The sequence below is a fragment of the Crocodylus siamensis genome, chromosome 1 (assembly GCF_052110815.1).
Source record: "Crocodylus siamensis isolate JL-2025a chromosome 1, ASM5211081v1, whole genome shotgun sequence".
Taxonomy (NCBI): Eukaryota; Metazoa; Chordata; order Crocodylia; family Crocodylidae; genus Crocodylus; species Crocodylus siamensis.
Genome location: NC_143395.1, coordinates 68,424,919 through 68,569,097, shown reverse-complemented (window position 1 = coordinate 68,569,097; position 144,179 = coordinate 68,424,919). Strand labels below are relative to the sequence as shown.

The 144,179-nt window shown below is 43.4% G+C and overlaps 1 protein-coding gene and 2 long non-coding RNA genes across 3 annotated transcripts; 1 reads left to right on the top strand and 2 right to left on the bottom strand.

Moving 5' to 3' along the window:
- Window positions 1–56,578: 56,578 nt before the first annotated feature.
- Window positions 56,579–94,694, bottom strand: HUNK (hormonally up-regulated Neu-associated kinase). Its single transcript, XM_090031402.1, has 9 exons — window positions 94,374–94,694; window positions 93,027–93,319; window positions 86,336–86,391; window positions 80,178–80,316; window positions 73,731–73,858; window positions 70,271–70,406; window positions 67,885–68,062; window positions 61,643–61,862; window positions 56,579–58,162 (listed from the first exon to the last, which is right to left on the bottom strand). The coding sequence occupies exons 1-9, from the start codon at window positions 94,692–94,694 to the stop codon at window positions 57,405–57,407; spliced, it is 2,229 nt and encodes a 742-aa protein (XP_089887528.1). The 3' UTR covers window positions 56,579–57,404.
- A 6,576-nt stretch (window positions 94,695–101,270) lies between these two features.
- On the bottom strand, window positions 101,271–119,091 carry LOC149872883 (uncharacterized). Its single transcript, XR_016439818.1, has 4 exons — window positions 118,993–119,091; window positions 116,938–116,982; window positions 107,839–107,917; window positions 101,271–102,511 (listed from the first exon to the last, which is right to left on the bottom strand). It is a non-coding gene; the product is annotated as an uncharacterized LOC149872883 (long non-coding RNA).
- A 10,406-nt stretch (window positions 119,092–129,497) lies between these two features.
- Window positions 129,498–137,659, top strand: LOC149872882 (uncharacterized). The gene is made up of 3 exons (XR_016439817.1): window positions 129,498–129,626; window positions 137,002–137,099; window positions 137,561–137,659. It is a non-coding gene; the product is annotated as an uncharacterized LOC149872882 (long non-coding RNA).
- Window positions 137,660–144,179: the final 6,520 nt, after the last annotated feature.

Sequence of the window (144,179 nt, the reverse complement as noted above, 5' to 3'; positions counted from 1 at the left end):
CAACCAGGGTGCATGGCACCTTGGGGTGCCTTGAGAAGCTCTTAAGGGTTGTGTGTGATGCCACGCAACATGATTCACAAGATAAACCCAGAGCTTTCAAATAGGAATCCATAGTGTTAAAAATATTCTAACCTCTTGTGGTATCTCTGAGTTCTTAGGAACAGAAGAGTTGCTCTATTATTGTTCTGCAGTCAAAAAAGGAATGAAAAATAAAGCTGGAACTATCTGGGGAGTGCTTTGACTCTAATGAGGGGTACCTCAAATCTAAGAAGGCTGAGGACCACTGCTTTTAGGCTGTAATAAAAGCCTAATCTATCACAGCCTAAAAGTGATAGAAGCCTAGGACGTGTTTAATCAAATCCTATTTAAAATAACTGTTTCATTTTACTTGATTTCTGGATTTAACCTCCATAATTAAGACCCCCAAAACAATAAAGCCTTGGGCTCTTAGGTACTATAGTGATGAGGCAAAGTAAGAGAGTAGAACAGTAGATCATTCTTTCCATGCAAGAAAGAATGATCTAATAGTCATAGTAATTTACCTCCTGTTCAGTGGGCGCATCTGCACAAGTCTTCTACTGCTGTTGCCTAATTAGCTCCACAGTAGATATCTTGGTGTCTGCACATGCAGCCCTATTAGGCCACAGGAAACTAATAAATTCCATAGCAAAATAGTACTTGTCAATACAAGTACTGTCCTGCTGCAGAGTTTTTTTTGTGCTCAGCAACACGTGTAGATGCTGACCTGGCTGGGGCATGAAGGTGCTGCTGGTTAGCTCTGCACTGAAGCACCCTCATGCCCCCGCAAGCCCCTCTGCAGCACATTGAGTTGGATAAGAGCAGCCCTGGGCTGGCAGGCTAACCTCCCAGGTCTCTTGTCAGCTGGGGCTGCTCCAACCCAGCTCAGCATGCTGTGGTCCTAGGCCCACATTCAAGTGCGGTGCCTGGGAACACTAAACTCCAGTGCAATCTGCACTGGAGTTTATTGCTGCACGATAATAGCACATGTAGATGTGCCCACTAAGCACAGTTCCCAATCCTTATAATAGAGTGTTAGATATGTCTGTAACAAAAGAAAACAGAAGTATGATGCTCCACCTTGAAAATGCTAAAATAAAATATTTATACCAGTCTTCCTTAATGCAACAATAGTATGTTTGAAGATGTATTCAAGCCATCACATCTTCAGGCTTCTGAAGACATTTAATAGCAGACTGCTTTCTACCATTCCAGAGTATTCTCATCTAATTGCAGATGAAACTTTCTGAAACTAATAGTAAAGCCATAGAAGAGTCTCTTACATCAAAAAGATCCAGAAAATAAATGTTTGGATTGACTAAGATACACTGATAAGAACTATAGCCTAGATTGTTCTTGGTTAGAATTCTTCTGAGAGAACTGACTGGCCAAGAAAAGAACATGAAGTCCTGCCATTAAGAAACAGTATCATGGATCGGCACTCCCAAATACCATAAATTTGATTTAAAAGCAGAAATCTATTTGCCTTCTAATTTCTGAACTTCTGTTGGACCTTTGAAATGTGCCTTCAGGTTCTTCCACAAAAGCACAAGGGTAGAAGGTTAGGGCAGAATATTATTTCACTTTATATGCCCAAGTCACATGTCTATACCATGTTGCTCTGGTTTTTAGCACTCATGTACCCTTTGGCCAGCATGGAATAAGACCGTACTATGTGTGTACCTGGTGAGAGGGAAGAGGGTCTTCCTATGTTTTAGCCCAGTGGTGCACAATAGGCCTGTGCGAAGTGGTGAATATTCACTTCGGATACGGATTCGGCCAATCCGGCGGACAGTGATTCAATTTGGTGATTCAAATCACTGTCCCAAATCAATTTGGCTACTGCTGAATTGGCCAAATCTCTGAATCAAACAGGCCCAATTTCCTGCCTGCTCTCCCAGCCCCATGAATGGCTGTCCTGTCTGGCCCCAGCATTCTGTCTCTTTTTTTTTTTTTAAAAAAGCCCCGTACTCACCAGCTCCTGCCAGGTGGGGGGACAATCCCCGCTGCCCCCCACTGCCCTACGCTGCATGAGGGGCTCTGCCATGAGCCCCCAAAAGCCCTGACAGCCACTGCAGCATCTCGTGAGTGCAGGGCTTTTTCTTTTCTTTTCTTTTTTTAAAGAACCAGGAGCTGGGGCTGGGTGGGGCAGCTATTGACAAGGCTGGGATGGGGGCAGGGGTGGGGGCTAGTGGCAGAGTACCCCCCACACAGCATGGGGCAGTAGGGTGCAGTGGGGATTGCCCCACTGCCTGGCAGCAGTTGGTAAGTACAGGGTTTTTTTTGGTTTTTTTAAAGAACTGGAAGCTGGGGCCGGGCAAGGCAGCCATTGGTGGGGCTGAGAGAGTGGGCAGGGGTTGAGGGGTGCTTAGGGGGCTGGGAGAGCAGGCAGGGGATGGGGCCTGGTGGGGGTACCCACATGGTCCCCTCCCCCCCTACTTACCAGCATGGATTCTGGGTCCAGCTCCCTGCAGCAGTGAGCAGGGACTGCCTAAATATCCGAAACTCTCTGAATCTTTTCTGAATCGATTTGGAGAGCTTCAGATTGATTTGGACTTTTTTATTGGTCTCTTGATTTGGAGATTTGGCTGCTGAATTGCGCAAAATCTCCTCTGAATTTAATTGGCGCCCGAAGCTTTGCACAGCCCTAGTGCACAACCTTTTGGCCCTGTAAGCCAAACAAGTGGTGTGGGGCTGGTCTGTAGGCCAGATTGAATCCTGTGCCACAGGTTTAGGCCTACATGCCTGGATCTGGATGATACAGCCCTTACCTGACTGTATTCTGTGATTTGGGCTCTGGGACCTCATGCCAGCCCTGTCTGGCCCCACATGCTGCAATTGGGGCTCTACATTGTCCCTGCCCCTGCCTAACCCTTCATGTTAGGACTAGAGCTCCAGAACCTGTGCTTCCTCCACCTCCCCCCATGCTAGCTTTGGGTATGAGATTTGCATTGCCTACATCAGGCTCCATTCACTGGTATTGTGTCCCAGGGCCCCGTGCCACCTCTGTCTGGTCCCACGTTTCATAGTTTCTAGGGTCAGAAGGGACCTCAGTAGATCATCTAGTCCGACCCCCTGCCATGGCAGGAAAGAGTACTGGGGTCAAACAACCCCAGCAAGGTGTATGTCTAGCCTCCTCTTAAAGACCCCCTGGATAGGAGCCAGCACCACTTCTCTTGGAAGTAGGTTCCAGATCCTAGCCGCCCTGACCGCGAAGTAGTGCCTCCTGATATCTAGCCTAAATCTACCCTCTGTCAGCTTGTGACCTTTATTCCTGGTCACTCCTGGCAATGCTCGGGGGAACAGGGACTTCCCTAGTGCCTGCTGATCCCCTCCGACTAGTTTGTAACAGGCCACTAGATCCCCCCTCAGCCTTCTCTTTTGGAGGTTGAACAGGTTCAGGTCCCGTAGCCTCTCCTCATAGGGCCTGCCCTGCTGCCCCCTGATCATGCAAATGGCCCTCTTCTGGACCCTCTCCATGTTGTCCACATTCCTCTTGAAGTGCGGCGGCCAGAACTGGATGCAGTACTCCAACTGCAGCCTGACCAGTGCTGCATAGGGGGGGAGGATCACCTCCTTGGACCTGCTTGACATGCATCTGTGGATGCATGACAAGGTACGGTTGGCCTTCCTGACTGCATCCCCACACTGCCAGCCCATGTTCATCTTGGAGTCAACGATGACTCCAAGATCCTTTTCTGCCTGTGTACTGACAAGAAGGGAGTTCCCCAGCCTGTAGGTATGGTGCCGGTTGTTCCTCCCCAGGTGCATCACTTTGTACTTGTTGGTGTTGAATCCCATCCTATTCTCATCCGCCCACCCCATAACCTGTCTAGGTCCAATTGCATCCTATTCCTCCCTTCTAGTGTGCCCACATCCCCCCACATCTTAGTGTCATAAGCAAATTTGAACAGGGTGCTTTTTACCTCCAGGTCCAAGTCACTGATGAAGATGTTGAACAGTGTGGGCCCGAGGACTGAGCCCTGAGGAATCCCACTTCCCACATCCCTCCAGGTCGAAAATGACCCGTCCACCACCACTCTCTGGATGCAGCCCTCCGGCCACTTGGTGACCCATTTGACTGTGTGGGTGTCGACACCACATCCCCCCAGTTTCTTAATGAGACCAGTGTGAGAGACCGTGTTGAAGGCCTTCTGAAAGTCCAGGAAGACTATGTCCACTGCTACCCCTACATCTAACGATATGGTGATCTGGTCATAGAAGGCCACCGGGTTGGTCTGACAGGACCTGCCGCTAATGAACCTGTGTTGGTTGCCCCTAAGCATAATTTCCCCCACTGGCCGCGTCATGGATATGCGCCAGAATAATTTTCTCAAAAAGCTTACCCAGGATCGAGGTAAGACTAACTGGCCTATAGTTTCCCAGGTCCTCCTCCTTCCCCTTTTTGAAGATGGGAACCACAGTGGCCCTCTTCCAGTCCTCTGGCACCACACTAGAGCACCATGAGTGCTCATGAAGCTGTGCCAGGGGTCCTGCAATGACCTCAGCCAATTCCCTCAGTAGTCTAGGGTGGAGATCATGCGGACCAGCTGATACATCCAGTCCCTCCAGAAGTTCCCTAACTAGTTCCTCACTAACCCTTGACCTAAGTGAGCCTCCCCTGGAGCCTGAGGGGGACCCAGTTGGGGGGTGACTGTTTCGGTCCCTGCTTAGGAAAATGGAGGCAAAGAAATGGTTAAATATGTTGGCTTTGTCATCTGGTGTGATGGTCAAATTTCCTAACGTGTCCTGCAGGGGACCCACATTACCTGGAACCTTCTTTTTACCCCCTATTTATTTAAAAAAGGACTTCTTCTTGTCCTTAATCCGGACAACAAGAAGTTGTTGAGAATGTTGAGATCAGACCCTGCACATACCCTGCACATCCATGGCCCATGGAGATCCCCATGGACCTGTGGAGAGCTCTGTGGGCAGGATGACAAGGGCCCAGGGGCTGGATATGCCCTATATGCTAGGTGTCGAGCACCTCTTGTTTTATCCCAGTAGCTTAGCAACATACTCTTATCACTAGGCCACAGGTTAGGTGTTAATGGAGACTTGAAGCCAGTTCATTGGACAGCCAAGAGGGAGCTATGTGGAGCCAGAAGAAAGAGAATGAGATGGACAGTTGGGTGAGAGTGACTCAGTGAGAAAACTATTGCAGTGGATGGGAGGGAGTCTCAGGCTCTTGTTCCTATTGGGGCAGAAACTTCTCCACTGCACTGTTTTGTATTTATTTTATCCAATAAATGCAAGGTACAATGGGTCAGCTTCAGAAAGAGGGGCCTGGATAAGTTCTATCCTGTGCCAGACTGGTTACAGCCCTTTGCTGGGAAGCAGGAGATGCAGATCCCCAAACCCCTCTTGATTAGTGGGAGGCCCAAAGCCTGCTCCCTGAATCAGTACCTCAATTACTGGGCTAAAATAGTTTCTGCCTCAATAGGAACAAGGGCCTGGGGCTTCCTCCTATCCAAGGCAGTAGCTTTCTCATGGAGCCAGTCTCAGTCAACCCTCTACCTTGTTCTCTTTCTCTTGGCTCCATGTAGGTTCCTCTTGGCTGCCCAATGAACTAGCATCAAGTCTCCAGTAATGCCTAACCTGTCACTCATCTCGTCATGGAGTATTGTCTTGCTAATTTCAAGACTTAACAGCCTTTTGCACCTACCCGACCAAGTATATGTCTCTGTGTACTACCCAGCCAATGTGCATCCCTACTAAGCATGCTTACTGGCCACAAGGACAATTGCAAGTCAGCTCTGGGCATACAAACTGCATACGTGCCAAAATCTGTGAAATAGATTGAGAAAAATGAGGTGAGATGGCAAGAGAGAACATGCACTTCTGTAAACTAAATGGCATCTACAATCATATATGTCTCTATGAAAGGTAATAAGGCAGCTCAGACATGGTCACTCATGTGTCATTAAGGAGGAAAAATGTATATATGGATGCTTTCCATATATTCTTATTTGACCATGTGCAGTACAAACAGAGTTCCAGGGAACCTCACATCAAAATCCATTTGATTCAGAAAGGCTGATGACACTTGGAATAAATGGACTTAGCATGATTATTCTTTTTCCCTACCCTGTCTTTCTTGGCAGGTGATTGAAATTTCACCTCTCTGCTGCACTTGGCTTAGAGAGAAAGGAACTCCTAAAGGAAGTAGAGGGGCTATGTGAATCAGTATCCTTTATTAGGTGCTCCGTTTAAGAGAAAGAAGGTTTTGGTTATGCCTCAGGATTCATAGGACTCTCAGCAGCTAACGCTGGGCAGGACATTTTTGTGTTTCAACCACAGTTTGAGTGATCCCCCTAGAAGCTGTCCAGTCAGGTAAGATGGGACAGCCTATGTTTGGGACAACTTTTCTAGTTCCCTTCCAATGCAGGGTGGTCAGAGGGGATCCTAAAAAGGACTGCTCAGTCAGCATCACAACTGCCAAGTCATCCTTCTATCCTATTCCGAGGATGAAGCAACCAACATGCAACCACTACCTGCATGTGGATCCATGACTATGGACTCCCAGCAATCACTTTATCTGTTCCTGTCACCACTTTTCCATTGCTGCAGGACTTTGTAGAGGTTATAGGTGTAGGTGATTGGTTATTGTGGTAGATGTTGGATCCAGTGGAGAAGACTGTGTGTGACTTGCTTTATGTGAGGAGGCTGTTGCGCCCTGGCAACCACTTGGATTGTGGCAGAGGAGAAACCTGTGTCCAGTGGCAGGGAGATCCAAGACTGAGGTTAGTCTTCCAGTGCAGCCTTCATCTGCCTTCCCAGCCATTGAGAAGTATGCCATCCTCATCTGCCTGCTCCTTGAGGTCTTCATGTTCTGTTGGACTACTCTTCATTTGATACCTCACCTTTGACCTTACCACCATGGGTGACCCTGCCAGGAGTACATGACTCCTGATGGTGTTGCTCTTAGGGTCATCAGTGCACACAAGCCTCTCCACCCTGTCAAGGTGGTAAAGTACCTCTCGTGCTGGCCCTTAGTCAATCCTGCTTGATTTGGGACTGTGTTGGCTGTCTATGGTCCTTAGAAGAGCTGAAGTTAGAGCTGCCTTGCCTCATTAAGTCTTTCTGAAACCTGACAGATTTTCTGTCATGGGGGGCAACTTCAAAGAGTAACTTGTTTAACTGATAGCTGAATTTAGTCCAGGACTTTTACTAAGTCAGGCTACCACCTTCCCATTTAAAATGTCAGCAGGTACAACCTGAAATACATGCTGTGTTATGGAAAATATCCAGATTTCTTGTACACACCTACTATTTCAAAATCCACACAACTTCACTGGCTAATAGTGAAAAAGGCCTGAGGCTGAATTGATTCAGTCTTCTCAGGTTAGTCTAAGCTGCATAGATTGAACTGATAAGCTAGTGAACATTCATTCACTTTTGATTCTACATGCCTACAGTGGACCCGGCCAGAAGCCAGCAGGTACTAGAGCATGCCTCCCTGCTTGGCTGACGCAGACAGCTTGGTCCAAGGCTAGGCCATCCGCTCTGAAAGGGGTGTGCGCAGAGGTGCAAACCATCCTGGTATGCTGGGGACTGTGAATCTGGAGGCAAGATGGGACAGAAGTTCCATAAACCAATTTAACCTAAATCAGTTAAGTCTGATATTCCATCCATCCAGGTTTATCTTAAACCATTTTTGGCCATTTTGGCAGTTTATGGCTGCTTGCAGACATTAAAAAAAACAAACAAATCATGCTTTACCAGAAGAAGTAGTGCATTAACTTCAGCTAGGCTCTGCAGTATCTGTAAAGATCAGGCACTTCAGTGGGGCTTTTAGGCACTTTTAGCTAAAGCTGATTCAATCAGCTATTAGATAAAAGTGTCAAAAAAGCCCCACTGAAGTGCCCAATCTTTACAGCCTTTGGGTGAGCTAGGGTGAAATAACATGCTGCATCTTCTGGTTATGCGCAGGTTTTGGCGCAGGAACACACTGAGTTTAAAGTATAGTGCTGGAGGTCTTTTTACGTCTGCAAGCACCCATTGTGTACTGAACTTCTGTTGTGTTACAGATTTGAACCAGTTTTGATCACTTATACTGGTGTATGTGTAATTTCTGTCCCTAGCCCCTGTCTTTAACTCTTGTCCTGCATTGTGTTTTCAGTTTATCTTATTTTGGCTGCATTTTCTTTAGGCAAGAGAATTTACCTTATCTATATGTACAAATTACGATGTACATTGCAAGTTCTGAGAGAGGATTTTGTAATTGAAGACAGTCTCCTTCAGTCTTTAAAAAGTTATGAGCGAAAGTAGTTTTTAATGGTTTGCAGAATCAAACCATATAGGGATTTAAGTTCACAAATTAGTAGCAGCTTTTGTTGCTGATTAGCATCTTTACTGTAGTTTCTGAAAGAATGCAATCCTAGAATACAGGACAGGAAAGAAAGGACTGAAATGAGCTTGGGCAGTAGGGCCTGGCCTAAGTCTACTGAACCTCCTTAATCATGCTGCAATTAATCACAGTGGAATGAACACCAAATTAGTTATGTGCTAAGTCTGAAACGTAGCCGAACAGCCAGAGCATCCAACGACTGAATAGATTCAACTTTGTCCAAATAAGACTAATACAAGCAACACATCTGCTGAGAGTTAAGGAACCCAAGTGTGGCTAAAAGACTTAATATTTTGTAAGTTACATGAACAAATTATTGTTGGCTATGTCTGTTTCTATGACACTAATGGTGTGTAAAAGACAAAGCTTTAGTCAACATCAAACCAGCTAATATCTCATTTAGGAAGATGTTAAGAGCTAACTTTCAATGTTGTTCTGACTGAAGAAAGCAATATAGTAAAAGTGAATTTAAGTGCTGTGCTTTATAGGACTCTGAGGACACAACAGAAAGACATGTCTACCCTGTGGTGTGGCTCCCAGCTTACTCAATCAGTTTATGCTAAGTATTTTTTGTTAAGATGTATTCATATCTCTGTTTTAGATCACACGTTAGCTCCCTTTTCTTTTTTTTACTGCTGTTAAAGGCTAGCTTTGGCTTGTGGTGACATGAGAGAGCACATTCCATGACTGATAAATGGGAGACTATGCTATTACCTGACTTGTATTTGCTGAAACCCCCTGGGAGTGAGAGTGTCTAATGAGGCTCTTAAGGTTTCTTGGCAGTAAGTGAGGCAGGTATCTAGAAAGAAAGGGAGTGTATTGTTGAGGAAAGTAGTTGACGGGGTAGTTTACATAACAATGTTAGGTTGAAGGGTATCTTGGATTAATTTGTATGGAAAGGAAAGAAACAATTAAGTAGTAGGTATCCTAGTTTAAGGAGCAGTGGCAGTGAACCTGAAGTACCATTGTTCCATGAGGGGTGTGTCTGGGGCCCAGATTAAGGGAGTACTGATGATACATTCTGAGAGAGAAAAACTGGGTTTTTTTTAAATTTACATGGTTTAGCATTATCAGATAACACGCATTGTAAATCCATATACCTGCAAAATCTGACTCTTCTTCCAACCCATGTTTACTCATTCATGTCTCATCTTAAATTAGAGTGTAAACTCTTTTTGTACAGTGCTGACTGAGCCCACTGGAGCCTGAAATGGGGTATAAAAACATCCTTTATTGGGTTAGGTTGGGATGAGGCTAAAGGTATAGTGCCCCAGTGCACCTTCAGGGATGTTTAAAGTGAAAGGGAAGGAACTTAGAGCTGTAGTAAATAAGAAAATAAAAGGGCAGAGGCAGGTTTGAAGGAGTGGCTGACCTGGCAAGACAGAGGAAACTGGGGTTACAACATCATAGAGACATACTAGGCAACCATCAATCCTCTGGATCATAGTGTACATGTAAGAGCTCTAGTCAGATGCCTGAAGAATCTGTTTGTGGCTGACAAGCCCAATTCGAGAGCGACACAGCTTGTTACATGTTTCATAGATCCATATGTTGTCTGAGATGGAGTCCAAGTTTACAACATGCTGCTTTCTTTTTTCTTGCTTTGCTTCCATTCTTTGGATCAAAGCCACTTCATGTTGAGTTGCACCCACTGCCAGATGTTCGCTCCAAATCAGATGGGATTCTGCTTGCTCCACCCAGCTTTCTACATTGATGTTAAACAACTTCATATATTTTTTGCACACTTTGTGATACCACCATAGAGGGTGACCCCACTTTCTAGAGCTGTCTCGAATCTTGCCACGCAAAACATTCTTGGGGATACAGTCTTCTCTCATTCTCCTGATGTGGCTGATCCATTGCAACCTCTTCCTCTTGGTAGTGGTTTCTAAGTATGTCAGTCCTGTGCACTCTAGTGCACTCTGTGTTTGGTATTCTGTCTTCCCACTTTGTTTTCAGGATCTTATTCAGACATCTCATGTGGAAGCCGTTCAGATGTAAGCATAAGATAGAGATGTAAGCATAGATTAAATTAAGAAACATATTTCCTGTTGGCCAAGCATTGAAGAGGCCTTCCATGATAGCAGCACATAGATTCTTTCTTGTTTCTTTATTAAAAGGTATCTATTTGATATAAAATCGTAAGGGCCAAAACAAAACAAAAAAAAGACAAAGCATACTTAACCTGAAGACAGCAAGACATCTCTAAGTGTAGCATGAACTGAACTAATGTAGCTGATGTTAACACAGAGTGTAATAATAGTAAAATATAACCATCTTAGGTCTTATCCTGTAAGCAACTTAAGAACTCCATTTTGTATCCTTCTGCTTGACATAAGTTAATGAATTCTGCATAGCCTTTATGTGTGAGTGTGTGTAAAAGGGTGAGTGGTGAGAGAATGGCATAGAGATGAGAGAAGAAGATTTAACTGTTTAAATGCAACAAGGCACCAAATGTAAGTTACCAGTCAGTAAACTAATTAATGAATGGCTGAAGAATCTCTTTTAGGCTTAGGACACAAAGAAGATAACGAGGAAAAGAAATGCACCCATTCTGCCAGACGAGCAGCGAAAACACTCCAAGGCTAAGATAAGCTGAAGACAAAAGAACAACCGCAAAAACAGAAGCTGGGAATGGAAAAACCCCAAAGCACTGAAACCAAGGATACCAATCCCTATAAAAGAACACTTTAAAAATGCCAAGTTGGGTGAGTCTCTTTCTCTACTGCTGTTTCATCAGAGCACAGATGCATCTGTTTACCCCGCTGCAGGAGTTATCTTCAAATCTGCTGTCTTCAAATCATCATCATGTACTCAATGAGCCTGGGTTGACCACCCTGGGCTGATATTGAGCAACTGTTGCTGGTAACTATATCTGGTGTATGTGTGGATGAAATGGTTGTTTTGCATATGTGTATGCCTATGTGTAATGATGTGTATGATGATTTGTGTGTGTTTGTATGAATGGTGTGCCCGAACATCTGTCTAACTCATGTAATCAATAAATGTGACACCTTGCCTTATTCCCCTTTATAAAGTCTCGCTCATGATTTGAGCAATTGGCAATTTGAGTGACATAAGCGTAGTGTTCATTAAATGCTCAGCAGGTAAGTTAGGTAGTTACCTTCTTTGTGCTGTACTGGCCCAAATTCAATAGAAGCACTGCTGTCTATTTTTATGTATTCATTGATTTAAAAAAAAATTATATATATATATATATGTGTGTGTGTGTGTGTGTGTGTGTCATTGTATGTGTCTTTTGCAAACAAGCAGTTTTATATTTATATGGAATTTTTACAAGCGTGGTATGGAACTCTAAGTTTCTCATTGACTATAACATGTAGACAGGCTTGCTGCACATAGGAATTTAACTGAATTACATGACTTACTGATGCTAAGAAATTTAACTACTTGCAGTTGTACGTGTAGGAAACCAAGTCTATTGTGTTGGGCATGCTATGCACACAATAAAAAGACAATCTCTACCCCCAAAGAATGTGAAAAGGATACATGTGTGGAAAGGTTAATAAATGGGAGAAGAACAAGGTAAGCTGTGAAACAACTATGCATAGCATAATAAGTAACAGTTTTATCACCCCAACTGAGAACCATCAAGCATGTTTGACTAAGCCCACTCAGTAAATTATTGCCATTGCCTTGGAAGACATGCATAGTTACTTTATTTCACTACTGTATCCTAGCAGTTGCTTTAATTTATTGCCAACTGTAAAGGTGGGTGAAAGTCCAAATAGCCAAATCTTGGAAATGAGCACTTGTATACATCTTCTGCAGGCAGGATTTCATTTTGAGAATATTATTTATGGAAATGTGGGAATATTTTGTGGGCCAAATTCATCCCTAGTGGAACTTTATGGAAGTCAGCAAAGTTAAACTAGGGATTAATTTGGCTATGTGTATGTGTAAGAGCTTTCATTTCAGGCTCTGGTTAGCTTCCTCCCTGTGAAAGGGGACAGAAATGTATTTAGAGTCATTAAATAACACTTCATTCCCTAGAGAGAGGAGTTGCAGTTGTGATATTTGATTATAGTGAGCTTTTCTAGTTACCTTTGGTAGAAACTTAGTACTGGGCCCAGGGGCAATTGGCCAAAAGTAGCAACATTTGCAAAAGATGTTGAGGGCCTTCTGGATAAAAGCTTTTGAAGCTGATTAAATTATTCATTGCCAATAACATCTGAATTTTAATATAAGGTTACTGGTTTAGACAGTCTATATCCAAAGCCAATCCCCCCTGCTGTCCTCATTTCTCTCATTTGTCTGCACTTATTGTAGCCTGAATTACTTCAGAGCCTGTTTTGTCAGCACTCAAAAATAATGCATACTACTACTACTACAAAATCACATACTTTAAATGCTGCTATGGGGGAATCGCCAGTTGGCTCTCATACGTATTTTATAAGTATTCCTTTTTCTGGCTGTGTGGAGTTTTTGCTGAAATGATGCGTTGTTACTAGTCCTGTGATGTATATTTTCCTGCGAGTTTGGGTGACAAACAGTTAATCTGTTAGACTCAAAAAACAATTATAGTTAGACTGCCTCCCTGGGAAGGCAAACACCTATGCTTAAACTTAGATTTCTGAAAGATTGTATTGCCTTTCAAGCTGTTTGTGGCTGTGTCTAATCAAAGATTTGTATATGCAGTGCAAGCAAAAACAAGCTACTTCTAAAACTCCTAAGATTCCATTGAGAATGTTGCCTTCAAAAGGAAACCAGCCTGTAGAGCCCCCAAACCTACTATTGGTTTGCATTTACCTCTACATTTCAGCCCTATGGAGGACATTTTTAATGCTATTTTAAATAGCACTAGTTGAAAAATTTCCATCACAGTGTTTTTGGGGGGTGGAGGAGAGGGGTATTATTTGGATGAAAAGTCGCAGTTTTTTCTGAAAGTTTTTGCTGTGGCATCCCCCTTCATTTTTCTGACTGACTAATCCTAACTAAAGGCAAAAGTTCATGTCAATAACCTAGGATTTAAGGCATGTTGAGAAGAGGCCTACAACTGTATCAGGAGAGATAACAAGAGTGCTACAGCATGGTGACAACCTAGGAAATAATATGATGGGGCTTATTGGCAACCTGAGTAGCACAAAGGGCTGGAGATTTTGCTCTTACTATGTAGCTTTTCTCCACCTGCACAGTTCCTCTGTCTCCCCTCAAAATATGGTTTAAGCTTTCTTTTTTTTTTCCCTGGTGCTTGCTTTCACCAAGATCTAGTTCACTGATTCTCAACCAAGGTGAGGAAAGATCCTTTTAAGGATGTCATGAGGTGCCACACAATGCTAGCACTCTTAGGTGTGCAAACAGCTCTGCATCAGTCACAAGATAAACCAGACATTCCCAATGGGAATCTACATAGAATGAAAAACATTCTGACCCTTTGTGGTCTTTTGGAGTTCTTTTCATAGTTTCATAGTTAGTAGGGTCGGAAGGGACCTGAGCCGATCAGGCTGACCTGCTCCACCGGGCTGTAAACTAAGCCCGCTGGAGGATGGGGGGACTACTGCCCCTGCTGGCCCGCTGAACGGCCCTTGCAAAGCCAGCGGACCAAGGCACTTAAGGGGGCACTTAAGGGAGCCTACCCCTGCCCCAGCCCTGGCACAATCTGTGGGCAAGGCAAGAGCCCCCAAGGGCACACTTGCCTGCCTGTACACTAATGCCAGGAGCCTGGGCAACAAGCAGGATGAGCTCGTCCTCCTGCTCAGTGCAAAGAAATATGATGTCATTGGGATAACGGAGACCTGGTGGGACTCCACCCATGACTGGACCACAGGTATAGAGGGCTATACCCTGTACAGGAGGGATCGTGTTGACAAAAGGGGCGGGGGTGTAGCTCTCTATGTGAAGGAAAGCTACATGTCCCTGCAAGCTGATATTGGCGACCGGCATGGACAGCTAGAGACCCTCTGGGTAAAAATTCGTGGGGAATTCGGCACAGGGGACACAACGGTGGAAGTCTACTACAGACCTCCCACTCAAAGTCCTGAGCTTGACCAGGAGCTTGCCCGGGAACTGACTGAGGCCGCTTGCTCCAGGACCTTGGTTGTCATGGGTGACTTCAATTACCCGGACATCTCGTGGGAAGATCACTCAGCTAAATCTGAGCGGGCGCAAAGCTTTCTCTCGTGCGTGGATGACCTCTACCTGACCCAAGAGGTCTATGGGCCAATGAGAGGCAAACCGCTGCTTGACCTGGTACTGGCTACGGGGGATGACCTAATCGGCGACCTAGTGATCGATGGGAAGTTGGGTGACAGCGACCACGAGCTGATCACCTTCACCATCTGCCGTAAAGCTGGCAAGTCAGTCAGCAACACAGAAGTCCTTGACTTCAGAAAAGCCGACTTTGACAAGCTCAAGAGGCTAGTCGGTCAGGCCCTCAGGGACCATGACCCCAGGGAGATGGGAGTTCAAGAAGAGTGGTTGCTTCTAAAGGAAGCGATCCTCAGTGCACAGGCTAAATCTATTCCAACACGGAGGAAAGGCAGCAAGAAGGCACAGCAGCCCCCCTGGCTCTCCAGAGACCTAGCGGACCTCCTGCAGCTAAAAAGGAAAGCCTACAAAGGATGGGGGACGGGATTCACCTCCAAGGAGGATTACTCCGCGCTGGTCCGGTCCTGCAGGGAGCAAACCAGGAAAGCCAAGGCTGCAACTGAACTCCAACTAGCTTCAGGCATCAAAGACAATAAAAAGTCCTTTTTCAGGTATGTGGGGAGCCAGAGGAAAAGCAAGGGCAATGTTGGACCCCTGCTAAACCAGATGGCGCAACTGACAACTGACGCCCAGGAAAAAGCCAACCTATTAAATAGGTACTTTGCGTCAGTTTTTCATCAGTCACACGGGATGCCCATGCCTGCTATGGGACAGGGAAATCTGGGTGAGGGGGATCCCCTACCCTCCATCAATGCTGACCTCGTGAAGGAACACCTTGAGAAGCTGGATACCTTCAAGTCAGCTGGCCCTGACAACCTGCACCCCAGGGTACTCAAGGAGCTGGCGAGCATCATAGCCCAGCCCCTGGCACGGGTCTTTGAAAACTCCTGGCGCTCTGGTGTAGTGCCCGAAGACTGGAAGAAGGCCAGTGTGGTGCTGATCTTCAAGAAAGGGAGGAGAGTGGATCCGGCTAACTACAGGCCCATTAGCCTGACTTCTATCCTGGGGAAGATCTTAGAAAAGTTTATTAAGGAGGCCATCCTTGAGGGACTGGCCCAGGCTAACATTCTAAAGGACAGCCAGCACGGGTTTGTTGCGGGTAGGTCTTGTTTGACCAATCTCATTTCCTTCTATGACCAGGTGACCTATCACCTGGACAAGGGAGAAGAGATTGATGTCATATATCTTGACTTCAAAAAAGCTTTTGATCTGGTATCCCATGATCACCTCTTAGCCAAACTGCCCAGTTGGGGCCTTGGCTCCACCATGATCCGCTGGCTGGGAAATTGGCTTCGTGGTCGGACCCAGAGGGTTGTGATTGATGGCAGTCAATCATCATGGTGCCCTGTAACGAGTGGGGTCCCTCAAGGCTCTGTCCTGGGACCCATCCTGTTCAACATCTTCATTAATGATGTGGACATTGGAGTCAGGAGTGGACTGGCCAAGTTCGCCGATGACACCAAACTATGGGGCAAAGCATCCACGCCAGAAGAGAGGCGGGTGATCCAGGCTGACCTGGACAAGCTCAGCAAATGGGCAGACGAGAACCTCATGGTGTTTAACACCGAAAAATGCAAGGTTCTCCACCTTGGGAGGAAAAAACTGCAGTGCCCTTATAGGCTCGGCAGTGCTACGTTGGTTAGCACTACAGAAGAAAAAGACTTGGGGGTCATCATTGACCACAAGATGAACATGAGCCTGCAATGCGATGCTGTGGCTAGTAAAGCGACCAAAATGCTGGCGTGCATCCATAGATGCTTCTCAAGGAAATCCCGGGACGTCATTCTCCCCTTGTACTCGGCCTTGGTGAGGCCGCAGCTGGAGTACTGCGTCCAGTTTTGGGCTCCACAATTCAAAAAGGATGTGGAGAAGCTTGAGAGAGTCCAGAGGAGCGCCACGCGCATGATCAGAGGTCAGGAAAACAGATCTTACGATGACAGGCTGAGAACCATGGGACTCTTTAGCCTGGAAAAGCGCAGGCTCAGGGGTGATCTGATGGCCACCTATAAGTTTATCAGGGGTGACCACCAGGATCTGGGGGAACATCTGTTCACCAGAGCGCCCCAAAGGATGACGAGGTCGAACGGTCACAAACTCCTGCAAGACCGTTTCAGGCTGGACATAAGGAAGAATTTCTTTACTGTCCGAGCCCCCAAGGTCTGGAACAGTCTGCCAGCGGAGGTGGTTCAAGCACCTACATTGAACACCTTCAAGAGTAAATTGGATGCTTATCTTGCTGGGATCCTATGACCCCAGCTGACTTCCTGCCCTTTGGGCAGGGGGCTGGACTCGATGATCTCCCGAGGTCCCTTCTAGCCCTAATGTCTATGAAATCTATGTAGATGCATGACAAGGTGCAGTTAGCTTTACTGACCGCGTGCTCACATTGGCGGCTCAGGTTCATCTTGGAATCAGTAGTGACTCCAAGATCATTTTCTGCCTCTGTGCTGACAAGAAGGGAGTCCCCCAGCCTATAGGTATGCTGCTGGATCTTTATCCCTATGTGCACTACCTTGCACTTGTTGATATTGACTCCCATCCTATTCTCATCCACCGACCTCTGTAACCTGTCCAGATCTACTTGTAGTCTGTGCCCACCTCTCCCCATATCTTAATGTCATCCATGAATTTGAACAAGGTGCTTTTCACCCCCTTGCCCAAGTCACTGGTGAAGATGTTGAACAGTGCGGGCCTGAGGACAGAGCCCTGGGGGACCCCACTGCCCATATCCCTCCAGGTCAAAAATGACCCATCCACCACCACTCTCTGGGTGTGGTCTTCTAGCCAATTTGTGACCCATCTGACTGTGTAGGCATCGATACCACAGTTGCCTAATTTTTTAATGAGAATGGGGGTGAGAAACAGTGTCGAAGGCCTTCCTAAAGTCCAGAAAGACTATGTCCACCACAACACCTGCATCTAAGGATTTTGTGACCTGGTTGTAGAAGGCAACCAGGTTGGTCTGACAGGACCTGCCCCTAATGAACCCATGTTGGTTGCCCTGAAGCATAATCTCCCCTGCTGGTCCCCTTGCAGATGTGCTCCTGGATAGTTTTCTCAAAGAGCTTCCCCAGGACTGAGATAAGACTAATGGGCCTATAGTTTCCTGGGTCCTCCTTCCTCCCTTTTTTGAAAATGGGGACCACATTGGCCCTTTTCCAGTCCTCTGGCACCTGGCCAGAGCACCATGAGTACTCATAAAGCTGTGCCAGGGGTCCTGCAATGACCTCTGCCAATTCCCTCAGCACCCTGGGGTGGAGATCATCTGGACCCACTGATTTGAACACATCCAACCCTGCCAGAAGTTCCCTAACTAGGTCCTCTCTGACCATAGGCCCGGCAGTGCCTCTCCTGAGTCTGTCCGGAATCCCACTGTGTGGGATTCCCGTTCCCTGCTTAGAAAAATGGAGGCAAAGAATTTGTTAAGGAGGTCAGCTTTAGCATCTGGTGCAACCAGCAGATTGCCAAGCGTGTCCTGTAGAGGCCCCACGTTACCTGGTACCTTCTTTTTACTGCCTTTTTATTTATAAAGGACTTCTTGTTATCTTTGATCCTGGTCACTAGTCCTAGTTCTGTCTCTGCCTTAGCCTTCCTAACAGTTCCCCTACAGTCTTGAGCAATGGAGGTATAATCCTCCTTAGTGATGGCCCCTCCCTTTCACCGGATGTACGCCTCCTCCTTTTTAGCTCTTTGCAATAGAACAATTGCACTATTTTTCCATAGTTAAGGAACAAGCAAAAGCTGAGTGCTAGCTGTTTCAGAAGGGTGCCTTGAGTCTAACAAGAGGTGCCTTCAATCTAACAGGGCTGAGAACCACTGACATAGAGCATCTTCTCTCTTCTCCTCATCTGGGTTGAGTCACTGGTGCCTCTTCTCAAAGAGGGTTGTCACTGTGCCAGATGCAAAGGATATTGTTATCTCTTGAGAAATCAAATACTGTTACTACTAGCTGGCAAAAATATAAACTGTCTCTGGGGACAGTAAGGTGGTGCAGGTGGAGAAGACGCCTAAGTGAAGGGATGATGCACCAAATATAACCATACATCAGAGGAGAGACTCTATTGGGAACAGGAAGATGGAAGTCAGAGATAACTAACATTGTAACAAATGTTTATAAATAAGTCAATACCCTATCTCCTCTTATACTCAGAGGCCTCCCTGTAGCCTCCTGCCTTCCCCCAGGCAGACGGTATGGTTGTGGTGCCTTGTCCTGGGATGTAGTGCTGAAGTATTGACCACCCAACACAATATATCTTGCTTTGCTCTTTGTACCTGGCTGGGGCAGGTCCACTCCTGATTCCAGACAGGTGTGGGGCCTTTTTCTGGTCTGCAGTCCCCCAGGGTCTTGGCAGGCTCTTGGTAGCTGGTTCTGGGTTAGATCCCCCTGTTGCTGGTTCCCATAGCACTAGAGTCGCCGAGTCACCAATGTGACGAGGTAATAAGTAAGGCTAACTGCACTCTGTCTTGCATTAGCAGGTGCATCAAGAGCAGGTCTAGGGAAGTGATACTTCCTCTCTATGCAGCATTGATGAGGTCGCAGCTGGAGTATTGCATCCAGTTTTGGGCACTGTACTTCTGGAGGGATGTGGGTAACTAGAGGGCTACTTGTATGGTTGAGAGCCTGCAGGTAAGATCCTCTGAAGACAGATTGAAGGACCCGAACCTCTTTAGCTTCTGCAAGAGATGGCTGAGAGGTGATCTTGTGGCTACAAGCTCATTGGACGGGGAGGGGGGCAACAGGGAATAGAGGATACTCTGTTTAGCAGGGCGCCCCTCAGGGTTACTCAAAACAATGGCCATAAACTGAAGGAGAGCAGATTTAGATTGGATATCAGGAAGAAATTCTTTATGGTAAGGGTTGCCAAAATATGGAATGGACTTCCAAGGGATGTGGTGTTTTCCCCTACCTTGGAGGCATTTAAAAGGAGATTAGACAAGCACCTGGCTGGGGTTATTTAACCCCAGCGCTCTTTCCTGCCCAGAGCAGGGGTCAAACTCAATGATCTAATAGGTCTCTTCTGATTCTAGAAATCTATGACCTTCCCAGCCTCCAGAGAGTCTAACCAACATCTAGCACATCCTAGGGGAGGGAAGGCACCCTCCACCCCTCCTGTTGAAGCTGGCCTGCTGTGCAGCACAGAATTCAATGTTCATTGGTCCAGAGAGAAAGAGAGCGTGAGCACAAGAAGGAGCCTGATTTTATGGGTTGCTGGTTAGGGCACTCAACTGGGAAGGGGCAGACATAGGTTCTGGTTCTTGATCCTAGGATTGTTTATATATTTTTATCTAATGGCCTTTTAATGGAAAAAGCCCTGAGGCATTTTACCTGTCACTGCAGCATTTTCTGTTGAATACCTTACATTACCTGTTCTCCTCTCACCCACAACACGCTGCCTGCTGTGAATCCTGTACAGTTCCTAACTCTGATCATGCATTGAATAAAGAATGTATGCATCAAATTTAGGCCTGTGGATTCAACTCTGGGGACCAGGTGCCAGAACTTAGGCACAATGATCCACAGTGCCGTGAAGTATCACAGTGCTTAAGCCTTTTGTTGTTCTAGCCTGAAGACCCTTATTTAACTGTGTTCGGTTACCCCATGAAAAGAGCAACAGTCAAAGTGGGCACACAGTTCTTGCTGCACTTGAAGAAGCTGGTTCCTGAAAATGATCCCAGCTTGTAATCTGGAATGAAATGCCTTTCCCCTCAAACTGTGCAGTTCTTGAAGAGACAATGTCCAGGCTGTCAGCAGCTCCCTCTCTTTGCTTGGAATCAAATATTCCTAGAAGCCAGTTGATTCATCCCCCTCAGTAAGAAGCAGGAGTGTGATTGAATTATAATGCATGCAAAAATTGTTTTGGTATATTGGATGAGTACATAAAGAAGTACTTACACAAAGGTTTATTTAAATGAAGTGAAATACAAGATAATGAATAAAATGCATTGATTTTTGCTTAAAAATACCAATCTGGTAAGATTTATTCGAAAACTAGATTTTTGTCTGTGTTTTTATGTTAAAAACTGCATGGATTTCAGTTTTAGGTATTTTTTTAGGATAAGTCCATGAATTTTTCAGATGCGACTTTGAAGCTTTTCCCAAGCCTTTGAAAGTATAAGTAATAAAATTGGGTGGGTTCAGTGCCTGAGATGGAATCTCCTAGAAGTAATATCCATCTACCAAGGTGTTTCATATTTTCTAAAAGCCAAAATCATGCAAGCTGAAGCTCATACTATGAGGTGGTGTCAAATGTTCTTTATGCTGCCTTTCATAATCACTTGTGGGTCTTGCTCCTGAAGGACCTCCTTCAAGGAGGTCTTGGCCATACTCTGAAAAAAATACATTTATCCATAAGCAGCTAAGAGAACAGCTGCAGCCTACTGTTTGTGTGAGCTTCAAACGGTAATGGAAAAGACCCTTCAACTTCTTCCAACTTCATCATTAAGAACACTAGTGCAATGTTGTTCAGCCATCTAAAATCAGTGCAGAAAGACCGAGGAAGGAAGTACTGGAAGAATTTGGCATTGTAAGCTTTTTATGAATCTTTTCTCTCAAATGCCAAAAAGCCAGGAATAAAATGAAGTTCTGTTGCTGGGAAGGGGATAGCTAAGGAAGATCAATCAATGCTTTAATCACTTCTAAAAGATTCTCCAGGAAGGATGTGAGGCTGGGAAGTAAAACGAAAGATTAAATATATTTTTCAGTAGCACATCTTTGACATTAGTGACTTACCATTGTGAGAAGGCCAGATTTGTCATGTTCTGGTATTTATTTCAAGTGATAAATCAATCTTCTTTAGCTGAACTTCTTCCACAGTAACAAATTGCAGCTATTTTGCTATTAAATCTAAGCCCTTCTGCTCACTTTTGGGGTAGGGGGAAGTCAAAGCCGGCTTGTCAGGGCCAGTGTGTATATTTGCATATGCCTAGTTCATACATACTGTAATTCACTGCATGTGTGAAAATGTGATTTGCATATATGTAGCAGCTATTCATGTATATAAATTAGAAAAGTACCTATGATTATGCAAAAAAGGTATGTCTGATTTTGAAAAGCTGGCTTTTCATGAAGTGGTTTATTTGGTTCTTTCTGTTTGGTTTAGGTCTCTAGAGTTTCAAACTAAATGAAAAAAATTCATTCTTCTAAGTTTCTTGTCTATTTAGACTTGCATTTTTCTGTCCAAGGTTTGCTTATGCAGAAATCAGTTAGTGATGAGGCTATAGCTGAATGTGCTGGATAGACATAGAAAGGGAATAAAGGATAAAAATATAATTAATGCTAGTGAATCAGGTCTTACAGAAAATTGTCAAACAAACCTGACTGCATTCTCTGACACTACCAGTTTAGCTGTTAAAAGGAATTTCATAGATGCTTGACTTAATACAATGTGACATTCTGATTTAAAAAAACAACAACATGCTTTATTGAGACAGTATGGGGCTAAATGAATTAAGAACTGGTTCACTAACATAAAAAAGTTTGAGAATGGAGAACTGTCATAACTGAATGGGGTACTACTTCTGGAATTCCACACTGATTGGTAGTAGCCCAATGCTGTTCAACATTTTCTTCATGATTTGGAAGCAAATATAAAATTACAGTTTATGATAAATTTGTGGATGACAGAAAATTGTCACAAAGGTAAATAATTATGAGGACAAGATAGGTAAGCTGAGCCCATTCAAATAAAAGATGCATGCATATATCCAAATTAAGATCATGCCTCTAGGAGCAAGGAAAGTAGGTCATGCTTCTGGAACAGGGATGGTTTCCTACTGCCTGTCATTAGCACCTCCAATCTAATCGGAGTCACTCATTACCCTGCAAGTAGGTATTCCTTAAAAGTTTTACATCTAGACTGAACTTCCCTAGTTTGTGGAAACTGAAAGGATTACAATAAGATTAAAAAAAACCCCATATGGCTGCAATAGCAACATTTCCCTGTTTGAGCAAAATCTTAAATTTGAGTCAGGGTTAATTTCATTTTCACAGTGAAGGGCTAAGGTGTCCTGTTGGACATGGCTATTGGTGGGAGGAAAGCAAGCAAAGGCTGTGTTCCCTGTCCCACGGCAGCTGCCGTTTGCCCTGCTCCTACCACTGTAGCTGCTACTGGCCCTGACATCTCTGCTGGTTGTCCCACAAATCCTGCCAATGAGAGGCCCCACAGTCCGGCTCTGGCCTGGGACATGAGATGAGCTTGACACCTTTGTTCTAAACTAACTCAAAGCAGGCAAAATTGTAGTATTGGGGTTTTTGGGGGGTTTTTTTTGCAAAGCTGCCTTGATCCAGACAGCATAAATTTCTAGGGAGATCTAGACCATTGGTTCCCAAACTCTGAAAGATTGCGCACCACCAATTAAAAATGGTACAACCTTAAGTACCACCAGCAAATTTTTCTCATATAAAGTAATTATAATAAATCTGTTAACACATGCCACTGACAGGTTGTCTGTGTACCACTGGTGGTACCTGTGCCACAGATTGGGAACTGCTGAGTTAGACCATCCAGTCTCCCTTCCCAACGGCTATACATTTCACCCAGCTGGCCCAATGTTGCCCCAACTGCCCAATACCTTTTGCTTTAGCCAGACCCATTCTTTCCATATCCAGCATGATCAAGACAAGTGTAAGAACACTGGGTTCAGTTCTGGTGTCAACATCCAGTTTTAGTTAAAGACATCAAGAGATGGAAAATCCCTTGGTATTTTCTTCCAGTGTTTAGTCACTCTCATTGTTTTAATTCAAATTGTGAAATAAAAATATATTTGAAATGGCTTCAATTTCCAGCATTATTGTTATGTCTTTCTTGGTACATTCCTTTAGCATCCAGTATTTTCTTCTCATAAAGATTATTGCACCCTTAGGATAGGTATAGACATTCAAAAAGCCCAAGGCAGAATTAATCCAATGTATGTAATTTTCTTTAGGTAAGCCAGTGTTTCAGTATTTTATTAAGGATGTTGCTGCCTGAGGTGATGTAAAACAATGGTTGTAACTAATCACAATTAAAGATCTCACGGTTATTTTCTTGAGATTAGAGTTTAACTTTACTGTCCTAACAGGATTACATTTGCCTTCCCACTTAGCATCAGCTGGGTAAGGTGTTCTTCATTTCCTGGTCTGAATTATTGTGTAGTACTTTTTGTGTGCTCCTAACACTTGTTATAGATCATCCCTGAAGTGACTACATTATATTTCATTGGTGGATGAAGGAATCCCTGTATTTGTTGGCTATATGTCACTTTAAGTGTGTAAAATACTTAATGCAATGTAAGGCCATTATCATGCTTGATGAAAAAAGCTGCCTCTTGCTTCCAAAAATGATAACATCTCCTTCCGGTCTTTGAAAATATATAGCTCGTAGCTGCATTAAAATAATGCAAGAACAAAGCAAAGTGGAACTTACTGGTAATTTTAATGTTTTCTTGGCACTGCCTACTCCTGCTCAATGTTGACTCTTATTCCTTTTCACCTTCTTCCTCTGGGTTCTTCAAAGTCCATGGCTGTAATCATGGCATGTACTTGGCAGCTGACTCTAGGACCTGGAATATATTTTTTTCCAGCAGCTGTGTCTGGATTTGTGGCTGACTGCTTTGGCTGCCACCACTGCTGGCTTTGCTGGCAGACAGATCACTGGGTCTGTCTTGGGTTCGTTCTGCTGTCGGCTTCCTCTGTGTATTGCCTTCGATGCTGTTTTTGAGTCATTCTTGTATTTTGTTTATGGACATATTTCCTACTAAGAAAACACACGATATGCTGAAGTTCACATTCCTATGGCTTCTTGTAAGCTTTTCCCTATGAGCCATGAGTAAATGTGCATGTTTGCTTGGAAAAGTAACTCCTCTGTACGCATGCTTTCATCAGGCTCATTGCTGAACAGTGAAGTTTGGCTGTGGATTTCTAGGGGAGTTTCTCCAACGTAACTTGTATCACTGCAAATCCTGATTTCAGTGGCAAAATTTGCTCTGTATTATATTGTTCACTGAAATACGGCCTAGATCCTCAAAGGTTCTTGGGTGCCTAAGTACCATTCATATGTGTTTGGACAACTAAATACCTATTGGGATCTGGCTCAAAGTCTTAGGGATAAGGGCAAACCAAAAGTTAGGAAGGAATGATGCTACTGTCCAGTCCAAGAGCAAAATGTAATGTCTACAGCAGCCTTATTTGCTGGCTCACAGCTCCCCCAAAGTAGATCAGATTTTGAAGCACTCGCTCATGAGGCAAGTTATATCAGCCCATAATACACCAACAATGAATAAAGGTGCTCGATCCTGATGACAGCCATTCAAATAAGTTGCAAATTTGTAAAAAAAGACGCCCCCCCCACAAAAAAAATTCCAGAAAAAAAAACAGTTTTGAAAAAAGGCCACTTTTCTATGGAGAAAGTTTTGAGGACAAAATGATGCTTAACAAATCAATATGGTAAAATCTGATTCTTTGTCAGTCCATGGGGGATAATTTTCTTTTGCTTCTATTAAAACTGCATCAAGGAGGTGAGTTTTCCTTTCACATAGGACACCTATTAAACAATTGATACCTATTGTCCTCGCCCAAGGGTTTGACAGACCAGTGAGTATCAGACCTGTGAGTATCACTATGGAACATGTTATGAACACTGCTGAGCATTTACTGACTCACATAGTCCTATAAAAGTCAGTTGCTCTCTCTTTTCTGGCTAAGCATGAATGTAGTTGATCCAGAGACCAGAGACGCGCTTAGAATATTTTTGGTGGGGAGCTGGTTCCCCAGGGCCCATCTTCAGTTCCTCTTTTATCTTTCACACCTTCTAATCCATCTCTAAAACACAGGAACAAGAATAATAGGAAATTAGTAAATACTGCTATGGTTATGGGCAAAAGTAGCGGGAATATCAAGTTCCTTTAAAAAAAACACAAATGGGGATTTCAGCTTTTAACATGGAGCAAACTCTTCTTGCCCGAGGAGATATAATAACAAGAAAGCAAACTGGCAAACGAGAGGTGCAAGATAATTTATATTGAAGCTATAACACAGACTGAGACTCACTGACCTCTTGATTAAAAACACAGCGATTCAAATTTTCAGCTAGTGATAGACACGAGAATGACAAAACAGAGGATAGTAGGTATTTTCTATTAGTTAATTCTGTGTCCTGAAAGTATTTCTATTGTGTACGCTTCCTAATACGATTTTTTAAAATATACCAGGCACCTTTATTCTACTCATGTTAAAAACATTTAAGAGAAAATGACTACAGGAGAAATTTGAGGAGGAAAGTCTGTACTTTACATAAGGATGGTGGGGTGTTAGCTTTGACATTTTGGACAAATTAGTTCAAAAGGTATGAAGTGCTAACTCAGTTAAATGGGCCAGGACTATGGCTTGCATGTTTTATTTGTAGACATCTATGTTAGAAGAGATGTGTTGGGTAATATGCTTTCATTGTTCTTGCTAATAACACAGGACAGGTTCCTGTGGCTTATTTTCAAGTAACTGTTATCTATTTTTTTGCTTTGAAAGAGGTAGGGTGGTTAAGATGTCTTACTATAGCCCAGAGATATGAGTTCAAATTTTGTTCTGGGCTCACACTAAAAGTTGCCCCCCTTTGGCCCAGCTGTAAATGGGACTAGGTACAGACAGTGAAAAAGCCTGAGGAGGAACTGATCTAAGTTGCACAGATTTCTGTAAGCAGCATAGTTTAGACTGGTAACAAATGTAACACACATTCACCCCTTGGTGATGGGGTCAAATCCTAGACTGAGTTCTGACATTTTAAAATCAGTCTGTGTGTGCTGAACTTCTGTTTGGTTACAGATATAGGCTGATTTTTGATCACTTACACTGGTAAAGGTGTAATATTTGTACCTGGCTGGGTTGCTGGTCACTCAAACTGGGGTGCCAGAGGTGGATGAACGCTGACAACATTATTCCCATGAGTGCTTTAACCACACTAGCCCAGTGGGCTGCTAGGCTCAGCAGAAATTTGCAGTTCTGAAATTTAAAAGTAACCAGAAGCCTGGCTGTGCTTTCCTTGAGAGATGACTCTACAGTATAACACAGCTCAGTTTTCCTTGACATTCTCTTTTATAAGGCTTCTTTCTCCTACTGTTTAGTAGGCTTGTGCAAAGTGGCTAGTATTCACTTTGGATTTGGATTTGGCTGATTCAGGGGACAGCGATTCGACTTGGTGATTCAAAGCTCTGTCCTGATTCGATTTGGCCGAATCAGCTAGGCCAGGCCCATCTCCCACCTCTCTCCCAGCCCAGCAATGACCATCCCACCTGCTCCAGCTCCCAGCACTTGGGGGAAAAAAAAGTCCTGGCTCAGCTTGTGCTGCCAGGCGGGGGGTGATCCTCGCTGCTTCCCATTGCCTCATGCTGCATGGGGGCTCTGCATAAGCCCCCAGATCCCCCCCTGCTCCACTAGCCCCACCAAGGGTGCCCCACATGGGTCAGCTCTGGCCCTTGCAGAAAAAAAACCCTGAAGAAAGCCTGGGACCCACTGCTCCTGCCAGCGGGGGTGATCCCCACTGCTCTGTGCCATATGGGGGCTCTGCAGGAGCCCCCCAAGCCATGAGGCTATATCAGGAGTGGTGAGTCCCAAGGCTTTTCTCTGCTTGTTTTTTTCTTTAAAGAGGCAGAGCCCTGGGAGGTGGGGCAGCTGTAGGGGGGATGGATGGGGGAACGAGGGGAGTCGAGGGAGCTCATGGAGAGCCCCCCATGTGGCATGGGGCAGTGGGGATCACCCCCCACCTGGTGAACACTGGGGCTTTTCTTTAAAGTAATAAACTGGGGTGGGCGGGAGCAGCCATGCGGGGTACTGGGGGAGCGGGGGGGGGGGGGTTGGCAGGGCTGGCAGGGGTCCCCTCATGGTCCTCTCCCCCACCCCTACTACTTACCAGCTCAGAGTGGCTCCAGCTCCCTGCTGCGACCACCGGGGACTGCCTAAATCATCAAATCTCTTTGAATCTTTGCCAAAGCTTCAGAGAGCTTTGAATCGATTTGGACCTTTAAATTGGTCCCCTGATTTGATTTGGATTCAGAGATTCAGCCACCAAATCAGGCTGAATCTCCTCCGAATTGAATCATCACCCAAAGCTTCTCACAGCCTGACTGCTTAGGATTTTTTCTCTTACTGCACTGCAAGTTCTCATCTAATAATTTGCTGTTCTTTACTGCCTCTCTTATATCAATTAGTTCAGCTGAAAATTTTGAACTATTCGAGACATTCATTTTAATACATTGGAAGGTTTTTACAAATCCTAGAAATAGTTGTTAGAAGTGTAGATGTGCTGCTATTAAGAATTTGTGATCACTAAGGTTAATTTAGGGCTGGATGCCTCAGCTGGTATAAATTGGTGAGTAAAATATTGCTCTACTAATTTGCACCAGCTTAGGATCTGCCCTGCACCTAGATTGGGTTTGGGTTTCAGTCAGGACTCAGTTTTTATGATTTTATATATATGCTTTTCCAAAACTTCTGTGAGCTACATAAAGCTCTTTGGACTTTTTTCTCTGCTGCCCCATGCCTCCAGTAAAGGACTACAAATCAGAAGAGTCACATTAGATATAAATAACTAACCAAGACACAAAACAGTGGAGACCTAAGGCACTTGCGTTTGTAAAACCAGGGTGGAAGTTATGTGTGAGCAATTCTTTCTGGGCCTTCTAATACTCCACACTTGTTTGGCCAGAAGGATTCTGCAAATAGACACTTGTGCCTTTCAGCACCTCCATTACCAGTTCTCACTAGAAACAGGGATCGTGAGGAAAATATTGTCGAAACATTCTGGACCTTTTTGAAAAAGTTTTTAGTTCTGGGCAGTGTCTCAGCTTGGTTAAGAAATTATGCATGTTAACTGTCTGAGAAGCACTGAAACCATAAACTCCCATAGTGAAAACTTAAAAAACACGCATAGGTCACATTTATTTAACAGACAAACCACATTACACAGTCCTGCTAAACATTAAATGCGACTTTTAATACAGTTCCATCATTGCTTAATTGTAATGTAGCTCTAGAAGAAAGCAATGCCAAATGTCTATTTGCTACCCTTAACAGCTCTATGCTGCTCTGAAATCCATGCAACTGGTATGTAGTGTATACCGTGTGTATGTGTCAACTCAATAGCATTTCCAAAATGTTCCAAAATATAATCATGAGCCAATAACCTTGGTTAGTATCTCAAGTCAGTGATATCATAGGAAGTAGGAGATCTTTCAAATGCTATGATACCTTGCTGAAGCAGATTTGTATGTCACTCTAGTATACCAAGTTTTCTATTAGGGTTGTAGCCATGTTGGTCTAAGAACATAGGCAGACAAGGTTCTTTGGGTTGATGTAGTATCTCTTATTAGATCATCTAAATAGTTGGAAAAATGTGTTCTTTGCAAGCTTTTGGGTACAAACCTTTCTTCAGGCAGAGGAAGAGTCTACAGTTGTATTGTGGGTAGGATAGATACAAATAGATAGATACTGGCTCCTATCCTACCCAGGAGAGCATAATACAACTGTGGACTCTCCCTCTGACTGAAGAGGGGTGTTTGTACCTGAAAGCTTGCAAATAACAGTATTTCCAACTATTTAGTTGGTATAATAAAAGATACCACATTTATCCAAAAAGCCATGTCTGTCTAAGTTTTCTACGGTATTTCATTTAAAAATAATTGCAAAACAAGTATAGTAAATGCATTTGGACAACTTATGTAACAGGCTGAGGTATTAGAATGATAATGAATTATTTAAGAAATACTTCTCTTTGGGAAGTATATTCTTCTTAGTGCAATGCATTCATTTGGAGTGCAACTCATTATATATTTGGTATACGTTTAGTGAACGTTTAGTTCTGACACTTACTTTTTAAAGCTGAATTTAGTTTACAAACCTATGAAAGCCTCTTAAACTATAAAATGCTGCGTTTGAAGTGTCAATACAAAATAAAACAACTAACCAACAAAAATCAAGCCTGAACAAACATTTTTACTGAATGATTCACAGGGATTTTTTAGGTGGACCAAACCCCAAACCTTAATATTCTACCTAAACCACACAAAATAAAAACTCTGCCACAACCTATTCCCAATCACTCAGCTTTACCACACTAATGCACAGGATAACAGACTTCGATTTGCAGCATGACCTCAAGATTCAGACTTGAATGGAAACCTGTTTCAGAGTGGAGGTGTCCTCAATAAAAATGTCTTACCCTCCTGGGGCTGTCCCTTCCTGCTTTAATCTGGAGGGAACTGTTAGCTTGTGTATCTCATCCAATCTGAACTGTTACGACATCCTGTGAACAGTTTCTTATGGAAACAGAAGACCCAAGCCATTTAGAGCACAAACTGGTTAGCTGAAGCAGTTTGTTTCTGAAAAACACTTGCCAAAAAACATTACCGGGAAAAATATTTTGTGACATTTGAAACTTAAGTGAGGGGTGGAAGGGAGGGAGGGAGTAGAGAGAGGGACTTTTTTTTTTGACAAACTCATCACTTCCCTGAATTGTCATATATTGAGTACAACAAGCATTTTATGGTAAGGAAAAGGTGTTAAAACACCCAGTCCTAATTAATTTAGAGCTTGATCTTTTTTTGAGATGCAAATACCCAAACTTATGCCACTATACCATGTCAAATAATTACATTCTGTAGGCATTAAACCAATGCAATGATCAATATGGCTCTATTGTTACTGGGTATCTTTTGCTTCACTTCAAGCAATAAACACAGTTCTGTCTTTAGCAACAATTTTGTCAGTATGCAACTACATTGAGCCCTGTATGTCTGGATGGACATGGATATAACACCATGCAGAGTTTTGTCTTTTTTTCCTGCCTGCATTGGTTGTATAACTTTTTAAATAATACAGCAGGTTAGTGCCACTACATTCCAGAGTGAGCGAAGGCACTAATAAGTAAGCCTGTTTTCCGAGCTTTCATTCTTGTCATGTTCTGACTTGTATTCTGCTTTTAATTACTGAGCAGTGATTCATTACAGACTATCAAAGTTCTGTGAACAGACCAGGCACAAACAGTAATTTAGTCTGTGATGTGGATTTCTGGTACCTTTTCATTTCTTTGAAAATTCTCACAGGTGCAGAAAACAACATGTGTTTTTTCTATATGTCAAGGACTCGGGCAGTTTGGCGCTTTAATTTTAACAGAAAATAGAATTAAATTGAATGTTGCTATAAATATTACTCCTAGCTTATATGCTAACATAAAACCAGAGGGAAAAGTGGCAACAACCCTGGCAGAGAAAGCTGGGAATATGTCCTAGGGAAGTATATTCCCTACCTATTGCATGAAAACTGTTTCTGTGATTCTCTCTCAGGGGTTTTCTGCCAGCAGAAGTTCCACTTGCAGAAGATACTCTAGATAGACAAAGACTCCACCAGCAGTTTCAGGTCATCATTTCTAAATACTGGGCTGATTATTTAGGTGCTTTTCGTTAAGTATTTAATTTTTAATTACAATAAAATCAAAAGAAATGCTTTGATCTGAATATAATGAAAGCTAAACCAAGAACACCTCCCCAAACTTTTGCCACTCAAGTCCTGAACCCTAAGATCTCAAAGATAAATCCTGAAGCGAATCAAATATTTGGAAATTTGTGTGAAGAAAAAAAGTCATGGAAGACAATGATTGAAAAGAATGAATAGGTTATCTTGTGAATCCTTCTATCTTGTAGAAATGTTCCTTATGACATACGTTTTAATAACTCAGCAAGAATATTGTTGTATGTCTGGATGAATGGAACTTCTAATTGGATTATTTTTTGTAATTTAATAGATCAAAGGCCTGCTTCATTTAATGATTCCAGTTGACTTTTTTGACTGTTTGATCAGGCCCCAAAGTACAGATTCCTGTTTAAAATGAACCTGGTTAATTATACAGGTTCCTGTAAATATTAAAGTGTTTCCATATCACAGGCCTTAGCAAGATACTACAGACTGGATGCAGCAGCTCACTTACCCTCAGCCAGCTCAGTGGCTCTTTAGTCAAAAGTTACAGGCCCCTAGGAGCTGTGAGAGGGTTAACACTGGACTTTGTCCCTGCTCTTTTGTACCTGCAAGGAACAGTGGCAGCCATCTTGCCAGTCATGAGTCACAAAGTCCAGTGGCAACAGGTATCGGGTGCGCAGGGGTGCATGTGCACCCCCTGAGAGTGCTGGTGCACCCCTTCATAAGCCATGCTTAGGCGATGGGCAGGGGGGCTGACAGGTGCACCAGTGCCCCCACTGCGAGCGCTGGCCAGGGAGTGGGAGTGCCGGAAGTAGAGCTGAGGCCACTAAGGGGGAGTGCTGTGTTCGGCTGCGGGCAGACCCCCCCCAATCAGTGACATTGGCTGCTGGGGGATCCCCCCGGTCACTGACTGGTTGCTGGCGGGGAATGTGCCCCCCCTGACTAAGGTGGCACCAGTCACCCATGACAAAGTCTGTTTTGCTTCATGCTGCTTCTATGTCAGGGAAGAAAAATCAGCTTTCCCATTTAAGACATGGACTCCAATTTTGGAGGGCTAATTTTTGAGAGAAAGGTGCATATGGTATGTGATGAAATCTTGTACTTAAAATGCCCAGAGACTCTGGCCTAATTATTGTACTTGGTGCAGAGTTAGACAGGTAAAGGTGGCTCTATCCCACCTTCAAAATCCCATCATTCCAGAAATCTTCACACTGTTGTAAATGAATCCTAGACTATTCTGAAACCCTAAAATGCATTCAGCTCACCTGAGAGCATCACAGGATGGAGTGACACCCCTTTAACTCAGAGAAAGAGGGTGGCAGACAGCCATTATGGTTTCTTTAATTTACGTAAGATTCCTTCTACTAGATGCGATACTGTCAAGGGAGCCAGAATTTCTGGTTTTCCAGCTGCTTTGCACTGCTGAAGTTGCAAAACAACAGCTGGTGCAGACCTAGGAACCAAGCTTCAGATCACATTTCACTGATCCCCATAATATATTTTTCTGTTTTTGCCTATTTCATAATCTCTAAGTCAAAACTTTCAATATGCTAATATATAACAAAACAGCTATAATGCATTAATTACCAACAGATTTTTAAAGACATTTATTTCTGCTGAGCAACTACATATGAGATTTATTTCTTATAAAACAGTTTATTCTCAATAAGCATTTCTTGAAATCATTTTGTACTAATTTTACACTAACTATATTTAGAGTAAGTGACATAAATCTGAAAATGTCAAATGATTATTTAAAACAATATTTTAAAAGTTTAAACGATGTGAGTTAATCCTCTGGAAATATGTCTTCAATAATCAACTGATATTTTTAAAAAACAATTAGACTCTTATGAAATCTAAATTGAAAGCTTACATGAAAAACAATTTAAAAGTAGATATTGCAACCTAAGAATTCACACTCTTCAGTATCTGCTCCTAGTACAATGCACACCTAAGAATCTGATAATTTCTTCCAGGTGGATGAAAACAAAAGGTTTCAAATTTGTAGCCAGTTTCAGATTTTAAAGTAAGCAGGCTATTTATCTGGAAGAATGTGGTTTGCCCCATTATATACATCTGGGAACGTTTAATTTTAAACACATCATAAAAATCATCCAGATTAATATTTTAAGCAATTTCATGCCATTAAAAGGGAGATTTTCTTTTAGTTTAAGACACTGGGCTTCAGTTTTCAAAGGTGCAAAATGCTTGAGTCAAAGACAGACACAATGTCAATGTGGATTCTGTGAGTGGGCATTGGTTTTCACAACAAAAAAAGAAAGGGGAAATAAATCTCATGTAACATCAAAGTGTGATAACAAATAGAGGGAAAGTGCTCAGTTAAGCATCCCTGGAATGATACCAAGGTCAGTGCGATTGATTTGAAGATTACTGTAACTACTTTTATTTACCCTGCTGCTTATGCAGAGACAAAAAAAAAAAAAAAAAAAGGCCTAGCTTATTTCATTTACAGGCTGTTTTTTCCACTGGAACTTACAATTGGTGTTTCCCTTATTCACATCCACATGGCAGGCTGCCAGAACAAGAGAGCAGGGCAAAAAACATCCTGGCTGGCTTGTAGCAGCACTATGAATTCTATCTGAGAGCTCATTATGATTTACAAAAGTGTCTTTCAAAGTGGCTGCAGGTATATTTCTAAAGGAGACTGACCACAATCCTGTGTTTCTTGATACAAATCACTGTGTAAAAATGTCACATGCCTGGTGCAACAGCTGATATTTTTTCAGCTCTCTCTCATGTCATTTCTAGCCCTTCCTATTATTTAAAATGAATATGGAACCCTTTAAGCATTTACAGGGATCTCTATTACGATTTTTGTCATTGGCTGGTAGCAGAAATATGAAGCAGGAATTGCATGGTGTGCTACAAGTGACAGAGCTTTACAAACCTGCAGTGCTACTGGACTACTTCTCTGTGTATGTGGGGGAATGATGTTGAGTGTCCTAAACAAAAATTTCTTTGAATTTTTCTCATTCTGAGAATCTGAATGGCTAAATTCTGCTCCCTGATGTTTCTAATGATGGGCAGAGCCAATTTTAGGGCCAAATCACCAGGACAATTGCAATTTTCCTCTGTGCAGTTGGGACAGGAGCATTTTTCCCCGTAGTTTTCTGCTCGATAACCCTTTGTCAGTATGATGCCAGCTTTGGAGATGGGTGCTTTAGAACAGGGGTGGCCAACCTGCGGCTCAGGAGCCACATGCAGCTCTTCAGAAGTGAATATGCACCTCCTTGAATCTTTGCATGAGCACAGGACGTGATGTAATGGCTATGGAAGCTGGTCACTGTGTGCTTGTGCAAAGATTCAAGGAGATGCACAGTAACTTCTGAAGAGGTGCGTGTGGCTCTGGAGCCGCAGGTTGGACACCCCTGCTCTAGAAGTACCTAAGCTAGGAGGTGGGTTGGTGGGAGCAGGAGAAAGTATTTGGAGCTCTGCAATTAAAAACATCTAGCATAGGTTTTCAGAAAACAGAAATTCCCTTCAGAGTTACAGGGTCAGATAAAACCTTCCATTTTTTTCCAATGAAAGAGATGAAGTAGCACTTTTCTTTCTCAAAAATGCTGTCATAACAAGAATCGTTGAACCAACAGTTAGCATGGCTCTTTCTGCACCCTTCTTTTCTTATTACTAAATATGGGTGTTTAAAAGAGTTCCCATGTTGTTCCATCAGAATGATTGAAAAGCAGCTGATAAGGTCTGTGAGTGCATGTCAGATCTCCCTGCTGCCTTTCCATACCTTGGAGGCAGTAGAGCTAAGGCATAAAAAAGTAACAGCCCTAGCCAATGGATACTTTTGTTTGCTATCTTCACAGGCTACCAATTTGTGAACACTCAGTCTGACATACAGACGAGCAGGCACACTGCAGGCACATGTGGTTGGGGAGAAGTTAGCTATATTTTGGAGAACTCGGGCAAAGAACCATGCAGCTGGCCATCTCCTCACCTCTACTGCTGCCACAGAGGTGTGGACTCACTACTGCTGTAAGGATGTGGCCACTTCAGCTGGTCCAAAAGGGAACAGTCAAGGTTCTTGCTACCTTTAAAACTGTAACAACCAACTGTATCTTGCTGTGTATAGAAAGTCCCACTGCATTTTTTGTATTCCAGGATTGTTAATATCTTGAGTGGCTGCAGGCAAGGTGGAGTCCTCAAGCAGCTCTACTAGAAAGGCAGAAGGACTGAGTGGCCATGAAAGATGGGCATAGCCCACCTCCAACTAGGGCCTGAATAATGCATGACCAGGACTCCAGCGCTTCTGCATCTTCCTGATGAGCTACACCATTACCTCAGTTATGCCCATAGTTGGAGCCAAACACAAGTACATATATAAGATAAATGCCTTATTGAGGTCGCCACACCACAGCTTGACATAGCATCTCTTCATGCAATGCATGTCCCATAGTGGTCATCAGAGTTAAACAGATGTTGAGGGAGGCAAAGGGAATTTATCAAATACTGACTACAGGAATTTAACTTTTGGAAATGAGAGAAGCAATGCATGTTTATAGATTTGAACCTTCTCTGCATATTTGCTTAAGTGATGCTGTGCAAAGGACTGTTTATAATCCAGAATTGAGGGCAGTATTTAATCTAGAACTGAGCCTCAGAGAGAGAATAAACATTGATCTTTTACTTTAAAAAGGAGTCTTGTATTGTTAATTAGTTTTGGATTTCTTAAACTTTCATATGCCCCTGTGTTGGGAGCCTTATCCTGAGGCCAGCTAAGTCAAAGGGAGTTTTGCCACTCACTTCCATGGACTTTGGATCAGACCCTGTATCATCAATATTCTGCCTATAGCCAGCAAGCAAACTGCTTCTTTCTTTTTTCACATCCTCTTGCTGGCATACACAGCCAGCAAATATGAGCAGCCTTCTTCCTTTTCGTGGCTTTCTGATTTTCAGAGTTTATTTTTCATAAGCAGTAATGTGAGAGGCCTGCAGGGGGTGGGTTGGTCATCTGAATCTCTCTTCACCACTTTCCACAGGAGGGATGTCTTGGTTTTGAAAAGGCTATCTGGTGTCAGAACTTCTGAATTATTCAGGGATTGTTCAGAGGCTAAATAGAAATTCCTTTACAACTAAATTATTAATCATAGTGTATTTGTATATTTTAAGGGACAACATGATTAGACACAATATAAAAGCAACAGTATTTTTTTATTTTTCATATATTTTCAATGGTAGCCTGAATCTGCTTGAAGGCTCTTTCAGTCTGAATGTGTATTCATAACCTTAACTCCAGAGTTTTCTGCGGTTTCTGCTTAGGTGAAAAGAGCTGTGGCTTAAAACCAGAACAGTTTTGACATGGGGAAATTTCAAAGCAGTTAAAATAGTGATTCTCAGACAGTGGCTCCTGGGAGCCAATTCACTTTTCATCTTCTTGCCTGACTTTTTGCAGAAAAAAGGCATCCAAATAATTTTGTTTTTTATTGCCTGCACTAGGCGTGGGTTTCCTGAAATAATGAACAATACAACACCTACCGTGCAAATATTAACTAATGTACCCTTATGGTTTGGGTGTATGGGTTTTTTCTTTCCTTTTGAGCAGCAGTGCATGTGCTACAAACTCACCTAGGGTTTATGTGGTGTTGTGGTTCTTTGGTTAATACTGACTGCTGATGGGGCTGCTGTGCTAGTCATGACTGCGGGTCAGTGGGTTAAAATAACTTTTGTGGTTTCAGTGATGGTTTGGAATTAATTGTTGCCATTTCTTGTACAGAAACTGGGAATTTTCAATAAATGAAAATACTACAATGGCAGGACAGGAAATCTGTGATTTCAGTCGTAGTCCCTGTAAATACCAGGACCTCTTTTCATGGGTCATGTTGCAGGACCTGGGCTGTTGAATGTCTGAATAAGCTGCCTTTGCTTGAGAGCAATGTGGGAGTTGTGGGGTAGGATCGAATGCCGCATCAGAAGAAGAGTCCTTGGGAGACAGCTTTTAAATTTCTGCCACCAGGTTCAAGGAGGGTGGGTGGGAGTTCCTTTCTTCCTGGGTTCAGCTAGAGCACTTCCTGGGACATTGTTAGAGCTGATTCTTCTCAAAAGAGAGTCATCAGAAGATTCTGCTACATGTTAGGTATTTTCAGTGTCTTTTCCCAAGGTAGGATACACTTCAACCCCTGTGAAAGGCATACTGCTGTTCTACACAGTTCAGTATGCTTCTGGCCAAGTGTACCTTGATATTATTGTTTGGCAAAGAAATTTATATCCCCTTGGTCATGTGAATATTTGTCTTTTCATCTAGAAATAAATGGATGGATTCCAAAGTCCCTCAATTCTTTTCTTTCTGCACACATCATATCCCTAATGCATAAATTTATCACCTGCTGAAGGGGAATATTTTTGTGGGGCCTTCTTGTTAAAATATTGGCAACATATTACTGGCCCATATTACAGCCCTGGCCACCCAGACAGTTGGGCTGGCTGAAAGCATTTCTATAATTCTGAACTATGTCATCAGCTACAGCACACACCACTTTCTGCTCTTCCCCCACTCCGCATCTGGGGCGAACACTGAAGGCATTGAAATACTAATCATGCTCCTCTGTATTCCCCTTCAAGGATGATGCAGCTTGTTCTTTTGTAAGTGTTAATGCATAACATCAATGCAGTCCCTTTATAAAAGTGATAATGGATGCCCTAACGTCTGTTTGCTGGAGATTATATTATTCAGTTATAGTGGAACAAATGATGAAGTGCAAGGTTGAGGCTGGCTCTTATCTACATGTGCAGAGAGAGGAAATGTAAGGATCTTTCCCTTTCATCTTCCATGGCCCATGTAATCTTAGGTGTAGTTTCTCACCCAGAGGATCACAGGCATTCAGGACTGTGCAGAAACCAGAGGCCAGGAGGGTACAGAGACCAGGCCTTTGACTTCCTCCCCACCAAACCAGTACTAGGAATAGGACAAGGGTGCCAGGGGAATACACTGTGCAAATGAAGAAGGATATATATCGGGGAACTCCAAGTTATCTTTTGTCTCCACAAATGAAGGTGAGGCTTCTGTCTCCTGAACTCCTCAAGAAACAGTTGGTCTCTTCTTTGCCAGCAGTTTGAGGACTCTACCTAACCAGTACCAGCAGGCCCCAGTTGTGCTTATAGAATTAGGTGAGAAGGTCAGAAATTAGGATCTTGCATGACTGGTTCTCTAAATGTAGTATATTGCCGCTTTCTGTATTCACCAGTGTGGCTTATGAAGCCATTCCAATTCTGTACCAAGCCTTCTGACTATTCATTTTCCAGGAAGCACTGCTGTAGAAATTGTGTATTAATTTGAAGGAATGGAGAGGAAAAAGAATGGCTTAACCCCTGCACCTATCTCCTTGACAGCTGTCAGGCTTCATGGCCGCAGCAGGGGCTACTATCCCTGCAGCTTTCACCCTGCTGCACCTTAACACACACGGAGGGGCCCAGGCTGGCTGTGGGGCCAGGTTACAAGGTGGTGCTGAGCGTGGCAGGGGGGTGGAAAAGTGGCCCCTCACCCACCCTGTGGCTGGCATCCTGCGCTGGAGCCACTTGCAGCCCATGTAGAGCTTTCTGTGCCTGCTCTGGACAGCCCTGCATGGGCTGCACGTGGTTGCAGCAGAGAGCACCAGCCATGGGGCAGGGGAGGGACCAATATTGCCTGCTCTGGGAATAAACAGGGAAGGATCCCAGGGAAAAGCTGAGCAGGAAGGGGGGGGAAGCAGCCCCTCCCCCACCCTGTTTCCGGCATTCCCTGCCACAGCCACTCGCAGCCTACGTGGTGCTGTCCTGAGCAGGCACAGGCAGCCCCACACAGGGTGCTGCCCATGAGACTGGTGAGGGGCTGCTTCCCACCCCCGATGCTCAGCTTTTCTCCTGGCCATTTTTCCCTGGGCTCCTTCCCTGCCTGGGGTCCCCCCCTTACCTGAGGTTTCAGCATGGGGCAGCCACGTGCTCCCAAGCCTGAAGCCACTGCTGCAGGCCCTGCTGTTGTGGGAGCCTGCCCGGCTTCCCCTGGGTCCTACTGCCCTTGGGTCCTGTCACTTTTTACAGGAACCAAGGGCAGATGAATATTAATTTTCTAAATTTTTAGGGGCCCCATGGGCTGGATAGAATGGCCTTGTGGGCCAAATCTGGCCCATAGGCTGTATTTTGCCCACCCCTGAATTAGGGTATCATGATCAATGCACAGGGTACTTTAATCCAAAGTCCAGTCAAATGCAGAATTCCACCATGGTAAACAAACAGGGCATACAGCTTGAGATGAATCTATTCAGAAGATCAGGAGATGTAGCTAAGTAGGTAGGTGATACTACCCTCAGTCATTAAGTGGAAGAAGAAAAGAATGAGATATACTGAGAGGTATTGGGAGAGTGTTTTATCTGCACATATGTGTACAGTTCATAGATTTGAGCAGGTTATACTAAAATAATATGTAGCATAGACCTTAGCAGGCTGTTTAGAAAATAGAATTTCCATTCAGTGAGAAATCACAATATCTTGACATTTGGTTTTCATCTGAAATCAGGGAAAAGAGTCAAAATATCCCCTAATTTCATGTAATGAACTCCATTTAAATTTTGCTGTGGAAAACTCAAAGTGAAAAAGTTTAGATGTTTTAAGTCAAGGGGAACCATTTCACCATTTCAGGATGTCAGTTGAAATGGAACCAAAACATTGGTTGAACCGAAGCATTTTGAAATGTTGATTCAAACTGAAATGCTTGGGCTTGACTCCAAAACTAGATGTTTCTGTTCAAAATAGAATCTCCTCTATTTGTGCAGGGTATTGGACTAGATCACCCTGGTGGTCTTTTCCAACCCTATGATTCTATGATAAAATGCTGCTTAAGAAAAATTGAAAAAAAATTAAAAATCATCAGTAGTGGATCCTGGGCAAAAAGGGTGCGTGTGGCTCCTCCAATTTTATCTATGCTACACATGTGCAGTGCACTCTGAGCTGAATGCTTGGGCAGCCCAGGTTCTTGGTGGAGCTCTGCATGGGCAGTGAGCTCTGAGCTCATCAGTTGATCAGGGCAGGGTCTATCTGGAGCTGCTGCTTTCATGGCACCCCAGAACCCAAGGGGAAAATGCTGCTATTTGCCTTTCCTCTCCCTGCCCCTCCCTGCTGAATTCAGCAGCAGGGGAAAGGAGGGGTGAGTTGTGGCAGCAATGCTTACTCCCTGGGCTCTGGAGCTGTTTAAAAGCAGGGACTCCAGCTAGATCCACTCTGAGAGCTCACATGAAGCATAGCCAAAGAGGGGCAACCACTGCACCCCCTCTGGATCTGCCCTTGAAAATCTTATTTTTCTAAAGGCATTTTAAATTTGGAGAAGGCCGTGCTTTCTGGTGAGACATCTTTGTCAGAAACCTTTCCTCTGGCTTCTAGTTCCTGGCTTTCCTAGGATCACAAATTCTGTTGTGTGTATGGTAAATGGTTTCAGAGCTCTTTATCAGCCCTTAACAAGAACAGTTTCTATTTCTGTGTGTCCTAACTGATTAAACTTGTGCATTTTTGCTTCATTTTTCCCTCTTAGTCCTCTTTGGTGGCTTTTTTGCTTTTAATTCTCCCTTGTATGTTTGCCCTGCTTTCTGAATACATAATGTTATAAGAACTAACGTGAGAATGTAAAGAACTGTCTTTTGGGAACTTGTGGTGCACTGAATGGGATTTTCCCATTGTTTCTTTCCCTTCATTGACTGACTTAATTCAAAGGATTGTATTTCAAATCTAAAGAAAATTTTGTGCATTGGAAGAAGAGGTGAGGGAAAGAACTTTCATTTTGAAGAGATGGGTTTTAACTCAGGGGATACAATTAGAAATGTATAGAGTCCAGGACTGTATATGCCACATGCTTTGACATACAACCTGTGCAAAAGGAAGACAATTTTTTTTTGTTCTTTTTGTAGCATGCATGTTCTGTGTCTTGAAGTTCCCCAAACGATTCTCAGGAAATTGTATAGGCCCTTTGGCAATAAGTTTGAGTGGAGTATAGCACATGTAAGATTGAGACATCTTTGTTGGCCACCCCCATTTCACTTGGGCTATTAGCCAAAAGATACAATTTTTAAAGAAGTAGATTCCAAGCAATTGATAAGAAGTGTTCTTTGCAGCTTTATTTAAAAGGAGAGAAACGACATCACATGAGAAGCAGTTTTTCCCCTGTACCTTGAGAGGGAACATTTGGACTTTTTAATGGTATTTTTGAGAAAAAGCAAAAGATTGTTTACTGGGACAACTCTTGGTTTACAGTAGGAACTCATGGCCCTTATGGGCTTCAGTGAAAATTTCAAACAAATGTCTGAGGCAAGGATTTTGTGGGTGATATCTTATATTGGACCAATTGCATGGGTGGAATAAAGTTAAACAAGCTTTGAATGCAAGTCATTCTTCCTTAGGTTTGAAGGAAGAAGCCGGAAAAGCATAATTTGAGTCTCATTTTTGGTGAATTTTATAAGACAAGAACAGTGACACTTTCTCTACTGCAGACACTGCCTAGCAGCTTCCACACTACCAGTGTTGTACTTTTAGATGGCTGTCATCAGGCATATCTGTGATGCCTGTAGGTCCAAGACCTTGTGTTTGCTACTCTTCATTTAGTCTTGCCTGAACAAGTGCTTTAAGCTCTTCTACATAAGATAACTAGAGACGCTGCCTGAGACATTAGGCCACTTGCAGGGCCAATCAGCAGCAAAAATAAGCAGGTTATAGCGACTGACTGTAAAGTCAGGGGCTGTGGGAGATTAATTGCAGCCATGTGAGTCAAAAGTACAAACTAGCCAGAAAGTCAACAAGAAAGCTAGAAGTATGAGTGTCAGTGTGGCCCTGAGAGGGAGTTTGTTCCCCAAGGCATAAGACTGCATGGAAAAGCAGGTTTGGAAACTGCGGGCTAGGAAACTGCCTTTAGGTCCTACTTCAATTAGGAAAACAGGATTTTGTATAGTTTTGTAAATAAATTGGACAGCCACAAAGAAATACTGGTCTCATGTCAGCAATTCCTCCTCCTAATAGAAATAACCTTGTAAGGCCCTAACTTAGTGATTTTCATACTTGTTAGACTCTGGGCAGATTCCAGCTCTTTGTTTACATTTCTTCTTTGGCAACAGAAATATAATAGAGAAATTCCTCCATTGCAAAAAACTCCGAAAAAACACAACAGAGCACATGATTTTGAACACTATGGGCACATCCGCACATTATCCCCAGGGAATGCCCCTGCATGCATGATCCGGCATGTGGCTGGTTGCCCAAGGTGGGTAGGGGAGGCTGCGGCCAGCACCCGGGCTGGCCCCAGCAGCCTTACCTAAGGTCCTGGGGGCCTCCCAGGTCTCCAGTGGTGGTGATTTAGGCACATGGAGCCTGACTGACATCCGGGGTGTGGCTCTGACTGGCCAGGCTCCAGTTTCAGGTGGTGCATGCTGCTGCCACATGTGCTGCCCCTCATTTTTTTGGCATGGGTTTTTTTGACACTGGGATCTGCCTGTGTCAAAAAAACCCACTGTGCTGCAAATTAGCAGCATGGCAAATGCATGCATGTGCGGCACTCATCTGGATGCACCTCCTAGGTTTATCTTGTGAATCATGTTTGTACCCATAATAGTGTTAACATTGCATGGCACCCCAGGGCACCTATTGAAAGATCTCAAGGCACCACAGGGTGCCACAACACCCTGGCTGAGAATCACTGCCATAAACACTGGTAAATTTCTTGGGTCAAGGGGCAGATTCTCTAGCTTAGAGGACATAGTTTCACTGTGCATAGCCCAATTGAGATCTATGGGCGTGCTGGGAGTGTTATGTGCCACTCATCTGCCAGAAGGCATAATTCCTTTTGCTTTTTGCTCTTGGAGGAGATGCAAATTATTGCTTTATTCTTTTGAGGGTTATAGTGTGCTTCTGCTATGTACACATCCAGCTGCTATGGCCTGTTAGAGGGGGGAGGGAATCAAAATCACTTCTCACTCCTTCGTTCCCACTTGCTGACAAGAGGGGAAGGCATCCAGCACTCCTGCTGACTGTAGCTGCGTGCTGGGGGGGAGGGAGGGTAATTTATTTTAGCCACCCTTACTCAAATGAGCAGGGTAGGTGAGATATCGCAGTCAAGCCAAGCATTATCTGATTATCTGGCTCGTAAACAGCACATGTATTTGCTACCTCCTGTTCTTGTAGCAAAACCCCCAGTTTTTCTTTTTTTCTTTATTTTAAAATGCGTTCCCTCCCCTTCCCCAACCATTTCTGACTTTTTCTCTCTCTATTCCCTAGATAAGTATAAGTAAGCTAAGATGTAGGATAAGCTTTAACATTTTATTTTAGGTATTAAATTTTATTTTTCTCTCCCATCTTTGCAAATAAGTGCCCTTCTATTTTAATATAGATATCCACTGTTTTATAAGCGATAATTACTATGTTTTGTATTGATTTTTTTTTTTTTTTTTTTACTACTTTTATATTGTGTGATTACTGTTTTAGGCCTATATATATAAGTTAGCATAAGTCATGTCAAGTTTCCATCTTATAATGCCACGCCTCCATCCTGTCCTCAGGCCCGGTTGTGTAACTCATGACTCACACCTACCCCTCCTATGTAGCTTGGTTCCTGAATGAATGGGGATGAATGAGGGTGCTTGAGAGACAACGGCAGTATGTCTAAAAATAGCTCCCTCTGAATGACCGAACCATCAAAACTCATACCTGGACTAACAACCTAGCCCTTGGAACCACCTTCAGCATTCAAAAAGCAAAAGATGAGGCAACCCATCATTGTGCCAAGGCTGCAGTAAGAACACCTGGAGCCCTCTGGAACAGGACTGACGTTGCCTGGACAGGCCCTCCCCATAGGAGATCAGAGGTAGTCTGCCCCATAAAAGGGGTAGTAAAGACTGAGTCCTTGGGGTGCCCTTTCCATCTGGACCAGCACCATGCCACACCACCTATCCACCCAGAGGCCCTGCCGGTGACCCACCTCTGGACAACACCTACTGGACAAAGACCCCTTTCCAGCCTGGATAGGTAGCTATCACCTCCCACCCCCTCTTCAACCAAGGACTTGGACTCTGCTTCTCTTCCCTACCTGGACTCCAACCCTTCCACTGAGTCTCTTTCTCCTGCTGCCATTGTGAGTGCATGTGTGTGTGTCTGTGTGCATGTGTGAACCAATAACTTCATGGGGCCGTGTAGCATGTCTGTTTAATAAGTCTGCTATTTGGACCCCTGAGTTGGGTTTTGCTTTAGTATGGTTCAGCCCTGCTCCAATCTCTGCTCCTCGCCCCTCTAACTTCTGTCTAATTTCTCCCTCTCCTGCTTCTGGCTCACTGCCACCTCCAACACCTGTCCTGAGCTCCTCTCTGCCTCCAACCTCCCTGTATCTTTGCCACTGTCTTATCCCCACTGCCTTTTCCTCTTCCCCAGAGCAACCAGGTTTCTGCCTCAGTTTCTTTCCTGGCTGTCTCCTCCTTGCCACTACTTATCTGCACCCCCCCCATCTCTCAGCTGTCTGCCTCAGTTTCCAGCCCCAAGTTCCCATGTTTCTCTCTCTCTCTCTTTCCTGGCTGTCTCCTCCTTGCCACCAGGCTTCTTTTTTTTCCCCCCTCCCATGTACTAGTGATCTTGAGTAACCTTGGGGCCACTTGATCTTAAGTAAACCCAAGCCTCAGTTCCTCAGTCAGCTTCTCTCTAGTCCACTGGTTCTAATCCTGGTTCTGGCAACTTTCACTCCCTACACTTTAATTTTCTCTCTCTCTCACCTTAACCTTTCCCCAAGTATCCCAGGTACCCCAAGTGCACACATACATACCAGACCATCCAAGTTAGGAACTTACCTATTTGTAGGTGGGTTGTATGTGTGTGAACTGGTGAGTGAGTGTGTGTGTATCTATTTATCTATGTATCTCATTGCATTCATGATATACAAATTAGTGATCTATATATGTGTACTGAATGTGCAGGTATTGACAATTGATTTTTCCTCTAATTTTTATTGTGTAGTGTGTATGTGCTTGAATTAGTGATAGGTATGCATGTGCCTAGTCTGGTTTGGATGAGTATGTGCCTGAGCTGGTAGTGTGCGTGTGTATGCACCTAATTGATATGTGTGTTTGTATATGTGCAATTGTGTCACACCCTCTTGTCCAGCAGTGCAATATTGAGATCCTGAGAGTTCGACTGACCCCACAGGGCAACATTCTTATCAAAGACATTTCTGTAGAGGTTGCCTCTGCTTAAAAAAAAACAAACCCTTTTGGAAATGGATTTCAGTCCCATAGATGCATTTTCTATATATCAAACCAAAGTCCTCTGTCCCAGAGACCGGGGTGACACGAGAAACTCACCTGCAGCAGAAGACAACATGCCAGTGAAACCCGCGCGGCTCGTAAGCCGGCTCTTTATACAGCTGCGGCTGGCTGGTGATGTCAGCACCAGACGCTGGCCGTTGAAGATAAAAGCGGTGGCGACTGCAGTGGAAGGGGTGGATGGCCCTGGGGAGAGAGATCCGTTGACTACGGAAGAGGTGGGGGAAGCCCCATGGTGTCCAGGGAAGGACGAGGAGCCGGAGCAGGAGGAGCTGGAGAGAGGGAACCGGCAACAGCTCCCAGGAGCCGGCGGCAGATGGACGGCATCCGGATGAGACGGCAGGGAGAAGAAGGCGATGCAGAAGACTCACGGGAACCAGGTGCACACTGGGTGCGGCAGGGTGGCAAGGATCCCGAGGAAGGAGCTCGATTGGGGTGGAGTTGCCACCGGAACCATGGGTGCCCGGCTCTATTAGAGACGAAGATCCTAGGGACTGAGGGTCTGGAGCCAAACCTGTAACCATAAAGGCCCGATCCTTTAGGTATTAGGGATAGGGGTAGGGAAAGGCTGCAGATGGGCAAAGAGGAGCCACGTACCTCCTCCTCAGGGTCCGCTCCTGAAGGTGGCATGAGGCCGGGGTGCAGGGGTGGTTGGAGCCCCGTGTACATCTGCCGGGTCGGGCCCGGGCAACGAGGGACTCGCCAGACGGCCCCCCCATTGACGGTACACCAAGATGTGGCAGGCGAGAACGGGGGTGGCGAGGCAGTGAAAGATCACCCATATTGCCCTCAAGGGTCCTGGGGCAGGGTGACATCAAAAGGGTGGTGCCCTCAGGAGTGGATACAGCCCAGCAGGCACATCCTGTAAAATTGGATCGGTTTCAAATAAGGCTGAGTAAAATGTATGTCCATCTTTGTTGCAAATACGCTCTAAATCGGGGGTTCCCAAATTTAAACCTCTGAAAGACCATTTCAAAGGGGAGTCCTGGGTTTCAGGCCGCAGATTGACAATTTCTTAAAATATTATATTTTTATTCAGGTAATAACTGGAAGCACAGAATAAGATTATTTATTTTTTAACTTATTTTTTCTTTTACTGTTACACAAATGTATAGATTTACCAGATAATAAGTGAAGCTTTAATTTCAATAACTGTAATTTGTTTAACAAGTATTAATATTAAATCTAATTAAAAATTGTAGAAATACAAGTTCATGGTACTGGAAATAACAGCAATAGACCCATCCTTATTTTTTTGTTGGGTTAGATGTATGCTGTTGATTTTTCTGAGATACTGTGCACTGCAATTTTGATTCAGTGCTTGACATTGCAATTTGGAGGGTCTCATGAAGGTGAGGATCTATCAACCTGGCTCTTAACTTCGACTTGTTTATATTCATTGTTTTCAAGGCTTTCTTGTGTATGTACTTGCTGGTGAGTAGAGAAGCCATGCATTACCCACAGTTACATAGTGCAATGCAAAGTATGTTTTGCAGGAAGAGTCCCTCGTAAAACTCAAGGAGACTAAGTACATGGTAAGATACTTTTATTTGTGCACTACCTTGCAAGTAGGTAAATTCCAAAGGCATGCCTAGGTCACATGTAAATAGATTTTAAAAATCCTTCCAAGAAATGCTGAATAATTTGGAAAGAATTTTCAGAACTCAGAACTTCCAATGCACTTGGTTCTTCATCTGTGCATAAGTGCTTTGTATGATGCAAAATGATCAACATAATTTTTCTTCAGTTGCTTCTAAGGTAGTTTGTATTTTTGTTCAGAGATATTAACACCATCAAAAGAGTTAAAGTGAACTTGAAGCTCTAAATTCAATTTGTAGAGAAGACCAGTGATATTAACTAAGAGTGCTAAATCACACAGTCACTCAGGATAAGCTTTTCCTCAGCTGACTGTCACTTTTTCATTCAATAAAATATTATCACCCTAAGATATCCTTGCTTCTCATGTAACTATGCTGTGCTTGGCTTGTTCTGGTCAGACCTGAAGAATGTCTTGCATTTGAAAGCTTGTCTAACTCTACCCCAACTATGCAACTGGTCCAATAAAACTTATTACCGTAAGAAATCCTTGCCTCTCACCTTTTTTTATTCAGAAAATAAAAGATTTCTTTCCTCAAGTGTAGTTCAGTGTGGCACCTGTGCTTAGCCATCAAACTGCTGTAAAATGTACATCTCCAAATTCAGCTTCAGAAACTTCTAAGAAGACTTAAAACAGATGATGACTGAAGCCTTGAGATTTGATAAAGTTCACAAACTTCACAGTGATACTCATGATATGGTTCATCCTGAGAACTTGAGCCACAATAGTTTCTTGATGGACAATGCAGTGGCAATTAATTATGTCCACACCATGTTCATCAAAAACTTTTTGTTTTAGTAGAGCCACTGCTCTGGTTATGGCTCCAACCATGGATGGGGTGCCACCTGTAGTGACACCAACCAGTGATGCTCACTTTGTGTCATTTGTCTCAAATGCATTAAACATTCTCTGGCTCAGTTCTTTAGACTTCCAAGCCAAAAGAGCTCTTCATGTGTTTGAAAATCTATTGGAACTCTACAAATGAAAATAAAATACTTGAGCACTATCTATTATGTTGGTAATTCTCAACTAAAGCAATTGAATGTGCCAGAAACATCAGCAATATCCTGAAGTTGTAGTTTAACACCATCACCAATGCCCTCAACTTTGCATAACACTTATATTTTAGATATGTTAAATACCGATGTCCTTTTAAGAAACTGATCAATATGATTACAAGTTTTCTTTTATCTAGAAACTTCCAACTTTACCTTGAATAATAGCCAACTCCTGCAATAATACTATTGAAGTGAATGGAGAGATATTTACTACATCATCCCATGAAATTGTACCTCTGTATTAAAAATGATCTTTGGAGCTTGCCAAAAATGATGAAAGAAACAGGAAAGCATTGCTCATGAAACGAACCATTTTCCTATTTTTCTGCCAATTTGAGGAATGTTATGAATATTGGAGGGTTAACTCATGATCAGTGGTTTTATATATTCTTACCCTGAAGAGTATGGCGGTTCCACTGAAGCAAGTTGTGGAGTAGGGTTATTGGAATATGGCTCTGAAGCAGTTTGACTTTGGTGAAAGTATGTTATAAATAGGTATGTGAGACTTTTTATCAGAATATTTGTAAAATAAATGTACTTTCAGAAGTAAAAAAACCCCCAAACCTTCACTGCCTTTTCATGTACAGCAATTTCTGCCTACCACACTTTGTACTGAAATGGCCATGAGGAGGCACAATTATTCACTTTGTTACGCAGATCTGAATGCATGTGCAACAACTTAGACATTTTACACTGAATTGCTACCATAAAAAATGAAAAGAGAATGGATCAAATTAGATGCTAATCTGTGCCTTTAAATATAATGGGGTTGTACAAGGTTTTACTTACAAATGGCAAAGAATTGGGTCAATATGTGAATACAAAGAATAAAGAACAACTAGAGGTACATACTCGACAGTATTCTGCTATTGGTTACACCAAACGACTCTCTTTGAATTAACAAGGTTGCATGAGTGTCTGAGAGAAGAACTTAACTTTTTCATGGCTTAATGTTTCCATTTGTTTAACCTTCTGACAGGTTCTTTGTCTAGTGAAAGGAACTTTGAGGTGTAAAATTTGTAAAAGGCCAAGCATTCACATTAATTTTCATGCCTAAAACAATATTTGAAATACTAAGGGTCCAGCCCTTCCAATTAGCAGGTAGGTAAGTTGGGAAGAGTCCCGTTGAGAAGTTATACATGGGAATGTTTTCAGGATCAGGCATTAGACAGGTTTTGTTTCAGCAAGACACTTGCACACATGCCTAAGTTTAAGCACTTGAGCTGTGTGGTTGAAGCCAAAATGTCAATATTGTGACATTTAGAACTGCTTTGTTTGACATTTAAGCAGTCACTAAAATAAGCTTGTTGAATGAGGGCTAAGTCAGTATAACTAAGGAAGCTATGATGTGCAATTTAACAGGCATTACAGTTAGGGTCACTGGAAAACCATGGGTGGAAGAAAGCTGAGGCTCTTACTATATGAGGCTCTTACTATATTTACCCTTTCCATATATGGTGCTCAGGGGCCCCATTGCTTGTTTTCTCTCTTGCTGCTGGACTGCATATTAACATCTCAGCATCATCCCTCAGCTTATTTTCACCCCAAATTGTAACTGAATCCTGTATACTTTTACATCAAAACAGTCTAAAACTCCAGGTAGCTGATTCCAAGATCTACAAACTCAGAATGAAAGGGCAAAATGTTGTAAACTACAGGCAGGGAGGGAAATGTTCACAACTATGAACTATGGGGAGACAGATTAATTTACTTTTAATAATGATCAAACATGCTATATTCACTAATGACCCAAATCTAGGAATTGAACTTGGAATGGTATGGTCCCAGGGTACCTCGTGAGCCTGTGCTTGTGTGCCCATGGCTTCCATGAGACTTGAGAATGAGCTGGAATTGTTACTCTGAATACTTCCTTAACCAGGGCCCTTGGGAAGCAGAATTTTTCCTGAAGCATTCAGTGAAATTATTATAGGATCCACTCTTTATGTCACTTTAAATATTTTTGGAGGTTAAATTCTCCCCAGAATTCACAATAGATGATGTAGCGTTTCTGATTGCTGGATCTTACTCATTTATACTGGCGATTTGAACTTCCTTCTTTCCTACTGCTTTGGACGCTTTGGACCAGGCTCGCTTGGAGCTGCGTGGGGTGATCCTGAGCATAAGCCTGTCTGGCTTCCTATCTCTTTTCTTTTCTGACTCCCAGCTGTCTAAAGGTCTCTTGCCATTGTTTATCTCCCTTTCTGATTCTTTTCTTGCATTTTTGCAGTGTTTTTTCTTCTTTTTCTCTGCTCTCTGTCCCCTCCCCCTTTACTTCCGGTTTCTTTGTCTGCAAGTTGCTACTTTACAGATTTTTTCTTACTGTTTCATTTTCTTTCTTTCTTTCTCTTTTGCTCGTTTGTTGCAGGGAGTTATCTTTTTCTATATCTTGCCTTTCGAGGGGTGCTCTTAATTTCCCCCACTTTTTTTGCTTTTTTTGCTTTTTTTCTATTTCTGTTTTTTTCCTAACCCTACCCCCCACCTGCTCTTTTCACTTCACCCCTTTTTCCCTCTCATTTTGTTTTTTATGGCTGCATTCCCAGACACTTATCTCTGTAGTTAATATATACCTCTTTTTTTCTTTCTCTTAGCTTTTAGCTTTTCAAATAACCCCTGTCCTAGCAGGAATGGCTGCTCCAACCCCAGGAGTCTGCTGACTTCTTGGTCACGTCCCAGCTGGCATGAGGATGCCTTTCAAGACCTCCCCCTTACCCATGGCTTGAGGGTTCACACCCCTCCCTATGTTGGAGTTGAGGTCTGTGTAGGTGTCCTAGCTGGTCTCCTGGGGCAACATAACATATGTTATGCAGGTTGTGTTAACATGGTCCCAGTGATCTACCTGAGTGCTTCCAGAGGGCCTGGACATTGCAGATGTACACTAGCTTTCCATGCCCCTAGACACCCAGGCAGTGAGGGTGGGGATTTCCAACATGCCTCCACATGTGATTGACCAGGAGCTGGCCAAGGAACTCAAGTCCTATGGACTTCCTACGAGTCCCTTTCGCTGATTAAGGATCAGAAGCAAGGACCCAAAGCTGAAGCACGTCCTGTCTTTTTGAAGGCAGGTTTTCATGCTCCTCAGGGAGGACCCGTGGTCTCTGCCTTGCTCCTTGAACGTCACATTTGACAGGTGGAGGTTTGTGATTTATTTTTTCTTGGGGGAGACTATGTGTTTCTAGTGTGGTTGCTCTTCCCACCTGGCAGCCCAGTGCCCATGTGGGAAAGCGGCCGGAACGCTGGCGACTGCAGTGGTGCCGATGGATGGTGTATCCACTTCTGGGACACAGGCTCCACCCAGTGAGGCTGGGAGCTCTTCCCGATCTCCTTTCATCCCTGTTCTGAGGGAACTGGGGTCTCTGGCATGAGAGCACTATCCAGTGGAGGGGCTGGGACTACTTCCCAGCCCTCTCCCCAACCAATCCCACCTACAGTGACCACCTCCCCCCACAGTGCAGAGGCCCCAATTGGTGGAGGGGCTGGTGCTTCCACTTGCCCCCTACCTGCCATGACCACTCTAGCCAAGACAGCTGGGGTGGCTGGTGACTATGGTGCCAAGGCTCTGTTGGACTATGGGGCTTGGGCCTTCTCCCGGCTACTCTTCACCGCGGCCTTGTCTGAAGTGGCTAGCCCCGGGGAGGCGGGCTGGGAGCAGTCTGGCCCATCCCCTACAAAGGGAAGGCCACCTGTCATAGGAAGAAGAAGAATAAAGAGAGGAAGGTAAAGGGGGCCTCTCAGGACACCCCATCCCCGCTGGGACCCTCCTTGGCTGGAGAGCCTGATCCCGCTCCAGCTGTCATGCTGGAAACCCTGTTGAACACAGATGGCGATGGCTTGGAGGTGGGGGAGGTGAAGACAGGAATCACCAACCCCTCACCTGTCTCCCAGCTTCCGGATTTGGGTGGCAGTAAAAGTGATTCAGCATGCTTCTGTTCTGGAGGCCTAACTTGGGGAGGGCAGGGGGGAAGAGGAGTCTGCTGACTTCTTGGTCACATCCCAGCCTACCAAATTGAATGAGGAAGCTAGTGAGATGGAGATCCACTTTTCTGAGTTCTGCAAGTGACCTTGAGAGCAGGATGACCTCTTTCCCCCCAAGAAGGTGGGGATTGCTCTCCCGGAGCCAGTCCTTGACCTGGACGATGAGAGGATGTTGATGTATCTAGACATTGAAGTTGTAGACACTGCATTTGTGGGTAAGCTCCCACCTGTGGTGCAGCCTCACTGAGCTTCTTTTGGAAATGTCCAGCCCATGTCGACAGACCCCCCTGGGTTGGCCTTGACTATGAGGATCTCTTGGCCTTTTTGAAACAGACCAAAGGACATAAGAATGTAGCAGGGCACATCACTCAGTGGCACATAGATCCTAACCTCTTTGTCGAGGCTGCCAGAGCTGCGGCCAAACTTATGCAACAGCTTTAGGCACTCGGCAAATAGCTTATGATCCAGAGAAGCTTGCACAGTGGGTGAAAGATGAGTAGGGTCTGGGGGGGTCCCTGGAGTAGAGTAGGGCATGATAGGCCTTCCCTGACCTGTCTCTGCTTTTTTGCTTTACTCTTGAGTGCTCGCTCTTCCACCTACACCTTACCTCACTCTTTCTCTCCCACATCCACACCCATGGCAGCCACAACCATTGGCACTTTTAACATCTACGACTGTTGAGATCCAGTGAAATGGGAGGCTGTCCTGGAGCTTCTGTGATGGCCATTGCCTTCTTCTAGAAGATGCATTCCAATGGGCTCAACCAGGTGGCTTGGCATGCTGCTTGGTGAGGCCACTTGTTCCTGAGCCACGGCACCAACCTTAGCACGATGGTTGTGACTCTACAATCTCCACAACTACAGCATGATATGGTGGTGGTGCAGGAGGTCGGCTCCAGCTGCCTGCTGACTGTCCATGTCACCCTAGCACAACACCACCTGCTACTCGTCAACACCTATTCATCCACTGATGGTGAGGAGAGGGTTGCTTTCTTTGAGACCTTGGTCACCCTCCTGTGTGACGCTAGTGAGGATGATGACCTGCTCCTCATAGGCGGGGACTTTAATTGCACCATTGATGTCTCACTCAACTGCATGGGGCCTGAGCCTCACCTGCCCTCAGCCCACAAGCTGCAGTCTGCCCTGGAGAATGCAGGCCTCATTACCATCTGGCGAAGCCTGCATCCTGATCCATGACAGTACATCTGGGCCAGGATGAGTGCTGATGGTTTCATCACGGCTCGCCTTGAGTGCCTTTATGTCACCAGGCACCATCTGCCACTCCTGTGCAGTGACTGCATCATTCCCTTGGGCCTGTCAGATCATGGCCTTGTCTGCTGTGAACTGAGCCTGCCAGGGACAACCTGCATGCAGGGCACCCTATTGGTGCTTCATCATCAGCCTGCTTCAAGACTCCTACTTATGAGACTGCCTCACCCATTTTTGGCAGGGCTGGGAGGCCGCAAGACTGATCTGCTCCTCCTGGAAGTTATGGTGGAATGTGGGCAAGGTACAGATCCCAGCCTTTTGCCAGCAGCACACTCAGATGGCCACAAATGAACTGTGCCACCATATCCGAGAGCTGGAGGAAGACGGGGCAGAGTTCAAGGCCACCCTGCTGGCTGCTGGCAGGGATGCGGTATTGCGTGAGAGCCTCCAGTTCCTCAGGAAATGCCTGCGTGACTTGGAGGAGAGTGTGGCCTATGGAGCAAGGATCTGTGTCTGCTGCCAAGAGCTGGCAGAAACACATGCCCCAACCTGCTTCTTCTTCAACCTGAAGCAGCAGCGGGCAGTAAGCAAAGTCTGAGATCACTTCAAGACCCCCAAGGGCCAGGTAATCACAGACCAGGTGAAGTATATGAGCACACCGTGCCGTGACACATCGTGACCTATTTGTGGCTGAGCCGTCCTGCCCTGAGGCCACATGGGAACTCCACAAGGGCCTGACACATCTCTGTGCCCTGGAGGCCAGTGAGCTTCAGCAGGAATTGTCTCTGGAGGAGTTGGCAGTCGCCATGGCTAGCCTCACCTCCAGCAAAGCCCCAGGCCTTGATGGGTTACCTGCCGAGTTCTACAAGACCTTCTGGCCTCTCCTTGGCCCCTGCCTCCTGCACTTTTTCCAGGAGAGTCTTGCCAACAAGGTCCTGCTGATCAGCTGCCACTGAGTGGTGCTCACACTGCTGCCCAAGAAGGGAGACCTTGGTTGCATTAAGAACTGGCGGCCAGTCTCCCTGCTGCGCGTGGACTACAAGGTTCTAGCCAAAGCGCTGGTGAGCCACCTCCGTACTGTCATGGCCTCCATCACTGGTCCTGATGGGTGCCACTGGCTCCCACAAGCTGTCCTTTACCTACCTGTAGCTTAGGGGGGCCAGAGTTTGGTTGACCTTGCGAGCAAGGTGGCCGCCTTCCACCTGCAGGCCCTTCAACAACTCCTGTACAAAACTCCTGTTGTCTACCTTAGCAACAACTGGTGTGCTGGTTTCTGCAGAGGGTGGGGGCCCTTGGCTTTGACTGGCAGCTCTTCCTGTTGGACCTCACACTTTTGAACTGGGCAATGCTTCCAGCTTTCTACCTCGGCATGGTACAAGCCTGGCAAGCCACTTTCTGCCTCCAGCCCCAGGCCCATCGCTTGTAGTTCCCACAGCTACTGAGGGAACCCCTGGTGCACAACGCAACTCTTAGATGCCCCATGCTGAGCCTGGCCTCTGCCAGTCTCACAGCCACTCTCACCCAGGTGCATGTCCTCTGCCTGAGCCATCTCCTTGACCCCTCTCGGTCAGCCTGGCTCTTGCCTGAGGGCGTGATCACTTGGCTGGGCATGCGCTCCATCTGCAGTGTGGGCCATCTGCTGTTTGACACCCAAGCTGTCCTCCCTTTGGAAGCAGGAGCCACCCTGGATGACCATCTCCAGGCGGGCCAGTTCCCCTATGCTGCAGATGTCCTGAGTGAGTTTTTCCCTGCATTACCAGTCACCCTGGCCATGGCTGGTGAGCTGGCCGGCAGTTCTGGCATGCTGCTGACGCTCCCTGTGCCTCCTGACAGTGACACAGGTTGCCCCTTTGCTTTTCTGTCGTTTAGAAACCTATATGCCTTGGTGGTTCATGTCTGCCATGCCCAAGTGCTGGCAAGCTGCCCCAGTACACCATGGTGATGATGCCTGGGGCCGCCAGATTCCCCACCAGCCCACCTGGCATGGCGCACATTGTATAAGCCGCCAACCTCCAAAAAGACTGGTGACCTACTGTGGCAGTTGCTGCATGGTGTCCTAGCCACTGGCACATTTGCACCCCTCTTTGACCCAGCCACCTCGACGGCCTGTCCCTTCTGCTCATGGGGTGTTGAGGAGACCCTCTTTCATGTCTTCCTCAACTGCCCCCGCCTGCAGCCGCTCTTTGTCACCCTCGAGCCGCTGCTGCGAGTGCTGGGGAGGAGCTTCTCAGAGACCACCTACGTATGCTCCTATCCATACCGGCCAGCTGAGAAGGGCCCCATCTGTCCAGCCAACTTTTTAATGGGTGAGGCCAAGATGGCTGTCCTCAAGAGCCACTGAAACTGGCTTGCTGGGACCAGCTCAGATGACGACCTGTGGCTTTTCTGCCTCTTGGTGCAGGCGCGCCTCTCGGTGGAGTTTGAGTACGCTGTGCTCTGGCGGGTGGTGCCTGCCTTTGAGACATGGTAGGCCCTTGAGGGAGCATTGTGCCATGTGGAGGATGGCCATCTCAAATACACACTTTGATGTCATGATCAGTCTGGGTGACTGGGCTGGTTCGGTGTCGGACTATGACTATGGCTGCAGGACCTGAACCTGTGGCTGCGGGACCTGAACCTGTTCAGCCTCCACAAGAGAAGGCTGAGGGGGGATCTTGTGGCCTGTTATAAACTAGTCAGGGGGGATCAGCAGGCACTGGGGGAGTCACTGTTCCCCCAAGCACTGCCAGGAGTGACCAGGAATAACGGTCACAAGCTGGCAGAGGGTAGGTTGAGGCTGGATATCAGGAGGCGCTACTTCACGGTCAGGGCGGCTAGGACCTGGAACCAACTTCCAAGAGAAGTGGTGCAGACTCCTACCCTGGGGGGTTTTAAGAGGAGGTTAGATGAACACCTTGCTGGGGTCGTTTGACCCCAGTACTCTTTCCTGCCATGGCAGGGGGTCGGACTAGATGATCTGCTCAGGTCCCTTCCGACTCTAGAAACTATGAAACTATGAAACTTCCAGCTCGTGCTGCGTCCTGGGCCCTCACCAGGCTGCTTTTTTTTGCTTTCTTTTTGTGTGGGAAGTTGAAGGTGGTGTCATGTGTATGATTGGATCGAGCAGGGTACAAATTGTTTATTTATAGTTATGACTGTGTGGCCGGCACTCTGACTGCATAACTAGCATGTAAGACACAACATGGAATGTAACGAAGGTGTCTGTCACGGTGTTATGTGATGAAGGCAATGACATGGTGTTCTTGGTTTGATAGTAATTTGTTTGTTTTTTGCTTTGTAAGCGGCCAGCCTTTTTGTATCCCTGAACCCCTGAATAAAGTAGTTAAAAGTCAAAGTCCTTCCTTTTCATTATCTGCTGCCCAAGACTTACAGGTTTTTTTCTGTATGGCCATCAACACTGGCCACCATAAATTTGTTCGTAGAAATAGGGGATGGTAAATCTCAATAAGATGTCACCCAGTTCATTCCAAATACAAAGTTATAAGTCTGTTGTCATCTTTTACTTATCCATGTGAGAGGTATTAACATTGATTTCAAAGCTAGAAATAGGAAGGGACTGATTTTCCTCTCACATGTGTCAATCAAAATTAAATCCACACAACTGCAAGGAGGTAGCTGTTATAAAACTGGCATGAGGACAAAAATGGGCTCAAAGTCTGATAAAAAGAAAAAATATAGTAAATCTAAACAAAAGAAAGAATGTTTTCAATATTTAGGGACAAATTTTATCTTCTGTCTTCCAGTGTGCAGTCATAACTCACTGAATTATAAATGCAAAAACCTTGGCTTTCTGTCAATTCCAGGAGACAGTGAAATTAAAAGATTAATGACTAAATATTCCATAGATAAAAGCAAAAAATTCCTTGCCTGGTTTAGCAATATCTTTAGTCTGTTAAGGCAGATGTTTTTGAAATCTTTCATCACTTTAGCTGTCCATTTACATTTGCATTGTAGTCAAGTAGGAGAAAGAAATGGACTCAATAGTTTTTTTTTCTGCATGTCATGCATTAACAAAATCATCCACAGCTTGCATCAAAATATGTACGTCAATAGCAAAATTCAAAACCATATATTTTGCCCATGTTCTCAATTTTTGGGCCTGAATTTATCAGATAGGTGTTCTTCATGACAGCATCTCATTTTCTACACCTTTGATACTTTCTGCAAATCTTGCAAAGAGCCTTGTGATACTGCACTTAAAAGCTTTATACCTTATGGAAAGTTTATAGCTCTTGCTATTTTTAAGATTTGGCTCCACTTTCTCTTAATCATAGCACTACCTTTCATTTTCTAATGCTGCTGTGCATGTGTTTTATTTATGCAAGATCTAACCTAAAAATCTCTGACTTTTTTTCTGCTTTAGTTTGATAAGGTGGAGATAATACTGGAAGATTCAGATCTGTAGTTTTATGCATATTCTTGAGTTGGACCAAGTTTCTCTTATTTGTGTTAAGCAAGTTGCTTGGGTTTTCTTTTGATTGCCTCAAACTTCTTACCATAAATGTTTGTTGTTGAGGCATAGGGAAAATTGGAGGTTTGGAAGCATTGATCAGAAAAGGAGGGGGATCACTTGTTTGCGGTGATGATCTCATCCAGGAAAACTTTTTAATTATGGTGTCTCGCAGGGCAGCTTGTCTCAGCCTGGGTAAAGGGGAAAGCTGTGGAGATTTAATCATTAATCGATTAGGACTTTCTTTTCCTGGGTGTCGCCATGTTGGGGTTGGAATGTTGTCATCCACTGCTTTCAGAAGGTCTTTAAATTTTGTGTCCTGATGGGGCACGGCGCTCCAGCCTACTAGTCTATTCTCTGTTAGAGATCGTGGTGTGACTCTACTTGTAGATGACGTTGTGGACCTTTGAACCTGGTGGTTTGCAGAATGTGCTTGATTCTGTACTAATGCAGGGGGTAGTTTCTCAGGAAGACTGGCTTCCCTGACTTCAGTTAACTCTTCAGAATCATCCACATTCTCTTGCAGAGACACAGGTGGCTGCTTTATTGGGTCACATAAACCATTTTGATTTGGTGACTTAGGAGGCTCAAGGTGAACCAGTTCTCTGTCTGCAAACTTGGAAACTAAATGGAAGGTAAAATGAATCAGATTAGTTCATGCTGAAATGGTAGTTTCAATAAAGTAACAAATTATTTCTAAAAGAGCCTCATCTTGTGACTGAAAAAATCAGTTTGACCTGAGGTTCAGCACTTTCAAAATTATAAACATATACATACAAAAAACAGCTGGTAATTTGGTGCCCAACTTCAGACACCTTGAAAGGGCCTGTTTTCAGAGGGTAAATGGGTAGCATTGCTTAAAAACTTATCCCCTTTCAAGTGTTTTAAGTCAGCCATACAAAAACAGAAACATTCAAAATGATTAGAAAATGTATGCCTATGTATAAAGTGAATTATTACATATGAGTAGCTCAATATCAGTGACTGCATTGCACAGCTCTTATCCAAATGATCAGGAAGCTGAGGTTGCAGTGATGGAAAATAAAAGTGAGCATCTTGGCATAAGGCTGCCTAGGTATCTTTTTATTGTGTTAGGTCATTTGGATTATTACACAACATGTATTACAGACACTATAAATCTAAAAATTTTTAGGTGTGGGATGGCTAGAACAGAATTTGATTTTTTTTATATACCAGATTATACCAGATTATCCCTTTCCCTGAACTTTGAGAAATTTTTTACATTGGTGTGCAGGGAATATAAAATATTAACTGTCTGACTTGGGGCATGGCAATGGAAATCAGTTGAATTGTGATTAGCACCATCCCTGTATTCATCCTTAAAATCCAGTGTCATTTTTGTCTTATTTTTCCTGTAGAATAGTCAGCGTTTGGACTGTTACAGACTATGAAGGTACCAGCACAATCCTTCTTACTAAGATTGATCAGGCAAGCAAAGGAAATGACTTGGATTATGACTTATCACTGACAATTATATGTATTCAGTATCTCCAGTGTAAATTGGGTTAAATCAGGGTGTCAGACTCACCCAGCTCCCTAGGCCAGATTTGGAGTGTGGGACTCCATGTGTGCTGGATCTGGACTCAGCAGCAGCAGTAGGGTGAATGGCATCAGGAAGCCACAGGGGTAATGCAGCCATTGCTCATCCCCAGCTCTGAAACACATCTTTGTGCCCTGGATTTCAGCAGTGGGCCCTGGCCCAAATCCCTGGCCCCTCATGGGCCAGACGACACAGCACTGTAGGCTGGATCCAGCCTGCGGGCCATTGTGTTTGATACGCCTGGGTTAGATACACATGTGCAGCTTTTTTTTCCCCTTGTGCAAAGGTCAAGTGATCAGTAAAATTGAAAAGGATTTTCATAAGGTGTGAAGGCAAGAAGTTTGTAGTTTCACCTTCTCTTTGGTTTATCAGTGTTCATCTATTGCCTTCTATTTGACAGTTTGCACAACGAATTGCCTGTTTATCACAGAGGAGGGTTCGTACTGGAAAACTTTGTTTTCCCATCTCATTCTACATTTCTGAGTCCCACATTGATCCAATGGATATGCTTCTCTTGCTCCTGGTGAATGCAGCAATAACACCTCATCTCCTTTACACTGACTTAAATTTTGGAACACATACTTTTACACCCCCCAGTGACAACAAAAATACTTTTTGATGAAAGAGATAGGACATGGACATAATGAAATGCTGAAGGCCTTTCTAGTGAAAACTGTACTGGAAGGCTAGGAGCATTACATTTGTTCCTGGACAAGTTGTGCTGGCATTTATCCTGGAACAGAAATATCCCAGGATTGGCTTGTATGCACATTGTCCTTCTAACCAAGATTTGGCAAGCAGCTGAATGCACTGACACTTTTCAGCCATTGATTCATGCAGTTCCAAGAAAGCCATTCAGGAGTGTTTTGTGATGTCCCAGGATAAACTGTCAGTACTTCTTATCCTATGAAACTTTTTAGGATTTATCATAGGAAAGTGGACACGGGCATCTGAACAACTGCACTTTGTCATGGGATAAACTGTTTTAACCCAGGTGTGCGGCCGTGAACTCCCTAGCGCCCCCTACCGTCACGTTAGGGTGAACTCAGCACCCTCAGAATCTCGCCCGCCACGACTTTGATGACAAATAAGTTGTATGGGAGGCTGCCTCTGTTTCCCTAGTGGACGGTACTGATGTTCCTGCCCCTACTCCGAGATGGGGTATTTCTATGCACCCCGCCTTAAGGGCTATGCGTGCCTCCAAACCTCCCCTTCAGCATGCCCCAAGCCTCGCAGCTGTTCTGTGGGACGTTGTACGGTCCCTCGCCCCTCTGGTGCCCTCTTTCTCTCGGGCACCCTGGGCTCCTCGCCCACCTGGCGCCCCCTTGGGCCGGGCTCCTATCTTCCAGCCTGCTCCCTGCACCCTGGGCCTGTCTCGCCAGTATCCGACTATCGCTGGTGTCCCCTGGGTCCAGCTCTTGGCGTCCCCTGGCTCGCTCCCGCCGCCCTAATACCGGCGCCCTTGGGCCTGGCTCGCTCTCTCTCTTGTTCTGCCCCGCTCTGGGGCCTTGCCCTCTCTGGGGCCAACAGCGTGCTCCGCACGCTCTCTCTGCCCCGCTCTGGGGCCTTGCCCTCTCCAGGGCTGACACCGCGTGCCTCGCGCTCTTTCTCTGCCCCGCTCTGGGGCCTCGCCCTCTCAGGGGCCGCTACCGCGCTCCACACGCTAGGGGCACAGGCGATCGCCGCCGTGCCTGTCCCCTTGACCCTTCTCTGGGTCCGGTTGCCCCAGTGGGCAAAACACTGCCCTTATGGGCTAGGGTCTGCAACCCCGCATACCACGCCTCCCTGGCGCAATACGGTGCCTCTCCGGCACAGACAATAGTGCCCCACTGGCACTGTGCCCCTACTGGGCACCGGGAACCCCCAAGCTGCTGGGGAGCCCCCATGAGGCCTCCTCGCTCCCCTACAGCCTCACCCAGTCCTCCAGTGCAAACTGTAACATAAGCTCGAGCCACCCGGCTGTAACATTAACCACACAGAGTCTCCCTGCTCCGAACATAAACTCCAAGCCCCACCAAGGCTCTCCAGCCTACCTCCCTTTAGGGCGTTCTTGTTCCCCGCATCATCGCAGCCGGTTAGCGTGGTAAGGCTGCAACCACTAACTCGAGCCACTCAGCTCAGCCGCAGAGCTCCTGCTCCTGCAGCAGCCAGAAGGGAACTGCGAGGCAGGCTCTGGCCTAAGCTGTTTATAAGGGCCCGGCCCTGCCCCCTTCTGGCCATGTGACCTGCCTGGTCGCCCTGGTAACCGGCACCTGAGCTGCCCGGGTGATTGGCAGCTCTGCCAATCACACTCACAGTCACGGGGCACTTACGTGACTCCATGACACCAGGACAAATGTGACATTTGTCTGTAGCCTTATAAGCTTCAGTGGGGAGGGGAGGGGACACACAGGACTATAAAGTAAGCAACTAAAGCTGATATAAACTTTTTGAATTGCAAAAGAGGTGGGGTGCTGTTACAGAATTTCCCAAGAATATGTATACTGACCTGCTTTAAGGCATCACTTTTAGATTTATAAGCCATTACTATTGTTTAATGGTACCTTCTAAGAAGTTTTCTTGGTTTTCCAGTGTAATTGCAATTTCATCTTCTTTAATGGCATCTGGCATTGCTGGGGTTAATGTAGAAGGAAATGTCTTATTGTCACAGTTCTTGAGACTTTCTGCTGTGGCCACTTTTGCCTTTTGCAAAATCTGAATATCTGATTCTTGAGTCGGATGTTTAGGAGGTTTACCATTGCATTTTTCTACTATGTTTTCCCACTGCAAAAATTTTGGACATCATATTAAAAAGCTTAAATTGGAAAAAAGAAAGTGGAGCATAAGATGCACAGACAAGTGGATGTGCACAACATGCATTTTTTTCCCTTACCAGTTCTACTGACATATCCTTCCCCCATATCCAAAATGCAATACAAGCAGAACCAGTACATCTAGAATCCTCTCACTGGTCTTCTGTCAATCCCAAGGTCCAGAAGGTTTGTGGGATGGCAAACCCTGAAGACTCCCAATTTCATTAGGATCTCTTTACACATTGCTTCCTTACATCTCCACACATTAGAGATGTGTAGGGGGTGCACATGCCCCCCCCCGAGAGGTGCTGGCAGCACCTCTGCGGGCAGTTGTTTCTCGCTACCCCACTCCTGCCACCAACACCACCACTGGTGTCTGTGGGTGGTCACCAATCACTGATCGCTACTGGCCATTGCCCATGCTACTGGCAGTGTCTGCGGGTAGTTGCCAGTTGCTGATTGGTGCTCAACACCCCCCACCTCACCACCGACACCACCATGGCCACCTGTGGGAGCTCGCCACTGCCACACCACTGACACTGCTGCTGCTGCCTGTGCCATGCTCCCCCAGCCTCAGGAGGCATACAACGTTCATGTCTGCACACATACTCAGCTCACTTACCATGCCTGGAAGCAGCACCCTCAAGAATGCTGAGTGGCTCTGCTTGATCCCTATTGTCATGATTTGGCCTTCAGACCCCTCCCCTGATCCTCATCCAGCCCACAGGGCTAGGAGGATGTACACCACTGTTGTAGAACATTAAATGCGTGGTACGTCTGAACATGTTTTAGTTGAGACCTAGTGAAATGCACCTACTCCTATTTAACTACAGGATCACTGTCACTTCCATCTTATGACTCTCATTTACCAGATCTACCTTGCCACAGTTCAGCTACAGTTCAAAGATTTGCATACTCTGGGTTAACCACATTTCTGTTACATCAGCCTTTTTACAAAGAATAACAATGAAAAATATCTTGTTTTAAAAGTAAGAAGAATGACTATTTTACTATTCTCTCTCACAGATTTCTTTTATTGTTTGTTTCCCTTGTAGAAATATATTTTAAATATAGCATGCCAGGTAAAAAGTTGGGCTGGCTTGTGGAAAAACGGTGCTCTGAAATCTTGAATGCATTTTGTGTACTGTCAAAATGCTTGCAAAAGTTTGAAGGTCCCCAAAGCCCAAACTCTTGGGTTAGCTCCTCCCAGCTACATATTTGCAACACACAAATCATAATTAAATAAATTATCCTTAGAGTATTTATAGAAACAAAATACAACATATTTAAGTTGACAACATTGTTAAAACCACACTAGATCAACTGGGAATATGAGATGTCATAAGCATTTTAGGCAATGCAATCAAATAGTCTCCCAGGATTTTACACACTGCTAGTTAAGAAAACAAATTTTCATTTTACATTTTGCAAGCTGTCACCTTATATACAGTACATCAGAAAACTTGCCATGACTGGTTTTACTGCCAGACCTCTTAAGAACTAATTGGTTAAGCACCTGGGCAGGAAGCTTTTTGGCAGAAACTTTATTTTCTGCAAGGACTAGCTATAAAGTTCTGGATGGCAAATTGTAATTGTTAAGGCTCCATCTTCTACAACAGCACACATAAAATGTAAATACATTGTATGGAGGCATTACAGTGCATAAAAGGATGGGTCATTTTTTTATGTTTATCCAATGACTTATGGCTCAAATTTGAACGTGGACATAATCTTTTACTTTTTAAGGGTCAGCCTTTCATCAGGTTTTTCTAATTGCACCTAGAGAATTAGTATCACATCTGTTTGCCTGTACCCAAACCAGTTTTGCATGTCCAAATATCAATTTGCAGATATGATCGACATTTGCAGATGCAATTTCTCAGTCTATTTCTGTAAGCATAGTTGCATGTGTACGTACAAAGGAATGCAGTTTTTGCATTTGTAAATTAGAACAGCCACTAAAAGTTTTTTTTTTCTTTTCCTGTGAGTTTACATTATTGAGTTTTTGGTTTTGTGTAGCTTTTGTGTGTGTGCATGTACGTTTGTGCGTATCAAATTGAGTGGATTTAAATACTACAAAAGTAGAGTTCATAAGTATTTGTTTGAATCCCAAATGAAGATAGACTTGATTATGTTAGAAGTACCTTTTTATATACTGTCCATGAACATGGTTGATAACAGGTTTTTGTTTATATACTTTTTATAATTTTTTGGCCTTTTTTTGGCCTAAAGAAGTTAGTTGCTCAGTTATCATGGAGATGCAGTGAAGAGTTGTGTTTCTAATTTCTGCAGGTTTCTTTGCAAAATCTTACCTTTGGTGAATATTTATATCTACAATAAAGCACAAGTATATGCCATGCATTATGGCCAGAACCAAAGGCTAATGAAGTCTATGATAATTTATCCTCAGTGAGCTTTGAATCTGATCTAATTTTCTATTTTGTTTGTTATTTATTTGTTACTGTTTGTTTTCAGAATGTTTAAGGCATTGTCGTTTTATACACATGAATGGTTGAGCTTAGTGGAATGACCCCTATGCTAGAAGTGAAGCATACACACCCATTTATAGGGAGACTTGTTACTCATTTTGGGGTGTAGAAATAATATGCGATAATGGGCATCTATACACATGCTCTGGAGTGGAGGTGGGGGGATGCTTTAATTAGAGCAACTCTCAGAGCCACTCTAATTAAAGCTCCCACAGCATCACATGTATTCAGCATCATGTACTTCCAAGTGGCGGTGGGGGCATTTTAACTAAAGCGCTTTGACAAGCTTTAGTTAAGCACCCCTGCCACTATTTTGATATGTGGGACTGTTGAATACATGTGACAGAGGCTGCTGGCGCATGCTAATTAGCATGCGCCAGCAGACTCACAGCTTAATTGAGTCTGCTCTGACACATGCTAATTAACACGTCGCGGCAGAGGTCCATCACATGTAGAGGTGCACCATCGCTCATAATTTGCTAGTAGGAACTAGCAAATCTTTGATTTTATAGAGAATAAAACCAGCATCTCCGCATCCACTCCAGGTACCTTCGACATAATTCAAAATATGAATATCAAATGCCTATGGAATTATAATTAAACTGTGAAAATGTTGTCTTGTGTACATCCTTTTCCTGACACAACATGAGGCAATTTAATGGCTGTAAACATTAAAGCCATTAATAACTCTCGTGCTCCTACTTCCAATTTGAAAAACAGTGTCTTGAAGGTGATGATTGGGTAGGAGGAGGGCAGGGCTTGCAGTCTGTTCTATCAGCAATAGAGGTAATGGAGGCAGGGCTACTTTGGACTAAGGCAGAGAAGTCCCCAAAGAGACTGCCTTGCCAGCTGTCCCTTTGAACTTTATATATATGAGATATATATGCAGATCAGGAACCTCTGCTGACTTTGGCAGCTTCAACATGGCTTGAGTAGAGAGATCGCTCTCAAAGTCAAGATGGCAGAGGCTGGGGTAGGGCTCTGGAGACTTGACTTCTATTCCTGGTTCTGATCTGTTTGTGTGATCACATGGAAGCCACAAACCCATACTATGGTTCCCTCCCACTCTTTGTTTGGCCGATGGGTCAACTGGTATGTGATGTCATCTTTTTTTTCCTACATACCTCTCATATTTTTAGAGCTAAAGTTTGCATTTTGTAAATATGAACTTAAAAAAGCTGCTGTTAAAGGACACATCGGGGAATACTGTGTAAACATTGACATCTAGTAAAAAGAAGCAACAATAATCCAGTCTGGATGATATGTTTTAGGATATTTAAGGAAGGGAGAAGAAGAGCCAATGCAGGTTGGTTCTTCCACTTCGGCAGAGTAACCGCTATAGACTGGGTTTGAATCCATTCTCAAGGCCTGTGGGCAGTATTCCACTACCCTGTAGCACTGGGTCTTATTACTCAGGCTGGGCTGTCAGCTCACTATTTCACACCCAGAGCCGGTATGTACCAAATTTAATCTGCATGTGATTGCCTTTTTTTTGGGTGTTGTAATATGCAAAATTTAAATGGCAACTTTCTACAAATCTTACCATCACATGGGCATGGTGCACAGGTATCCACCTAACCCCCACAACACCACTAAATCCTGATCTCCCACAGCTACATGAGGTGTCAAACCTTCCATTGACTTGGGCCAAGTCCACACCAGAAAGGCTGGCCAGCAGAGCTATGCCTGTTAGGACTGTGAAAAATATCACAGCCCAGACTGATGTACATTTGCCAACAAACTCAGCTCCCTTCTTTGGTAGGTACTACTTCATTCTGCCAGAAGACTCCTTCCCCAGTTTAGTTCTGCTAGCAAAACATTTGTAATATAGACCAGTTCGTGATCAGAACTCCAGTTTTAATGACTAATGGGGAAAAAGGAAAAGTTGCAGGCCAAACCTAGCTGCGGCTAGGGCCAACCGTCTTTTAATTCTATCTTAGAGGCAAAACTCTGCTGCATAGTGTATGTGTTTGCTGTATTTTTTATTTGTTCCCCCATTTGAGAAGCAGCTGTAGGTGCTGGGATACCAGGGGTGAGTAGGACACAGAGTAGTGTTCTCAGATGCATCTCTTTTGCCAGTGCACATAATTGCTTTCTTATTTCACCTCAGGCCCCACAATCTTTCCTAAGATTTAAAGGCACATAAAATATTACAAATTGACATTATTGGACCAGATTCTCAGCTGGGGTATAAACTAACATACACTTTACAGAGAGCTGCAAGGGAACCAGATACCATGCCTCAGTGGTATGTAAACTGTCTGCCTGCTTTTATCCTGCAGTAAGGGAAGGATGAGGCAAGACTCAGTTATTGCAGTTTAGCTTTCATTTACTGTGGGACAAAATAGTGGACCAGTGGCCAGTTACCAGTTTAACTCACTAATTTGCTTATTTGTTCATGCTTCTAGTATAAATTGTCCTAATTCTGACTTCAGTGGAAACACAACAGTTTACACCATCTGGAAATCTAGCTGCTATTTACAAAACTGCTCATTTTCAATTATAAATAATTCACTGAATACTATTTGAATCTTAATTGTACCATCTAAAGTGGTATGTGTACCCTTGTTAAAAGAAAAATAAAGCTCAATTTTTTTTGAGTAATGACTTTGTGGGACATATATTATTGTAAAACCGGGGAAGTGTGCCTGGGTAGATCTGGGTCTATTTATACAGCTCTAAATGATTTCTAGAGTCAACTGGAGCTTTGGAAAATATAACTTCTCCAGGTTAAGGCTTTGAGTGGTTCTAATCTCTGACGTGCATTGTTTTGTGACTAAAACATTTCCCACTGCACTTGTGTGTTAGAAGTTGAAATCTGGCTTCCTGTCTGCCTAGTTTCTGCCTGAAGCAAAATTTTTATGACTGAACTGTGAACCCTTTACTAGGGATGGTTATAAAAGAAAAGCTTACAGGATTTTTAACTAATTGTGGCCATAGCAACGTCTGTTTTAACACTTCTTTTCTGGTTTAATTTCTGGGTGTTTTAATCTTATCTTCCATCTCTGCATGGGCCAGGACTGAAACTTGAACCTAAAATACAGTGGTAGAAATTCTAAAATGAACATAATATGCAAAGATGAAGTCTGAAAAGTCTTCAGTGGTCTTTGGATCATGCTTTCACTGACTGGCACCAAAGCAAGGGAGAGTGAGGTCAGTCAGAAGCTAATCTTTCTTTGCCTATTTTCAGAAGAAAAAAAATTGACAAACACATTTTGATTCACTTTACAGTATTACAGTTTCAGTGGTCAAGGAGAAAAACACACTGATTTTTTTCTCTGGGAGAAGTCTTTTCTATTAATCACCCCGATTAAAGCCCCAATCAAGTCTTCTCAGCCAATAGTCAAATCTGTATTTTTGTTTCTGTAGCATTCGTGCTGTACATATCTTACGTAGGGCCACCTTACTCTCACAAGCTTTGCACCGTCTTCATTGACACTGCTCACATATGAATAGTGATTCAGGCAAGATTTAGACCATGCTGTTCACAAACTGAGAGCTCACCTTCATTGTCTTTTGTTCTTTTTGATAACTCATCAACTTCCTGAGCAATAAGCAATATGAAGCCATGACAGAAGATGGTCTGTTGTTTATTAAAATGTTGATGACTTCTGAAAGACTGAGCTCCATTGTTTTTGTCATGTAATTTAGAACCACAGGGTTCAGTTCCTCAGGGTGAAGTCTGAAAAATTAGGAACAATCTTTAGACAAAAATCTTTTCCTAGTCTAGTGACATGGATTTATAATTGATTATAAGCATGATGTACAAATACTGCTCTGTTATAAATAATATAATATTTGGGGTATTTTGACTACTCTGCATATATAAAACTATGTTGGCCACTTACAAATTCATTGGGGGGGGGAGCAGGCAGCAAGGAATAGGAGATAATCTGTTTACCAGGGCACCCCTTGGAGTAACTAGGAACAACAGCCACAAACTGATGGAGAGCTGATTTAGGTTAGACATCAGAAAGAACTTCTTTACGGCAAGGGTTGCCAGAATCTGGAATGGGTTTCCAAGGGAGGTGGTGGTCTCCCCTACCTTGGGGGGTCTTTCAGAGAAGGCTAGACATGCACCTGGCTGAGATCACCTCACCCCACCACTCTTTCCTGCCCATGGCCGGGTTTGGACTCAATGACCTACTGAGGTCCCTTTTGATCCAAACATCTATGAATATATGGTATACAGAATTTTGCGAGCTGACAAACAGAACCAAGATCAGCCTTCGTTTAAAGCCCAACTTTGGTAAATATCCCTCTGCTGATACAGAGCAGGTTGATTGAATTGAAAGGACAATCTCCAGTATTAGCAAAGTCACAAAGTTTAGAGAAGCAAATAGTTAAATTCTTCTTTGAATTAAATATATGTTTTGGTCTTGAATACAGGAATAATAGGAAGATCTTTGTATGGAAGGGGATTTGAAGAAGTGATGAAGCTGGCAAACTTCACAGAGTAAAAGAAAGGTCTTTAGAGAAGTGGGTGAGAATTTTTTAATATACAATACTGAAATAAATTGGTTACATTTAAAATTGCTCAATTAAGTTAAATTATAGATAACTTACCAAGAGACTTATTAGTATTTTCATCAGCTGTTTGTATGAATTTGTTAGTAGCAATGCCTAGGTATTTCATTTTAAAAACCCCAAAGAATTTTTTCCTAAACACTTTTACAGTCTTTGGAAGGTCGGGTGGGCTAAAATAGGAGATGAGTCCCTTCAGAATTTGACAAATTCCATAGAGACTTCTAATAGTCTTTGCCATAACAGGCAATGCCAACTGGATATTGTACTGTGAGAATGCAAGTCAATTCCCAGTGAAGTTAATACTGGTTGATCAGATGCTACAGGCCAGACTTTTTTCTGTGCTTCACTAGTGCAAACCCATAGGTTTGTAGGCATTCTGTTATTTTACCAGATTACATTGGTGTAACTGAGAGCAGAATCTGGCTTGTTCATTTTCTCCAAATCAAATTATTCCTAATTGCTAGAAAAACTAAAGGCTCCATCACTGAAACTAGATATTTTAGAAGAGCAATAAAGTCAGTTTTGCAGTCAACTAGCACAAATGAGTAATGAAATTCTGAATGTGGAAAATTTTTACATACAGTATCATGTTCCCTCTTCTGAAACAGATCATTAAGGAATAATAAACAGTGGATACATTTTCTCTACAGAATAGATTTTCTCTACACATTAAATAATAAGTAATAAGTAATAACAGCTATGTGTTCCGATATCTTAGACAAAATGTGGCTCATCACATTAAAGAGCTTGATGATGCTTTTGCATCTGTTTGAATACTGGCATGCCGTTCAAGAGAAAGCAATGACTTGATTGGGAGGTAGAAGGCAGCATAAGCTTTTGTAAACAATAAGCTGCTTGGTCAGATGCCTCTGGTGAAGTAAGCTGTTGCCTATGAAAGCTTATACATTTCTGAATGAGTTAGTCTCTGTGGTGCGAGCTTGCCCTGCCTTCTCCCTGATTTCAGACTATCATGGCCAACTACTTTTCTGAAGAAAGGACAGTAGGCGCTAATTTCAGAAGTATAGAGGAATAAAATCATTATGTTAGAGTTGTAATTCAAAATAAATATCTCAAATGGAAATACAATACATAATTGTATAGTGAAGAAATAATTAGAATCAAACAGTCTAGAAATGCAATGGCACTGGTAAAACGCATCCAGAAAAAGAAGTTAATGCAAAATAGTCATATGGTATTCTCAGCACATTTGGTATTGTTTCATCTAATGCAGGTCTACATTCAGAGATGTTGAGTGGATTTGTACTATGTCTTGGTGCTACTGGGATTTGCTAAAGCCTTTGGAACATCACTTAGCAGATAAATCGGAATGGAAAATAATTAAATAATATCAGAAAATATTTACCTATTTTTATATATAATGGAATTCAGTGGTTTCCTAATGAATCCTTCATTCAGCCATTTGTCTTTCATTGCTTCTTTAACTGAAGGCCGCTTTGCTGGATCAGGTTCAAGTAAGGAATGAATGAAACGTACAGCTCCTGTATGGAAATGTAGGCAAAATGGCTTGAAATAGAATAGTATCTGCTTATTCTACCAGCATAAAATTTCTCATGGGCAGAGGACCCATATGTGGCCTAGCACCTACCAACCCCTATTTTGAGGATCTGGGCATGTGCCTCTGTTTCAGTTTTTCCATTGTCTTCACAGAATGTTCAATAAGAGCTGTAAGTTGTATATACTTATCCTGATCCTCTACCTAGGGGTAACTTCATTCACCCAGAGAAGCTAACATCACTGATTAGACTTCAAGAATATTTATTTCAGCTGTGACTTACCTTAGAAGAGCATAGGTTCCCAGCTGTGAAAGGTTAGTGCATTAATTCCTCATCCATCTAAACTCCAACCAAGAAGGAGACAACTGGCATTCTTTCATTGTCTCACTAACACTGGGGGGGGAAGGGGTGGGGTGGGGGGGGACTACCTACAAAAATGTAGGATGAAACAACATATGTTCTGTTAACCAGAGTAGCTATTATAATGAAACTAGATAAAAAGTTAAAATGCTAAACTTTTCTGGTAGTATCCCATTAACTTTGGGGAAAAAATCTTCCTCATCAGGCTGCCTTAACACTGTTGTTCTGTATCTGAACTAGTTGGAACAACATGCTGGAATTCTCCCCCGCCTCTAGACAGAACTTGAGTGCAGTCTGTATAACAGCAGGCCATACCATATGGATTGGTCCAAGGAGAGATATCAGGCCACTGGAGGAACTCAGCCAGTCACCCGGTAAGGGTGGAAAATGGCCAGTCCTTACCTGCAGGGGTGAAGCTGACAGAAGCAGCACAATGAGTGGTGCTGCCACCATGATTTAAAAGGACCTGTTTTTTTGTGGTTGGGCGGGCACTTGGACCATGACATCACAGGCCCATGCCCAGAGCCAGAGAGCGGAGAGTGAGTGGAGCCATCCAGCAGCAGAGCAAAGAGCCCAGCAGCTGCTTCGCATCCTGCAGTGCTGAAGATGGTAAGGGAGCAAGCCAGTTCCCCAGTCTGGAATCGCAGAGGGGTATCCAGCCAGCTGGTGACCCCACATTACTTATAACAAGATTTCTCATGGATCCTGTTCCCCAGGCACTGAAGAAGGAGCACGTGGGTGGAGCAGCTGCCATGACCTAAGACCCATGGCATGGCGAAGATGCTGCTATTTCTTTTGTTTCTGTTTGCTTAAAGAGACGATCAATATTGAGTGAGAAAACCACTTACTCTTTAAGGAGGCCATTGGACTTAATCCCCTGAATTGACCAATGGCTAACTCTTTGATTTGAGTGGGGGGATTGAGCTGATCATAGGTTAGTATAGCCTGAAAATTAACTGGGGCTGGACTACATTGTGGTTGATTAGAGTGTAGTTATGGATTTAATTAATCTGAAAAAACCCAATAATTAATCTATCATTGCTGATCATCAGTTAACTTATTGTGTCCAATTATGAATCAGTTGTGGACCTTGACAATGTAAGGACAACACACGCAAGCTAACTGATTTCAGAAACCTGACTGGAACCCTAATGAGTTAAGCCAGACCTGGTCTGAGATCTGAGGCCCAAAATGATTAGGGTCTAGGCCTCGCTGGAGTGTAGGTGCAGGCTGTAGACATCAGGCCTTGGCAGCTTGAGAACAGAACTGCTGACACAAAAAATTCTTCCATTTTCAACCAACTATAATTTAAAAAATGATATTTTATGGTCTCTGCTTTTCTGATGACCCTCAAGGGGGGGAGCTGTTTTGTTTTATTTCGGGCCTGTCAAATCCCTAGATGGCCCATCCAACCTGAGACAGAAGTTTAGTAATAACTGTCTTGAATCTATTATCAGCCATTTACCATGAGCATAACCATTACACAATTGCCCAGCTGTAGAGAAAAAAAAAATGCAGTGGAGGGAAGCAACTTGGATGGGAAATGACAGGAAAGAGGAAACACAGCACAGTTGATCTGCAACCTGTCACAAAAGGAGACAAGGCAAGATGCTTAATAATACAGCAAGCTAGTTAGAACCACTTCCAGCTCTGCCTTAAGAGGAGAATGATGGTCTAGGCAGGCCATGAATCCCTCAAATGGCCATGATGCTAAGCCTGTTTAGTGAACTGAGGCAGCACCAATCTCAGTTCAGGCATCCATCAAATCCTAGTTTCAGATTGAAGGCCTTAAGGGACAGCAGGGGCCTTGATTGTTGCCTTCCCCAAATGGTCACCAGTGCTTAACACCCCATAGGAACTGGACAACACTATCCCCCCAGCTCGGGCCTTCCTGAGGGTGTTAAGGAAGGCTGCAGAACCTCCTTGGCCCTGATGCACAGCCAGCCCAAATGACCATCGACGCTTAACAGCCTATGTGGGTCATCAGGTCATCAGAAACACCTCTGGCCGGGGGGCGGGGCTTAACAGACATTGCTGCCAGTCAGTCCCAGCTCTGACACAGGTTCTCCAACACTATGCCATGTGGCCGATGGCCGTTAGTTGCTTGGAGAGAAGAGGGTACCTGCAGGTGGCACCCTTATTCAGAATGCAAAGACTTACACTGTTTGCCCTGAGCATATGCCACTCCTATACAATGTAGCAGTGGTTATGGCTGAAAGCTGAGGCTGCTGGAAAAAAGGGTTTGGCCTATGGATACTCCCAGATATTGGTGAGGTGCCTGGGGGGAAACCACTCCCCAGCCAACTGCACTGAGCACCAGATTTGGAGACCACCCCTCATGTTAGCCCATGGTGGGAACCATGGGCAGATACTGGGCTCAGTCCTGCTGCGACCATGTAACTAGACCATCACCTCTAAAGGAGCTGCCTCCTTCTTAAGAGAGTCATAGTTACTGAGCAGCTCTTTGAGACAGCCAGCTAAGGTTTTCACAACTTAAACTTTACAGGCATTAATCAAATGTATTCTTAATGTTGGCATGTAGCACACTCAACAAAACTCTGAGGGACTGTTTCAGTTACACTACCAAAGCAGCACAAAGTGTAAAAGGAAGAATAGCATTTATCTCTACTTAAGACCTTTTACTGTATATGAGAATCAAGCTGTATCTTTAGAGGGCAAACAGCATCATCTTCTAATGACCTGTGAGACAAGATTAAGAAATCTAGACAATGTGAGAACTTGCCTGCATAATAAAAGCTATTTTCAAAAGAAAACAAGTATGACTGAAAGAGGTAGCTCAGCTCCTTTGCCACTTAAAAATGATCACATTATGGTATCTCCTCATAACAAGGACGCTAAAGGGGTATCACTATCTTCCTTCCTAACAGTGAGAGTATTAGGAAATGTTATATTATCTATATTATATACATAAAAATCTGAGTTAATTACCTGGGGAGATATCTGGTGGAATGGGGCTGATTTCACCCGTGACCATCTTTTGATGTAGTTGCTTGATATTAAATGGCTCCACTGTGAAGGGCAATGTGCCAGTTAACATAGCAAACATGCTAACACCACTGTCAAGGGAAAAAGACAAATGTATCAAAACAGTATACAGTTACAATAAATACAGATAAAAAACTATGATTCAGCTTTCATAGTTTGGCCTTTGCTATTGAGAGCAGCCTGCAAATAGTTGCTAAGCATCTTTAGTCAGCTAAAAATCTTTTCTTTATGTAAAAGCTGTTTAACCTGAGAAGGAAGGCTAGATTTGTGCCTAATATACTAAGGTGCATAGCATAAGGTGCAAATCTACCCTGTCTTCTTCCTTACTTCTGGCTAACTTGGCTAATTACCTCTCTCTAATCTTAGAATAGCATTGTTCAGTACAGGAGGTATGGTTTGCATAAAAAGAATAGTGGGGAAATGTAATCTGAGTGAATGGCATTGGATGTATATGATGGGGAAGATGGATGTCTGCTATATCTTTACAAAGTAAGTACAGTACATGCAATGTCATGGCATGATATAAAGCCCATCCAAATAAAGTGTTTTAGCTCTGACATGGAATCACTGGGTTGAGATGATGGTTAAGATCCAAATGTCTATATCCATTCAGATTTGCACAGACTGATAACATAGGAGTTAGTAAATTTGCTAATACAGGCATTAACTAAGTCAGCGATTCAGTTTGGATAAGCACTCATGGGCAGATCCAGGACTTTGAAAAGGAGGGTGTGAGATCAGTGACCTGCCCTGAAGAGGTGGCTGCACCCTGGTTCCCAGTCCCTCCCCGCCTCATCAGGGTGGGCAGACAGCACCACAGAAGCAGCATCAAGCGACTTTTTAAAAGTCCCTCAAGGAGATAAAGGATCTTCCATGTCTCCTCCCTGTGCTCAGTGACATGTTCCCTCCCCTCTCCCATTCTCCCCCTCCTGCTGTGGCAACCAGATTACCTGGGAGAAAGAAAGGGCTCCAAAGTTGCTCCTGGCTGAGCGCAGCTGGAGGGCTCCGGAGCAGCCAGAAATAGTGGCAGTAGTGGGTGGGGGAGGGGGAGAGAGGGGACGGAAGGGACGTACCTTTAAACATGGAGGGGAAAGAAGTGGGGAATTCTTACTTGTTTTTGGGACTTAAGAAAAAGTCCCCATTTGTTGCTCCCGTAATGTAATCAGCTGAAAAGGGGGTGCATCCATGCTACTGCACCTCCACCCTTCTAGATCTTCTCCTTTAAGTATCTACAAGATTCAGTGCTTATCAAGCTTTCATGTGTTTGCAGACTTGATCTTGAAATCCCCTCTGAACAGGGCATCGTACACTATTCATGGCACTGTTTGTCCCAATTCAGTTGGAAAATATTACAGTCTAGCCTGTCTTTTGCTTTTGGACCATCCCTGCTTCCAAGTGGACTACATAATACAAAAGACCGAAAAATAAAAATCAGCATTACTGAAAAATTGGTTAAACTTGGTTGACCACAGGTAGGTTCCGTTTAGTTGCTGTATACCGTATCTACTTGAATCCAGGATGATTTTGAATTTAAGATTACTCCTCAATAATTAGATTAGGCATGAAAAATGTATAAAGTTGTTATAATTTTCCATGTGTAGAAAGTAATTATTAGAAGCTTGTCTTAAATTTGTCTACCCCACCAGTGCAGATGGGCAGGCAGTAGGAACAAAGGCAGCAGGTAGGGAGCCAGGTGGTTTTGAGGAGAGGTGGTAGGAGAGTTAAGTAGCCTGAGTCTACCCCTTGCCCTTCCAAACATTTCCCCCTGTTGTCTTTCCTTCCCACCAGTTGCCCTCCTTGGTCTCTTTCTTATGCCTGCATGGGGCTGTGATAATTTTGATGCTGCTTTTTTATGTGGGCACCTATTCTCAAAGGCAGTCTCTTTCTCTCATTCGGGCAAAAGCAAGTCATAGGATGGTGGCATCTTTCCCAGGTTCATATTAGATTCTAGTCAACAAGTAATATTCCATACACAAAGGCTTCATTATCTTCATTATTAAATCCTATGACACATCCAGTCCCTGAATAGAAAGGTGCTTAATGAGGCAGAAGATAATAGGGTGGCACCTTAGAGGCTAATTGTTTCAGAGATGCATGATTTTTCTTCGAAGTAATGTTTTCCCAGTTTCCTGTTGGAGCTCTCAACCAAAAGGATATCTGGGTGCGGAGAGATCATGTTGCACTGAAGAAGCATCCATGCTTTTGTTGCTTTGATTACTGGTGTGCCAAATTCTAGAAAAAGTTCTGAAGGTAAAAAAGTGTCTCTGGGTAATCTTTGATGGGTCAAAATAATATATACTGTGTACATGGACATCTAATGCCATATAATGTTAAATACATTTTTCTTTTCAACGTTGTGAACACTGCCATTGTCACATGCTTTAAATTGCTACTGACAATATACACGACTGGTGCCTTTGACTGGATGTCATTTTTTATCAGTCAGCTGGATTGCAAAATCCCCAGTGCATGAGAATTTGGGGGATAACATGGATCTTTAGCCATAATAGCTTTAAAAAGGTAATGCACAAGATGTAATTAGTTAACAGCAATGTATTAAATATTTAATTATAGCTGGAAACTGATAATAACTTAAGCTTGAAAATTTATTGGCTGTAACAAACTGCTGCTCTTCCATCCCACTGAAATGTCTGGCTCTGTTTGAATAACACAGCAGCTGTTTTCTTAATCCAGCTGATGTATGAAAGCTAATCGTTTTCCAGTCCTCCAAAGAATTTTAAAATCCCACACACAAAAGTCATTAATAAGCCAAGGAAGCAGTGGCGTTTCTTTCACAGAACTCTAATTGTATTGCTGTTGAATCTGATTGGTTGTTGGAACATGATTTTGAGTCACTGTAATATTATTTCTGGTGATTACCATTACCCAGCAACCTTTGTCTGTGAAGTCAGCACTTCTGCACTGAACTGGTTGATTTAGAATCACATGCTTATTTCATGACAGTTGAGCTGAAAAAGAAATAACTTATTGTTCAGGTTACAACTTCTCTCTTACTTTTCCATGATGAAGGTATGAGCAATAAAAAGCCAAACTGTAAATCCTTTTCTTTATTTTTCCTCATGTTTAAAACAAACATTTTTTGAATTAAATGCCAAGGGCTGTATATATGTTTTACACAATCCTTGATCTGCGTGTGTGACTCTTATTAACAGATTGAGATCAATAATTGGTTCTCAGGCTGATTTTTTTTTTTTTTTTGCATCCATTCTGCAGACATCTGAAGTATGAAGTAAGTTTAATTCTGGATATATAATTGTAAAAGTGTTAACACATTTTTGAGTTTCCCAATTTGTAAAAACTGATACATTTTTTCCAATTTTTGTGATTTTTTTCTTTCTTAAAATTATTTTAGTAAACAAGATTGAAAAATATTTTGAGAAAAAAATATTGATAAAAGGTTGCAAAAATTGTAACCCCCCCCCCCAAACCAACAACAAGTATTCAAAAAAGCCATTTCATTCTGAAAACTTGATCATTGATAGCTGCTGGCAATTGAAGATGCTGTTTTAGCAAGCAGCTCCAAATATTGTAGCAATATAATGGAAGCTGCTTGCATAAATCATTTTGTAGTATATCAAGTATACTGTGTTTGTCATGCAGTATCTTTGAGAGCCATGCCTGTATCCTGAGTGCACTTCTGGTAGGACATTTAGGGGTTTTTTTGCCAAATAATTTGAGAGATTTTCATGAAACTGATGGCATTATCTTGATTCAAAATGTTAGGTGTTATAACAGTTACCCAGGTTTTGGGACATCTGGGTTCAGTTTCCTACTCTGTCTCATCATATATGAATCCACATCTCTCGCCTCCCAAGAAATCCACTACATGTGAGGAGGCTTTCAGTCTCTCCAGTTGACACTGTTGTACTTTGAATAAACAAAAGGTCAATGTAGTGGAGACTGTAGCTCACAGACAGCTTCAACCTGGGCCTCTGGCTTGCCTGGTAAGAATCCCATCTACTTGGTTAGAATAATTTAGGATAGGCTTCCCTTTAGTTCTTTTGCTGGAGCTATTCCGGTTTGTATAAAATACTTAAATAGCCATTGAACTTGTATACTAGAAAGGATAAATCTCTGGCATGGTTGCCAAATGTCTATACATTTATGGTCCATAAAAAAATAAATAAAAAGGATAAGAACATTGGTCTGTGAAGTCCATTAAAAAAAGTGATCTGCCTGTAAAAAAAAAAAAGGCTAAGAATCTACTGTGTATTAGTGCATTAGCATGGTTTTTGCCGTGATGAGCTAATGCACAGTAGAACAGTCTACTGCGCATTAAGTCATCTCATGTAGACATACCCAGTGAGACCAGGATTCCTACCCTATCTTTTTCATGTATAAATGAAGTGAGGTAATAGTCTTCCTAAGAATTTAGAATTGGGATGAATATTTATACTGTATTATTAAAGAAGGGATTTAGTTGTTTTTTAAATCTCAAAGCTGCAGCAGATTTCTATTTTCTATTCCATGCTACTGTCCATCTCTAGTGTGATCAGTCATGCCTGTTGATCTCACTTCTTAATGCTGTTGTAGTCTGAGGAATGAGTGTAAGTAGGGACCTACTGAGTCTGCAATTTTGCAACTTTCACCGAAACTGCAAATTTGGTAGGTCCCCTGTGAAAAGGTCCAGTCTCTGCAAAAAAGTGCAGGGACTGTGAAAAAGAAAGAAAATGACCAGCAAGTGGGGAAGAGGGAAAGGATCTGCAAACAGAGGCAGAAAGCCCTGGCATCATGAAGCATGGGAGGAGGAGAATGGGGATGAGGAAGGTGAAGGAGAGATTTTTGCGGCAGAGTGCTGTGACCTCCCCCACCATGCCTTGGGTTGGCCTGGGGCCTTGGATAGTCTGTCCCTTGCCAGAGGTTAACAGGTGGCCATCTGTCTGTCTCCAGTGAGGGGCAGGATGTCTGGGAGGCCCCAGTGCACACTGCTGTGAAAACAGAGCCTGATGCCACTGCAAATGAGGTAGATCCCTAAGTATAAATCATATTGTAATTACCAAACCATTTAAGTAGAGATTGGTATATGGGTAAATGTACACATTAAATATGAGCTAAGTTTGGTCAAATTATGGATGTGGAATGTCTCTTTCCTAACTAGATCCATAAAAATCAAAGGGCTGGGGAAAAAACAGTTTAAATATGGAACTATTGTTTTACCTGCATGCAGTGATTCAGTTCAACTGTGAAAGATGTAATTCTGTACAATTAACAGGTTGTAATTCTAATACATGAAACAGTGTGAAAAGATGCTTTTTGAATGCTACTTCATTTTTCTTCAGACTCTTCGGTCTTATACCAACATAGTGAACATCTCTACATGCTACTTGTAACATGGCCTCCACATTTGGAATTTGTTAAGAAACTGGTGATAATGGGATGGCAGAGGTCAAAGGAGGTAGTTACTGTCTATCAGCTAAAACTGGGATTAGATCAGGGGTGGGTAAAATATGGCCCAGGAGCCAGATCCAGCCTGCCAGGTGACTGGATCCAGCCCATGGAGCTTATTATCTGGCCTGAGGAGTTCATAAAGACGTGGGCATTTGGGGATAGGGCCATCAGAAACAGGGCCTGCTGCTAAAGTCCAACACATGGAGCCTCCCCCATTGGAGATATGTTGCTGACAGAAGGCAAGTGGCAGCTGTGTTAACTCCTGCTGCCTCATGTCCTGCTGCTCCTCGCCTCAGCCATGTCTGGATCCAGCCTGCAAAAAGGGTTGAATCTGACACCCTAATCTAAACACACTGCTCCACTATGAGGCTTATATTGATAAGAGTTATCAGATAAGTGCTATGGCCCGAGAAAGAGACTCAAGTATTGGACCAAGGGAATGAACTATAGATTATAACAGAACAACACTATCTTTCCTCATTTGTTAGCAGATGTATCTTTTCCTGGGTTCAAGACTTCTCTATAAGGTTGGCTGGGGGAATGTTTCTTCGGTAGAAAATTCTGGCTTGTCAGAGAGAACACTTTTTGTGGAAATGTATTCGTTTGGACAAAAGTTTCAGAGAGAGAGAGAGAGAGAGGCTCTGACAAACTCTGTGTAGACATCCAAACCTGGTTCTCAAAAATCCTAGGGTAATCAGGCTATTGGCTTTGTGAGAGATGGAGTGCATGCATCTCTTGTGTCTTTTCACAAACCATTTTGAAGGGCCACATTTTTCTCTGCGCATCAAAAGAATAACACATTTTAAAATCTCAAAACCTTCTACAAAACAGAATTCTTAGTCTCTGTGATGCCCCAATTTAATCTTTGTTTTCCTTGTTGATGCCTCAAAATAGAAGTGTCCCCAACTTTTATATAAAGTGTTATCTAATGTCATTCTATGTTCATAAGTTTCTGAGAAGTGTACTTTGAAATCTACTTACATGGACCAGACATCCACCTTTGGGCCATACTTCTTATGAGCTAGGATTTCTGGGGCTGCATAAGCGGGGCTTCCACATTGGGTATTTAGCAGTTCCTGAGAGAGACCCTCAAACTTTATAGCATTGCTCAGTCCAAAATCTGACAGATTCACAAAAACAAAGACAGATTTTTTGTAGTGTCTCCTGGGAAGACTTTATGCTTAACATTTGGCCAAATACAGGAAAAGAAGACACAAAAACAAGCAACGTTATGAATGAGACTATTTTGTGCTATTCTGTTTAACATATTATAATAAAAAGCTATGGCTATATTTTTATAATAAGGATATCATGTATTGTGTACTACACATAAAATAAACATTCTGCATTTGAATAATACAAAGACTTAGGAGGGCTGTAGTAGGATGAGTAAAGACATCTATTTACATTGATTTAAGGTAAAAGGTGCAAGAGACTATTTGCTCTGATTTTTTTTGTTTGTTTCGGTTTACTTTGCTTTAGCTTAAATTGACTAGTGTTACAGTTCTAGAATGAGCAGTCTCTCTGGGGACACTCTTTCCAAGTCACAAGCCCATACGAATTCAGCATTTCACCTCTCTCTTACATTGGGTCCCTAAATCAGGCAACCACCTTTGATCAATAATTTTATATCAGCAGGTCCAAATGGGTCTTGGCTCCTGCTGTAGACTTCCCAATGGGAGCCGCTGTGAAAATGCAGTGACTAAGGATAGCTTAATTAAAACACAGTGCTAGGGAAATGTAATAAATAGAAGAAAGGGTTAAAACCAACAAACAAAACTAAACAGATGCTGTCTTGACTAACTTTAGCTTTTCTTTGAAGTAGTTAGATAGACCCTGTCTAAACACCTACCTTGTCTGTCTGAGTATTAGGGCAGGTTCTGGGAAACTACAGCTATTTAAGGCTGATTTAGTGCTTGTATATCCTTTCTCCAACAGTACTAGAAGCCCCAAGTGTGTGGATACAGCAGTTAAAAAATGAATACATCTCTCCTACATCTTTAAATTAGAAACAGGCTTAACTAAAATGAATAAGCTGCTCATAAGCTGACTAAGATAAGGGGTGGGTTTTTTTACAAGTTTAAAAGCCAATCTAAGTGGCCAGTATAACAGTACACAAGCCCTAAGGCATTATATTTTAGGTGCAGAGTATCTTCAACTCTTGTTGAAAATGGGAATTAAAGACAATCATAGCCTCCTATGATCAGGCCCATAAAAAGTGCAAGTTAAGGCACTGGTTTCATAAGTGGTGGGGTGTTCCCTACTGGAGGACTAGCTGGGAGAGGAAACTGCCTTATTGACCTCCAGAGATTTAATTCTCATGTTACAATATCATGCCTTTGCCACTATAACTCTGAGGCTAGAAACAGACGTTGCCAGATGAATCAGATCAGCTGTGCTGGGATGTATCTCAGCACAGCTGATCTACTTTATTAGGCAAAACACATATCACCCTGCTGATCTTGCAGGAGGATGGGTGACATGTTCCCTAATTCCAGAGACATAACCCAGAGATTGTTGGGGGTGTTTTCTGGAAGTGAGGAATCTCAGCTTTGCCCCCCTCCAGAGATCCGGGGGAGGGGGAGTGTCTCTGGAAGTGGGGAAAGCTGGTCAGGCACTCCCATGTTACATCAGTGAATTAAAATGGGTCTTGTCTTGAGGGGTCCGATCCTGTACAGGAATTCCTGGGGCATACAGGAGCAAGCTCCTCAAACCCCAAGAGTGTCTGCTCAGAGGAGTTGGAGAATGCAGACAGGTCCAGGCTGCCACTCCTTCCCTACCATAAAGCAGTTAGATGTCTGTTGCAGTAAAGCAGTACAAATTACTACTTCTTTTTCTTGGGACCACATTTGTGGCACAACGAAGGCTACATATATCTGCTTTTGCTTCGTGCTGCTATGAAAATTCTATGGTGGCACAAAGTTGACAGAAGGTTATGTCTGTTTCCTGAGAGCACAGCTTTGTCTGCAGAGCCCTCTAGTGGAGATGTAGAAAGTATGGACAGAAGGGACTTTGTGGGTATAGCCATATTGGCTAGTAGACATTATCTTTTTGTACTCCTGGACAATATGGCTATTCTAGAAGAGCTTTATAGCAGTGGTTCTCAACCTTTTTTAGATTTGTGGCATCCTCTAGATAGACTCAAGGCACCCCTCCATAACTTTTGTGAACTGAGTGATACCCCATTTCAAAAACATATTATTACAGTGGTTACCTTCTGGCAGAGGGGGTGGTAAGTGGGAATGGAGCAGTGGTCAAGCAGAGAAGAGCCTAAGTCTGAACTTATCTGCTAATGTCCTCACTCCTTGCAGCACCCCTCAAAGGATCTTGTGAGACCACTGGGTACCCCAGAACCCTGGCTGAAAGCCATAATGCAGATCAGGCCTGATTTTTTTTAACTTAAGTCTCTAGCTGTTATGTTTTGCAAGGAATGTGTTGAACATGTGGCTCAGGTGTAACTTATAAAAGAATGTCTGTCTAAATCTTTAATGAGCCCGGAATATCTCCTTCCTATGAAACATCACTTAATTTCAGTGAGTGCTGGCTCAGGGTGAAGACACACATACAATACCCAGCAGTCACCGATTGGAAGTTATTTCACAACGGTATGTGAAGTGCTGTAGCTCCAATACTAAGGGTTGGGAGTGAGCACCCAGCCCAGAATACCTTGCAGTGGAGAAGATGTTTGCCCCCATGTTTTGGTGGTTCCAGGTGGTGGGTGACCTGAGTTTGGGGTGTTTTCACTTTTCTGCCTTATCTTTTCTCCTAAAAATTAGTTTAGTAGACTTCAATACCCTGCATTTGATTGAAGTCTACAGCATGCTTGTCTTATTTGAGGAGCCAGAGATAAGTGCTTAGATTCACACTTTTAAGTTCCCAGGAACTAGGGGACATGGTGAGGGTCTGCAGTCAAGCAGGGAGTGAGGAGACAGCTCATTATGAGAAAGATGGTAAAAAAAGGGGGGCATTAGAGTTCTAGCTGTGTACCACAGTGGCCAGTTCCAGTAATGAGGTGGGGAAGGGGCAGGCATGAAGACTGCCTGGAGACTAGGCCAGACCCATGTCATGGAACCCTTGGGATAAGGATAGACATTCAAAAAGCCTGAGCCTGAATTGATCAACCTTTCCAGGTTAGTCTAACCTGGCTAGGCTGAACCAGTTTTTAACTGGACAGACATTCTCTCTGGACTGAGGAAATTCAGGCGCATGCCTGCAGTGGCTCAGGCTAGAAGCTGGAGGGTGCTAGAGCAGCCCTCCCTTCCCTTATACAGTGCTGAGCTGAGATGGGGCATGGCCAAACCCCAGCAGGGTGTTCTGATTAGGGAGATTTGCCTGCACTATCCCAGGCTTTTCCCCACTTGCTGCTCAAGGGGTGGGAGTGTTGCCAGCCCACAGCCCCCTGCTAGCACTCTGAGGCAAGTGGGGTGTGCAGTGCATGCATTTATTGATGATACAGAGCTTTTCAATCTCCCTACCTGCTTCTTAATACTGTCTACAGCAAACTGACAGGCAAGCAAACCAGTAGGGGGACAATAACTGTTTATCGCTCCATCAGCAAAACAATAGCCTCTCTCCATTAGTTTAAACTTTTCTTAAACTGCTTACCAGCTGACCTGTTGATTAGCTCAAAAAACCCCTAAGCAGTCACTGTTTTGTCTACTTGTCCCAATGACAATGGAGACACACACACACACCTGTCAGCATTAGCTAGCGTACCACATGCCTGGGGTCTGTGAGGCTGGGGTCTGTGCTGTGTGAGATGGGAGGGAGGTGAGGGAGATTCCTGCTTGAGCAGCGAGCAGTGTGGGGGGAGGGGATGTAGGGCAGGGGGAAGCCAGGCAGACCCTGCTGTACCTGCAGTCTCTGCCGGAGCTCCAGCCAGAGAGCAGAAGGGAGGGGCCAGCCCTGCTGTGGAGCAGAGAGGCCTACCCAGCCTAGAGAGCATGCCAGGATGCTGTGGGAGTCTAGTTTATGTTAAACCAGCAAGGGATCAGGGACAGACATTGCATAAACCAGTTTGAGCCAAATCAGTTAAGTCTAATACTACTTTCAACCAGGTTTATCTCAAACTGGTTTCAGCCATTTTCAAACTTCTTTATGTGCAGTGAACATCTGTTTTGTTACAGTTTTAAACCATTTTCTGATGACTTAAACCAGTTTATGTGTAATCTCTGTCCCTAGCCTCGGTGTCCACACATAACACAGAACCAGTCTACAGTGAACTACTTCAAAAGAATTCTTAATTTTCCACGTACACTTTTTAACCATTCCAGCCAGCTTTAAACCAGCTTAACAGGCTTGTCTGTCTGTCCGCTTCAGATTTAAACTGCATTTAAATTGGTCTAAGTGTTATGTTTGTCCATGCTATCAGAGGCCAAATGTCGTATTTTCTCACCTACATACACTCCCAAATAACAAATGCACTTTTTCTGGGAAGCCAAGAAAAAAAACTTTTTTCCAGAGTCATAGCCAAAAGCTGACCTCATGGAGCAGCTCACTCACCCTCTGTACCCCCACAGGCTGCTTCAGGCAAAAAGTAAAGTATTAATTCACAGCTGCTACTCAGCCAAAAGCTACTGACAATTAGGCAGAAGCTGTTAGAAGCTTAAAACTGAATTCTGCTGCTGCCAAATGCTAGCTGGAGAGAAGCAGAGGGCAGCCATTCCATCTTGGTAATGCTGGATAATTTTTTGGGGAAAGGTGCATGCCGTATGTGACTAAATACAGTGTTGCACTTTAAATGTCAAGATGGCTACCTTTGTTGCTCATCACAGCATACAAGGAAAGAGAGGAAGTGTTTTACATAATTGCTTCCCAGACTGCAGGTGCAGGCTTGAGGGTGGCAAAGAGGGAAGGGGAGAAGGCAGAGGCTGGCCACGGCGAAGACTGGAGGAATTGGAAGCTAAGGTTTGAAAATGTTGGTAATACTAGATTAAGCATGTTGAGCCTCTAAAGGCTAGTTTCTCTTGCAGGATTTGTGAGATTTTTCCTGAATGCAGGGTTTTTTTCTTGTGCTAAGTGTGGTGCAAAGTCCCTCTGTTTCATAATAGTTTTTAGCACTTTTCAGAACTCTGGCAAAGTTTCCTTTAGTGACAGAAACAGGTTTATTCTCCAAATATTTAATGATAAGGGATTCAGCTGAAGGATTAGCAGAGTGGTGGATTTGTCCCCAAGAGGTTTATTTCCTTGTCTACAAATCCTCTTTGCTAGTAACACCTTTCCAGACAAGTGACCTATAAACTTTTTATATTGCTGGAGGGGAAAGATGCAGTTTACCACATTTTCTCACATATAACATGCACCTTTCCCCATAAAAATGAATGCCAGAAATTGGGGTGGGTTTTGTAGGCACAGAAATAAGGCAATAGCAGCTTCTGAAGCACAGGCCTCTTCTGGGGAAAAAAGTAATGCTGACCAGAGGACAGTGCAATGAACACACAGGGCTCCACAGCTACTGGCTATGAACGCTTTTTCTTTCCCCTGGTAGATGCTCATGTTGCAGAAGCTGCTATTGACTTAGCGGGAGCCTCTGCTCTGGTGTCAGGGCAGAGGCTCCCCCAGAATCAGACGGGTGGGCCCGCAAGCTGGCTCTGCAGGTGCTGCTAGCCATCCACCTTATCTTTAGAAGAGAAGAGAGAAGGGGTCAGGCAATTTCACTCAGCCAATAGTTCCTGTGATGTCCTACAGTTAGGGGGATATCAAAGCAGGAAAAATGTTTTGCTTCCCCATACTGCAGATGTCTGTGTTTCCCCTGGGAAAATACTGTACTTATCAGAATTTTCAAGGAAAGAGCTTTTTTCCCCTTCATTTTGCCTTTGAAAAAGCAAGGTGCATGTCTTATTTACGGACACACACTATAGAAGAAAATAGGGTAGAACACAAGAAAAGCAAACACCACACAAAATGCATCTCCCTATAAGTTTTCAAAATAAATATAATTAATGTACAAACAAACAAACAAACTATAAGCTCTCCCTTGGATAAAGATTGTCAACTTTTCACTAAATACGTTTACTAAATAATCATTAACAACTCACCCCAAAACCTTGCAGTTTAATTGATTTGTCTTTGAAAGCTATAGGAATAAACAACATTGAGGCACAATAAGTGGTCTTCTATTTTATTTTATATACACCTACCAACTATTTTGATGTTGTTGTTTTCATCAAGAAGAAAATTTTCAATTTTCAGGTCTCTAAACAAATCAAGACAAAAAGCGAACTTTCAGATATCTGATATTGAAACCTGACATTTACAGTACAATTCTTTTCCAGTATTTTTTAACAGAGGGGCAATTAGAATTACAGTTGTACAGCCTGAGCTATGTGGAGCTATAATCACAGTGACTTCATTCATCATTTGTAGTTATTAGTTAGTGGAGTGAAAAGCTTCATGAATTTACTATTTTTATTGAATATTTGTTTAAAAAAACCCTCTTGCATTAATATATTTGAGTTTAGCAAACATTCTTTACTTACTATTATTGTATATTATTTATTAGGTAGCCATAGTCATTTACTGTTTTAAATAATTTTTGTATAAGAAAAGTATATAGGATCGTAGTAAATTGGGCTGAAAGGGATCTTATGCGATCATAATCCCCACCAACTTCAGCCTGCTCTTGAAAATTTCCAAGAATGGACATCCTACAACTTCTCTAGGTAGCCTGTTTGAATGCTTGACCACCCCCATAATCAGAAAGTTCCTTCTAATTTCTAACCTAAATTTCCTGTGATGATGCTTGAGACCCGTCTCCATCAGCCCATCTCCATTCTCTCTGTAATTGTTCTTTTGGTATTTCAAGATTGTTATCAAATCCCCACTCAGTCTTCTCTTCTCCAGACTAAATAATCCTAGCTCTTTCAGCCTTTCCTCATAAGTCTTGCTTCCCGGGCCCCTACTCATTTTTGTCACTTTGCACTAGATTGGACACTAGATTGGACTAGATTTGTCACTTTGCACTAGATTGGACACTATCCAATCTGCCCAAATCCTTCTTGAAGCATGGGGCCCAAAACTGGACACAGTACTCCAGGTAAGGCCTCACCAGTGCTGAGTAGTGGATCAAGGATCACATCCCTTGATTTGCAAGTGATACTTCTTTTAATACAACCCAGTATACTGTTAGCTTTTTTGCAGCAAGAGCAAATAGTTGGCAAATATTCAGGCTATGGTCTCCTTTAGCCCCTAGGTCTTTCTCTGAAGTACTTCAGCCAGGCCAATCATTCCCTTGTTTGCATTTGTGCATACAATTATTCCATTCCGAATGCAGGATTTTGCACTTGTTCTTGCTGAATTTCAGCTGATTGATTGGGAATCATTTTTCCAGGTCTATCCAGGTCATTTTGGATCATTGTGTCTACCCTCCAAGAGTGTCTGCATATAGTGTTGGATCACTTCAGTTTCTAGCCAGAGCCAAACCCTTTCTTTGTTTTATCAATACTCTGGGAAAAATATTGAGTGTTTAGATCCTAATTTCCCATTTGTTGCAAACTGTATTTATTTTCTGTTAAATTTCTCCCACTGGAAGCAAATGTAATGTCATTGTGTTCATGAACTATAAAAGGCAGAGAACTGAATTCTGCTTTTCCTATGAAGGAGCATGAAAGAAGAGAAGAGGGTACAGATTTCTCAGTTACAACCATCCTTGATGTTGTTGATGTAGACAGGATTTACCAAAGTAGCAAGCAGTGATGCCTTTGGGTCAGAATCATAGGTGAGATGGTGTAAGTTGGCAAGCTGCCTGTATGGTTTTTTTGTTTTGGGAGTATCTGGTGTCCCTACAAGTCAAAAACCAGGAACCAGAACCTGAACCCACTGTGGTGACTTTTCTTTAGTACAGGGGAATTCTTGCCCGATGTAACCTTGATATTGGGAGCCATGTCCAGAGGCTTTCTACATGTTCCTCTGATTCCCATAACAACCCCCTGATCATCACTGCTAAAGCTCCTCTCAACTATGTTGGAGATGAGGAGGGCAGAAAACTTGTTCCAAAAATAGAATAGGGCAGAAGCAACATATTTGTGGTTTCTTCCCTAAGTTGCAACAAACACTTCCTGGAAGTCCCAACCTTGCATATCCTGAAGTGTAAATTAACACAAGACTTAGTGAAGGATGATAATAACTAGAAGGAAAGAAAAGTGAATGGGAGGAAAAATAATATAGTATTGAAACAATAGAACTGTGCATTTGCAGAGGCTGTTAATCCCAGTGCTTTGTGTGTTTATATGTGTGCATGTCTACATTTTATTGGTTCCAGGCCTAATAAAACTGCATGGTTAGAATTTCTGCAGCCCACACTGGAAGTCAGATGCCAGTGGTTTTAATATTAACATTTTCGTGAATTTTATTTTAAAATTAAATAATTATCTAAATTGCAAACACTCCTGTGCCCCAAAACTTTGAAACAAGTTTAAAATGGCTCTGCTCATGGCCTGATTCCATATGTAGTGATACTGTGTATTTTTAAACTATTTGTGGGCACTACAAATTGGACATTTCTTTTAGAGTTTGAAACTCAGAGGTGCACTGTCATGATTTTTACTTCACTACAGTGATTCATGTTACTTTGTGTCCCCTCAGCTGCTATTCAGCTGACTGAGCTGGGTGATGATAGTAATAAAAATAGTGTGTTTTTTTGCCTGATAAAGCTGATAATGGTTACCATTACAGTTTACATAGTGTTAGAAGTTATTTTGCCCCAAATATGCAGCAATTTCTTTTTTCCAAGGGAACCTTTCCAAAAAATGGTGCAAAAGCTTAAGCATTATCATGATTTTTTTTCTTGTTTCCACAACAGCTTTATAGAAGCCTAAAAGGCAGGCTATGATAGGTCCAGTAGCAATGGAGATATTAGAAATTAGACTGGAAAAAGTAAAGACAGTAAAGGGCGATGTAATGGATGGTAACTGCTCTGAAGCCCAAGCATATTGATTTGGGAAGCAGGAAAACCTCTATAAAATGTAGGCTTGTAGGGAGCCTAGAGAGTGACCAAAGGTGCCATATAAAGAAGATGTAACATTTATTAGTGGTAAACATGGGTAAAGTCAATATTGTTAGTGGAAATGATGATTCAAGTTCAAAATAGAAAATTTAGATGAGGGAAATCAAAGTAACAAGTTAGGGATCAAGTTTTTCTGTTGTACTAGAAGTGATCAAGAAGCTGACTGGCATTTATACAACCTTAGTAGCACCAAAAGATGACGTCATGGCTATAGGTAGAGATGGAGGCCAATATTTGGCTTCTCTACAGCTGTTTACATAATTGACTTCGATTCACTGATGAACTCTCTAGAGTATTGTTTTTCAACATTTAGACTCAAGTCATCCTTCTATAACTTTTCTGAATTTAGGAGCACTCAATTTCAAAAACAAATTTATTCATTACAGTCCATTTTTGGACTACAGAAAGGTAACAGGAATTATTCTGTTGCAAAGAATTCAGAAACACCACAAGAGGCCAGACTGTTTGTGACACTATGGCTCCTATTTGAAACTTCTAGGTTTGTCTTGTAAACAACGTGTAGGTGTTTACATATCTAGGAGTGCTCATATTGTGGAGCACCCTGGATGTCATGGCACCCTAGGTTGCTGTGGCAAGCCAGCTGAAAATCACTGCTCTACAGCAGCGATAGGCAACTGTTCCTGGCCAGAGTGACCCACCTAGAGTCAGAAGTGGATGGGTGGGTGCTAGGACTGACCCACAGCTGAGGCTTCTTCTCTCTATGGCAGCACAAGGAGGAGTGCCCACCACTGGTGTTTCTCCCTAGAATGGCACAGGAAGAAATGCCCACTGTTGAAGCACCAGGTCTGCAGGCCACATTTTGCCCACAGGCCATAGGTTTCTCACTCCTTCTCTAGAGCTTAAGACTGCACAGTACTGTGGTGGCTTCAGTCATTCCTTTCAAATAGGACCCAGAGGATGGTCCAGGCAACTGTTCCTCTTTACACAAGCTCTCAGCTGCGGAGTTCCACAGGGTCTACTTTGTTCCTGTCATCCCCTTCAGCACCTCTGTGATACCATCTTTTGAAGGCAGTGAGCTGCCCCAAACTCCACAGGCAGCTGAATATTTAGAATGGGTTGCAGGTCCTTCTCCAGGGAAGCAACTAGTACTCTTGCAAGGATGTCATTAGGAGGTCAGCATCTGGCCAGAAAGCAGCTGGCTTTAAACTTGGTTATTGTTTTGAAAGAGGAAATTCTGTGAAAAAGAGGCAAGACAGATACTCACCCCCACAGCCCTCCTTTCATCCAAGGGATGGAAAGCCTTGGGTTCCTGTTTTAACTTGGTTTTGTTTTGTTTTAACTCTGTCACTTGAGAACTAGATAGTGTGAGTGATAAGTTTCTATTTTTACAGCCATCTTGTGCAGAACTCTCTCATTCCTTTTTAGGAGGATTTATCCATAGTAATCCAGGTATTTTTTGTTTTCAGACTGAATTACTATAAATTACTAAATCTGGAATGAAATGAAGAAGAAATTCAGAGGCTGCAATTCATGTCGAATACGGCAGTTCATACCATCACATGCTAGGCTGCTGCAAATATATTTAGTCCTGTGAGCAAATCTCCCTGACAGGTTCCCAGTCTGCTTGTGTTGCTGGCTTAAGGCCTTATGCCTGGATTTTAAAGCTATTCGCAGGTCAGGTGCCAGCAGTATCAGTGACTACATCTATACCCATGACCCAGGAAGACAGCTCTGTTCCATTGGGATGATGCAGCTCTTAAGACCCATGACAAAGTGGCAGAGATACAACTTTTGCTAAAGGGGACTTGACCGAGGAACAAGCTTCAACTCATCAGCATGTGACTACTTCCAGGATGTACTGCAAATTTCTTCCTGACAAACTTTTCCCAGCAAAACCATGTAAACAGGGAAGAGGGAGAAAACAAACAGTGCTCCTCCCTACTGTGCACAGTTGTTTTTTGAGCAAAGCCATTTCCACCAGTGAAGGGAAGGGGGATAAAGACTAATGAAATTCAGAAGGGATGTGGTCATGGGAAGAACTTACATACTGTGCAGATGGTCATTAAAGACAAACCCTAAAATAGATTAGCTAGAGAACTGGGAAGGCAGTGATATGTCGGAGAAGTAAGGGAGAGTCCTTTGCAGGATGGTGAGCTGTATATTTCTAGGAAAAAAAATACACCATTTAAAGGATTAACTGAAGTAAGACATGATTAGGACAAAGTGACCAATATCTGGAGGTACTTATTGCTGAGTCACAAGCAATTAGCTATTACTCAAAGCACCAGATGTGCTTGAGCCCTTGCTTAAGCTGCCTGGGCCAGCTCTGTATGAGTGTATAATGTTGCCTGGTGATTACTGTTAGGATGTGGTGCATTTGTTAGGATTGTTTTTGCAATTGCTAGGACTGTTAGAGCTATCTATGTCTGCTTAAATCTAATGTAATTATGATTAAATGGGAAGAATGATGGAACAGAGCTGCTTGCTTTATGTGTCTTCACTAGGGAGTAAGTGTATGTCATCACCTTGGCAATGTCATGGCCTGTACGTCTTGAATGTGCCACACCCACCTGTTTTGATACGTATACTCCAAACCCAGAAACATGTAGGTACAGCTGTTTTAAGTGCGTCCCTCTGCCTTCAAGACCTCAGTATCCAGCATGCCTGAGAGAGACCTCTGTGGAGTAACCCAGAGTGACCTTGGTGACATTTCTGCAACTGGAGTGTGTGTGCAGGAGCAGATAAGCAGCCCATGTGTAGGGTGGTCTTGGTTGGAAAATGCTGCTGCTGTGGTGTAGATATGACCTAAGGGTCTAACTAATCTTTGTGCTCCATTCTTCATGTTATGGGCCCAGTTGTTCAGCGATAACAGAAAACAACAACTTCCAGATATGTGCTACCCCATATTCGCCCAAGGTGGGACTTCACCTGGCCTCATAATGATAAGTCAGGTCTGCTGAGCCAGCAAAGAAGGTATGCCCTCTGTTACTGATCAAGAGCTCCTACTCTGGAGCAAGCAGGTAAGAAGAACATGAAATGATTCCATGGGATTCCACAGAAGCCATAAATCCCTTTACCAATGTAATTTATTTGAATCCAATCTATATTTATGCTAATACAAATCAGATATAGAACTATACTTGTTTAAGTCAGCTGCCTACTGTTATCCTAGGGTAGCTATTTGTTCAATGAAAACAGGCTAATGAGGGTTCTCCTGCAACCATAGTGGTTAAGTGCTGCAATTGTACTTACTCAGAACAGATCATCTGGAATAGCTGTTAGTTTGTTTACCCTTGATCCCAGTGTACTTTACAATGGTTTGCAAAACCTGTGTGAATTACACCGGTATAAATATGTCATCTGTCCAGGATCTATATCACAGTTTGTTCCCAAGTGTGCCCTGAAGCTAGTATAATTCTGTGCTGCCACTTAAGCCAGGTTGACAAGTCACAGTGTACCTCAGCATTATTAAAACAATATTTAAATTAACTCATACACCTCATTTTGATGTGATGTGACAGCACTCTGTTGCACTGTAATTCCAAAAGAATCACAGTAAAACAGCACCACACTTTGTTTGTTACTACCCACCATATTAGCTTAGTTAACAGTATTTAAAAACCTCTTCCTCCATCCTTACCCCAGAAGCATCCACTCATCATACCACCCTTTTTTGAAAACTGGTTTGAAAATCCTAGATATTTTTGTAAAAATATTTTCTTGACATTTGGGAAAAATTCGGATCCTCTTTTGACTTCATATTTTATGTAAGGAAGGTGAAATCATTTATTTCTATAAAGGAAAATGCTATCCATTAGGAACCTGTATTTTGTCACTTTTATTTGAAAGGAGGGAAAGATCCTTACCTGTGGACAATCCCATGGCGATGCAGATGTTCGACTGCTGCCATGATCTGCTGGGTGTATTTTCTCACTTCCTTTTCCTCCAGCTTCTTTTTGTCACAGATTCTGTCCATGAGGTCTCCACCTAGGCACAGTTCCATCACCATGTAATAGGAGTTTTCAGTTTCCAAGGTCTCATATAGCTGAACAACATGAGGATGCTTAATCATCTGGTGTATCCGAGGTTCACGCTTCATATTTTTTAAAACGTAGGAGTCCTGCTTGGCTTTTTTCTTGTCAATGACTTTTATGGCTACCTAAATTGTAGAATATATGCAAATTGGCAACGCCTGTATCAACCTTAGCAATACAGATCTATCTTAGAAATGTTTCGGAAATAAGTTTATATGAGTGAATTTCTGGTTATTGACAGTGGCTTTTATAATGTGATGACCCAGAGAAGACGCATAAACCCTGTCTCCCTCTCCAGGGTCACGAATCTGAAGAGCTGAAATTTGTCATCCAACACCCTATCGGTGTCTGTATCTATGTAATCCCCACTAATTGCAGTGGGAAATGTGCTTAGAGAAAGCTCACCCAAGCACAAAAAAGGAGCATGTTCCCCAACATTACCTGAATTTAAACTGGCAAGCAAGCAACATCTTTTTTCTAACATGCTCCCTTAAGGTGCATGGATGGCAATGGAAAGACTGATATTGGTCTTTAGAGGACTTTGGGTCAGGCCCTGAGTAGTTTAGAAGATTATCCAGACATTATGAAACAAAATAAACTAAAAAGAGAACTGATAATGGTTAAGCCATGGTTAAAACCATGAAGGAAAAAAAATACAGACAATGCAAAATGAATTGTAATCCATGCATTTCCATAAATAAAACTTGTGACACATATTCCTAGAAAAACTGAGCTGGGTAAATTATGCATTAACTATCATAAATTTTATCATCTACTATTGCAGTAGTTAATTTTTCTATAAGCTTTACTCTGTAGTTTTAAGGCTCAGATAAAAGACAGTGGCTAACTCTGGTAGGAGTGGAGTTACTCCTATAGCACAATTTCTTTCTTCTCTCAAAGGGTGATGGCTTCATACACCAAGTGAATTCTGATTGTGCAGATGATCATACAAAGTTACATTCATGCATGTGGCTGATTTTGTGGGTTTTTTAAAATCTCTACTTAAACTGTACAGTCTATTTATGAAGTCAGGCTCAGTTTTAAAGTTCAGGGTGATCATTCACTGAGCAACTGCAGTGTGTGGATTAAGGTAACAATCATCTATTTTTTCTGTATATTTATGTTGCAATGAGATGAGTGGCAATCATTAGTTATGCTATTCTGTTATTCTGAGTTTACCTTCTCCCCGGTGAGGATGTGTAAGCCTTCCATCACCTTGGCAAAAGAACCCTTGTTGATCATTTTGCCCACCAGATAAGTCCCGACTTGTTTGGTGTGAGGGAAATTCTTCCCAGCCTCTTGGGGAATCTTGCTAAAGCAAACAGGTATCGGTATATTCCTGCTGGTTTTCTCCCATTCTGGCAATGTTCTGTCCAGGTTGCCAGTATCTGTGGTTATGCCATCAAATGTTGCTTTGACAGCTGTAGGCATCCTCAAACGGGTCAGATTTACAGCACTGCTTTCCAGATGTAACCTGTGATTAATAACAAACACAGTCATTAAAACTGTGCATCGTGCAATGCAAATACTATCCTATTGACTGTGGAGCATCTAATCCTTTCCCTTCGAGTCTCCTTTTTGTCACTGATCTCTACCCCCAGGCATGCAGAACTGTTCAAGCAGAACCAAGCTGCAGATTATTAACCTAACCTGATACATGATGTCAATTAATGTCCCAGGGTTGCCAGCTCCGATGACACATAATCCCAGCATTAGCATGGAATAACCACTCCCTTTCAGTTAGAATAAGACTGCAAACAAATGTTTACTGGATTCTCTGGTAATGCCAATCAGCTAAATTGGACTGCAAACTCCTTTGCTCTTTCTTTTTCTTGAAAGATAAAAGTACAGCTATTCATTTTTAAAATGTTATGGTAGCTTACATGTGTACAGGGTTTAATTAAACAACATAACAGCAAAGATCTAAATATATCAAATTTTATCATCACATTTAAGTCACCGAGTTTTGGTTTATGTAAAAAAAAAATATATTTTAAGGAGATTTTTTTAAGGAGATTTTGCATTTCTTGGAGCATTATTCATTTCTACAAAATGCGATGAGTGTTTTTTTCCTTCTTACATAAATCTTAATTTAAAAATATATCTAGAAAAAAATATTTAGTCAAGTTTAATATTCAACATAAAGAATCCTTTTATTTGTCTTGTTTTATTTTGCAGCTTTGTGACTCATGTAGCTCAAAAAAGGACATAATCCTCTGGATGGGTGAATGGAAGGGGAGTGACAATTTATATTTAATATCTAGATATTGAAAACAAGTCATAGTTTTTAAATATTAACTTTATGCCAGCGGGTAGTTCTATTGACTTAAATGATGCCACTGGGGGACATAAATGGTGTAAAGCCCCATCTACATGTTACATTTAAAGGGTGATTAACCAGTTAATTATGCCTTAAGTGGTAACCCAACCACATGTTCAATCAACTAATGGCATGATAAAGAGGAATAAGATACACAGTTATTCCATAAAATACATGAAATAACTGTAGTGGCATGGTAGGAAGCACTACAAACTGAATGTGTGGCCAGTGGCCCCTGTGGCTGGGAGTCCCAGCAGCTAATCAGAGCTCCCAGCTGGGGGAGGAAGGAGGGGCATGTGCAGAATCAATGTGTTCTACTGAGCCTGGAAGTTGAGCCTGGGAGCCCCCAGTTGACAGGACTCCCAGCTGCAGGGCTCTCACACACCTCAGCAGCTTCAAGATTGCAGTAACTACAGTCTTCCTGCTGTGGGGATCCCTGGGGCACCCCTGCAGCTGGGAGCCTAGGTCGGCTGATGGGGCTCCCAGCCCATGGGAGCTTGTTTCTTGCCAGTGCAAGAAGTGCATCAGGAATAAGACATGATGGGATCTAATGTGCAATCCACACAATTGTATCTCTTGCAACACACATGTGCCATAGCAGGAAGTACGATTGTGTAGATCATGCATTAGATTTTATCACATTAGGAAAGATCTAACCCCTGCACTCTTTCCTTTCCAGGGCAGGGGGTCAGACCCAATGATCTACTGAGGTCCCTTCTGACCCAAACATCTATGATCTATGAACACTTACCTGCACATGTAGAGGGGTCCTAAGTGTTGGCAGGATCAAGGCAATGCATCTCCTTTTCACGTAGCTGAAATGTCACTTAGCACTCACTCCTGTCACTGACCAGTTGATCAACTACAAGCAAACTAAGCAAAGTATAGTCTTTTGTAAAGTATTTCAATTTTGGTATTCCTTGCTCGGCAAGGAAGGAACTTGCATTCCTAACTAAGGTAAGGCATTGTGGGTGCAGACAGAAGTGCAGCTCCCTGCTGTAACTGAGAACACTTTGCAAGAAGTGTTCTCAGTCGCAATGATCCCTGGGACCAAGCAAAAGTTCACTGTTGGGTCCAGGGGAGAGGAGAATAGCAATGGCCCTCCTCTCTCCCAGGCTGGTCTTGTTTCAGAATGGGGGGGTGGGTGGGAACGGGAGTCGAGGGACCTCATTCTAGGAGTTCCCCAACTGGTGCTGGAGGGTGGGGTGGGTGAATTGGAACCCCCCACCTTGGGGAGGCTCCAATACACCTGCCTCCCCCTCCAGCAGGGGCTGAAAAGCCCCCAGGCTGAACTACCTCCACTCCCTTTTCCCACTCCCATTCTGAAAACAGTGACAGGCTGGCAAGCAGTGCAGATGGAAGTTACAGAAAAAAACTCTATTTTGCAATGTCTTCATCTGACCCCTCATGCAATGAGGGTTCAAATTTTCATCCAATTGGACATTTTGGAAGCTGTCTGCAGCTGTGCACTTGTGTTTGGTCATGGCTATAAACTACTTTCTGTGACCATATGGAGTGAAAATTGTCATTTCTGCCTGTGCACTTTATTTCTGACCCTTTATTTCAAGATACTGAGACAAAGGAAAACAGCAGTCTTCTGTTTGAATTAAAAGAAAATGAGACATGCTTTTTTGAGATGTGCTTACTGTTGGCTATGCCTCCTTCCCTACATCCAATTCCATTGTTCATTGGCTTTCCTAGTGAAAACCAAGAAGAGAGATGTAAAATCATTTTTAAAAAATAAAGAAAGGGACCACAGCATGAAACATAAAGCCCGTATTTCTGGCACATTTCAGAAGAAAGGAAAAAACCTCTTAAAAAATATAACAAACGTTAAAACATGATAGCTGGCTAAGCTAACTATTGCTATTATTGGGGAAAGGCCCAACTTGACACCTTGAAAAAATGTTGAAATAGAGAAGCTTCCAAATACATCTTAAAGTAATTTTTGGCATAGTAGAGAATTAAGAAAGGGAGTGAGGGAGCAAAAAAGCATAACTCTTGTGTTGAGGAGTCTGTTACTCCTATTGAGCATATGCCAGCTGAAACTGAAATCTTGCATGAGAATGGAGCCTCAAACCAAAGCCAGTAGTGTCCAGATTCACTGATCTTGTTGTTATGTGCTCGGGTGCACTTTATATTGAAAAGCCCCAAGAGGAAGAAGCAATGGAGTCAGAGCTTCATTAGTGGATACCTGCCAATAAATAGATTTCAACAAAGAGGCAGTTTCAGAACAGTGCTGGCAATAGCCACAGTCTGCCTTAAAAAGTCAAAAAACACCCTTGTTTTTCCCTTGTCAAAAGCAATGCCCCTCAATTCTCCCCTTCCCTACACACTTTGTATTCATTTGAAAAAATATTGTGCAGACGCAAAAATCAAAACTTCCCAAAATTGAAGATGTACTGATTTTTCTTATCAGTAATTGAAAAAAATTAACATATAAATAGTAGGTTAGCCCTTGGCTTGAGGAGAAACAGATCTCTGTTACTTAACTGTTATACTGTCAATTGTTCCTAGCATTATATTAGTAAGGGGGAGAAACTGAAGTCCAACAAGAACAGATAGAATCACAGATGTCACCCACAGTACTTCTCAGTTTGGCCCTATAGGTGAAATAGCTGCTAAGCTTTATAAAAATGGGTGAGGCTAGGTAAGCAATCCTAATTATGTTCAGGATGAATAAAGCAGCATGAGGAGGAGTTTGAAGTGTTACGCCCATCATCTTTGATTTTCTCCTGTGATGCAGAAAAGCCTGTTGACATATCCAAAGGTTTATGTTCTCCAATACAGTTTAGGAAGCTGGCTGTTGGCTTTCTGCTATCCCAGGACAGAACCCCAGCTTCTCTAAAAGTATTGGTATATGTATATTTTTAAATACTCTCTTGATTGTAGGTTCTTCTAAGGATGCTGGGTGAGGTTTTTCTCAAGTACCAAATGCCAGGTTTGAGAAGCATTTCAGCTCAGAATACCATTAATTTCAATAAATACCTCTAAAAACATTCCCCTTAGTGACTTACGAGTGAAAGACTTGGGCTCCAGAGTCAGTTAGGGGCACTTTTGTAAATCCCACCCACTGACATTTGTGTGCGTTTCCCACTAAGCACTGCCATCTGGTGCTTAAGCTAATAAAGTCACTCACTCACTTCACAAACTGGGTCTGCTTTTAAGTAGCTGGAGGTTTTGAACTGTTCACATTGCCACATGGTTTAGGTTAGCTGATTGTGGTTTGTGAGTGTAGACACATATGCTCAATGAGTCATTTTCATTTCTAAAATCTTTTAAAGTTCCAAACTGAGAAGTGGGGATTTCCTCTTCAAAGAAGGAAATCCAAGATGGTGGCCTTAATGTGGTGAATAGAGCAAATCACTTAAAGGAAGAACAAAAAATCCCAACCTGTTCCTAAATATATGAATAGGAGGAGTGAGGAGGGAATTCATCTAATGGCAGCCTCACACTCTAGATTGTAATAATTCTCAGGTTCTGGAACCACTTCAGTCTCATGCTTCATAACGTACCTAATACATGTCCTTATTACTCCTATAACACCTGACATATTGTATGTTATTTCTGACTTCTTATATGGCTTTTGGCAGCCACAGAGTTTACTTTAGTAGTTACTATACGTACAAGTGCATCAGCTTTTCTGCAGGATTTACGCACTAAAATGTGTTAAGGGGGTTAAGAAGCTGTACACTTTTGGGGGTCTGGTTCTACTCTTACACTGTGTTAGATGTTAATGAAGTTACATAAATAGCATGACTTTTAACCATGGGGCTGCAATATCATTTGAAGGGTGCTGTGCACTATTAGTACGGTTACATGTGCAAACATCCAAATGTGATTCACAGATAAAATCAGAGATTTTCTATTGGAATACACAGGGCGTGTCTACACGTATCACTATGGTGACGTTACTTCCTTTAGGAAGTACTAAATCATGGCGCAGTTACAGCCTGTACTGTGTTGTTCCCGCAGTGCATGGTTATTTTTAGCAGCTATTTCACCATAGTGGTGCGCTATACCAGGAGATCATGTTGCTATGGCAAAGTAGCTGCTGGTCACATATAGACATCCACAGACACTATGTTACCATAGCATGGTGCTATGGTAATGTAGCATCATGTGTAGATGTGCCCATAGTGTCCAAAACATTGAGCTGTTTTGATCTTTCTTAATTCTTTAAACAGAATTGCTCTATTATTTTTCCAAAAACGAGTGAAAGCAAAGAACTGACATTTTCCAAAGAGTGCCTTGCATTTAAAAAGGTTGAGAAACATTGCTCTAATGTGTCAGCTAAATCAGGTCCATGGCATTTTATTCATAAAATTTATTTGCCAAATGGTACTTTACTAACATGGGAACAGCAGCCATAGAAACAAGTAGGCTAATATTTTGTAAGTACTGATCTGATCCAGCTCCTGTGAAAGTGAATGGGAATTCTTGCACTGTCCTTATGAGGAAGTGGATTAGGCTATAAAAGACCATTATTTGTTTTAAAAAGATCATTATCGATTGTAAAACACTTGAATTTGATCATCATAATATTAACTCACATGACAATATGTATTGTAGTAGGGACTCAGGACTGTCTGTTTTACTCTCCTCACCTATACCACTGCTGCACTGATAACCTCTCCTTTAGTGATTTCTCAAACTAATAGTTAAATCAAAATGAAGATGAATAGATTCACCTTGCTGACATTTTTGCCTTCTTGCTATATCATATCAGTCTTCTATATTAATTGCTCCTCTTGGTTCATTAAGAATCAAATAATCTACTTCTATACAAGAGATTATTTTACATTTTCACAAATTATTTTGCACCTTTAGTTAATCCTCGTCAACACCTGATGGCTATTACTGATAGGATTAATACAAGTCAGGCCAGCTTTTACCTTGTCTTTTAGACAAGCTCTCCTTTGTTACCTCAGCTTATTAATGCTGGTTTTTCCCAAGTACAGTATTCCTTTTCTCACTGCAGAAAGTGTGACTCTGTCATTTCAAGCCATGAAGAAGGTGGTGTCAATCTTTGAAAGTTTCCTAATATGTGAGGCAGCAGCAGCAGAGGTTTCCAAGCAGTTTCTCCCTCTCTCACTGCTTTCATATGAATGTTAATGCATATGATGCATAATGTTTTGAAGAGAGTCTCCATGCTATAAAAATGTCCAGTGTTTTGCCTTCATGTTCAATCTATTCTTAAGAAAGGTACCATAATGACTGCCTGAGCCACTGGCCCTCCTTTTACTGGTGGACCAAGCTCAGGAAGAGTACTGGCAATATTTTATTGATATAAGATGTCCCCACTAGGAAAGGGAGAAGTTGAGAGCATTTTTCACAGAAATCCGGTAGCAAAAGTGGAAAAAAATTGGAATTAATACTGTAATTTTAAAGATCACTAGCTAGGTGGGGATTTGAATGCGTTATGTTGACAGGAGAGATACCTAATTGGAGAGGGGTCACTAGCAGTGTTCCTTTAAAAATGGAAAAGACTTGTAAAGAAAAAAATCACAGTGAAAAATATTTCAGCATTTTTGACCATGGTGGTAATTTCAAAAGTGCTTGTTCCATTTTCAAAAATGACTTTATCTCCTATATCTGACTGATTGTCAATGACATTCAGATTCCTAAAAGTCTAGGAAACTTAAAAAATATTCACCTCAGCTCCAGTTATGATAAAGTTATGTGCATGAAGGAGAACTTACAAGACATTACTAATCATGTAAAAAGGCATTTATTTTATTGTAATGTATGTCATTCTGTAAACATTTTTACGTATGTTTTGAGTCTGTTTGTGCTTTAGGTTTATTAACCATAACTTAAAACTGTGTTCCAAATCCAGGAGTGCATTTTAATATACCCCATCATCAGCAACCCAGGCAACTTCCAATCTAGGATTCTCTTTTCATTCCATCAGCAGCTGCCCACCCTTATGAGTCTCCTGCACATCCAAAAAATGAGCTTTGCAGCATATTCTTGAGGTTATCAGTATGTAATCCATTTGTAATTCCTTCATAGCGTCTCATATCATGTTCTTGAGATTTTATATTTTATATTTCAGAGAAATGTTTTGCAACATGTTCTTTTGTTTCCATTTAAATCAACTGGAACCTGAGGTAATTCTTTCCACTAGTTTGCATGGTCATATGACCTCTTCTTTATGCCTCCACCTGCCTTTGCCATCCTATTGGTTGCTAAACATGTCTATACTAAAATACATTGATGCAAATTTCTAGAGGCCAGGAGCTGCAGAAACCATGAAAGAAAGCATGGTCACCTAATTTGAAAGTTGTTTTTGGAAAGAGGAAAAATACCTAACTTGAGGAGGCGGTGGAAAAGAAATGTGTTGTATTCAGGGTTAAACAAGTGTCAGGAGAGCTGATTTTGCCATGTATAATTAGCTGATGATAATGCTGGATGCATATCTCTTTGGTACTCAAAGAGTTGTTGTGAATCTGGGCTAACTGATTTAATGAAAACTTCATATCCAAAACGAGTTGGATTTTGCTTTCATTGATTTATCAGGTAGGGTACAACTTTGGGTAGCATACCCATCCCCTGGTTCTCATCACCCTGAGGCCCAGGGACCCTAAGGCTGTTGCATAGATTTGAATAGTGGTAGCAGGTTTTTCATCCACTATTTCTAAATAAGCAAACTAAGACATTTACAGTAATTCCTCTGAGGAAATGTTTCCTTCATTACTTTGATTCTGCCCATGGAATGAAGTGTCTATAAACCTGGAAGTAGGATATACATATCATGTTGGAGTTTAACAATCCACTCTTGCATTTCTTTGTTTTGCAATATTTTCCTGATGACAAGTTTACTGATGTGAGAGAATCTATGACGCCAGTCTTATCCCTTTGCTCTCCTTCCATTTGTCCAAAAGCTCCAGCATAGTATTTTATGACAGCCTCTGGGGTGGGATCAGGAGACATCATTTTGGCCTAATCATTACTTTTGCAAGTCCTTTATTTATCTTGGTTTATTTCTGGAGTCCTAGGAAGGAAAAAGCAGGTACAGAAGTTAAGAGCATGACTAGGGGACTGAAAATGCATCTCACTGCCAGTATACTTGCTAGAATTCCGGAGTTGTGACTGAGTGCTGGCAAATAGATCCAATGTCAGTTTTTTGGGGGGGAAAAAAAAAAAGTATCACACCATGGCTGCATCTACATGAAGTGCTGATTACTCAGTAGCTCATTACTACCACCCAGAAGCATCACATGGTATAACACATGATGCGATGCTACTGCGCAGTAGTAATGAATTAGCGGGCAGTCAGCATCACCTAAAAGCCATTCAGCAATGCTACTACACAGTAGAAGCATCTACACGAGGCACTTGACTGCACAGTTGTTACTGTGCTGTCATTTAGTTCTTGTATATAGTATATGACTGTGCAGTCAGCATCTCATGTAGATGCTACTACTGCGTAGTAGCACTGCCAAACAACTTTTGGTCAACAATGACTGTCCAGTATCTTGTCACTACTGCGCGGTAACATCTCATCATGCTTTGTGCCATGTGACACTACTGCATACTAGTAATAAGCTACTAAGCAGTCAGTGTCTCGTGTAGACACAGCTAAGGTGTGATACTTTTGTGAAAATCTGATATTGGATATATTTGCCAGCACTCAGTCACACAACTCTACAATTCTTCTAGCAAGTATACTAGTACGAAATAACTGCACAGTAACAGTAATATGTAGTCAGCATTTCACATAGATATGGTCCTTGAGGAATAACTCTAGGTGTTCAGTAAAGTGTGTCCAAAATTGTGTGTGACTTTTTAAACACTAAAACTCTCCTTGCCCCAGAGAGCTTACTATTTCAGACCAGGCTTGTGAGGACCTATAAATAAATCAATAAACTGAAGATACAAAGAAGGCAGAGCTACTCAACAGCTAATTTGCCTTAGTCTTCACAAAAAAATTAAGCTGCTAGACATCTAATAGGGTTGATCTGGATAAGGAAGGGCATAAGGTGAGAGAGGGGCACTATGTTAACCCTTTTACAGCCTTCTGGAAGAAGATCCATCTTCCATGACTTCAGGGGCAACACGTAGGGGGTGCATGTGTGTGCATGTGCACCCCCTGAGCATGGTGGTGTATCCCCTGTGGGTGGTCACTGCTTGCTACCCCATCACTGACACTACTGGCAGCATCTGAGGGCAGTCCATAATTGCTGCTGGCCACCGCAGTCGCTGCTGGTGATGCCTAAGGGTGGTTGCCAACCCCTGGTTGGTGCTCACCATCCCACCCCCATCCCACCACCAACAGTGCTGGCGGCATCTGTGGAAGCTCCATGCTTACCACTACTGGGCTCCCGCCACCACCACACTCCTGCTGCCACCAGCGTAGCTGTGCCCCCCCAGCTGCCAGGGGCACGCGCTGTTCATGCATGACTTTATGAAGATCATTGCCAATTTAGAAGGGCTTGACAGATTGGAAAGTTGGGCTAGAGCATTAAGGATGGAGTTCAGCATGAACAAATTCAAGGTGCTATACCTTGGGAGGAATAATTGAAAAAACAAATATAAAATGGAGGTCACCTGGCTGGATGGCAGCTTCATGGAAAAGGATTTGGGAGTCTGCAGTGTGATGCAACTGCACAAAAGGCCAGTGTAGTTTTGTGATGCATCAATAATTTCAGTTTCATAGTTGGTAGGGTCAGAAGGGACCTGAGCAGATCGTTAAGTCCAACACCCTGCCATGGGCAGGAAAGAACGCTGGGATCAAATGACCCCAGCTAGGCGATTGTCTAGCCTCCTTTTGAAGACTCCCAGGGAAGGAGTGAGCACCACTTCCCTTGGAAGTTGATTCCAGATCCTAGCTGCCCTGACTGTGAAGTAGTGCCTCCTGATGTCTAGCCTGAACCTACTCTCAATCAACTTGTGGCCGTTATTCCTAGTTACTCCTGGTAGTGCCCATGGGAACAGGGACTCTTCTGTTCCTCACAGGTCCCCTCTGGTAAGTTTGTAGTTGGCCACCAGATCCCCCCTCAGTCTTCTCTTTTGGAGGCTGAACAGGTTCAGGTCCCGTAACCTCTCTTCGTAGGGCCTGCCATGCTGCCCCCTGACCATGCGAGTGGCCCTCCTCTGGACCTTCTCGATGGTGGCCACATCTCTCCTAAAATGTGGCGCCCAGAACTGGACACAGTACTCCAACTGTGGCCTGACCAATGTTGCATAGAGGAGGAGGATCACCTCCTTGGACCTGCTTGTGATCTATCTGTGGATACATGACAAGGTATGGTTAGCCTTACTGACTGCGTCCTCACATTGGCAGCCCATGTTCATCTTGGAATCAATAGCAACTCCAAGATCCCTTTCTGCCTCTGTCTTGATAAGAAGGAAGTTCCCCAGCCTATAGGTATACTGATGGTTCTTTCTCCCAAGGTGCAGTACCCTGCACTTGTCTGTATTGAATCCCATCTTATTTTCATTCGCCCACCCCTGTAACCTGTCCAGATCTAGTTGTATCCTGTCCCTCCCTTCTAGCATGCCCACCTCTCCCCACAACTTAGTGTTGCTCACGAATTTGAGCAAAGGTGCTTTTCACTCCCTCATCCAAGTCGCTGATAAAGATGTTGAACAGTATGGGCCTGAGGACTGAGCCCTGAGGGACTCTACTGCCCACATCCCTCCAGGTCGAAAATGACCTGTCCGCTACCAGTCTCTGGGTGCGGCCCTCTAGCCAATTTGAGACCCATCTGACTGTGTAGGCATCAACTCCACAGTTGCCTAATTTTTTAATGAGAATGGAGTGAGAGAATAGAAGCATTAGGTACATTATATGGGAAGTGATAGTGCCTTTCTACTAGGTATTGGTTAGGCCTCATCTAGCGCACTGTGTGCAGTACTGAGTTCCACACTTTAAAAAGGACATGGAGAAGTTAGAGAGGATCCAAAGGCAGGCAACAAAGATGATCAAGGGCTTGGAAGGTAAGTCCTACAAGGAAAGGACTAAGGAGATAAACAGGCTCAGCTTGTGGAAAAGGTGCTTAAGAGGGGACATGTAAATACTTGAAGAGGGAAAGCACCTTTTCTTTCCTGCTGCAGAGAATAGGATGTGGATAAACGATTTGAAGTTGCAGCTAAGTAAATTTAGATTGGATAGCCAGAAAAACTTCTTCACTGTGAGAATAGTGAGGTAGTGAAATACACTTCCCAGGGAAGCTGGGGACTCTCCATCTCTGGAGGTGTTCAAGAAGAGGTTGGACAGCCACTGGTTGGGGATGATATAGGTGCAACTATGCCTGTATTCTACTGGGGGAGGGGGGAGATTTACCATGATTCTGGGCTTTGTTGGTTGCTTCTGTCCCGCCTTGCCTGCTTTTTCCTGCTTTTTGCATCAGGGTGTTTTTAAGCCTTCCCAGAAGCATTGGGTGTTGGCTCTAGCCAAGGCTAGGGATTTCAGTTGCAGTGTGCTGATTTTCCTGCTAGGAGCAAAGCCAGAGGTTTCTGACTAGGAGGTCTTACCCCATTGCTCAGGGTGAGACCAATCCCATATTTGAGGCAAGGAAGAAATTTTACCCCAGGGTCAGATTGGTATGAACTGTGGAGGTTTTTGCTTTCTTCTGTAGCAGCCCTTTGCCTTGGACCTCTTGAGCATAAATTGATAACATTTTATAGAAGTAGGACATTGGCTGCCATGGTTCCCTTGTTTTACCTCTGGCAGGCCTGGGTGTCAGGGTTCAGGGTAGTCTTATGCAGAATTTAGATTATGGTTTTATGGGATGGCTCAGAGAGGGATGATCCTGCCTCAGACAAGGGTTTGACTAGATGACCTCTGGAGGTCCCTTCCATCCCTACTTGTCTATGACTCTGATGGGTAGGGGGGAGAGGATGGTGGCCTTGGATTAAAAAAAGCTAGTTTACCATCAGGAGTATGTATATTTCATCTAAAGGAAGTTGAAGTGTATTGAGTGTGGTAGCTCACCATGATTTGAAAAAGAGTAAGCTGAGGGAGACTGTGCAATGGGCACTACCATATATCTTATTCATATGGGATGTACTAACCTGTATATTTGCTCAATATGGGCCATGTGTTTTTGTAAAGTACTCAGCACTGGAGCAGTAAGGTCTCCTGGATATTACCTTGTTACTGCCCTCTGACCTCTCAGGGTTTGCCCACTCTGATATTATAATTTCATAGGAGGGCTGCCCATAGGAGGCAGAAGTGGGTTTTGAGGCAGCAGGTCCTTATCTGCACTGAGGCCTCCCCAGCCTTGGCCCACTTTACTCTAGCTGGGTTTTTTCTGTCTGAGGTTCACTGTACCAGGACCCCAGGCTCCTAGATTCCAGCTTGCACCTTGCAGGCTCTGGGCCCCTTGGCTCTCTAGTCTCATGCTTATCAGGCTTTGGATTTGCAACCCCTAGTCTTTGTTGCCAGGTATTCAGTCCTCTGCCAAGCAATATTTCTCTTTCTGAAGGGCCTAAAAGTATTCTGTGTTGTGTGTCCCTGAAGTACCCTGGAGGTTTCTAGTCCTTCCCTAGTAGCTATATCTGGTCATCCAGTTTAAACATAAGCCAAAAATGAGTGTCTACTCCCAAAAACAAAAGTTTCCCCTTCTAGGGTTTATCTTGCCCTATAGTAACACTACTACAAAGGCTTGAGGTACTTACCTGTTGCTGCTTATAGTGCAGAGTTTTTTCCAGCTCCCCTGCAGTCTACAGCCCTTCCTTTGTAAGCAGCTCAGACTAGCTCTTACTGGAGCTCTGCTTCCTGCAGCTTCTATAGCTAGATTCTCCTCCCTGCATCAGGACCTTGGTTTATGAGTCTCCCTGAGTCACCTGATCTTCTATTTCCGCCACAGGCCTGTCAATCACTGCTTGCACCTGGGGTGGATGACCATTTTATTTAAGGTCCCTTTGCTGCTGTAAGTCTGTTAGAGAGATGAGCTAGCCAGCTGATCCTGGGCTCCCATTTCCCCTCAGTAATGTGGTAGAGGCCCTGTTACAGGTTTATAGTTACGCTCAGAGTTGGCTGTATTTAATTGACTTTGTCGTTAGTTTCTATTACTGAGCCTATGCAGCTTTTGACAGCAGTTTAATGATAGACAGTGCATTTAATGAAGTTTCCTTGTATACAAATATAAGATAAGGGGCTCTTTCCCTATGCTGATTGGGATGGAGTAATCTCATCTTTTGTTCAAGTTAATATGGTAGGTAGGTTTGTCTAAAACCTCAAATGCTTTGCATGGTTTGCTCAATCTGTTAATTTCTTGCTGACTGCTCAGAGGCAGGGATGTTCACAGGGTATCTGGACAGTATGAAAGCAATACATCAGTTAACAAATTGGGTCTCTTTTAGAAGACTCACCTGAGAAGGTTCTTCAAGAATACTTTACCTGAATCCTGCTGCCTGCCTGCATGTGTTCTTGAATAAATGGTTTCTGAAACTGTAAAAAAGAAGGAGAAAATAAGCATCCAGAAAGTGAGTAGAAAAGTAGAGGGAACCTTGCTACTGTGACATTAGTATAATCACTTGCCTACAGTAGGAATTTTTGTTCCTTCACAGTAGAGCCCAGTAGAGACTCTTAACATTGCCCTGGCAATGTAATGAGGCTTTAACATTTGGTGTAAATGTAGGGAGTCTTGTTACAATTGAGAATGTGTCTATTCATTCTTAAAAGGTTTTGATCTTTAAGCTAATGAGTACTCCCAACTGATTCCAGGTAAGAATAGGTCAGATCTGGGAGTGCATAACTTCTGCCCACTATCAGATGTGATATTTAGGTTCAGTCAGGGAACTTTTAATTACGTAATTTTCCATTAGAAAAGGTTAGTTTTTCAAAACTGAAACTTTATTGCATCTCAGCTTCAGATGGAACTGCTGGTCAAAATAAGAATGAGTGGATGCTTCCCTTTCCTGAACCACGAATACACTCGGGTTAGAGCATTTACCTGGGATATGAAAAATCTGGATTCAAATCCCTGCTCTTACATCCTCCAGCATTGTTGCTACTATCCTAGGCATTATTGGCTATTGAGATGTGGGTCTTCTCTCATGGTCATTTCTGCTGCATCTGTTCCACTTTGTGTAAATAATTAAATATTCTTTGAGCCAAAGATTTGATCTCTCAAGTCCTAAGTTAATGACCTACCTACTGGGTATTCTGGGGCAGGTAGTGTGTTCTCTTTTTAATTATTTTTTTTAAGGAGTAAAAATGAAAAGTTCTTGGCTTCTTGATGCAGAATAGGAACATTTAAGAAATCTTGAAAAGAGTCCTTGACTTTAAAAAGACTGTTTCCTAGCTGTAATGAGAATGAATGATAAGAAATGACCAGATCTTATTGCCACTGAAGTTAGAATGAAATTTCCATTTGATTGATGTGCAGAAAAGATCTCCTTTACTTTATTGTGGGTATTGACAAATGAAACTATACCTCATTAAAGGAATGGAAAATTACTGGGGTTCAGTTGAATCTGCTGTGACCATTTCATCTGTCTGTTCTGTCCCACAATAAGTGGAAAATAGCTGCATTTGGCACCTGTTTCATAAAGGAATATTTTATTACACTTCAGCTTCATGTATTAGAGGTTGGGGCAGACAGATGAAACAGGTACAGCAAATCAGCTGATGTACTTGTGAGTAGCAAGTTGACTTTTCACCCAGGGTTCAAATTACACTTTGACTCTTGCGGGGGTTATAGGCAGTGGTGGCAGTGGCAGTGGAGTGAAGCCACAGGGCAGCCCAGGCACAGGCTCCGGGCAGCTGCAGCAAAAAGTGCCTGGCAGCAACAAGGGGGTGGGGCTCCTTTTCCCCTTTGCCAAACAGCAGTTTCTGCCCAGCTGCTATGGGGGCTGTCGTCTTTTATGGGGGAGCTCTTGTCTCTTATGGGGGGTTCAGCCCCTCTGAGCCCTCCCCCCCACCATAATTTGAACCCTGCTTCCACCTTCTATGAAGTACATTTCTTTAGTCTGTGGATACTCTAACATGTTTACAGAAGAGTAGACTGAGAGATGTCTATGTCTTCCTGCCTTCTTTTTGCCCATCAATAAAAACATAAAAGGTTTGGGGAAATAGGGACCCTAGAAGTTGGCATAAAGGAAAGACTCCCATTCTGTTTGTCATGAAGTCTAATTGGTCAGGTTATGCAGTCACTCCCAACTCATCTTTGTCTGATTTTATAATAACTCAGTAGGGCAGACACTATCACTGCCATGGAGTTTTCTCATGCTGTCTTTTTTCCCCTGATACATGTTTTACCTTGCATGTTTCTCTTAGCAAGGTGTGCACAGTAGGAAATAGATGCATATGCTCGGGAAATCTCCCACCAACATGAAGAATTGTGAAGGAGTAATGGGAACAAGTTAAACCATTCTCTATATACCTTATGTGGACTGCTGCCTAGCCACCTTCCTGTGAGATCAATTGATCTTTGAATTTAAGAGGAAGAAAAGGAATTAAAGAACAGATTTCTCAGTGAGTTATTTTCTGAATTTTTTAAAATTGAAAACTGTGGATTTTATATCTAAGTCAGAAGCAAATAAATTTAAAGTGACTAGACATGTGGTGATAATCATATTTAGGGGTTTATCTGTTGTTAATGTGTTGCACCCCAAGGTTCCCCCCTGTAGATCCCTCTCCTCCGGTACTTCCGAGGCCTCCAGCCAGATGGAACCCATGGTTCCAGCCTCCATTCAGAGGCTTTTGGCTGTTGGCTATTGGGGCTGTCTGGCACAACTCCGGCACATGCAATCAGGAGCATTGCAACCTCCCCTTGTGAGGTTTACTTCATATTGGAGTCTCTGGAATCCCAGATAATGGAGCTCTAGACTGCAGTGCAAAGGCTGTGAGCTATCAGGGATGGTGAACAGGAGATTGACTCCTACTGCCAGGCCCTTCACCCCAGGACAGAAGAGTGACTTGGGTCCCTGCCACAACTAGGGAGGCCAAGAGGCACTCCCATACTGTCCAGCAAGGGGGCTGGACAAAGGTTGTCTGCAGCCCCAAGGCTCACTGTACCAGGGTCACCACCCCCCTGGATTTCTGAAACAGGTATGAACCTCTTGCAGCACCTGCAGAGCTGCCAGCTACTGCAAGTGACCAAGAAACATGACCAGCTATCATTCCTAAGATGAAATGCAGAGTGGTCATTGTGGGTGACTCCCTCCAGAGGGGGACTGAGGGAGTGATCCATTGCCCCAACCCCTTAGGCCAGGAGATCTGCTGCCTCCTGGGAGCCTTATCTGGGATGTGGGTGAGAGGATCCCAAAACTTATCTGGCCCTCCGACCACTACCCTATGCTCCTTATCCATGTGGGCACAGATGCCATGGCTCAGAGCAATCCCAGCCAGGTCGTAAGTGGTACAGGGATCTGGGAGTGGGGCTCAGGAGGTTGGGGGCACATGTGTTTTCCTCCTCAATCCTTCCAGGTATGGGGCACGGGCAGAGGAGGGAGTGATGAATCGAGGCAGTAAACAGAAGACTACGGTGCTGGTGCTACTGTCAAGGCTTTGGCTTCTACAACCCGCTCTTTGAAAAGAGAGGCAGTGCTGTGTTGGGAAGAGATGGCCTTCACCTCACTCCACTGGGGAAGAAGCTCTTTTCAGCCAGAATGGCTGACTTGCTTGACTGGGCTTTAAACTAAGCTCACTGGGAACTAGGCAAAAAACCATCAGAGCAAGCTCACCAAGCATCAACCACAAAACCAGCAGGTTAGGATGCTCAAGGGAACCCACACCTACCCCAACCCAGGAACAGAGTTTCTCCATGACTGCAAAGAAGCCTAGGGCCTCCAATGGCACATTTAGGTGTCTGTACACTAATGCTAGGAGTTTGGGGAATAAACAGGAGGAGCTGGTCCTTCTGCTAAACAGAAATGTCTATGATCTCATAGAGATCACGGACATCTGATGGGACTCCTCCTATGACTGGACAACTGGTATAAATGGCTATACCCTGTACAGGAGAGATTGTGCTGAAAAAAGGGGAGGGGGTGTAGCTCTCTATGTGAAGGAGAGCTACACATGCCTACAAGCTGAGATTGGTATCCAAGGAGGATAACTGGAGACCCTTTGGGTTAGAATACAAGGGGAATGCAGTGAAAGGGTTACAATGGTGGGTGTCTACTACAGACCTCCAAACGAGGAACAAGTGCTCGACCAAGAATTCACCAAGGAACTGACAGAGACTGCATGCTCTCAGTGCATGGTCATCATGGGAGACTTCAACTACCTGGACATCTCATGGGATGAGCGCTTGGCCAAATCTGATCGGTCACGAAGCTTCCTTACATCTGTCAATAAGCTCTACCTGTTCCAAGAAGTTTATGGGCTGACAAGAGGCAAGGTGCTGCTGGACCTGGTACTGGCCAAAGGGGATGATCCAATCAGTGACCTAAGAATTGGAGGGAAGCTGGGTGACAGTGACCACGAGTTGATCACTTTCACTATCCATCGCAAAGCTGGTAAGACAGCCAGCAATGCAGTAGTCCTTGACTTTAGGAAAGCTGATTTTCATAAGCTCAGGAGGCTTGCTCTTGAGGTCCTGAGAGGTCCTGATTTCACAGGGAGGGGAGTTCATGATGAGTGGTTGCTTCTTAAGGTAGCGGTCCTAGAAGCACAAGGGGAGTCTATCCCCACCTGTAGGAAAGCTGGTAAAAGGGCTCAACAACCCCCTGGGCTCAACAAGAAACTCATGGACCTCTTATGTCTAAAAAGAGAGGTGTATAATGGATGGAGGACAGGAAACACCACTAAGAAGGAGTATACTACACTAGCCCGCATCTGCAGGAAACAAACTGAAAGCCTAGGCTGCAACTGAACTCCAGTTTGCTACATAAATCAAGGACAATAAAAAATCCTTCTTCAGATATGTGGGGAGTTGAAAGAAAAACAAGGGCAACATTGGACCTCTGCTAAACCAGCCAGGGCAGCTGACTACCAACACCCAGGAAAAAGCCAATCTTCTTAATGATTACCCTGCCTAACATGATGTGGGATGACCAGGGTGAAGATGAATCTATGCCCACCATTGGCGTGGATCTTGTAAGGGAGCATCTTGAGTGGCTGGACCCCCACAAATCAGCTGGCCTGCATAAGTTGCACCTAAGAATGCAAAAGGAACTGGCAGGCATTATAGCATGGCCACTGGTAAGGATATTTGAGAACTCGTGGGGCTTGGGCAAGTACCTGAAGATTGGAAGAGGGCCAATGTGGTGTCCATCTTCAAGAAAGGGAGGAAAGAAGACCCAGGAAACTACAGGTCAATCAGTCTGACCTCAATCCCTGGGAAGATTTTTGGAAAAAATGATCAAAGAAACTGTTCTTGACAGGCTAACAGAAGGCAACATTCTGAGGGATAGCCAACATGGGTATGTCTTGCCCGACCTATCTCATTTCCTTCTATGACCAGGTCACGTATCACCTGGACAAGAGGGAAGAGGCTGATGTCATATACTTGGACTTTAAAAAACCTTTGACTTGGCATCCCATGATGTCCTCATGGAAAAATTGGGCAACTGCAGCCTTGACTACTCCACCGTCTGATGACTGGATAACTGGCTCTGAGGTTGGACCCAGAGTGGTAGTTGATGGAACTGAATCAACATGGCACTTGATGATTATTGGTGTCCCCCAAGGCTCTGTTCTTGGGCCTTTGCTCTTTAATGTCTTCATAAACAATCTGGACACTACTGTAAAAAGCACACTGGCCACGTTCACTGATGACACCAAACTTTGGGGAAGAGTCTCCACACTTGAGGATAGACTGGTAATCCAGGCCAATCTGGATAGGCTTACAAGGTGGGCAGATGAAAACCTGATGGCATTCAATATAGAGAAATTCAAGGTGCTTCACTTTGGGAATAAAAACCTGCATCACACTTATAGGCTCAGTAATGCTACACTTGCTAGCACCATGACTGAAAGAGACTTGGGGGTCATGATTGACCACAAGATGACTATGAGCCACCAATGCAATACTGCAGCTGGCAAAGTGAACAAAACTCTGGCTTGCATCTGCCGATGCATCTCAAGCAAACTCAGGATGTCATCCTCCCACTGTACTCGGCCTTGGTGAGGCTGCAGCTGGAGTACTGTATTCAGTTCTGGGCTCCACAATTCAGGAAGGATGTGGAAAAGCTTGAGAGAGTCCAAAGAAGAGCCACACACATGATCAGAGGGCAAGAGAACAGGCTTAATGAGGAGAGGCTGTGAGCCATGGGACTCTTCAGCCTGGAGAAGCGAAGGTTCAGAGGTGACTTGGTGGCAACCTATAAGTACATAAGTGGTGTGCATCAGGATCTGGGGGAACACGTGTTCACCAGAGCACCCCAGGTGCTGACAAAGTCCAATGGTCACAAACTCCTGCAAGACTGTTTTAGGCTGGACATAAGAAAAAAATTCTTTACTGTCCAAGCCCCAAGGCATAGAACAAGCTCCCCCCAGAGATGGTGCAAGCACCTACTTTGGGCTGTTTCAAGAAACATTTGGACATTTATTTTGCTGGGATCCCTTAACCCTAGCTGACTTCCTGCCCCTTGGGAAGGGGGCTGGACCCAATGATCTTACGAGGTCCCTTCCAGCCCTAATGTTTATGAAATCTATAAAATCTATTAAATGCTTTTTTAGTCTATGGTAAATGTAGCAATAGATGTGCCTTTTTTCAGAAACAATTGTTTTAAAAAATGAGACTTAAAGCCTTTATTTTTAAGATTTCTTCCAGAATCATCTTTGTTCAGTACCAGGGTTAGACAACCCTTGGCATTTCATCCCTCTGTAGATCAATAAATAAAGTAACACATCAATGACATAACAAATGTGTATCTGCAAAGGAGAGTTCATCCCTATAGGTTTCTGTCCGGTATGAAAAGTGTTTGATCTAGGTGTGCTGCCATGAAAGATAGAAGGTAATTTATCATCTTCAGAGATTTTGATTTACTAACCACAAGTGATAGGATGCCTTTCTGAGCCTAAATTTGAAACTGAAGAATTCTATTCACTTTTTTTACTGTATAAGTAGGTTTGCTTCCCACTGGAATTTAAAAATTAACAAAAGTATAATTTCGTCATAACTAGACTTGAAACTGTTAGTATACTAGTGGTGTGCTGGCAAGCAGGAGGAAAATGAAAGTAGAACAATCAATCTCTAAAGCATTATATACATGTTTGCCAGGGCCAGACATGGTTAAATCAATACCGGATGCAGGATTTTGCAAAATATTTAATACTTCACATGCCTCATCAAAAGAGCCCCTCTCTGTGGCCTCAAGAAAGAACCATAAAATTCAGTGTTATATGTGTGCTCTGTTATCTACACTGCTATGGATAGCAGTGGTCCCACTAGTTGACTAAAGCATTAGATTTCTCACACTCAGCAACATAATTCCTGGCTGTTTCACAACAAGAACCTTGCCTGAAAATATGTATCTATTCATTTTCTTCTGCCTGCTGAGATATATATACAGGTTGCCTTTTGCAACGCTTCTTATCCTCCTCATACCTCGTTTCAGTAAATGTGAGGTTGCCTTTCCTGTAGCTTTATTGCCCAAATACTTTTGGCTCTTTGTTGGAACAGTCAAGGGTCAAAATTCTACTACAAGAGGTGATTTAGGAGGCAAAGCACATTGCCCTGTCATGTAGGAACTGACTGAAATGCCATTTCAGAAGGGTATGCAAAGTTTGGAAACATTATTTATGGAAGAAATATTAAAAAAGAAATAAAGAGAAGTCATTTGATACTTCAAAAAAACCAAATCCCAAAACCAAAAAACCACCCTTTTACTTGAGCAGACAATGAGGTGTAAGGATGTTTAGTTTTTCTCCAGAGAAGTAGATCTTTGCCTTTATTAATTGAGCAGGGCAAAACTAGGCTAACCCTAATCCAAAACACCATTCTGGAAACATCAGTTCAAATGCTACATCTGCTGGCATCAGAACTGGTGATTTGCTTATACAGACATTCCTCGGACTTACAGCACAATTGAAAATCATGTCTTAAATCGACGCGTTGTAACTCAGAACTGATTTTCCCATAGGAAACAATGTTATAAATGGGGGATTGATTCCTGAACCATATTTTCAGCAAAAATAACCCATAATTTTGTATTTAATCAATTATAGATCAGTAACATAGCTACAGTAATGTATTTATATTGTAAATAGCAATCATGTTGATTTGGAAGGATTTCTTTGAGGTGATGTTGCTGGACTTTTTGAAGGGCTCTTTGTTGGACTTTTCTCAGGAGTCTTGGCTGCAGGCTTTTCTGGATTCTTGTCTGCTTTCTTAAATAAAGTGTCCAAGGAAGTTTGGACAGATGTTCTCCAGCGAGATGGGTGACACAGCAAACTTTTTCGCTGGCATTTCATGGCATCGGATCAAGCGTTGTAAAACCAAAATTGACGTCATAAAGTTGAAATGGTGTCAATTTATAAATGTAAATGTAAAACATTGCAACTTGAAATATTGTATGTTGAGGATTATCTGTATAGGATAATGACAGATGTAGCTGACTAAAATATTTTGAAGGGTGCTACTTTGTTATGTATTTTTATTTACTTCTTAACAAGTAAAAGTGCTATACGGCATAAATCTTGAAACAAATCGATTACAAAATGTGTTCTTGAAAGTCAGTGTACCTCCCCTAGAGAGTCCTAAGACTGGTGAAAAATGGGTAGTGTTGATCAACATTGAACCTTGTACCAATAAATGCATTCCCATCAATACTCAATCCAAGACCTATATCGATATAAAAGGCACCATTCTACCTTACAGGAGAAGAGCATGTTTAGGCCTGAGGCAATTCAATGAATTTCAGTATGCAGAATATTTCAGTATCTATTGGCAGGATGGGGTTATGTGTAGATCCATAGCTTGTTTTCCCCCCAGAAAAAGCCCAAATTTCTGCTTTCTTTACTTGCAGAGACACTGGGAGATTAACAAGAGATAGAAACATCTGCTCCACTGTCTGACACAGCTGGCTCCTGCTTCTCAGTTGTCCTTGGATTCTCCTGCAGATAGGTTGTTCCACTGCATGCTTTGGAAATTGCTGTGCACCTGTACAGCCTTGTATTTGTGTCCTGCCATTTGCCCTCTGTGATTAGTCAGCTATGCCCATGAGGAACTGCATTTGATTTAATATGGCTTCATACAGGCCCAGCATTCTTCCTGTAAAGTCCAAGACTGAGGCTTTGGTTTGCCCTGTAGATTTAAAATGTCTATAAAATGCAACAGATAATGATAACTCTTCTATTGTGAATTTTTTTCTCCAAACCATTACAACTATATATGTGTTATGGAATATTTACAATTAAAATTTTACTCTAACTATGGCATTCTGCAGGGCTGTTAAAAATATAATTCAATGGAGAATGATACCTATATATCTAAACAGCCATGCTAGTTCTTATAATGATATCTGGTCCTTTATGCCAAATGTTCCCCAAACCTCTTTGCAAAATTGCACGCTTACCTGCACATGTGTTTCTCTTCAGCCATCACCAGAAGGCAGCCACTTCTGAGGAGGAATATGGCAGCTGTTTTATCATGGCAGTAAAACTCATCCCTGCAAATACGTCAGCCTATGTGCAATGGAATTACCTTGATTCAAGTTGTACTCACACAATTAAGTATTTGAAGGCTCTAGCACTCGGAGTTTACTATTTTGTGGTCTTTTAACATTATCTGTTATTGAAAAGCCATGAATCAGGTAGCAGGGGGGCTTCTTTGTTGCTTGTCCATTGCTGTAGATAGGAGTAAGATCTACAGTGATTTTGATCTTTTGTTTTTTGCACTTCCTCACTGCCAAAAAGCCACCTGTGGTCTTTTTTTATATTTCCAGCATGTATTTTATTAACTCCTTTTTCATATGGTACATATGGCGTCTGCCACTAGACAAGGAGACAAATGTTGCACTTTTGATGAAAAGAACAGCAGAGAGAAATAAGACTTGCTGCCAGCAGGTTTCACAACAAATATATTATTCAGGGTGCCATGAATTACAGCTGTGCATATAGAGCGAAATTTTCCTTTTGCTCACACCAAGGCAACCCTTGTGAAGTCGGTGAGGTTGCACTTGTAATAAAAGAAAGTAGCCTGTAGTCCACAGTGTCTGTATACACAATTAGTGTATTTCAGTTAATTGTCCAGTGTCTTGTTTGAAAGCCTCTCCTTATTTCTTGGTTTAATAATAAAAGCAACAGATTTTATTCTGCCAGAGGCACTGGATATTTTGCACTTATTATTCAGTTAGTAAAACAGTACATGTTTGTGAAACTATAATCTGCAGCAAAAACAAAAGAATAAAGGTACAGCCTAGAAAAATAAAATAAATGCTACTTGTATGCATTTTTTATTGATTTTGAACAGCCTACGTGATTTTCAGGACAACAGCAGGAAAAATAATTTCTGTCTATGGAGGAATGATATACTATCCTTTTTAAACTAGGCTTACACTTTTTTTTGTACGGGTGCATGCATGTGCAGAGGGGTGTCCGCCTAATTGGCCACAAGAGGGGATTAAACTAAATAAAATCACAATCCACAGGGGGCCTCTAAATATGGCTTTTTAATTTGAAAATTTTTGTGGGTTACAGTGTAATTCAAGCTTTTCAAGCTTTATTAGTGCATAGTTGTTCGTACAGCTTGCAAGGCTCAGGCCTCAGCGAGTTTGATATGCCCGCCAGCATGCTGAAGACAAACTGTTCTCTTCAGCTGCAAAACATGGTCTGTGACATAACAAAAGACCTACTGTAAATAAAACATATGTTAATAAAAATGACGGAAGGCAGTGGAGGCATCCGGGCTGAAACACCATTTGAAAGCGTTACTAAGTCGAGGTAATGACATTCGGCAACCACTGCTGCACTCTGCGTCTGACAACGATGTTGCGAACAGATATAAGTAAATACCAGTGATTTCACATGTTCGCTGTAATAAAAGTCAAAATATGCAGCTTGGTCTAACTAATTGCTGTGGAAGGAAAAAGAACCAATCGTACTTATTGCTGTGAAACTGTTAATAGAGAACTTATGGAGAGAAAGTCCAAGTCCTCTCGTCCAAATTGGAATGTGAAAGAAATCTGTTGGAAGGTGATGACAGAAATGAAGTAAAACAGTTGTTTCCTGATCCATGTGCCAGATGTGTCACATACTGTGATAAATAAGATCTGCATCTTACACTCCAGAAATTGGGGAATATTACAAGCGTTTATTATAGTGAGGTACAAAAAAAATGTACTTGAAATGCTTTGTTTCTCCTGGCACCAAGCAGTGAGCAGTTATTGCACAATGCCCGAAGCTGCTAATTCTTTTGTTTAGGTTCAAGCCTATTAAAAGCTTAAATTCAATTTTATTGTTAAGGTATTTATTAACTGATTATGAAAAGACATTAAAGGGCTCATAATTAAACTACTAAATTGTTCCTACCTTGATGAATTTTTTCATTTTCCAGGATTGACTTCCATGGTATAAATTATTAGTGATGTAATTTAGAGGAAAACACTGGTCACCATCACTACATTTCTTACCTCAACTCCTGAATCAATTGCAGACTGTCTTGCTGCTGCTGTTGAACTTGGGAAATCATGGCCAAAACCCCAACATATGGTGGACCTTTCTTGGTAGCATTGTCCTGCTTTTTGCTGTATGGTTATGGTATTTCAGAAACAGATTCATATGTTTTATTCAGGGAAAAATCCCATTGGCCCACACAATTTTTATTTGTATTGCAAATAGTACAAGATAGTTTTGCAAATAGTAAAAGCCACAATTAGACTGCAGTAGCATGGTGATGGGCAAAATATACTTCTATGGCGATAATACTGTCTTGTCCTGAAATACTTAGTATCTAAATAGCCACAGGAGACAAAGCTTGGAAGGGTAAAGAAAAGGTGTGTGATTTGGCCATGTACCAGATCAGCAAAAGAAGTAAGATGAGGATGTAAATCTTCTGATGGCTAATCCAGTGCCTTATATGCTGGGCCATATTGCTGAATTCTGGTTGGGGTTGGAATGACATAAGAGGAAGTCAGCAAAGAGCAAAACTTTGCTAGGTTTCCTCTTTGGAATTTTCTCAGCTCATCAAAAGAGAAGAATCTCCAATGGGTCCCCCAAGATTACCCAGAAGCCAGGGCCATCTGTGTGGAGGCCATATGCTTCTGCACTGGCTCTGGATGTTCACTTCCTGATGGCTTGGATTTGTGGGAGTTTTTCAGACATGGATTCCCTGATCCACAGCTGCTCCCAAAACTCCTTAAAAGGGAAGGCTTTGCACAACAGTTAATCTTGTTTTGGCACAGACGGCCAGACTAGCAGGTTTTGATACAAGGGCTGGGTGCTGGGCTTATTAGGATGAATTAACTTTCCAGTTGATTCTGAGTCATTTCTAAAGTAGAAGGGGTTATATCTGCAAGAAATTGTTATATGTATGTATGCTACCGTAATGGGAGTGCAAACTCTTCAAAGCAGGGATCAAGCTGTCTTACTGAAATGACTGTTACATTTCACGATACAGGAAAATAACTGTGCTGGGCTTGTTGGCCATTGCCTGGTGGGCTGGGTTTGGAGAAGCTTGATTTCAGTTGGTGGGCTGTTCCCACCAATTGGGTAACACTTGGCGAGGGGCTGGCCCACCCCTACCCAGGGTGAGGTGAAGAGTCAAAACCTGATTGTAGAGCAGCTCCACTTCACCCTGAATGGTCCCTTTACAATCTGGGGGCGGATCCTCTGAGGGGATAAAGAACAGCGTGCCCAACATGTGGGCAGACACGTCAAGGTATGGAGAAGAGAGGGGGCCTAAGAAGAGCTGGGGAAGAGCAGCCCAGCGGGTGGATGCTGTTGCCCTGAAGAGCCCCTGAAGATATCTCTCACCAGACAGGAGCAGCAGATGGCTTCAGCCCCAGTCTGTGCGTAGTGCGGTGCATAGGGTGAGACCCTGGGAGCTGTGTGAGGCAGCTCTGGTCTCCATCCGCTTGGTGCACACTGGTGCATGGAGCTCATTCTCTGGGAGCTGCATGAGGCAGCTCAGGTCTGCAACCCCCAGCGTGAGGCCAGGAACCCGGAGCTGACAGCATGGTGCGGCATAGTCCAGCAGGACCCCAGCCCTGGGAGTCGCTTGAGGCTGCTCAGGTCCACCATTTCCTGGCACACGGCCAGGGCTCACGTGCATGCTTGGTGTGTGGCAGGTCCTAGGCAGGGACCTGGGCTGTGGAGCTGCAGAAGGTGGCCTGAGCCCCCAGCCATGAGCAGCAGGCAGAGCCCTCAGTGCCCAAAGGGGGGCAGAGAGCTGTGAGGGGATCGGAGGCCCTGTAGGAGCCAGAGGCCTGTGTCTGCTGAAAGGAACACCGGATGGAGTCACAAGGACCCCACATCACCCATTGGAGCTGTGAGCTATCGAGGAAAGGGTTCCCATAGGGGAGGAAGCCCCTGGAAGGGGGTCTAGCAGAGGGTCCTGTGGGGAATGAGTCCCTGGCAAGCCCACGAGGGGCTGAGAGGTTCTGGGGCCCCTTCCTTCTCCCCTTTTTGGAGCAGTGCCAAGGCTCCTGGCATCAAAGGGGAATCTCCAGTACTCACAGTGACATTGATACACTGAAGGGTGTGCAGGCGCCTCATATTTTGTAGGTAGCACCTTATATCTTGTTATTTCTAATGGGAGGTGTTGTTTAATTGTTGCATATCGTATATATATTTACTAGGGCTATGCAAAACAGCACTATTTCATTTTGACTTCTGTTTTGCCATTTTGAAAGGACAGTGTTTTGTTTCGTCGTTTTGTTTCATCAATACTGTTTCGCGATTTCGGAGCGTTTTGACGTTTCACCCATGGGCTATAATGGGGAATCATGAAGATGCCTATAACAGTCATTTCTTGCCTTATTCATATAAAAATTGCAGGCATGGTAACCCCTTCTGAGGGCATAAAGTCTGCCAAGTTTCAAGGAGATAGGTGCAGGAAACTCTGGAAAACTGCACCTCAAACTGTTCAAAGCAAAACTTGTATCAAACTTGTATCACTTGTCAGCAGTAGCCTGTTGTCATCCTGTGTGTAGATCTGGGCACCCATGCCCCCCAGGAGGGCTGTGGGGCTGTGATGGACTCTTCTCAGGGGGTATGGGTCCCTGGAACTGCATTTGGGATGACAGCATGCTGCCGCTGCCAGCTGGAGCCAGTGCCAGCACCTGAGTTTACTGAGCACAGCCTGTACCAAGTGTCTGGAAGAGCCCAGGTGGCAGCAGCAGCATGCTGTCATCCTGTGTGCTGATCTGGGGGCCCACGCCCTCCAGGAGGAGTCTGGCACATCCCCACAACCCTTGTGGGGGGGCAGGCCCCTGAATGGGAAGACCCCTGTGTGGGAAGATAGCATGCTGCTGCTGCTGGCGGGGGCCGGCAGCAGCATCAGGCTTCCCAGCGCTCAGCAAGGGCTACACCCAGTGCCGGTCCCAGCTTGCAGCTGCAGCCTGCTGTCATCTCACATCATCCAGGGGCCTGCATCCCCTAGGAAGAGCTGGGGGAAGTGATCAGATTGCTGGGGGAAAGCTTGAGGAGCTGGGGAATCCAACTGGGACCTGGGAGAATGTTCAGGGACCTGAATCCCTTCTATTTGGAGAGGGGAGCACATACTTGGGTCCACCCAGGTTACATAACAACGAAAGACTAATCAGGATATGGCTCCTTTGGCTCTTTTCTTTTTGCCTCCACTTATTACTGGCATCCTTCATTAATGTCCCAGAGTCCATAGAAAGCTTCCCACAATCCAAAAGTGAGGTGGGTACAGGAGCTTCAGTGTAGGAGGGTAGGGAAGAGGAAAGGAAATGAAGTAGAGAGCTTCTTCCAAGTTCTGCTACAGAATAAACTCATGAGAATCATCAAAATGAAACACCTCTTACCAGATATACAAAATGCAGTTGTGTGGGTCGCTTAGTTCCTGAAGCACAGCTTCCTCTGAGCTGCTTTAGCAGGCTCGTTACCCCTACTGAATTCCTAGCTGTGGTTCCATCTTTGCCAAGGAAGCAAAAGGATGAAGTAGTTAATATCTATAGGACGGGGTGGCCAACATTCATGATTTTATCTCAAGTGGGATGATAGTTGATATCTAAGCACTGAATCAGGAGACTGAAGGAGAAACTAGCTAGCAGTTTTTTAAAAAGTAGGCATCTGTCTTCTATGGCTGTAGAGAAAAGCCTGAAAGCATAATCTGTATGAATTTTAGCAAAAATATCCCCAAATTCATTATCTTTACCACAATCTTATGATTTTTATGGCCCTCATGACTTTGGGGAGCCTGGCATGATTTTTTTAAAGCTTGGGACTAGCAATATCAATGTCAGCTTAAGTGTCTAGTGATGGTAACACTCACTGAGAAGGTGTCTTCTCGGGTATCTAAATAACTTTTCAGTTGCTCTCTTGTAACTATTATTTATTGCTGCATGTACTAAACTGTGAGCACTATCCTATACTAGTGTCAGTTTAAAAAAAATCCTGTGGTTGGTTGGCTTATTTGTTTTCTTCCAAGAAATATATATTTGAAATCAAGAAAACAGAAGGATTCTTATAATTCTGGAAACAGACATCACCTTCAGGCAAAGTACAGCTATGCATATTGTTGCAATTTACATTTTTCATGCTACTTTTCCAATAAATTCATATTGGGGTTGAAATACAAGAGGATTTGTTAAACTATTTTAAAAGTTTCATAAACATTAGGGCTGCAAGGGACCTCGGAAGATCACTGGGTCCAGCCCCCTGCCCCAGGGGCAGGATGTCACCAGAGATCATAGGATCCCAGCAAGATAAACATCCAAATGTCTCTTGAAGGCATTCAAAGTAGGTGCTTTAAGTTCTTCCTTAATGTCCAGCCTGAAACAGTCATGGAGGACTTTGACTGTTTGACCTGGTCACCCCTCGGGGAACTCTGGTGAACAGATGTTCCCCCAGATCCCGGTAAGCACCCCTGATAAACTTACCAGTGGCCACCAGATCGCCCCTGAGCCTGTGCTTTTCCAGGCTGAAGAGTCCCATGGCTCTCAGCCTCTCATTAATAAGGTCTGTTTTCCTGACATCTGATCATGCGCATGGCTCTCCTCCTACACTCTCTCAAGCTTCTCCACATCCTCTTTGAATTGTGGAGCCCAAAACTGGACGCAGTACTCCAGCTGCGGCCTCACAAAGGCTGAGTACAATGGGAGAATGATGTCCCGGGATTTGCTTGAGAAACACCTGCAGGTGCAAGCCAGTGTTTTGCTCGCTTTACTAGCTGCAGCATCACACTGAAGGCTCATGTTCATCTTGTGGTCAATCATGAACCCCAAGTCCCTTTCATCTGTAGTGCTAACCAGTGTAGTACCACCCAGCCTATAAGCATGTTGCAGGTTTTTTCTCCCAAGGTGGTGAAGCTTACATTTTTCTGTGTTAAACACCATCACGTTCTCATCCACCCATTTCCTGAGCCTATCAAGGCCTGCCTGGATCACCCTCCTGTCCTCAGGTGTGGATGCTTTGCCCCAGTGTTTGGTGTTATCGGCAAACTTGGCCAGTCCACTCCTGACACCAATGTCTACATCACTGATGAAGATGTTAAATGGTATAGTCCCTAGGACAGAGCCTTGAGGGAGCCCACTGGTCCCAGGGCACCACGATGATTGACTTCGGTCTACCACCACCCTCTGGGTCCAACCACAGAGCCAATTCCCTAGCTAGCGGATCGTGGTGAGGCCAAGGCTGCAGTTGGCCAGTTTTGCCAAGAGGTGATCATAGGACACCAGATTAAAGGCTTTTTTGAAGTCAAGATATATGACATCAATCTCTTCCCCTTTGTCCAGGTGATAGGTTACCTGGTCATAAAAGGAAATGAGATTGGTCAAGCAAGACCTACCTGCAACAAAACCATGCTGGCTATCCCTCAGGATGTTGCAGCTGAGGGACTTGGGACTCTTCAGTCTAAAAAAGAGAAGGCTGAGAGGGGACTTGGTAGCAGCTTACTGCTGCATCAGAGGAATACATCAAGGGCTCACTGAACAACAGTTCACTAGGGCACCCTTGGGGAAAACCAGGAGTAATGGCCACAAACTCCTGGAAGACCGTTTCAGGCTTAACGTTAGGAAAAACTTCTTCACAGTTAGGGTGTCCAGACTGTGGACTAAACTCCCACCAGACCTGGTGAAATCACCTACCCTGGAAATCTTCAAGAGGAGACTGGATGGTCACCTAGCTGGGGTCACCTGACCCCAGTAGTCTTTCCTGCCTAGTTCGAGGAGGCTGGACTCAATGATCTTGCAAGGTCTCTTTCAGCCACTTACAATCTATTAATCTAATTTTAGATGGAAATTAAGTTTTGAAAACTTATCAGATCATTTATTTTGAACCACCCAAAATGGACATAATAGCATTGTAGATTTTTTTTTGTAGCCATTGTTGATTAATTAATAATCTAGGTCTATATATGATGTCAGAACAAACCTTCAAGTCACTTCAATTAGGTATAGAAGGAATGCAAGATTGGACCCTAATAAATCAGTGTTCAAAGTTTTTGTAAATGCAAAGTAGCAATGAATAATTATTTTAAACAACTATTATTATTATTGCTATTATTGTTATTGTTATTATGTACATCCATCCACATTAACATTTTCTGTCATAGTAGTTGACATTTCAAAACAATCTCTAGTGCTGTTGTAGTAAACATTATAACATTAAAGCCTTACAACCACAAGCTTTGGAAGAGAAAAATTTGGAAATTCTTCAGGGAATAAGATAATTTTTAGCTAATAAGAGTTAGGTAGTGCTGAGTTGCCCTGATGGTCCAGGAGATATGCAAAAGACAAGAATACTTGTGGGTGGTATCTTTTACTGGATCAACTCAATGGCTGACATAGAAATAGGCAAGCTTTCAAGTATTACAGTTTTCTTTCTCAAGCCTCAGGAAGGGTACTGCAATACCTGAAAGCTTGCCTATGTCTACATCAACAATACAGTTAATCCAGTTAAAGATACCACCCACCAGAATTTTGCCTAATAAAGGTTAGAAAATGTCTTTTTCTGCTGGCAGGCATCTTACCCTTTCCTTTAAAGCAATGAAAACTAGCCACAATTGGAGACAGAACAGACCGAGAAATTTGTACCATTTCTGTGTTTTGGTGAGGTGGGAGAGTTCTGCAGATAGCTATTGAAGCTTAATCTGGGGGCATGTCTACACTGCAAAAAATAAAAGGTAAATTTTTAACTTGAGCTAGCTCAACTGAGTTTGCTATTGTAATTGGAATTAAATGAAACAGTGGTAATTTGGGTCTTACCTTCAACTTAAATGATATATGGGACTTCTAAAATGAGATATAACCTAAATTTGATTCATTTTCATAGCTAACTCATGTCAAGATACAAAACTCAAAGTAACCAATTAAAGTTAGGAACACACATAGGCATCCCCTGAGGGGGATGTCCTCAGGGGATGGAAGGTAATCCTGATGAGGATCAAAGGGAGCAGGAGAGCACACAAGCCTCCATGGCTCACCAAAAGCATCTGGGAATGTCTTCTTGCTAAAAAGGAGGCTTATACCCAATGGAAAGAAGGGGTCATCTCCAGGGAGGACTATTCTGCAGTTGCTCAGGGATGTAGGGGGGTAGTTAGGAAGGCCAAGGCGGAGATGGAACTGGGACTAGCTTCCCAGATTAAGGACAATAAGAAGTCCTTTTTTAAATACATAGGAGGTAAAAAGAAGGTCCCGGGTAATGTGGGGCCCTTGCAGGACGCGTTGGGAAACTTGGTCGTCACACCAGACGACAAAGCTAGCATGTTTAATGATTTCTTTGCCTCCATCTTCCTAAGTAGGGACCAGGACAGCCACCTCCCTGTTGGGCCCCCCTCGGCCAAGGTTTAGCAAGGGTTTAGTTAGGGAGCTTCTCGAGGGGCTAGATGTTTTCAAGTCAGCCGGTCTGGATGATCTCCACCCTAGAGTTCTAAAGGAACTGGCCCAGGTCATTGCAAGTCCCCTGGCATGGCTTTATGAGCACTTGTGGTGCTCTGGAGAGGTACCGGAGGACTGGAAGAGGAACAATGTGGTTCCCATCTTCAAAAAAGGGAGGAGGGATGACCCGGGAAACTATAGGCCAGTTAGTCTTACCTCGATCCTAGGCAAGCTGTTTGAGAAAATTATTCTGGCACACATCCAGGAGGGGCCAGCAGGGGACTGCATGCTTAGGGGCAACCAGCACGGGTTCATCAGTGGCAGGTCCTGTCAGACCAACCTGGTGGCCTTTTATGATCAGATCACCAGATCATTAGATGCAGGGGTAGCAGTGGGTGTAGTCTTCCTGGACTTCTGGAAGGCTTTTGACACTGTCTTTCACCCCGTTCTCATTAAGAAACTGGAGGGCTGTGGCGTAGATACCCACACAGTCAAATGGGTCACCAACTGGCTGGAGGGCCGCATCCAGAGGGTGGTAGTGGATGGGTCCTTCTCAACCTGGAAGGACGTGGGCAGTGGGGTTCTCCAGGGCTCGGTCCTCAGGCCTGCACTGTTCAACATCTGCATCAATGATTTGGACGAGGGGGTAAAAAGCACCCTGTTCAAATTTGCTGATGACACTAAGATGTGGGGGCACATGGGCACACTAGAAGGAAGCAACAGGATACAATCAGACCTAGACAGGTTACAGGGGTGGGCGGATGGAAATAGGATGGGTTTCAACACAGACAAGTGCAAGGTGATGCACGTTAGGAGGAACAACCGGCACCACACCTACAGGTTGGGGAACTCCCCTCTTGTCAGCACAGAGGTGGAAAAGGATCTTGGAGTCATCATTGACTCAAGATGAACATGGGTCGGCAGTGTGGGGAGGCAGTTAGGAAGGCCAACTGTACCTTGTCATGCATCCACAGATGCATTTCAAGCAGGTCAAAAGAGGTGATCCTCCCCCTCTGTGCGGCACTGGTCAGGCCGCAGTTGGAGTACTGCGTCTAGTTCTGGGCACCGCACTTCAAGAGGGATGTGGAGAGGGTCTAGAGGAGAGCCACTCACATGATATGGGGACAACAGGGCAGGCCCTATGAGGAGAGGCTTCGGGATCTGAACCTGTTCAGCCTCCACAAGAGAAGGCTGAGGGGGGATCTTGTGGCCTGTTATAAACTAGTCAGGGGGGATCAGCAGGCATTGGGGGAGTCACTGTTCCCCCGAGCACCGCCAGGAGTGACCAGGAATAACGGTCACAAGCTGGCAGAGGGTAGGTTTAGGTTAGACATCAGGAGGTGCTATTTCACAGCCAGGGCGGCTAGGGCCTGGAACGAACTTCCAAGGGATGTGGTGCAGGCTCCTACCCTGGGGGTTTTTAAGAGGAGGTTAGATGAACACCTTGCCAGGGTCGTTTGACCCCAGTACTCTTTCCTGCCATGGCACGGGGTTGGACTAGATGATCTGTTCAGGTCCCTTCCAACCCTAGAAACTATGAAACTATGAGTTCCTTCGATACATCCTATTGCTTAATGACTTGGCTGCTTGACTTGGTGTATCTCCCATCGATTTCACTGGAGCAGAGCCATGGGACAGAGCATGACCCCCTGCCTTCAATACAGAAATGTCCAGAATGTCACCCATCATGAGTGAAGGGAAAAATCAACAAAAGATGAAATGTTCAAATTTCATGGTTCCTATCACTTAACGTTAAAAAATGTGCTCTGACACAGAACGATAAACACAGTTTTTTAAATACATAAGAAAACAAAGGCCTTGAACTAGCCTTAAGATTTTCTGTACTTAAGAACGTTTCACAAGGCCAGGACAGCATACTATGGGATAGCAGAGTATGAGAGAGAGACCCTTTCCCAAACCCTGCCATAAGTTAGATTGAAGAAATGCACACTGGCAGTTATAATTGTTAGGTGTTGCTGACTGACATATAACTACAGAGGTAAAAAAAGTGTAGATGCGTTAGTAAAGTCAATATTATTGGGAATTTGTTCCCCCTGCACTGTGTAAGTATAAGCAGTTTCTAGAGTATGACCAATTACATTCTTTTTTTATTACCAGTCACAAATGTATTTTTATTAGCTGGTTTGTTCAATGATTTGAATGTATGGACCTTATTCTAATCTCATTTGAGTTGGAGGAAAGTATACATAGATTTTTGCTGCCTTAAATTAGTGGAACTGCCCCTTTGGCTATATGACAGGGCACTCATCTTGCACTGTACAGCTCCGGTCCTTTCTATGACTTTTCCTTGTAAATTAGTTTGTGAAGTGGTGTTTATTGCTACATTGGGAGGTTAAGACAGCCTAATAGTATGTTTGCATAGGAGAAAACATCATGCCAGACACTTAAGTGATTTTTCTTTTCCTGTGTCTTCACCTTGTAATATCAATGCTGTTTAGAAGGAAAAGGAGATTGCTTGTCTTCATCACATAGTTAATTAACATTAAAGCACATAATAGCAAATATGCTGAGTTTTTGGTTGTAGCCTTGTTGGTCTAGGGACATAGGTAGGCAAGGTTTTTTTGGTTAGATGGGATATCTTTTATTAGACCAACTGAGTAGTTGGAAAAAAACTCTTAGCAAGTTTTCGGGTGCAGCCAGCCTTTGTCAGGCATAGAGAGTCTCTGCTGGTCTGAGACTCCAAGGAATGAGAGTCCAAGAAATGAGCCACTTTTAGCTTCTCTCATTCCTTGGAGTCTCAGAGCAGAAGAGAGTCCCTATACCTGAAGAAGGGTGACTGTGCCCAAAAGCTTGCTAAGAACTTTTTCCCAACTACTCAGTTGGTCTAATAAAAGATATTAGGTCCAAAGAACCTTGCTTGCCTAATAGCTAATATAATATTAATTGAAATGACATTGTCCAGTAATCAGGATGGATATAACTTATATCTAGCTTGTATGTAGAATCCATAAAAGGTTTTAATGTAGCAGAAGGTGTCAAACTGATTTATCAATTAGAGTCTTGTTCCAATGTACAAAGCATTCTTTCTTCCCTGCTGCCATCTTCTCTTTGTGGAAGAGAATTATTTTCATATGGGTCAATATATTTAATGCACTGTTACTTGCCTCATTTTTCTCCTTTTTATGTTGCAATGGTGAATATTGCAAGGAAGTCTTATTCTCTACAAGGTGGAGATGATGGTCCAAACAATGAAAGCGACAGATCGTGGCTTGCTGTATACCAATCGAGAGAGTCCAATTATGGTAATTACCTATCTTTGTGTTAAAATGATCTCTATCTTGTTCTTGAAGTATGACTGAAAGTAGTAACTGCATTTCCCTTTAAAGGCATTTGGTTCAAAGTGCTCTCGCCTCTCCTTCCCCTGGTTCCTCCCTCCTCCTCTCCTCCCCCCAACCTATGAGGACCAAAGTTAGCCATTAACTTTTATAATGCTAAAAAGTGGCTTATCTTGAAGTTTTCAATTACTATTTATACATGTTACTGTTCCAAATGCTGTGTAAAATACCCTAGGCATGCTCTTCTCATCATAAGCCTATGACCAAGTTGCATTCAGGGCAATGGGGCCCATTCAACAACCATACCCTGTTGAGAAAAATGCTTATGTTCAAGCTGAAGTTTAATCATGCACCAAAAATGCTGTGTTGAACTGAGGGCTAGGGGATAATGAAGCATATCTAAAAGGATGATCTAGGATGATATGTGTTAAAGGCCTACATTCAGACTTAGCCTCAGCCAATGGGGTTATATCAGGAGCAAATTAAATTCAGAATCTTTGTGAGAAATGCTATGGAAGAAGGCCTGCCTTACTTCTGCTTCAACATCCTCACCTACCAGTAACTGGAGTGATTAGATTGAATTGTGACCAATGAACAGAGCTTTGCAAGCAGCAATTTTGAGTTACGTTCTGGGAAAGATAAACGTTTTTCGGGGAGTTTATTTGCGGGGAGAAATAGGAAGAGGAAGCCAAGAACAATTGAATCATATGTCTATTATTGGGAGTATCCAAGAGCAAACCATTGGCTCTCCTATTCCTCTTCAAGCCAACAGAACACATTGAAAACTTCAGTCTTCATAGATAAATGTATATGACATGTTCTTAAATTTCCAACAAAAGGGAGGTGGAAAGCTTTCACAAGTAATAGTTAACAAGATGGGAATAAGACAACATGTGAGATTGATCTTGCAAACATGCTAGACTACTCAAAAGCTTCATTTGGACCTTTCTTCAGTGAAAAAGTACTTCATATAAAAGCCTTCACTGATTTAGGTTCTCAGCAAAATGTTTTTTTTGCCAAATAACTCACTCATATTCCATGCATCTATGCCAGGGGGTATATCCTATTCTTGATATGCTAGTAAAAACGGGTAGTGTAAATCTGGAAAAGGTAGTCATGCCAAGTTTAGTAATGTGAAAGAATAAGAGACAGACTCTAAAAAGCTTCATTATCTCAAAACACACTCAGGAATGCAATCCTGTGTGCTGTATTGTCATCCCTGGCAGCCCCGCTTCCAAGATACAACTGTGTAATGAGAAATGACATCACAGTGTCAGTTAGTCATTCTGAGCTCAGACATTAATGGCATTCAGAGAAGCAATGCTGAGTTTAGGGAAGCATTATGGAAATAATATCCAAAACATGAGAATTTCCAACTCTGGCCAGAGCTGTGTTTCTGGCAGGACAAAAACTGTGACTAACTGACATGAGCAGGAATGAATTTGGCTCAGAATTGGTAACAGTGCTCAATATTTGCCCAGTAGCCTAATGCTTAGATCATTCATCAAGGAAGACGGAGTTTCAGGCCTCTTCCATCCTTAGACTATTTAAACCTAGCATTCCCACTTCCCAGGGGAGTGCTCTAGCCATCAAGCTAATGGCTGAAGAAGCTCACCTTTCCTCCTCTTGAAGGTGGGCCACTGTGTAGCCAAGTGCACTATTGTAGCTTTGAAGGTAGAGATGTTTCCAGTGGGGGGAAAGGTGGAGTCTGAGTTCTTGTCTTAGTTAACTCTATATAAATGTATGTAAACAGTCCTGGGAAAGGGGAACAAGAACCCAAGGCTTCCTTCCCTTAGGAGAGTGCTCTAACCATTAGGCTTTAGAGGAAGGCTCATTTTTGCTTTTTATCCTTCCGGTACAATGCTCATGCATTCTGGCTCTGCTTTAATAGGGAACCGTCTTAGGAAGTGAGAGAACAAGGTTCAAATCACATTAGCCCAGCTGTCCCTCATCTTGGGTAGATGGTCTAAACACTAGCCTATTGAGTAAAAAATGTTACCTGGGGATTGTGAACTGCCTGCCTTAAGAGGTCCAGTATCTAATTACATTAGAAACAGTACTAGATGTTGTGAACTGCAGGTGATGTGTGATAGATGCTTTGGGAGGGATGGAAATTGAGATGCCCCTTTTCCCTCTCCTCTCATTTTAACCTCCCCCAATGGCACTTTGGTGTTTCTAATTGACTTTCTGAATCAGAAAGGAGGCAAATACATTCCCCGGGATCTGCACAGAGTGCCTAGATGTGTTAACCTGAATCACTACTAGGAGCATCTGGGCCAGGTGCTGATGTTACACTTTTACCAGTATACATGATTGGAAACTGTCTATATCCATAACAGAACAGAAGTTCAGCACACAGAGACTGGTTTAAAAATGGCAAAGTCTGGTGTAAGATTTGAGCCCCTCCCCCATTAAAGGGTGAATGTGTGTTCTGTTTGCTATCAATTTAAATGAAGCGGCTTACAGAAAACTGTAACTTAGATCGATTCTGCCTCAGGCTTCTTGAATATCTGTACCTAGCCCTAAAGTCTATGCATTGTCTCTTTGAGGATGCTAGATGATGAAGTAGATCATTTTGACCCCCTCCCCCCACATACACACACTCCAGGAAAGTGCTTAAAGGTTAGGGTGGCTCAGTCTTAAGCTAAGGCACACTCTGACACACTTTAAATTGTGCCTTTGCTCCACAGTCATAGGGATCTGAGTCACTTCTATGTTAGAAACATGAATTGTTAAAATTGATTCAGATCTTATATTCTTATGTAGACCATATTTGTTTCCAGGTCAAAATGTAAGAATTAAATAAGGTAGGTTGTAGCCATGTTGGTCTAAGGACATAGGCAGACAAGGTTCTTTGGATGAATCTGATATCTTTTATTATACCAACTTAAATAGTTGGAAATAATTTTCTTAGCAAGCTTTTGGGTTTTAAAACCTTTCGTTGGGCTAAGAAAGCATCTGCAGTTGATGTGTGCTCTTCCTGGATGGAATGAATAGTAAAGAAGCCAGAGGCTGGTATGCATGCAAGACAAGCAGTCAGTGAAAATGTAAATGGAGGCATGGGGGTGAGAGACAGGCTGGGTAGAGAGTGGGGGAGAAGGGGGATGAATGTAGCAGGTAAATAGTGGAGAGGTACCTGGGGAGTCAGGCAGGTTGTGTGTCATAAATCCAATATCTATATTTAGTCCATGATTTTTTGTATCCAGGAGGTTGATGAAGTGAAGTTCATAGGTTCGTCTGTGAAAAGTGTTTTGTAAATTCACTTTGAGGATTAGAACTGAGAGATTGGAATGAGTGGTTTTCTTGTGAGAAATGTGCCCCCACAGGTAATTGGGTATTCGTATCTTTAATCTTTGGGACTTGGAGCGGGGGGGCAGCAAAGGCACCAGTCGCAGGGCTCAAGTGCCTATATACTAATGCTAGGAGCATGGGGAACAAGCAGGATGAACTAGCGCTCCTGGTTGCACTAAGTGCCTATGACTTAGTGGGGCTGACGGAAACCTGGTGGGATTCATCCCATGACTGGGCGGTACATATCGAGGGCTATAGATTATACAGAAAGGACAGGGTGGGGAAAAAGGGGGGAGGGGTTGCGCTCTATGTTAAGGAGCAATATACATCAACCCTCATCAAGACAGAATCAAAGGATGAGGAAGTAGAAGGACTGTGGGTTAGGCTAAATGGGGGGCAAGGAGAAAAGGATTTGGTGGTAGGGGTCTGCTACAGACCCCCACATCAAGGGGAAGAAATAGATTTGGGGCTCCTGAGGCAACTCTCGGAGACCATAAAAGCTAAAGAGGCAGTGGTCATGGGGGACCTAAACTACCCGGACATCTGTTGGGAGACACAGACAGCAAAGTCCCACCGCTCACGCAGGTTTCTAACCTGTGTACAGGACCTCCACCTGACGCAGGAGGTACATGGTCCCACTAGGGGGAATGCCTTACTGGATCTGGTATTGGCAACGGGGGATGACATAGTAGGGGACCTACAGATCGGTAGCCATCTGGGGGACAGTGATCACCTAAAAGTACAATTCAACATAAGGCGTCGAGTGGGTAAGGTAACTAGTAGGGTGAACGTGCTGGACTTTAGGAAAGCTGATTTCAGTGAACTCAGGCGATTAGTGAAGGACGCACTGCAGAGTAGTAGTTTTGAAATGATGGGAGCCCAAGAAGGGTGGCTGTGCCTTAAGGAAACTATCCTTCGAGCACAAAGCGAGACGATCCCCGTGAGAGGTAAAAGAGGGAAAGGGGCCAGGAGGCTTCCCTGGCTGACCAGAGAAATCCAGGGCAGACTAAGGGCCAAAAGGGGAGCACATAAAAAGTGGAAACAGGGAGAGATCACCAAAGAGGAATATACCTCTTCTGCTCGTGCTTGTAGGGAGGCAGTTAGACAGGCCAAAGCTACCATGGAGCTGAGGATGGCAACCCAAGTAAAAGACAATAAGAAATTGTTTTTTAGATATATAGGGAGTAAAAGGAAGGCCCAGGGAGGAATAGGACCTCTGCTAAATGGGCAGAAACAATTGGTGACGGACAGAGGGGACAAGGCTGAACTCCTCAACGAGTTCTTCGCCTCAGTGTTCCTAAGCGAGAGGCATGACAAGTCTCTCACTGGGAGTGTAGGGAGGCAGCAGCAAGGCACCAGACTTCCATGCGTGGACCCTGAGGTGGTGCAGGGTCACTTGGAAGAACTGGATGCCTTTAAGTCGGCAGGCCCGGATGAGATCCATCCGAGGGTACTGAAGGCACTGGCCGACATCATTGCAGAGCCACTGGCGGGAATATTTGAACGCTCGTGGCGCACAGGTCAAGTCCCGGAGGACTGGAAAAGGGCCAATGTGGTTCCCATTTTCAAGAAGGGGAGGAAGGAGGACCCGGGCAACTATAGGCCAGTCAGTCTCACCTCCATCCTTGGCAAAGTCTTTGAAAAAATTATCAAGGCTCACATTTGTGAGAGCCCGGCAGGGCAAATTATACTGAGGGGAGACCAGCATGGGTTCGTGGCAGGCAGATCGTGCCTGACCAATCTAGTCTCTTTTTATGACCAGGTTACAAAACGCCTCGACGCAGGAGGAGGGGTGGATGTCGTATACTTGGACTTCAGGAAGGCCTTTGATACGGTATCCCACCCCATACTGGTGAACAAGTTAAGGGGCTGTGACCTGGATGACTGCACAGTCCGGTGGGTGGAGAATTGGCTGGAGGGTCGCACCCAAAGAGTCGTGGTGGATGGGTCGGTTTCGACCTGGAAGAGTGTGGGCAGTGGGGTCCCGCAGGGCTCGGTGCTTGGACCGATACTCTTTAATGTCTTCATCAGCGACTTGGACGAGGGGGTGAAATGTACTCTGTCCAAGTCTGCAGATGACACTAAGCTATGGGGTGAGGTGGACACGCCGGAGGGCAGGGAACAGCTGCAAGCAGACCTGGACAGGTTAGACAAGTGGGCAGAAAACAACAGAATGCAGTTCAACAAGGAGAAATGCAAAGTGCTGCATCTAGGGAGGAAAAATGTCCAGCACACCTACAGCCTAGGAAATGACCTGCTGGGTGGCACGGAAGTGGAAAGGGATCTTGGAGTCCTAGTGGGCTCCAAGATGAACATGAGTCGGCAGTGTGACGAAACCATCAGAAAAGCCAATGGCACTTTATCGTGCATCAGCAGATGCATGACAAATAGGTCCAAGGAGGTGATACTTCCCCTCTATCGGGCGCTGGTCAGACCGCAGCTGGAGTACTGCGTGCAATTCTGGGTGCCGCACTTCACGAAGGATGCGGATAATCTGGAAAGGGTCCAGAGAAGGGCCACTCGTATGGTTAAGGGCCTGCAGGCCAAGCCCTACGAGGAGAGACTAGAGAAACTGGACCTTTTCAGCCTCCGCAAGAGAAGGTTGAGAGGCGACCTGGTGGCTGCCTATAAGTTCATCAGGGGGGCGCAGAAGAGAATTGGTGAGTATTTATTCACCAAGGCCCCCCCGGGGGTTACAAGAAATAATGGCCACAAGCTAGAAGAGAGCAGATTTAGATTGGATATTAGGAGGAACTTCTTCACAGTTCGAGTGGCCAAGGTCTGGAACGGGCTCCCAAGGGAGGTGGTGCTCTCCCCTACCCTGGGGGTCTTCAAGCGAAGGCTAAATGTGTATCTAGCTGGGGTAATGTAGGCCCAGCACTCTTTCCTGCTTATGCAGGGGGTCGGACTCGATGATCTATTGAGGTCCCTTCCGACCCTAGCATCTATGAATCTATGAATCTATAGAGTTTCGGTGTGTGTTCATTGTGGTGCACAGTTGTTGTTTGGTCTCTCCTATGTATTTTCCATCAGGGCATTTGGTGCATTGGATGAGATGTATTACATTTCTGGAGGTGCAGCTGTAGGATCCAGGAATGCAGATGGCTCTGTTGTGGGGTGTAGTAATTGTGGGGGTGGTAGAGATGTGTTGGCAGGTTTTGCATTTCTTGTCGTGGCATGGTCTGGATCCATTCTGTGTGTTCTGGGCCTGAGGAAGTTTGCTTCTGGTGATGAGGTTAGTGAGGTTCGGTGCTTGTTTGAAGGCTAGGATGGGTGATTCTGGGAAGATCTCTTTAAGAATAGGATCTCCTTCTAGTATGGGTTGCAATTGTTTGAGGATTTTCCATATGGGCTCAAGAGATGGGTGATATATCATAACCAGCGGTGTGCAATTCATGGGGGGGAGGGGGAGAATGTTCTTTTGTACTGAAGCAATTCTTCACGTGGTATCTGTGTGGCTCTTTCAAATGCATGATCTATCTCTCTGGAGAGTGTCCTTGTTGAGTGAAAGCCTTTTTAAGATTAGTGAGGTGGCGATGCCAAGTATTCTCCTCAGTGCAAATTCGGTGGTATCTGAAGGCTTGACTCTATATTAAAATTTAATAATGGGTTTTTTTCTCTTTCGTTCATGTGCATAGACTACTTTTTAATATTTTAGTGTGGAAAAAGAAGTATTATTAAAATAATTGTTTTTGCATGAATGTGAAGCATACATGTCAATATTAATAGCACTATTTTCTGGTTTTCACTCTACTGTTTTATTTGTGAATAAGCTACAAGCATGGTCTTGAGGTGTGAGTGCAAAACTTGGAATCAGGAGTTATGGAGCTCTGCTTCTAGTTTGGCACTGACTCTCATGGAAAGCGAAGTTAATATTTTCTCTATGGAGTCTGGGAGGTATAGACTAATAAATTTTAATGCTGGTTAGAAAACAAACTTTTTACTTTGTAAAAAAAAATTAATGTTTCAAGATCTGCTTTATTTCCAGTGCAGAACAAATAAGAGACCTTTTGCAAATATGTATATTTTCTCCTTTTTTATATATATATAGGTGAGAGAAACCACATGTGAAAGTCATTTATCTGATAATAACTAATTGACTGTCCACTAGCTGACACTTCAACTGAACACACGTCTTTCATCTCCTGGGTGAGTCTCCTAACCAGTACTCTGGGATAAATCTGCTCTTCCCGCCAGCCTTCTAAGAATTGCATCCGACACACAAGAAGACTTCCTGACAAAATTTTCATTGAAACCAATAGATTCCTACAGAACATTTTGGTTTTTACAAAGGGGCATTTTTTTAGCAAAATTGAAACTAACAAACATCTTCAAAAATGGTAAGATCAATTCTAATAAATAACTACATAGTTGTTATTATTATTATTTGCATAGTTTAATACCTAGAAAACAAAACCATAGGTTAAGGAACTTTAGTGCTAATATTTATTGAAATCACTGTGAGCTGCAGGGGTTCATACAGATGAAAATCAGTCCACAAATGCAAGTGATTAAATATTATGCTTTATACTTATTTATTTCAAGAATATAAGAGAGAAATGCAAAAATGTTGTCCTTAATCTCTCTTTCTTGGTCTCCCTCCTCTGTAGAATTGTGGTGGCAATAGCAGGACTTCTTTACCTAACTGACAGGGGTGTTGTGAGGATTAAACAAGGTCTGCAGAACACTTTGATGATGATTGTTCTAAGTACTGCTATGGATAAGCAACAGACACAGTAAGTAAGGACACTTATGTAGTAAGAGCTGCAGTAACAGTATGGCATATTGATGCTTCAGACTATTGGAACTATGCATACCAGCCAAATGAAGGTCTGGATTACAGGCAGATGAAGACTATACTTATTTTTTCCATGAAACAACAACATGAGATCATATATGATCTTTGTTTGCCCAAATATTTTATGTGCAGGCTTTGGTAGGTTCTTATAGGTAAAATGAGTCGATATGAAGTATAATAGGGATCGGTTGCAGCTGCAACTACTGCTTTCCTACTAATAGCCAATACTCAATATTTCAGTGGTGCTGTACAAGATGGGATTGCATTTACAGGGAATTCCTACAAGAAACAGATTTCTGCACAGACCACTACGTATAATGTACCTACAGGTGCAAGCTTGTGAACGTGTTAAGTCTTTTTGGAATTCAACTGAGAGTTTTCCAGAGCAAAATGCATTTTCTGTAGGCAAAATAGATTTAACGCCTGTTCTTGCAAGATTCGGAATCCCCTCTGCTGTCTTTAAAAGCAGTGAAATTAAGGGTGCTATATTGAACTTTTGGTGTATGTCTGCTTATATAGTGCATACTGTACCTCTTTACTGGCTAGTGAGTTGCCATCTTTCAGCCAAACCAAGCCACCTTGAACAAAAAAAACCTCTGAAAAACAAAATGCACCCCCCCAAACCCAAACCAAATCAAAACAAAAAAACCACTTCAAAACAACAAGAAACATCACAAATGCTTCTTTTTGCCTTGCCTCATCTGTTCTCACCAAGCCATGCACATTGGGTGCATCTACACGAAGTATTACTGCATTACTGCAGAACCGCTGAATTAGCTCCAGAGTAAAGTGTCACCATCTGTACGTGCACCCCTATTAGGCTAAAATAAACTAATTAACTCCACTGTAGGATAGTGCTGACTGACCCAAGTACTATCCTATGGTGGAGTTATATATTCTGCCACAACACGTGTAGACAGTGACCAGAGCTGGCTGGGGCATGAGGGTGCTACAGTGCAGAGGGACCTACTGGCTAGCTCCACACTGTAGCACTCTCGTGCCCCAGCCAGCCCCTCTGCAGCATGTTGAGTCAGGAGGAAGCAGTTCCAGGCAGGCAGGCGGGGGCTGCACTGCCTTATCTCAATGTGCTGCAGTCCCAGGTGCTTGTGTAAACACTGCTCCCAGGAACAATAAACTCCACCCTGAACTACACCAGAGTTTATCGCATTAATTTAATTTCAAGTGTAGATTCACCCACTTTGCCTTAGCTGAACCTCCTGGGCTGGCAACTGATTAGATTTGTGGACAACACTAGAATACTATAAGGTTATAGGTAAGATATATATGATAGAATACATTGCATTCTATAGATATTCATATAGCTATATTTTCATTGCACTGAATGGGCATTAGATGGCTAATTCCCATAGCTCATGCTGAGATAGCTAAACCTTTTTATCTCTACTTCAGCGAAGATGAGAAATAAGGATTAAAATACTCACACCGGCGTACATAAAATTAGGTACCTAAATCAAAGCGGATGGATTTTCAGTGTGTCGGAGCCCAGCAACCGAATTGTGTAAAGTGATAATGTTCAGGTTGATAGCAAATATTTAAAAAGCAGGGTTTTGATCTTTGACTGGGAGGCCTCATCTCCATTTCCTCAGTTGTGAACATTTTCACAGTGGCATGGAGTGAAAAAGGAACGGTGACCATCCTTCATTTAAAACTTATTAAAGGTACACACTGGTGTTTTAACTTCATTCTTTAGAGCCTGATTTTCAGGTACACTAAAGAATCTTTTACCCCATTCAGGCAATAAATGGGGACCATAAGTGGTATAAATTTAATTGAAGCACATTTTAAAGATTTTTGTTGCAGTATAAATGAGAATCAAGCCTTCAAGTTTCTTATACTCTCTGAGGCTACTATGAAACTGTGCTTTTGCATTACTGGGAGACAGTAAGCCTGTTACTTTATAGCAGGTCAGCTTGAGTTGTCACCTGCAATTGCCATAATTTCCTCTCAAAAACAACAATTTCTGAGCACAGGAGTTCAATGAGACATGCCGTGTAAAATTGTCACTGCAGTGATTTGGCTCCACTTATTTCCCTTCTGTTTACCCAAATCAAAAACCATCTGTTTATAACACTCACATTATTTGGCCGCTTTTGGTGTTATAAAGCGTGTGGAGTGCAAGTACTAATCAGCCGAGTCCCAGGAGGAAGCTGTGCTTCTAACAGAGAATCCAGAGGAGGTGAAGTGTTAAAATAATGAGCCACTTCTGTTGGCAGAATCAGGAGAACCTTGCTGTACTTTCTGTCTCTGCATTTTTACTGAGATGTGCTCTCATTTCAGACACAATGATGCCTGCTAAGAGGGCATGGTAGTCTTACACCACATTATGGAACCATTTCTGAAGCAGGAAATTAGATTCTTACAGTGCAGTGACAGAATACAAGTAGAGAGAGAGGTAGTTAGCTGTGTTAGTCTGAAATCAGGCAGGAAGACAGGGTAGATTTGCACCTTATAGACTAACTAAATCAGAGGTACATGGCATAAGCTTTTGTAAACTGTTAGCTTACTTCAACAAATGCTGTGAAGTTCACACCTGTTCCTGTGAACTGTAGTACCTCTGAGTCTGGAGTGGGTTTAGATGAGAGAGGATAAAATATACAGGGCACATGAGATCATCATTGGCAGCCATCAATGTCAAGAGACCATGAAGATTGTGCCTTTGGTGGATTACCAGGTACCACCACAGCTTCTTGACTAGCTGAGGAGTCCTGTGAACAACAAGCAGACCCTCTGGCAAATTGCACATACAAACTGTTGAGCTTGCACCAGTCTGCTGAGTACATGTTTGTCTTGCGTGCCTCTGACACCTCTTCTCTCTCTCATCATTTACCCTCTCCATCTTGAGGTGATGTAGGCCCTGCTTCACGGTGGCTTTCAACTCACAGCAGTTCAAAGAGACTGATTCCTGGCATTGGCCATCGATGCACAGCTTGCAAAGGTTTTTCTTGCAGACATTAACAAAATGGAATTTCAGCCATCCATGTTGATGTTTGCCAGTGGCCAGCTCACCACAGAGTTTGTCCTTGGGGACTGAGCCATGGCTCATATGATTCACACTTCCCAACCAATGGAGGTGTCTCTGTCTCAGGAACATACTGGGTATCTTGGCCCATTCCAGACCAGTGAAGTTGAAGATTTTGTCATGCCATGTTATGCCCAGGTTACGGCAGAGACATCAAAGATGAAAACCAGTCAGTTTTCTTTCTTCCTTGGCATAAGGAGTCCATGTTTCATTGCTATACAATAGAAAGCTAAGTACACAAGCACTGTAGATGGACATCAATGCCTTTCTGATGCAAGCATTAATTTCAACTTCCAAGACAAGATTTTGAGAGACGGTGAAGCCCAAGCAAGTGAATTTTTCAACCACTTCCAGGCTTTCATGTTTATTCTAACTTCAGGAGGGCAGTCAGCATGTTGACCCATGACTACTGTCTTTTTTAGGCTAATGGTCAGACCAAAATCATCACAAGCATGAGAAAAGCAAATGACTAACAATTGCTGCATCATCAGCAAAGAGCATTTCATGGACAAGAACTTGTTGGGTTTTCATTTTTGCTTTGAGACAAGTGAGCTTAAAGAGTTTCCCATCGGATCTCGCCACAAGGTATACTCCTGAAGAACCACTGAATGGAAACTTGAGCAGGACAATTAAGAAAATCCCAGAAAGCGTCAGAGTTAGTCTTTCCATATTGGTATGAATGGAACAGTGCAGTTTAATGGGTCACATTTGGAAAAATTTGAAATCAAGAGTGGTATCAAACAGAGCACATGGGATATTCCTGCTCTTTTCAATGTTTTTTTAAGTAGGATCTGTTGGAAGACTAATGAAAAAAAACTAGGAAGATGAAGGGCCTGTTGATGTATATTCCATCTGGTATCTTTGGCAATGTTAGATCTCTTTCTAACATCTTTTGGTAGTAAGGGATCTCTTTAATGTGGTAATTGCAGGATTTGTAACCTCCAGGGCAGGAGACTGGGATTGTCACCAGTGTAGCTAGAAGATACCATCTACTTTAAAGTTACCATGTCATCTCACCCCTAGAAAAACAATGTATTTTCAGTGAACAGTAAGTAGAAATGTTCAATGGAAGCTGGTCCTTAGGGACTAAGGGCAACATCTGAATAATTCTTGTAGGCACTTAGGACATTGATACACATACCTTTTTCTTCCACAACATGCCAGAGATCCATTGCTTCCGAGCAGACTTGATTAATCGAGCCTGCTTCGCATGTGAGCTGATGCAAACTGTGCTAGGCTACATTGTATAAGTGGTGAAATGCATGTCTGCTGAAACTCCATGTGCAGATTGGGGGCCTGCACCCCCTGGGAAGAGCTCAGGAAGTTATCAGAGAGCTGGGGAAAGCAATCAGAGAGCTGGGGAATTGGACCAGGAGCTAGATGTCAATATCAGAGCAGTCCTTCCCTCCTCTTCCCCCTCCCTCGCCTTAGTTTCTGTTTAGCTGCAAGCAAGCCGACTTCAAAACTTGAAATGTTTTGAAACATTTCAAGTGCCCTTGTTTTGTTTTGAAGCTGTTTTGAAGCCTTTCATTTTGTTTCACTTTTGCTGTTTCAAGCTCAAAACAAGTTGAAACAGCTTTGAAATGAAACACCCATCAAAATTTCACACCAACCTAATACTTACTACCTTAGTTTCTTTCTCTGCTCCTACCTTATGGTGCTACAGTTGATTCTATATAGTCCCTGAACCTTTCTGTTCTGTTTCTATTGGTATCTTACTTTATATCATAAGGAAAGACAGTTAAAGACTTATATAGGGCTAATTTCATGTTTTTCAGAGACAGTTAGCAATGGCTAGTGGGCAGTAAGCGTTCCTGTAGTTTAGCTACATCTGGAATACCAGCTGCATGGACACAAGTTATTGGACAGAGATGGAGTGAGGCTGAGGAGCTTATGTGCAGAAGAAAGGAATAGAACATGTAGGAAGTTAAGGCAGGTTTGTTACAGCCCTGTCGCATCTTTTGAATGCTAGCAGCCCTTATAATACCTCCAAATGCAGGCATTTTAAATAATCAGGGATCTAGGTTTTTCTTTTGTGGTGGAAAAGCATGGATTTTCTCCTTTAAGGGGGGCTGTGTGAAGCTTCGGGTGCTGATTCAATTCAGAGGAGATCCGGCTCAATTTGGTGGCTTAATCTCCAAATCCAAATCAAATCAGGGGACCAATAAAAAGGTCTGAATCAATTCGAAGCTCTCCAAATCGTCAGAAAAGATTCGGAGAGCTTCGATGATTCAGACAGTCCTCAGTGGCTGCAGCATGGAGCTGCAGCTGGACTAGGACCTGGCAAATAGGGATGAGGGAAGGGTTGCTGGGGGAGGGGACCATGGGGGGACCCCTGCCAGGCCCCATCCCCTGCTTGCTCCCCTAGCTTCCTCAACCCCCACCTGCTCCCCCAGCCGTCCCCATGGCTGCCCTGCCCAGCCCCAACTCCTGGTGACTCACCAGGTGCTGCCAGGCAGGGGGGGTCCCTGCTGCCCCCACTGCCCCAAGCCATGTGGGGAGCTCTGCATGAGGCCCCTGACCCCCTCCCACTCCCCCAGAGCCTCCGTGGCTGCCCTGCCTGCCCCAGCTCTGGCCCTTGAAGAAAAAAAACCTGAGAAAAACCTGAGAAAAACCCTAGGACTCACCAGCAGCCTCAGGGATTTATGGGCTTCATGGAAGAGCTGCCCACATGGTGTGGGGCAGCAGGGGCCCATGGGGATCATCCCCCTGCCTGGCAGGAATGACAGGTCCAGGAGTTTCTCTCATTTTTTTCCTTAAAGGGCTGGAGCTATGGTAGGCAGGGTAGCCATGGCGGGGAGGTTGGGGGGAGGGGGGGTCAGGGGCTCATGCAGAGCCTTCCATGTGGTGTGGGACAATGGGGGGCAGTGGGGATTACCCTCCCCCCTGACTGGCAGCAGCCAGTGAGTCTGAGGGTTTTTTTCCAGGTGCCAGGGCCTGGGGCGGGTAGGGCAGCCGTTGCTGGGCTGGGAGAGCGGGCAGTGGATGGGCCTGCCTGGTTCTGAGATTTGGCTGCTGCCAAACCTCCAAATCAGATTCAGTCAAATCAATTTGGGACAGTGATTCGATTCACCAAAAAGAATCACTGCCCCCCAAATCGGCCTAATCAAAATCTGAAGTGAATACTAGCCACTTTGCACAGGCCTATACTAGCCAGGACCTGGGATTACACTTTTAAATAACGGGATTACTAGAAAAAAAATGAACACAGCCACAATCCATCCTTTAATACCAATGCTGGATCAGTTATACCTAGGTATTTACATTTTTCTGGGCATGTCTACATGAGACAATGATTGCATAGTAGCTAAATATTATTATACAGTAGTGTGCCACAACATGGACAGTACTAATAAGCTCCAGCACAGCATTATTAGGTTACTGCACAGTA

Excerpts from the sequence above, each read along its gene's own strand:
- HUNK (XM_090031402.1), bottom strand. The coding sequence starts at position 94,694 with ATGACTGTGTTTGTTATTAATCACAGGTTACATCTGGAAAGCAGTGCT. Across the intron at positions 73,859-80,177 it reads AAGGTGGATGTCTGGTCCAT|TGGTGTTAGCATGTTTGCTA; the intron begins GTAAGTAGATTT and ends TTCCCTTGACAG. Across the intron at positions 68,063-70,270 it reads TCCATTATATATAAAAATAG|ACTTCACCCTGAGGAACTGA; the intron begins GTAAATATTTTC and ends CTAATTTTTCAG.